Source organism: Saccopteryx leptura, chromosome 1, assembly GCF_036850995.1.
Source record: "Saccopteryx leptura isolate mSacLep1 chromosome 1, mSacLep1_pri_phased_curated, whole genome shotgun sequence".
NCBI classification, from domain to species: domain Eukaryota; kingdom Metazoa; phylum Chordata; class Mammalia; order Chiroptera; family Emballonuridae; genus Saccopteryx; species Saccopteryx leptura.
Genome location: NC_089503.1, coordinates 164306641 through 164450819, shown reverse-complemented (window position 1 = coordinate 164450819; position 144179 = coordinate 164306641). Strand labels below are relative to the sequence as shown.

The 144179-nt window shown below is 42.6% G+C and overlaps 2 protein-coding genes across 6 annotated transcripts in view; one reads left to right on the top strand and one right to left on the bottom strand.

Moving 5' to 3' along the window:
* ATP6V1G3 (ATPase H+ transporting V1 subunit G3) overlaps nt 1-3071 on the bottom strand; it is a 14595-nt gene extending 11524 nt beyond the window's left edge. The window contains exon 1 of the mRNA XM_066360868.1: nt 2784-3071. Coding sequence (XP_066216965.1) covers nt 2784-2865 — 82 coding nt within the window. The 5' untranslated portion in view covers nt 2866-3071. The remainder of the gene's footprint in view (nt 1-2783) is intronic.
* Nucleotides 3072-45837: 42766 nt separating this feature from the next.
* Nucleotides 45838-143059, top strand: PTPRC (protein tyrosine phosphatase receptor type C). 5 transcript variants are annotated; one of them, XM_066379874.1, is made up of 33 exons: nt 45838-45970; nt 46056-46165; nt 89662-89688; nt 93071-93247; nt 93971-94087; nt 96604-96741; nt 97507-97578; nt 98834-98860; nt 101415-101630; nt 102751-102876; nt 104332-104469; nt 107874-108008; nt 112109-112261; nt 113783-113994; nt 116895-116955; nt 118533-118641; nt 118878-118912; nt 119166-119275; nt 120233-120323; nt 120414-120490; nt 121401-121437; nt 121532-121629; nt 122358-122483; nt 123236-123393; nt 123556-123691; nt 124800-124949; nt 127833-127923; nt 129218-129351; nt 130658-130792; nt 131434-131556; nt 131756-131934; nt 140335-140470; nt 142018-143059. In XM_066379874.1, the coding sequence occupies exons 2-33, from the start codon at nt 46099-46101 to the stop codon at nt 142279-142281; spliced, it is 3855 nt and encodes a 1284-aa protein (XP_066235971.1). In that variant the 5' UTR covers nt 45838-45970; nt 46056-46098; the 3' UTR covers nt 142282-143059. The 5 variants fall into 5 exon arrangements, with proteins under 5 accessions (XP_066235971.1, XP_066235973.1, XP_066235972.1 ...); XM_066379876.1 differs by lacking the exon at nt 93071-93247; XM_066379875.1 differs by lacking the exon at nt 96604-96741.
* The last annotated feature ends 1120 nt before the right edge of the window (nt 143060-144179 follow it).

Below are 144179 nucleotides of genomic sequence, written 5' to 3'. Positions count from 1 at the left end.
CAGACTTCTTTAAAGAAGAGTCTAGGTCTTGTCCTCAGTGTGTCCATCAAAGCAGTTTGGAAATAGGCACCCCATGAATACTTACTAAATTAAGTGAATGAATGAAATAAAAGCCAGTGGAATAGGAGAGATGCTACAAATCACCAGGTACAGAAAATAATGCTCAATTGGTCTTAGAGAGCTTACGAAGTTCTACGATGGATGTGGCCAGTGAAGTTGTAACTATGAACTTCCACTTGCTGGTAACTGGGTAGGACAGCAGCTTGTGTCTGGTGACAGTGGTCCTCAAAGCCCATGCTTTCTAAAGCCAAGAGGACAGACTGACCTTCTAGAACACTGACTGCAGAGCAGAGTTGTTGAAAGTCAAAACATTTTTCAAAATGTTTTCAAGCTCTGGGTGTTGCCATTACTGGTTGAACTTTTGCTTAAATGTTTATGAACAAAGACTAGGGAAATACAAAACAAAACAAAACACCCAAGCACTTTAAGTTACCGGCAGATAGAGTGAACGTTTTGTTGCAAATAATTTGATCTGCATTTTCTAATACTGAAGAAAGGAAAAGACGGTTGATTGGCTTTCATCTCTGATAGGGAATCAGAGGCTAGATTGTTCTGAGTGGTTCTCACCTCCATACCATTTACATGGGTTGTAACACTTTTCTTCTCAAAGGACTTTGAAAAAGGAGAAATAATTGGTCAAAATTCCCTGAATCCTAGGATCATATCGAGTATACATGTGCTCATTGGTAACACATATGCTCACGATTCTATCTTTTGTCACTTTGTTGCTTCCATAATGAGGAAGCAAAGGTAACATAAGTTGTTCTGTTCTGCATGTTTTTAAATGTGGTTAAAGATATTTGCATAAACAATAAGGGAGTTTTCTCCCCTGTGTCAACCAGCAGGTGCCCCGGCTGCTTTGTTTGCTGTAAAATCACTCTGCACTCTGCCAATTTGCAATCATTTGCGTGGTTAGTTGTACTTAAAGGAAGTTCTATGTGGGTCTGATTTGTCTCCATTATCTCTCTCCTTCCTTTCCTGTCTTAGGAGCCCCTCTCTACCCCACCCCTCGGTCTCTTCCCTTTTGTTGCTGGTGCCCACATGGCTGAGTGGAAGTTCATTCCTCTTTAGAAAGGAAAATGGTTTTCTTGGCAGTCCAAACCCCAGTGGATTGAAGGGTGCCTCCCTCCTGCCTGCCCATCTGGCATTGGGACTGCTGTTCCTGCATCCCATTCAAAGCACTGAAACAAACTCCGTGGGGACCTCCTCTGGTCCTGTCACCACACCCACCCAATGCGTGACAAGAGCCACAGTCTAATGCATGACCTCAATCTTGAACTGGACCTTGAATCTAATTATGAGAGGATGTAAATGAGAAAACCAGTAGAGATTAGGTAATGACATGAAATGGGAGTGTAGGAAGAACGCGGATATTGGCCCAAGCGACCTGAGCGTGAGCTGTAGGGTTCACGATGTTAGATTATTTGTGATGGAAATGATGTACATTTGGGGTAGTGAGGTTGTTATGATCTTTTCTGGGAACCTCGGACCCCATCCAGACCCTGCCTGTGGCGTTTACCATCTCTGTCAATTTGGACAACTTGCACAATTTCTCTCTAAGCATCCCTTTCCTCTTTTGTAAAAAGAGGAATTAAAGATGATAAGCATTTAGCATGATGCCTGGCACCATATTTTCTGTTTTTTTAAACGATGACCTTCCTCAAATGATGGTCTCGCAGTTGCTACATACATGCACTAGGAATAATAGTAATTCCTAATTCATAAGGTTGTTGTGACCATCAAAGAACATAGGAAGGTGGTTGATGTCTATTCAGAAAGTTTGGTAAGTATCACAGATGCATGACTAAGTGGACAGAAAGTTAGAGAATGAGACTACCCTGGGAATGTTCTGAAACATTACAAATTGGAAGTCACCAAGAAGAGGATGAGGATGAGCCATTCTCTGGATTAGCATAATTTTTTTTTGTATTTTTCTGAAGTGAGAAGTGGGGAAGCAGAGAGACAGACTCCCGCACATGCCCGGACAGGATCCATCTGGCATGCCCACTAGGAGGCAATGCTCTGCCCATCTGGGGCATTGTTCTATTGCAACCAGAGCCATTTTAGTGCCTGAGGTGGAGGCCACGGAGCCATCCTCAGCGCCTGGGCCAACTTTGCTCCAGTGAAGCCTTGGTGGCAAGAGGGGAAGGGAGAGACAGAGAGGAAGGAAAGGGGGAAGGGTGGAGAAGCAGATGGGCGCTTCTGTATGCCCTGGCCGGGAATTGAACCTGGGACTTCCATATGCCAGGCTGACTCTCTACTGCTGAGCCAAGCAGCCAGGGCTGGATTAGCCTAATTTTACAGAAACAGGCATAAAAGTATGCAGTGGAGTAAGTACCTTGCCCAGGCTTAGTCACCAGCATGCCACTTTAATGTGGAAGCTGGGTTTCTCAATCATCATCTCACAAGATGGTGACACAGGCATGGGACAGCAAGCAAGTTGCAGAGACGGGGTAAGCCCAGACTGCTATAACTTCCCTGACCATGGAGCATCCTGGAGCCTCTCTGAGGGATCTGAGTGCCAGACTTTTGCCCCCACGACAGCAGTGAAGGGTCAACGACAGGGCACTTCTAACACACTAGCCACAGTCTCACAGGAAGGATCGAAACCAGGCTGGGACTGGAACCCAGTTGGACTGCTGCTGAGATGTATGCTCACCCCACTGTCCCTCCTTGTCTGTTGGGTGACAGGTCCCTTTGAGCCAGACAGAAAGGGGACTTACTCTTCTTGGCCTCCTCCACCTTGTCCGTGGCTCTTTTCTCTGCCTGAAGGAGCCGGTGGACGCCCGGGGACTGGCTGGCCATGGTGGCTCGCTCCAAGTCACGCAGCTTGTGTGGAGTCTGGGAAAGGACAGGCCTGCTGATCCTCACTGAAAGGGACCGGCAGCTTAGCTTGTATTGTCAACAGTGGGTCCGAGTAGCCTGCCTGGGCCGGACAGCTGGGTCCCAAGGACAGCCCAAGGCTGGAATCCAGGAAAACAAGTCGATGCGAGGGTGCCGAGAACCTCTCCCCTCTGCCAACGTCAGTTCCTCTGTATGAAATAACCCTTCACTGAGCCGCTGTCTGCTTACAAAACACTAGGAAGATGTTTTCCCTCCTCCTCCGAGAAATAGTGACCTGTTCGCTGAACTTTCAAGTCACCAGAATCGCTCTTTGTCCTTAGTCTCTGCAGCTCTAGGTTTAGGGCTTCTTTGCTTTGAATGGCTCCATTATTACTTGGGATGACTTTATTTACCTTTTGCTGGGAAGGAGATTTCCTGGCTCTGTGCCCAGATGGGCTAGGGAGGTGTGTGCTCCTTCCCCCCTAGACCTCAGGCGACAGGAGTGAACAGTTTCAGGGTGTTGCCTTGCTCTCTGGTTGTGTTGTACACTCAAGCCCCAGGGGGCTTCACTGTGTCGACTAAACCAGCACAAAGGTTCTGTGGTCATCACGATGGGTTTTGCGTTGAATTAAAATCGTCTAAACATGCACTTCATATTCTTCGGTGCTTGCTCTGGGGTGTTGCCCCACAACAGAACGGTGGAGAATTCTCAGACATCATTTGCTCAACTCTAAAATTTTTATTTGAAAGGAAAAGCTAAGCATTTGACTTATGGCCAAGACATTCCTTTCTCCAAAGCGATCTGCAGATTGGAGTTTCATGGATTCTTGCTTGCCCACATCCTACCTCAGTTTCGATTTCTCTAAATCGGCATGCAGATTTATAGATCATCATGAAGCAATCTGAGAGCTACTCTTCTTAGGCTTTGATGATCATTCCCCCTGATCATTTAGAGTTGTCTCATCATCCATACTTGTATCACAGCATGACGTACACGTCACCATTGGCAAGTCTTTCCCAAAGGGGGAGCCTTCTTTCAAAGGGATATCTTCCTTTCTTTCTGCATTTACATTGAGTCAGCTGGTAAAATTTAATTTTTATCGTGTCATTGCAATAATGAGCACAGCTGGAATAGACAGATGCAGCTGTCGGTAAACACACATCTTAACTTGGAAGAGCAGAAGTAAAGGGGAGCTGGAAGGAGCGTCTGCAGGCTCAGGTTCAGTCATCCTAAGCCCTCGGTTAGTAGTCCTTTGCTCGCTGAGAGGATGGGGAGCATCAGTGGTTTCTGTGAATGGTTAGGGGGAGAGAGAAGTAGGAAACTTGCTTTAATATTGTAGCAGCAGGACTTACCTAATATTTCCCGCATCCACTCCCCTGAGTGGAGACCCGATCTTGAACTACAGAGGATCAGTCAGGTGGAGCGTGATTCCTGGAGAAGAATGAGGCTGGAAGGCCCATGAGGTGGTCGTCTGTTACTGCCACAGTTAATATTGTTCCTTTCCTCAATGTTTACAACATCCGTTACTGCCACAGTTTATATTGTTCCTTTCCTCGATGTCTACAACTTGCTGTGAACATATTGGTGACAGGATATGTTATCCATGTCTCCTTTAATATCTATACTGACCTTGGAAAATTAAGAGAGAGGCTTTCCCTCTCTGGATTTTTTTAATGAAAGAGTTTTTCCTGGCCCTGGCCGGTTGGTTCAGCGGTAGAGCGTCGGCCTAGCGTGCGGAGGACCCGGGTTCGATTCCCGGCCAGGGCACACAGGAGAAGCGCCCATTTGCTTCTCCACACCTCCACCGTGCTTTCCTCTCTGTCTCTCTCTTCCCCTCCCGCAGCCAAGGCTCCATTGGAGCAAAGATGGCCCGGGCGCTGGGGATGGCTCTGTGGCCTCTGCCTCAGGCGCTAGAGTGGCTCTGGTTGCAACATGGCGACGCCCAGGATGGGCAGAGCATCGCCCCCTGGTGGGCATAGCGTCGCCCCATGGTGGGCGTGCCGGGTGGATCCCGGTCGGGCGCATGCGGGAGTCTGTCTGACTGTCTCTCCCTGTTTCCAGCTTTAGAAAAATGAAAAAAAAAAAAAAAAGAGTTTTTCCTACTGCCTATAAATTAAACTGGATAATATACTTTCCTTTCATTTGAGTGGTATAAATAATTTTCAGTTTCTATTTTTTTTTAATTTTTAAATGAATTTTTAGAGAGAAAGTGGAAAAGAGAGAGAGGGAGAAAGACAAATATTGATTTGTTGTTTCACTTTTTTTGCATGTATGCATTCTTGTATGTGCCCTGACTGGGGATCGAACCCACAACCGTGGCATATTGGGACAATGCTCTAATCAAAGTTTCTATTTTAATGGAATATTAGCATTGATCATTTCTGTCTGATCATATGAGGTGTATGATGAACTGAAACTATTATTATTATATGATGTTGTCATTATTATTAATTATAATTCTCAATGATAAATTGAGTATTCAGTTAAATATTTTTATAAAAATTCCAAGGGATTTGGTTTGTCCAGATGAGGTAGAGAAACGGACATATTTCTCATAGTGACTGTGAAATAGGAAGTGTTGGAATCACTATGTGCATAGTTAGGTCCCTGCTCTTTCATCCTCTTTTCTAAATGCTTTCCAATTCCATTTTCTGCTACTTCAAAATGCAAATGAAAAAAAAAGTTACTAAAAATGACAACATCATCAAAATAAAATCAATGCCTTCTGGAAAAGGTCCCAGCGTTGGATGGTAAAGGACCACACAGCAACGGCCTCTGACTTTTACTTGTATTTAACTTGGACAAAAACAATGTGAACGTTAACTGTTTTGAATAGCTCTAATTATAAATGCTGCCAGTGTTCAGTGTATATAATTTTTTTTTTGGTTTGTCTTTTTTTAAGTTTCATTTCTACTCAGACTTCCTCTCCCCCTTCATGTCGTCATTCCCTCTCCACGGTTCAGATAATCCTATCTTTCTTCCTCTTTTGCCCAGGTTGGTTTAGCCCTTGAATCTGAATCACAGTGGACAGCAGGTTAATTCCTGGTTTCCTGAAGGTACTGTAGCTTCTAGGCCGTGCTGGTCAACCTGGTTCCTACCGCCCACTAGTGGGCGTTCCAGCTTTCATGGTGGGTGGTAGCAGAGCAACCAAAGTATAAATAAAAAGATAGATTTAACTATAGTAAGTTGTTTTATAAAGATTTATTCTGCCAAACTTAGCGAAAATTCGACATAAAGTACTTGGTAAGTAATTATTATTATATACTTTAACTTGCTATAACTCTGCTTTATAAATTTTATAAAGTAAAATTACTTTCCTACGTCATAAATCACCATTACTGTGGAACCAGTGGGCGGTGAGAAAACTTTACTACTAACAGAGATACAAAAGTGGGCGGTAGGTATAAAAAGGTTGACTACTCCTGGTATACACCTTTATTCAGACTCTTCCTTCTGCCTGGGACATAATGACTACTCTAAAGGAAGGAACGTTCTAGAACCTCCCCGACTTGACTGACTCTTCTCCATCAATCACGTTGTAACACTATGCATTCCTGTGGTCAGAGGACATTGCCCACACTCCATATGCCGTTTTCTACTCGCAAGCGAGGAGCCCTTGAAGGATTAATGATGCTTCGTTCCCAGCTGTTGCTGGAGCAGAGCTTTGCAGATGGTGGGCAGGGAGGGGGGACACCAAATGTTTTTTAAATAAATTACACTGACTCTTTCAGATGAAACACACAACAAATAATTTAATTTACAGTGAGAAACTTTAGCGGGGACTCAGCTCTATTTCAGACGGTCCTTTTGGGAAGCAGGGCTTCTTCCATCAAAGGAACAAGCACGATTTAGCAATAATTGTGGGCGAAAAGATAACAAAGGTGAAACTGTTTGAATTGAAGATGTTAGTTGCTTAGAGCCAAAAGGAAACAGTTCTAGCATTGGCAAAATTGGGCAAATTGTTTCCCAGATAGATTCTGCCCTTGTCTGCTTCCAGGATTAGACTGTTCAACTTTCATTTCCACTCTCCTGTAAAATGTCACCTCTTCCTCCTAGCTTTTGTTCAGTGCCCATGAAACCTGATGCTCTTTTATGCATTGAGCACAAAATTTCAAAGACCTAGGCTGGGGTTACCGGATGTTTACCTGAGTCAGACTTCCCGTATTTGCCTTCCACTTGGGAGTCTTAGAGAAATAACTTTGATAGAAGGGAGAGTACAAGGACCATAGGAGCAGTTCCAAATGTAGGCGAAACCCTGAAGTGTGCCAGTGATAACTAGATGCCCTTTGAACTGATGGTATTTCCTCATTACTTCCATCGGCAGTGACAGAATGCTGTCACCTTAGATCTCAGTTTTTGCTTCTTTTGTAGTATTTAATGGCTCCCCCATCTCTGGTGACGATGATGTTGCATCCTGGGATAGAGTCTGTGGACGATCTGGGTTGTTCTTGTCTGAGGAACTTGTCCTGAGACTGTTGTCTAACTGTTCAATCCCCTCCGCTCCCTGTTCTGTGACATCTTCGCACAGTAAGATCCACTGAGTTACACACCTGGGTGTTTATTGGAAAGGATGGACGAGCTGGTCCTTCATGCTCCACGTTGTCTTATAAGGTTGTCATGGCCACCTCCACTCCATCACAGCAGCTCAACTGCCTGGAAAACTCCTTTCACATACCTTGAAGGACACCAACATTCTTGGCTTACATTCCCCCTCTCTAGCTGTTCCCTGACAATCTATTATTTGGGGGTAGGGGGCAGGGGAGGAGTTCCTTCCCATTTTCTCTTTGCGTAAATTCTGGAGTTGCCCAGGACTCAGTCTTTGGAACACTTACTCTTTGCATCCATAGTCACCCCCTGGATGATCTCATCCTGCCGTGTTAGAGTGTAGAGCATCTTAGTATGGGGGCCCAAAGATCAGGAGACAGGCCAAACCTCCTGTCACTGATAAGTTGCGTGATCTTGGGCAAATAAGTGACTTAGCCTCATCCATAAAATGCTGAGGATGGAATAGAACCTGTGTCATGAGTATATATAAAGATTAAATTGGATCAAGTGTGAAAAAAATGTGTATTAATAAATGTTGGCAGCCCAGGCCAGTTGGATCAGTGGTAGAATGTTGGCCCAGTGTGTGGATGTCCTAGGTTCGATTCCCTGTCAGGGCACACAGGAGAAGTGACCATCTGCTTCTCCACCCCTCCCCCCCTCTCTTTCTCCTCTTCCTGCAGCCATGGCTTGATTGGAGCGAGTTGGCCCTGGACACTGAGGATGGCTCCATGGCCTTGCCTCAGGCACTAAAATAGCTCAGTTGCTGAGCAACAGAGCAATGGCCCCAGATATGCAGAGTATCATCCCATAGGGGACTTGCCAGGTGGATCCCAGTTGGGGGGCATGCAGGAGTCTATCTCTCTTGTCTCCTGCTTCTCACTTAAGAAAAAAAAAATTAGATACATGTTGGCTATTGTTGTTAGCCATTAGATAAAGCAGAGATCATACCAAAAAAATAGTATATCACTGACTTGTTTTTCACATGCACCAGGTATCACAGTGACCTTACCTAGTTCCCCTCTATGCTGTGTGGTCTCTTCCTCCTGGGTTGACACCATGCAGTCCAGATTCACTTGTTTCGTGTTTGTTCTGCAGAAGCATGTTCCTATAGTGCTAGGGAAGAGTGTGCCTGCTAAACGCGCCATCTGTTCACGGTGACCATGGGATTGACTCATCGGTTCTTCTGGAAGCCTGGGAGGAGAACCATGGAAACTTTTAACTTCTTCTTTAATCGGCATCTGTATCCTTGTATGCATGGCATCAGCGAGCTAAGCTTTCAGGCCCAGGGAATATCTTTACCCAGGTGAGCAAGCAAACAGAAAGCACCCCTTGGGCCCTATGACCCATGTGGGTCTGCATACAGTGAAAGAGACATTCTTCTTGAAGATTTTTATCAGGTGGTTGCTATGGGGTGCATCATAGCCTCTTGCCGTCCACACCGGGCTCGGGTGTTGACTACACCATGTTCTGGCCATGTTAACTTCCAAAGTGTTGTTCTTGTTGGCTTAGTCTCTGTTGATCCTTCTGTAAATGGTTATGCCATTGACCCCTGATCAGACATTATTCTTCAGGAATAGTCCCAGAAGTGGGACCACTGGGTCATCAGGCAGTTAACTTTTTAATTTTTTGAGTTTAATTTGAATGTTGGTGTAGTAGACATCTGTTGGGACTTGACCAGTGATCTTTCCAATCAAGGGAAAATAAATGGTATAAAAAATGCAATTTTTATTTGACATATTTTAGATCAGGCTAGAAGTTATATGTCCTGGGAAATCAGTAGATCCTCCCAGTATTTTGTGTGATACACAGCAGTTCACTTGGCCTCTGCCAATGTCACCATGCTACTGGTAACTGCTGTAGTCTAGGCAGTGGAGGTGGACACACTCGTGGGTTGTTCACAATAATATATATATAGCACTTGACATAGTAACAATATACATTGAGCATTTGAATCTTACTGTAATTGCGTCAATGCGGCAGGACAAGCATATGTTTGCCCATTTCACAGGCGAAGAAACTGAGATGCAGAGAGCACAAATCATTTGGCTCCTGAAAGGTCAAGCGAGGACCAAGATTTAACATTTACTCTGACTTTTAATGTTCCTTCTACCCAATATTGTATCTTACTGTTGAGAGATATGGGAAGAAATCATTATTGGCTTTGCAATGGGGAAGATGAGGATTCTGCAGGTGAATTGGATTTTTATATGCAGTCGGGGTGGTTGGAGAAGGTCGGCGTGTCTCAGGTTTCTGTCGCCACCATCATCAGCAGGTGATGTCTCCTGCCTGTGTGCCACCCTATTAAAGAAAGTTGCGAGGCAGCTTGAGAGGGGATCTGAAAAAGCGTAGCCTCCAAGGCGAGTCCTTGAGAGAAAATGGGATTGAGACGTCCGAGTGCTGGAACCATTGCAGAGCTGTTGATGAGGCTGTTCTTGGGGACCCATGTGCCTGGTTGGAGTAAAAATGGCTTTTGGGGGACTTAGGGCATCACAAGATTGGGAGAAGAGGGTGTTTCCCAGCTAGTCTTAGAGAACCGAGACTGCTTTGCACACCATCTGCCTGTAACTTCTCTCACTAGAAACTGGTTGGGAGGCAAGGAGGGGGTGGTTTTCCTCTTCCCTATCACCTCCCCACCCCCCAGGCTGCCCTCAGGTGAGATTTTAAAAATCTTCTAGGACTGCCCCAAATGCTCCTTTAAACTAGTTCCTCCTTTGTGGCTTCGTGGGAGAGGGAAAGAAGGAAAACCCATGGAGTTGCCCACTGATGACCCTAGAGAATGTTCAGGAAACCTCAAAGAAAGGGAGGAAAGTTACCTAAGAGACCATTCCGAGGACCAGACCGAGGGTAGAGTTTGCCTCATGCAGTCTCTGCCCTGGGATAGATCCTGTCCCCATGCCTTCTTTTGGCTTCCAGGACATTCCCAGTTATGCGGCTTTGGCTCCGAAGGTCATCTGCCCTTGGCCGAGAAGCAGCTGACCGCAGCAAACATTTATAGAGGAGAGTGTCCAGAGATACTAAGGAGCCAGCGAGGACGACCTAAAGGTCAGGAAGATCTCTGTGTTAGGAACTCACACAAAAAATGATGGTTGGTTTTTGGAAGAGGGTTGGGCAAGAGAGGCTGCACACCCAGATAGAAGGAAGTGGGTGGGAACAGGGGGAAGAGGACCTGGCGTTGCAGACTGTACCCAAGGCACAGGGTGGAAGCTGAGTGGCTGGTGATAGTGGTGGTGGGGGTGGTCTGGGCTCATTGCATAAAATAGGTTTCCATTTTCATCTAATGAAAGCAGCACATTTCAGCTTGTGCTCAGAGGCTCCTTCTGAAGCCAACACAGACCAAATACTTGCATTATCATTTAGAACTGAGTGTGTTTATGTACGTGAAATCCACTCACCCAATCTGAAAGGTTCATCATTTGAAAGCCTGCTATTGAACAATGTCAAGCATAAAATATTTGTATATAGTCCAGACTCAAGAGCTGCCTTGTGCCAAATGGTAAGCCATTTGCCACGTCTGCCTACCAAGGTCCTGAACTGTGGCTGGTTACTCCAGAGTGATAGGTGCTGCAAAGGTCATTCCATGCCAGATTTTGAGAATGTCATCTGCGTAAAAGAACATAAAAATATCCCCTGGATTATTTTTATTTTTAGTAATTGCAGGTTGAAATAGTATTTTGCACGTACTGGGTGAAATAAAATGGGTAAGAATTCATTGAATCCTTCTCAGTTTTTTCAAAATGTGACTATTAGAAAACTCAAAATTACAAACGTGGTTCCTATTATATTTGCACTGGGCAGTGCTGCTGTCTAGTCTAATTCTGCTATTTATTTGCTATGCATCCGTGGGAGGTCAGTTAATGTCTCTGTAACTGCAGTTCTTCAACTGTAAAGTAACTGATTTGGGAAGATAAAATGATTTGATATGTGGAAAGCACTTAGAAAAATACCTTGGATATGGAAAATTTAACTTTTATCATCTATCTATCTATCTATCTATCTATCTATCTATCTATCTATCTATCTATCTATCTAATCTGTCATCTACTTTTATATCTGTCTATCTGTCTATCTATCTATCTATCTATCTATCTATCTATCTATCTATCAACTATCATCTATGAGCTGTAACTAAGCCATCTGTTTTTGTATGGTCAGCACCCAAGTTGCATACAAAAGTGTTAACTTTTACAAAATGCTTTTACTATAGTTTTCTTTTTCTCATATTATTTTAGTTAAGAGTTTTGGTGAAGTACAGTTAGAAACCAGAGATAAACCCTAAGAAAAGTTAAATAGAAATGTTTCTGTTTTTCCAACCATCATAGCCATCAAAGAGCAACTAGGCCTGACCTGTGGTGGCTCAGTGGATAAAGCATCGACCTGGAATGCTGAGGTCGCCGGTTCAAAACCCTGCACTTGTCTGGTCAAGACACATATGGGAGTTGATGCTCACTGCCCCTCCCCTTTCTCTCTCTCTCTCTCTCTCTCTCTCTCTCTTTCTCTTTCTCTAAAATGAATAAATTAAATGAAAAAAATTTTAAGAAAAGAGCAAATAAACTATTTTGCTGTTCGTCTGAATAACAATAATTCAGTTACTTTTTTCAAAAGAGTTTAACACCTTTTTTTAAAAATAAGAAACGAAAACATGCACTCCCATGAAGCATCCTTGCTTTGTGACTGCTGTGACAGGACACGGGCACTGCCTGGTCCTCCACATAGGGCAAGTATGTTAGTATAAACTGACCAATGTTTACTGTAAATGAGGAATTTCACTGACTTATTTAATTATGAATTAGCAGCTTATTCGTGTGTGTGTGCGAGCGCTTGCTTTTGCTAGTTTCTTCTCCCAGATTAAAACTACCAGGTTTAATTTGCTTAAAAGTGAACCTAAAACCTATACCATGTGCACACTTTAAAAACATTTTCCCATCAATTTTTTAGAGAGAGAGAGAGAGAGAGAGAGAGAGAGAGAGGGAGAGAGGGAGAGAGAGAGGGAGAGAGAGAGAGAGAAAGAAACATCGGTTTGTTGTTCCACTCCTTTACACAGTCAGTGGTTGACTCTGGCATGTACCCTGACCGGGGATGGAGCCCACACCCTTGGTGTATCAGGACGACACTCTGACTGAGCTACCCAGCCAGGGTCATGGGCACACTTTACTTTTTTAAAAAAGGGAAGATCCAGAAGCCATGACAGGCTGGAGTAGAAAAAGAGAAGCAGAACCTAGAAGCATGTTTGTGGTGTAATTTAAGGGACATCAGGGGTATGATGTGTTATTCAGGACTTGCTTGCACACACAGCTATCTGCCCACATAACCCTGGGTAGATAAACCGGAGTGGAATAGTGGGAGGATTCCTTTGTTACCTGATACATATCACTTTCCTAATGCTTTTGTTTCGGCAGCGGGGGGTAACTTTTGCCTCCATAACGTAAAACAAACACGACAGAGAGAGAAATAATGGCAAAACCGATCAGAAAAATGAAATCTCTGTGAGTGGAGAATTTAAACACAGCTTTTTTTTTAACACTTACCATATAACCCCAGAGTTCATAAGCTGGAAAGGGAGTGCGTGTTGGCGGATGACGCAGAGGCAGTGACAGCTGGGGCTGGGCAGGAGCCCGTGATGATCTCAGAGGAGTCTCTGCCTGAGGCTCCCTTCAGCCTCATGCTGTCTCAATTCTTAACGCATGTCTGACGTTTTTGGAGAGAAGGGGAGCTGTGGAGCCCCTCCTTTTGAATACCCACCCTCCGCACCCTGTGGGAGGCTCTAAAATGCCGCTGAGCCCTCTGGGACCCCCCACTTTCTCCTGGTTCTCTCCAGACATTTAAGGACAGGAACCCAAGTCTCCTTTGTCCCCACCATCCCAGAGCCTGGTGATGTCCTGGGTACAGAACACATATGTGTTCGCCTGAGTGCATGACTGCATGTGGTAAATTTTATTTCCCTGGAAGAATATTTTAGAATACTTTCAGGTGAGTCTTTTGTTGCCATCATCAAATGGTTCCTTCCTCTGCTGTCCTTGGTTTTGAGACTGCGGATGAGACAGGATGGCCGGCGGTGCATTGCTGTGAGCGTTTTAGAAGCAGACAGCTCCTTTTCTAGCTTGGGCACATTGCCCAGCCTTTCTGAAGCGTGTCTTCTTATCTATAAAATGGGGAGAGGAACACCTGGCACCCAGTAGGGTGATTGCATGCTTGTAACTTAAAATGCAGGGTGATACACAAAAAGCTTTAAGGGTCCAAGCGCTTCATTCATTTGGTTCAACGAGCATCTGTTACTGCACATGTGGGGTCCTCCTGTGCACGCTGAATGGGTCTCCTCTGACGTCTCAAGTACATTTAGAACCAGGGGCACATGGTGTCTCCCGGATGAATGATGCAAATTAAAGCCGCAGAGTTGAGCGGGGTTAATCCAAAGCCAGGTCAGAAAACACTGCAGGAAATGGAGGCGACCCCACCCAGGTGAGCAAGATCCATCCTCCCAACCTGACGCTGACATGGGACCCAAGCAGAACAAGGCCGCCTTGCTGAGGACCAACGCAGCACTAGGGACGGGAGCTTAGCCGTGAATGAGGGGGAGGAACTAGCCACCAAGAAGTGAGGCTAGAGGAGCCAAAGGGAATAGAAAAAAATAGTCCATGAAAAGACTGGGTAATCTATCCCTCTTACCACTTCTTGGAGCTGAATTTAAAATAAGGTTTCCTTTTTTTTAATAGTCCATCTTAAGTGTTGTATTGAGGTGGATGCGCTGGTCACAGAAATCGCTGGAAGGTGGGAGGGAAAAGTCTCTGCATTTCAGGAGGACGGTCTTTGGGAGAGAAGTTTCCACTTGAATTTTTCAGTCTTCTGTGTGGCACTGCAGGGCACAGGGAAACCACGCACAGCCACGCAGTGGTGCTCAGAAACATCCTGGGTGTGGTCGCCTGTGTGAATGGTATTGAAGGCTTCCTTTCTTGTTGAGGAAAAGGAAGAGCTCGAGTGTGTGTGTGTGTGTGCGCACACACACACTGGAGTGTGAGTTTCACAATGTGTGTGAGTTTTGATGTATGCTTCTGGGTGCACGAGGGGAGGGTGGGTGCCCATCTGTCCCCTGGGAGCCAGCGTGGGACACTTCCACGGTGTCCACTGTCCCTCTCTATGTCTTCGAAGCCTGGGAATGATCAACATTAATTACCTGTCTGGTTGTGCGCCCGTGTTTCCAGGCTACCCCATCTGGTTTTAATTTCCTCTCCATTATAACAGACAGAGTCCACGAGGATAATGTGGACATTACAGAAGACAAGGACAGTAAGTAGCGAGGGCTCCTGACTCTGTTACCCGGCCGTGACCACCATCAGCATTCTGTTGTGCACCCTGCCGAGTGGCTTGCTTTACAGCACTGGTCCCCAACCGTTTTTGGGCCACAGACCGGTTAAATGTCAGAAAATATTTCCACAGACCGGCCTTTAGGGTAGGATGGATAAATGTATTACGTAACCGAGACAAGCATCAAGAGTGAGTCTTAGATGGATGAAACAGAGGGAATCTGGTCATTTTTAAAAAATAAAACATTGTTCAGACTTAAATATAAATAAAATGGAAATAATGTAAGTTATTTATTCTTTCTCTGCAGACTGGTACCAAATGGCCCACGGACTGGTACCGGTCCACGGCCTGGGGGTTGGAGACCACTGCTTTACAGGACTGGGGAGACGTGCTTTCTCTGTTGGACGGTCATCTCCTTTTTTCTGTCCCCTCCTTTTTTTATTTTATTTTATTATTTTACTGAAGTTAGAAGTGGGGAGGCATAAAGACAGACTCTTACATGCTCCTGACTGGAATCCACCCGGCATGCCCACCAGGGGAGATGTTCTGCCTGTCTGGGGCATTGCTCCTCTGCAATTGAAGCCATTTTAGCACCTGGGGCAGAGGCCAAGGAGCCATCCTCAGCTCCTGGGCCAACTTTGCTCCAATGGAGCCTTGGCTGCGGGAGGGGAAGGGAGATAGAGAGGAAGGAGAGGGGGAAGGGTGGAGAAGTATATGGGCACTTTACCTGTGTTCCCTGGCTGGGAATCGAACCCGGGACTTCCACATGCTAGACTGACACGCTACTACTGAGCCAACCAGCCAGGGCCTGTCTGTCACCTTTGAGCTCCATTTCCATCAGACAAATCCTCATCTGTCCCAGGTGTCATCGGGAAGGTCTCCGTCCTCAGCAGGATATTGCGTCCTCCCACGGACTTTACTTATCGTGTGCTCTCTCTCAGCGAGCTCCCCTTGTCTTCTTAGGATGCCCGGACCCTTCCATAAAGTCACCCTCTTTGCATGTCCATTCAAATCCCCCCCCTTTTTTGTAAATTTCAAGGTCAAGCCTTCAATCTCAACAATAACAACAAAAAAAATCAAACTAGTTTTTGTCCCATATGGGATGTTGCTGGTGGTAGACATCTGAGCTGACCACGAAGACAGGGGATCCCTCTGACAATGGAAGGTGCTCCTTCCAGGCCTCTCAGTGATCCTGTCAAAAATCCTTTCCCTTCACCTGTTTTGGCTGTTCCTTCCCCAGCCTGTCTTCTACCAAATGTCACCCCACTCCATGGAAACATCTGTCGCTGGCCTCGGGCACTGTGCAGATGTGATGAAGTCAAACATCTCGTTTCTTTTAGCCTGTCGGCTCCTTGATGAGAGGCACAGGCCTCTGAAAGGTTTGTCACATAGTAGATGCTCAATACAATCTGCATAAAAGAATACAGAAACAAACAAAGTCAATTTTTCCCTTCTTCTCTGGTTCACAAAGGTCTTTAACCTGCACGGTCAACTTGATCCTTTCAGAAAATCCTCTGTGATGTTGGTTTGGGGATGGTATTTGGGCTGCGTGTTGTATACTTGTGCACTTCTGTGCTACGTTCACGCCATGCGTGCACACTGCCAACCCCAGATGGTATGGGACACGTGTCCTGTGGAAGTATGGCATTTCTGTTAAGTCCTCAAAACTTACTTTAAAACAACCCTAACATTTGTGCAAACGCAGTGTTTTACTCCATGAGGTGTCTGCGTCAACATCTTTTTCAACAATTCATCAATCAGTTTACTATAAATTATTTCACTCTCCAGCGCCCCCTCCCCCAAGAAAACCTGCTGTTTCAGAAAATGCCCAGTAGTCATCCTAAGATGTCCAAGACCTTGTTGCGCCCACCAGGGTCTGCGGGGGTTTGTACAAACCCAACCGGGGAGACAGCAGGCTGGACCACACAGCCTCCCCCACATCAGTGAGCAGGGTGCGGAGCATTGACCCCTACTTCCAATCAAGTCTGCGGGGTTTGTACAAACCCAACCGGGGAGACAGCAGGCTGGACCACACAGCCTCCCCCACATCAGTGAGCAGGGTGCGGAGCATTGACCCCTACTTCCAATCAAGTCTGCGGGGTTTGTACAAACCCAACCGGGGAGACAGCAGGCTGGACCACACAGCCTCCCCCACATCAGTGAGCAGGGTGCGGAGCATTGACCCCTACTTCCAATCAAGTCTGCGGGGTTTGTACAAACCCAACCGGGGAGACAGCAGGCTGGACCACACAGCCTCCCCCACATCAGTGAGCAGGGTGCGGAGCATTGACCCCTACTTCCAATCAAGTCTGCTGAGCAGTGTCCTAGTCCCAACATTATCCGAGGTGTCGGGACACCTGCACAGGCTTTGGAGACATGTTACCCACTAACTGGAAGGAAACATCTTGACTCTCCCAAATGTCTAACCACACACCCCACCACCTCACCTGCATGACAAATGCACCTCCTGTGGAAAACTATGCTGTTCATTACCTACCTTGGGCCAATATAATGTTCCCAAGAGAGAACAGAAGTAATAAAAATGCTTATGTGTCCACAATGAAAAGAAAGAACAAGGAAAGACTAAGTTTCATGTCATTTGACTCCTTGCTACACCTGCTCGACCTTTCGGAGACCCGAAGTCATCAAGAAAGGATAAGAAAACGCAATATAAGAACTATCGATGCATATTCTATTTCTATCCGGGAGGGCTTTCTATTACAGTGCAGGAAAAGTCAGAAAATCTTCTGTTATCGATGGCAGATAATTTATCAGGGATAGAGTTCTCAAAATTCTGGCTTTCTGCTTGATATAATTCTCTCCCAACACAAGAGTCATCCATAAACGCTCACTGATTGTTGCTTTTCAAAAGGGCCTTTCTGGTAGATATTTTCTTCTATCACCAGTAATAATAATAACAATAATAGAAATAACCTCTTTTGACCTAGATGCTGCAAAATGTTGTGAAAGAGCAAAAATACTGTATTCTCGTGAGGACATGAAATACAGACGTATGGCAAGAAGGTGAGCTCCAAAGGCTGAGTTGGGAATGGCATACTTGAATTCTTTTTATCTTAGTTGTGTGTGTGTGTGTGTGTGTGTGTGTGTGTGTGTGTGTGTGTGTGTTTTGCATTGATTTGAGAGACAGAGAGAGAGAAGAGAAGTGGGGGGGGGAGAGAAGCATCAACTCATTGTCCCACTTAGTTGTGCATTCATTGATTGCTTCTTGTACCTGCCCTGACCCGGGACTGAAGCTGCAACTTCAGCGCACAGGGAAGATGCTCTAGCAGTGCATCCCCACTGGACACACCGCACCTACTGCCAAGTTACGAGGCCTCGCAGATCTCCAAACTTTGTAGGTGACAGTAAAAATAAAAATCAGCACATGAAACATTTAAGGTGTAACCAGTCGCTTGCTATCCGGGCCTTTTGACGATTTTATGCCAAGGGTGGACCCTGGGGGGAGCCAAGATTTGAAGCTCGAGTTTTGTATTAAAATTGCCCTCTCTAGACTAAAACCATATTCCAAGAGTTCTGATCTGGGGGCGGGTGTTTCTAAATTTATAGCCTTCTTTGAAAATACTGGTTGTATAGCAAATATATACAAATAAACAGACTCCAGGGAGGCCAAAGGCATCCCCTCCATCCCCTTCCCTTCCTCAATATCAGCTTCTTTGGTGCCCACCCCCTCCCCTCCGTGGCGGCAAGCCAGTTCCCGGGGCAGAACCACATTCACCCACAGCTGTGTGACTCCGGTATTGATTGGCAACAGCAAAATTTGGCTCCGTAAAGTCTGGAGAATGAACTGGGGGGTGGGTTGGTGGGGTGCAGGCTTGTTACCTGCCTGATTTCAATGTTTGTTTGCTTTCCACAGCGGAGAACAATTTAATAACAGGAAGTTTCCAGCCCCTGGTGAGGGTGGACGAGGGCGAGGGACCGTTCTAGATGCACTGCTATAACCTCAGGCGCAAACGGGCGCTTTGGTCCACCAGCTATTTATTTATTTATTTATTTATTCATTCATTTATTTATTTATTTATTTTTAAAAATGAAGTTAGCTTTTAATGGCCCATTGGTGATGGAATCCAGAATTTCATAGCCTGTCCTACACCTAGGATTTCTGACTGCATCCTGGATAAGATAACCAACACACCATCAGCACGAAAATGCAATATGCTAGCTATTGTGCCTGTGTAACAATTACCAACTGATTTAACACAAACAGGAAAGTGAACATATCCAGACACAAAGTCCAAGCGGAATTTGCAGACTGAAGTTTCTTTTTACACGGCATCTATTGGGAAAAATGACTGATGTGTGTTAACTTGCAAGATCTACAATGCCCAGTACCATTCGCCTGGCTCACTTAAAATCCCAGGATTAAATTTAGGTGGAATGAGCAGGTTTATTAATGACTGCTGCGATACGAGTCATACTAGTCGAAAATATTGATTTGTTCATTGTTAGCCTTTTTCTGCTACCTTCGGCTATTGTGCGTCTTCATAGAAATTTAATAGAATTTTAACATTTTTATTCAACTTAGGTTGTGGCTGACGGTTTGTCAGGGTGATAATAGAGAGAAGCCATTGGTTTTAATCCGGGAGGCTTTGACAGAAATTTAAAACATCTTTAAAAAAAATCTTACGTTATTTTATTTCTTTGTTTCGATCATTTTTTATCATCTTGGTCAAAGAGACAATGGCTATTTCTGAGTCAGGGAAGAGCAAATAGTCAAATTTGTACCAGGGTTCAGGGGCACTTTGTACACCATCATAAAAATTGAAATGGAAGCAACACACGAAGCAGAGAGACATTCCAAAACCTACGTCACCTGAGTCAGATGGCATTCTGCAGGGTCCTCGATCAGCTTCTCCACCAGCACCATTGACATTTTCATGTCAGCATTTGGTACTGCTTACATGCCTGTCTTTTAAATGCCTCTTCATATTTTCTTTTAAAAAAGGAAAAATAACAAAAAGTTGAACAATAGTTCATTATCTCTTTCCTCTCTCCCTTTCTCTCAATCTCTCTCTCGCCTCCTCTGTCCCCAAGGAGAAAGCTGGTTCACATTCTTGGCATCCCTAGGCCTTTTTTAACTTAAATGGGATTCTGGTTCTCCTACTCTGATTTGGGGAAACTAACATGTAACATCCTTGTCTCCTTCAGAATGCAAGGAAGAAAGCTTGTAATGTCTCACCATGAAACAGTGAGTGTTTCTTTTTTTAATCAGATGAATGAAATTCCCTTTTCTTGCTAGTTTAATAATAAGAGGAGTATTGAATAGCTGTTGAATTTTATAAAATGCCTTTTCTGTGTCTATCAAAACAATGTCATGCTTTTGAGCCTTCATTACGTTAATAAGGTAAATTGCTTTAGTCATAAGTATAGATGCCTATCTGGAATGAGTCTGCAGTGATGAAGTATTCTTTTATTCCAGGTTTTAGTTATTATTATTTTTTTTACTTTAAAAAAATTGTCAGTCAACATGGGTTTATTATTTTTGTAAGTCTTATAAGAGAAACCTTGGTTGGGTTAGTTCATTTGGTCTGTAATAGTTTTTTTGTTTCATTTCTTTCTGCTTTTATGTTTATTATTTCCTTATCTTTTTAAGCTTTCTTTGAGTTTCATTTAGTCTTCTTTTTTCATGTCTCTTACAATGGATACTTAGCTCAAGAACATCATTCATTGTTTCTCAGCCTTTTTTGTTTCTAACACATTCATCTCTATACATGTTCCTCTAAACACAGCTTTAGATACTTCCCAATGTTTTGATACTTCCCAATGTTCAGATACATAGTTTAATTTCCATTGACATCATCTACATTTTATTTAATTATTTGACTGTATAAAGGACAGGGGAAAAGTAGGTTTAAAGTTGCTCATATGGAAAATACTACAATAAAGAATAAATAATAATACAAGAATAAACTCTGCATTTCCTGTACTTACAACTGTAAACCTGCCCTGTATTTTAAGAAATGTCTTATTCATAAATATAAGGCATTTCTATTTCTTTCTTTATTATTTTTTGGCTGTTGATTTCTATTTTGTGACTGTAATAAAAAAACATGCTCTAATTTAAATCCTTTGCTCTCTGTCCAGCTTTTCTGCTTGGTCCCTGAGGCTTGACCTGCAGCCTCCTCTGCACTATTATAGAAGCAAAATTATCATTGCATTTTATCCATATTTTCTTGATTGCTAGTGCAGTTTTTCTTTTTTCAGGAGTTGGAGGGGATATTTGTCTTTGATTCAGAATTTTTAAATTTTGATGCAGTATGATTTAACCTTTTATTTTTTTCAATTATAATTGTAGCTTTTATTTCATGTTCCAGAATATTATTCCCTAGTTTGGCATCCTAAAGATATTCTAACACATTTTATTTTTTGAAGTTTCCATGACAATTGAGAGCATACTAGGTCTAAGCAACCTAATAAATACTGTCACCCTACCCAGAAACCCTCCCCGCCTTTTTTTTTTTTTTTTAAGTCTCTTACATTGTTCATCTGTCCAAATTGAGTCAGGATCTCCTCATAACAATAGCTATGTGTCAGGAACTATGCTAAATTCTTTGCAGGCACATTTAATTCAATTCTTACACCAACCCCGTGGGGTAGGTATGATGGTCATCCCTGGTTTATACATGAGGAAGTGTCCTGCTGAAAGAGGGTTTCTGGGGAGCCACTGAGCCCACCCTGGAGCACAGGCAGGCTGCCCCAGAGTCTCACGCCGAGTTGCGGTGGCGCGCCGAGGCTGTGCCCAGCGCACGGGGCTGCAGTAATGACTCTCCCTGCCCTTTGGGATTTCTCTTACCCCACATCTCCTCTTTCATCTGGCATTCATTGTTTCGCTTCCAGGATTCAGGCTGTCTCCTCAGGTTCTTTGAGCTGACAGCTCTATTTTAATGATCTGCCTCGCTTTGATTTAGTACAAACTTTTTATTGCTGCCTGCACATTGGGCTCTGGTGCTGGCCTCCTGGGCTTTCCTCTGTTGAGCGCTTAGGGCCGAGTCTGTTGCTTGCGTATTGGGGGATATTAAATGAGAAACGTGTTAGACTCTTTCTATAACTGATGATGACTTGTGACACAGCTAATATCTCCTCTACATATCATGTGCTCATTTACTCATTCATTTTGTTAACACCTCCCCCTTATTCTTGAATTTGTCAGACATTTTTCAATGTTGAGTTAGTCTGTTCTAAGCACTGGGCATTTAGAGAATAAATAAGGTATGCATCTGGTATCATAGAGCTCAGATTCCAACTGAGAAGACAGGTGTTTTGAACATCTTGCTGATAACCTGTGAGACTGCATTGCATAAACATTCTAGATCATAATGGATGTTTTTCCAAAAGAAGTAACAAGTAAGCTGAACCTTCACACCTAAGTTTTGTAGGTGGGTCAGGAGCTGGTAACTCGGTCTTCATTTACAATGCCAAGCCTCCATATAGTTCCTTAAAAATTCAAGGGAATAAACCAGTGGTAGTTAACCTGGTCCCTACCCCCATTAGTGGGCATTCCAGCTTTCATGGTGGGAAGTAGTGGAGCAACCAAAGTATAAATAAAAAGATAGATTTAACTATAGTAAGTTGTTTTATAAAGATTTATTCTGCCAAACTTAGCGAAAATCTGACATGAAGTACTTGGTAAGTAATTATTATTATATGCTTTAACTTGCTGTAACTCTGCTTTATAAATTTTATAAAGTAAAGTTACTTCCCTACTTTATGAATCACCATTACTGTGGAACTGGTGAGTGGTTAGAAAATTTTACTACTAACAGAGATACAAAAGTGGGCAGTAGGAATAAAAAGGTTGACTACCCCTGGAATAGACTGACAGAAAGAGCTTGGATGGTCCTGGAATGGGTTTAATGATCTCAGAAAGAGTGTACACACACAAATAGGTTTATTATGTTAATATTTTATTTGGGTTTTTACTTTCTTCACTCCCTGCTTTTCTATATTTTTCGGGTGACTTTGGTAACCACAAAGCTGGTGAGATTTACCAGTAACTCATATTTCAGATAGTTTGTATTGTGTCCCATAGTCAAGAGAAACTGATAGCCCACAAGGACCCCGGCAAGAGCTGAGGGTCCTGGGTTCATTTTACTCCAATAGCCGCTGTCAGTGTTTAGAATAAATCTGGGAGCCATTCTAAATGTTTTGCTCTTTTCTTCAACTTCTAGGACTTTTATCAATAAATTACCAAAATATTAATAAGTAATTATTTTAGAAAACTCAAGTACGTTAGCCAAGTTTACGAAATCAGGGTAGGTGTTGTTTTGTATGTATATATCACTGCTATTGTGTACTTCTTACATAGAAAAATGGCATCCAATAATAAATTTAAGCTCCCCTGGTTGGTTAGCTCAGTAGATAGAGCATCAGCCCTGCATGTAGAAGTCCCAGGTTTGATTCCCAGTCAGGCACACAGGAGAAGCGTCCATCTGCTTCTCCACCCTTCCCCTTCTCCCTTCTCTCTCTCTATTTCTCTCTTCACCTCCCTCAGTCATGCCTCAGTTGGAGCAAGTTGGCTCCGGGCCCTGAGGATGGCTCCATGGCCTCACCTCAGGTGCTAAAATATAAAATAGTTCAGTTGCCGAGCAACAGAGCAATGGCCCCAGATGGGCAGAGCATGCAGGAGTCTGTCTCTCTGCCTCCCTGCTTCTCACTTAAGAAAAAAAATAAAATTTAAGCTCCTAAAATATTTCCTTAATTATCCTTACTTTTCCCATAAAATATGGCTTTTTCAAAATACTGAAAATATTCTTCATTTGTCTTAAAATTGTTCATCTATGTCTTTCCTAAGTTTAAGGAAAACTTTTAACTTTATTTTGTTGAGATTGAATGAACTGCCACCATTGGAAAGGTCATATTTATGCATATTAATAACTTCTACCTAAATTCATGTGGTTTCTAGCCCAATTATTTCTCTGCAGCTCTCTAAGAATTCATAGCACTTCTAAGAAACCCTACATAATCTATTCTTTCCTCCCTCTAATATTTTTTGAATTTGTTGGTTAACTCTTAATTCCCAAAAGCAAAATAAAATGACTATTTTTTTATAGTCAATGACTTTACAAATGCATTATTTTTTTTAAAGTAGACAAATTAATAAAAGTGAAAGAATGGATTGATAGCATACTCTTGCCAAATTAAAAATAACAAAAGTATTTTTAAAAGAAAATAACCTAGCAATCATCTTCATCTTCAGAGTTATAGGTAACTTTTTTTGAGTGATTATAAGAGGAAATAGGTTTAATCTATGAAAGTAATGATTAAACTCGATATTAAATAGCATGGTTGCCCTGGCCAGATAGCTCAGTTGGTTAGAGCATCCTCCCAAAGCACAGAGGTTGCCCGTTCAACCCCCGATCAGGGCACCTACAGGAATAGATCAATATTCCTGTCTCTCTCCCTTTCTTTCTCTCTAAAATCAATAATAAAAAGAGCACTGTTGAATAATGGTCTGGATATCCAAGTTATTTTGTTAGGGGGAAGAGCTTCCTTTAATGAGAACTTTGTCTGGATTGAGTAAATATGAAAATCAACAGCCTCAACATCGTTGAGACTTAGCTGAACGCAGTTCTGTTTCTTGGTCACACTCTGTGGGTTGGCAGGGGAGCTTTCTCTCTCTACCCACTGGAATTACTCAGAGCTCAGCTGTGGATCTGCCCCCAGGATTACGTGACAGGGAAAGGTAACCCGAAAACCATGCACCGGCTGTTTAGGCTGCCACCCGGAAGTCACACATCACTCACATTTGATTGGACCAAACAAGTAATCATGGTGGGACTCTTTGGGCTCACCTAGAAAACAAAACCACATCGTTAAATCAGATGGTGGTTCTCGGGGTTCATGGCTGAGTTACCTGACTGTGGTTAGAGACCCAGCTGCCAATATCTGGGGCTCTCCCCACTACAGGTTTAATGATCCAAGGCCAGGAGCCCAGGTCAGGAGGGCATCCTAATGAGGAAGAACCCAGCGTAAAACTTGGGATAAGTTCAAACTTCTGAGCTATAACCAAATAAATGGTAGAGGCATAGAGTGGAGCTTTGCTAGACCCTCTAGAATGGGCATCTTGAAGCTTTCTATCCTCGTCTCCTTTTCCACGTGATATTTACTCAAATGTTAATTCCAATGGGCACAGAATGTTTCGTTTTTTATATAGCCCCTTCCTGTTTAGGTTCAATTCCTGACCCTGGAGAACTTCAAACTAAGCAGATCCTCACGCTTTCCAAATTAGTCCACCATATTGGACTTTTTTTGACTATCAACTTTCATTTCTGCCTGTCATGATATATGCAAATGCTCTATCTAAGCACCTATTCATGTTCCCATAATGAATGCACTATGGTTATTGTATTAGAGATGGAGGAATGAATACCGGTGGGGAACTTTCTCTTGGCTAGACATTTGGTATGTGTTATGTCAGATAATTCTCCTATCAAACCCGTAAGTTCACCATGGGGAATGCACTGCTCAAAGACTGCTGACCTGCTGCTACCATGTTCCAGGTCCTGTGCAGTGCATATTTTACATGGATAATCTCATTTAATCCTTACAATATCCTTAGGTCACTTGATTAAATCTTCCCAGGTGAGAAAACAGAAGCACAAAGAAAGTTAGATAACTTGACCAAAAGTGACAAAGTAAAAATATATGAGTGAATGTTGGGATTACGTTTGTGTGTGTGTTTGGCAAACCCTTATTCCATTACACCCAGCTGCCTTGGTTATTCAGAAAATATTCTAGACTCAGAATAACTAAAAAAGAATCTGGCCCTGGCCGGTTGGCTCAGCGGTAGAGCGTCGGCCTGGCGTGCGGGGGACCCGGGTTCGATTCCCGGCCAGGGCACATAGGAGAAGCACCCATTTGCTTCTCCACCCCGCCCCCCTCCTTCCTCTCTGTCTCTCTCTTCCCCTCCCGCAGCCAAGGCTCCATTGGAGCAAAGATGGCCCGGGTGCTGGGGATGGCTCCTTGGCCTCTGCCCCAGGCGCTAGAGTGGCTCTGGTCACGGCAGAGCGACGCCCCGGAGGGGCAGAGCATCGCCCCCTGGTGGGAAGAGCGTCGCCCCTGGTGGGCGTTCCAGGTGGATCCCGGTCGGCGCATGCGGGAGTCTGTCTGACTGTCTCTCCCCGTTTCCAGCTTCAGAAAAATACAAAAAAAAAAAAAAAAAAAAAAAAAAAAGAATCTAGTGTATCCCATCACATGCTATCAATTACAGTTTTAGTTGGATTTGAATCCCTACAGCTATACCCACGATGTACCTGCTCAACGTCTATTTTCCTGCCTCAATGACCACTTGGGTGTCTTGCCCTCTTCTGGCAAGAATCAATGTATAACAGAAAACGCTCCCAACTGTCGTTTTAAGTGTGAAGATATTCATGGCTTTTGTAACAAGAAGTCTGGAGTGGGTGATTTCAGTGTTAATTCATTAGCAACCCTGGGGTGGTATTTTGTAATTCTGCATGACATTCTGATACTGCCACCCAAAAGTGCTGGGTCACTGCCACTCATATCCTACTGATCCGAGCAAGAACAGTGGCAGGGCAACAGGTTGAGGACAGACACTCAAACCACATCATTCATTGAGATGGTGGCTCATGGCTCACATACATCTTAGGGCATGGGCAGAAAACAAAAGAATGGGACTCGTTGACTGAACAGTTTACCCTAAGCACAAACACATATCTGTCATTAATATAAAACTGTAATGATGTTTTCTGTATTTGTTTGTATTTATTATCACCAGATTATTCATGGGGACCTTAGAGCAAATAACATTTTTTTCTAATTCCCGGTCTTGTGTAATGTCTTCTTTTGACATCCCTCTGTTTATCTTTTGTGCCTTATTCTACTCCATACCACATGCTCAACCAAAAAAAAAAAAAAAAAAAAAAAATTGTCGTGGAAGGTAATTTACCCCAGAATTGATACACTAATTAAAGATGATCCCTTGTTTCTTCACACGTACCTCAAAGTCGGGCTTTTAAAAGGATGTCTTTGTTAACTTGAACTCTGCAGGTAGAGTTCTGTTGTTTCTGTTCGTGTTTGGCACCTCAAAGCTCCAAGCAATGGAATTCTTCCAATTGCAGGTACCAGCTACATAACACCTACAAGCCACCTTGCTTTCCTTTGTAGATCTGCACCATGAGAGAGGATGAAGAGGTCACGTTCATGTCCGACAAGACCTGAAAAAGTCTCTCCAATAGTGCTCAGCAGCTCCCCCTCCGACTATTTCCTCCATTGCAAGGGAAAATCCCAACTCGAGTCCCTGCTCTGCTCCTTGTCACAGTAACAATAATGAAATACTCTCTGTTTATTGTTGACTGGGATCTTATTATTTATTTATTTTTATTCTGTGGTGTAGGAACAAAAATGCCCTACAAAATGCAAAGCCTTTACATATGAAATAGTATAGAATTTTTTTTATTTACTTCTTTTATTTTGCTTTTTTTAATATTTTATTTATTGGTTTTTGGAGAGGGGAGAGAGAGAGAGAGAGAAAGAGAGGCAGAGTGAGAAAGAGGGGGGAGAAGCAGGAAGCATCTACTCGTAGTATTAAATAGTTGCTTCCTGTATGTATCTTGACCAGGAAAGTCCAGGGATTTTAACGAACAACCTCAGTGGTCCAGGTCAACACTTTATCCACTGCGCCACCACAGGTCAGGCATATTATTGCATTGTTAAGTGTTGCTATTTCTTTTGGTTCATTATTTGTTCTTCTTTTGTATGTGATTATTCCATTTGTTGCTACATATCCTATTCTCTCCACCATAGCTTTTCTTACAGATGATCACAAATAGCCCTTACTTAAAGTTAATGTGTCTAGGACAATGCTTATGAAGTACAACAGCTAAGCTATATTTTAATTCTGTACTTGAATTAAATCAGAAATTACTCTGTTGCATTGATATCTACACCATTTTTTAAAATTAAAATATTTAAGAGATGAACCCTATGTTCTAGTGATGTAAAGACCACTTTAATTAATTTTATTCTGAAAAATTCTATGGGGCCTGACCAGGCAGTAGTGTAGTGGATAGAGTGCTGACCTTGACTGGGACACTGAGGACCCAGGTTTGAAACCCAGAGGTCACTGGCCCGAGCTCAGGATCATCAGCTTGAGAACGGGGTTGTCAGCTTGAGGGTGGAATCATAGACATGACCCCATGGTCGATGGCTTGAGCCCAAGGTAGCCAGATTGAGCATGGAATCATAGACATGACTCTATGGTCGATGACTTGAGCTAAAAGTTGCTGGCTTGAGCAAGGGGTCACTCAGTCTTCTGTAGCCCCCAATCAAGGCACATGTGAGAAAGCAATCAATGAACAACTAAGGTACCGCAACGAAGAATTGATGCTTCTTATCTCTCTCCCTTGCTGTCTGTCCCTATCGGTCTCTCTCTTTCTCTCTAAATAATAATAATAACAACAACAACAATTCTACGTGGTATACTTTGTCAGTTGTTGCATTGGCAATATTTCATACTAAAATCCTAAGTCACTCAATTCCTTATTGTTCAATCACAAGTGATGACTGACAACAGGTCACCTCATCTCATCGCCCAGCTCTCCCCTGGACACTCTGCAACACAGAGGTCCTGGACCCGATTAGGAAAACGTAGGAAGGCCATGTGCACTGAGTGTGTAACTACCAGAGAGAACCGCCATGTTTCTCTTGACCATGAAAAAAATCCTTATCACTGAGAACACACACACTCACAAAAAAAAATGAAGAGCCATGGTTCCCTACTGAATGGAGAATATGTAAAAATTAAGTCCATAGCATTTTCCTTCTGGGAACGAGAAAGGCTGTTGGATTTTGTTGCTCAAATTGTGTCTGGCAGTCATTGCCTAACAACCTAACATTCCAGCTCAACATCCCATGACAAATCCTGACTTTAAGCCCCATGACATCAGGGGTTCTCCAGAGCAGCAGTGTCCCCCCCCCCCCAGGGAACAATGTTGCCACCATAGGAATGCACGGACCTAGCAAAGTCTGGAGATGTTTTTGATCCTCTCTCTGGGGGTGGGCAGTGGGTGCTCCTGGCATTGGGTGAGTGAAGGCCGGGGACCCTGATGGACACTTTCCATGCCCAGGAAAGACTCCACAGCAAACAGCCAGCCAGCCAAGGTGTCACTGTTGAGAAAACCTGTAGGTGATTGAACAAAACCCCCTATGTTACTTCATTAGAAGGTGAAATGTCTACGGGAAACGTGAGAGTCAGCCTTCGATATTTTTTCGGGGGTATCTAAAATCTGGATTGTCAACATTGAGATGAAAAAGCTACTCAGAGTGACCAGCTATGATAAATAGGAAACAATGGGGGCAGAGGTGACCGAGGAAGGGATACTGTGGTGACTTTGGTGGCGTACACATACACAAAATGCCTTTTGAAGGAAGGAAAAAAAATCCTGCTCATCAAGCAGAGTGGAGCTCATTAGCCACCTAACTGGATTCTGCTCTTTACAAGAGAAACTTCCTCTGGGGTTGAAGGGGGCGGGGCACACTCAAGGGATGGGAGAGGGTGGGCCGTTGTAAGTCTGAGGAACACAAATCCTAGAGGTAACTAAATTAAAAACAGGCTATGAAGCTATAAAGTCACTGCCGACCCTGTAGCCTCAGGTCAGAGTCCCAGCAGGGGAGCACCTGGTGCCTCCCCGCCTGGCTTGTTAACCTGCTCTGTAAGGAGCTGCCCAGGGCCAAGTCCCTGGGAGCCAGGCTTGGCCAGCCCCCATCAAGATGACAACAGGCAGGGGGTGGGATGGGGCCCCAGTGGGAGGTCCCTCACACCCCACCAGGAGAGCTCAGTCCTGATGCACACCTGGGAGAGTCACAAGGACCAACATTAATGTTCCGTGTTATCGATGATCACTTTGGCTCATTGGAACCTCATTTGTCTTCAGTTGAAAAGCTACCAATGTTTGCATTCGTCTGTGTGAGCAATGGATGGAGTTTGTCACTAGACCATAGAACCCCATGACGGTCCCTGGGCATGTCTTCCCCACATGGTTTATTGAGATGGTGTGATTTCCCAGCTCCACACCTCCCCCCAGCTCCCCACCCCGATAACACAGTGCCTCTCTTCCTGTCTCTGGTGGCCCTGCTTCATGGCTGTGGAAAAAGCAGAGAAAGAATGCCATCGTGTGCCTGTGTGAGTTCTGTCCCTGTCCCCCAGGACACGTGGCACCATTGGGAGACATGTTTGAGGGGCGGAATCCCTGGCATCTGGTGGGAAGAGGTCAGGGATGCTGCCTAGCATGCTACGATGCTCTGGGGACAGGACCTTGCAACAAAGAATTAATTATCCAGCCACAATGCCAGCGGTGCTGAGGGTAGCACCCCCTGGTTCCACCCAATGTCAAGAACATAAGTGGAACTCCATGTTCGCCATTGATTGAATATGAATATGTCAAGTAAATGGTACATCTCCTTAATGAAACTTAATAATAATGCTGAGAGTCAAAAGATTGTGCCTCAAGCTTTCTAAGCCTTTCAAAGAGTATTCTGTTAATAGATCTTGAATAGGAAATGAGAAGGATTTCCAACTTGTGCTTACCCAGGCACAGCCCTTCAAGAACACCTTGCCATCCAAAATGGAAAGTTCATTCAATGATAATAAGGTCACAGGTAATTAACCAACCCCTAGAATATCAACCTCAATGGATAAAGCATTTATACGAGCTCACGGATCAATGAGCTATGACATGTGACCCAGTTACCCGTCATGTTTCAGCCCCTTTGTGTCATAATAATTGTGTCCAGTTTAAAAGCCTCAGATGCTTCCAATGAACCTGGACGTTGATCATTTCAGGGAAGTCAGGTAAAAACTCTAACGAAGAGACGCCCATGTCAGAAGATGGGTGTGTCATGGAGTTGGTTTTGTGGTCTTCTGTCCACGTCCCTGCCTGTCTTTTCCTATCCCGAGATGAAGTGCAGAAAAGCGAAATATCCAAAACAAACGTTATTCAGGAAGTCATTTTCGAGGTCTGGTTCACGTGCTGCATCCTTGGGCCAAATGGAAGGCCGTGAGCTCCTAGAACTCAAAGCCCAGTCTGCAGGGTGGCCCTCCCGATGACTCATGTCAGTGCCCGTTGTTGCCACTGCCTAGGTGGCTGGCATGGTTACTTAACACGGGTGTTCAAGACACGCCGTTTATGTCCTTCATCAAGCCTTCGACATCTTCTAACGTTCAGGTGTTTACACTTTCGTTCACATTTGAAAGTGCTAAAATAAACAAGGACCTTTTTTTTTCTCTGCCAAATATAGCAAGCACCCAAATAACAAACAGCTTTTTTCCCACTTTCTATCAATAAAGTCTCTGTGCTAATGGGAAATGTGCTCAGCAACTTCCAGACTTTGCCAGGTAGAAGCACGGTACTTAACATGACGTTGGAAATCCTCATATCTGTCAAATCGGCACATGCCATGTCATGTGGAACACGTGGCAGCCCTTGCTGTGAACATTGAAGAGCTATTTTTTTTAAATACTTTCCATTTATTGAACTGATGTTTTCAAAGTGTATTTATTGAGAAGAAGATGGTGACCCTCGAGTGGTAAAATGTCAATCACAAAACCTGGTGAATGGCATAGATACATTTTTCTATTAAAAAATGTTTTTAATGCATATTTACCTTTACCTAGAAAAGCTTTGGGGGATTTCTGTTCTGGTCCCGAAGTGCTATTTTTGATGTTGTTTTTAGTAAGAGACTTTGTTGTTAAAGCCTTTTAAGATGTATTTGTTAAAGAGCAAAGTTTAACTGAGCACATCCGAAGGTCTAATTGGCTTTATTAAGTGATTCATGAATCGGGCAGCCGCCCATCCAAGGATTAGATGGGCACTCTGAGGAGGTGCACAGAATGGAAGGATGGGTAGAAGGAAGGGTGGGGAGGGGAGCTATTAACACAAGAAAAAAAAGGAGTATTTTTATTTTTTAAATTTTAAAAAAATTATTATTTTTTTTAGCAAACTGCAATAAAATGTAATGTACTAGGTTTTGGAACTGTGAGTAATGATGCTCTTACCTCCTCTGATCGGAATACCATTCCACCCTCCTGAGCATTCCTTGGCTGTCTCTAAGAAAGGAGGGCAGGAAATAGGTCCTTCATTGGGACACTGGAAGCCCGTGCAGTCACTGCTAACCCCTCCTGGCCCCTCCCAGTGAGTTCTCCAAAGCTGAAAACCATGCTGACAACCAGTTCAAACCTGAGTGTCCCAGCACGGCACAGGAGGCCAGTGTGACTTGGCCTCGGCCTCCCTCTCTGACTTCATGCCCAGGGGCTCTTCTCTTCCTTTGCCTCATTCCGGCCACCCTTGTCCTCACCTGCCACTAGCCACAGCTGCTTTGTCCTCTGCTTGGTCCTCTCCCTCCATTTCTGGACAGGTCCAGCTCAAAAAAAAAAAAAAAAAAAAAGAAGGAAAGGATTATTTTTAGACCGGAACACTGCCTTGATAAGGCAGTTTTATACTTTTCTGAAGCTGGAAACGGGGAGGCAGTCAGACAGACTCCCGCATGCGCCCGACTGGGATCCACCCGGCACGCCCACCAGGGGGCGATGCTCTGCCCATCCGGGGTGTCGCTCTGTCGAGACCAGAGCCACTCTAGCGCCTGAGGCAGAAGCCAAGGAGCCATCCCCAGTGCCCGGGCCATCCTCCGCTCCAATGGAGCTTCAGCTGTGGGAGGGGAAGAGAGGGAGACAGAGAGGAAGGAGAGGGGGAGGGGTGGAGAAGCAGATGGGCACTTCTCCTGTGTGCCCTGGTAATTAAGGTGATGTTTCTGGGAGAGCTTGCCACAGCTACAAGGAGAGGTATTAAATCCGGGCTTGGTGTTAGGGGTTTTAGCACAAGTGATGCCATATTCGACCTGTGGTTTTTCTCTTTAACACATTGTTTTGTTAAATGAATTTCCGGTGAAGGAAAGACAAAGGGTGAAGTCCTAGTAACATCAGCATCCCTACCGGTCTCCTAGGGTGAGCCTTTGAAAAGCTTAGTGCCTGCAGAAGGGGTGGGGGTGGGTGGGGTCAGAGGAAGTCAGCCAGGTCAGTCTCTGCTTGCCCGTTCATGTCCATGTCTGTGCACACCCCTCTTAGTCACCCCCCCCCACCCCAGATTGAGTCTACCTCCTGCTCACTCTTTTTTTTTAAAGATTTTATTTATTTATTTTGGAGAGGGGGGAAGAGAGAGAGAGAAAGAGAGAATGGAGGAGGAGCAGGAAGCATCTACTCCTTTATGTGCCTTGATCAGGCAAGCCTGGATTTTTGAACTGGCATCCTCAGCGTTCCAGGTCAACACTTTAGCCACCACAGGTCAGGTGCTGCTCACTCTTCTGCTTTGGGGAAGACCTGTGCCTGAGGATAGGAAGAGGTCTCATCCTCAAGATCCGCCATGATGCAGCAGTCTGGAGCCATGTTCCTTCTTATAGTGGAGGTTTGCACGCACATCACCAAACCCCTAAACTAGCTTTTACTGGATGCTCTTTCTGCTCCACCCCCTCACACCACCCAACCCACCCGGGCTGCGCTCTGGGGATGCTGTTATTGCTATAACTCGGCATCTTTCAGAAGCAAGGATGTCTGCGGAAGGTTTTGTCATGACCTTCTGCCCCATGGCCTAAGCTATTTCTAATCATGAGAACAAATTGCACATACATTTCTGCTGAAATACTTTCAAATACCTGAAAGCAAAAAAGAAATAGTCCCCTGGACTCTCATCATTTGCTCTCCTAAACTTTGCCATTTTCCAAAATATATGGTTTTCGAAAGACAATGCTGTTGTGGCGATCAGCCATCATTGTTTAAATGAGTAAAATAAATTAACGTGAAAGGAAAGCTGATGTAGTTGGGGAACTGTTGTCTGCCGGGCTTTTCAGCTGGATGTCCAGAATTCAGGACTTTTGGGCAATCAAAGTTCCTATTAATTGGCAGGAGTTTAAAAAAAATTGTAGTTGCTCTTTTTGGAAAAATGCCTACTTTCTCTGAACTCTTATCTGTAGGGCACAACATAAAATCATTTTTTCTTCCCATCTTTCTTGCTTCCTTGCTATCTTTTTTCCTTTTGCAGCAGGGGACTGAAGCTTTATGATCCTGGTGGGTCCTCTTTCTCAGAAGGACCATAGAAAGACCTCAGTTTTGTCAATTTTATGAACACCTAAGACCATAGAAACAGTTTCCTGGGGCTTTGAGAGGGGCTTGAGTTAGCCAGGGTCCCTGAGATGTCCATACAATGGGACGTTTGTCTTTATTTCTGCACTCTCCAACTCCAGATATTAATATTTGCCTTTATTTCTTTTGTGTGAAAACATTTTGGCAATGACAAAATTGACACTCGGTCAGGTAAGATAAATAATTTGCAGAGACCACGCAGTTCATTCATAGCAGAACATAAGACTACAGTCTAGATCTTTGGATTTTAGTTGAGGACTCCGCTACATCAGGGATTTTCCTGGTTCTTTCCTGAGAGCAGGTTGCTCAGAAAGAGGAATGGAACCAACCAGAAAGAAAGGCGTTAGTGATGGTGTCGATTCACTGTTTTATGCATCAGCGACCCTGAGCATAATCGCACATGAGATATTGAGCAGGTTCTGATCCTTGAGGAAGAGAGGGAAGGTCACCGCAATCTTCTTTAAGAATCAGCTCCTCTTTTGTTCTGCTTGTTGGTGTTGCCAAGTCTTCAAATACTTAGAAGTGCTACTTTGTCAGTGGGGTCCAAGTCTAGCCATGGCGACCAGCTAACCAACACGGCTGCCAATGTTAGCGAGGTTGGATGAATGGGACCACTTTGGTAAACACGGCGAGGAGAAGGGTGCTCCCTATAACAGCGCAGTCCTGAATTTGTTCTGGCTCATGATTGTGTGCACTTGTGTAAAGTAATAACATGTGCACCTCTTTGATTAGTTACCCCGTGAGGCGAGAGGGAATGTCAAAGACCCCTCTTAGGACGTGCGTAGGTTCCCTGGCTGATGATACTCTAAAGGAGTAGAAAGAGATTTTCACTGACAATGGGATAGTCTGGCTGACTTTTCTCGTGGGTGAGCTTGCCTACAGTGTATGAATAAGTTTTTCCTTCGATGTGGAGGAAAATATGGTGTTGGAGGCTGCTGAAGTTCAGAATGTCTAATTTTTTGAAATAAAAACCCCATACTCAAATACGATCCCAATGGGGAAGGGAGGGACATGGGTCTAACTACAACCTAAAATTAGTTGCCTGCCAGTGCATTGTTCTTGAAAAAGTTCTTATCTGCCATGCAGACTGTGCACCTAGAACACATTTTTCTGGTCTACAAGTTCAGGTATTTCTTATAGGATAGGATTCAAAGTTTGCGTCTTGAAGTGATATAACACTCGTAAAAGTGAAGCAAGACTAACATGTACAAGGAAAAGAATGTCCCTTGGATACCTGACTCTCAAAGACAAACACTGTTTTCCCCCTGGTAAACATGCGTTTGGATATCTATCTATTTCCACTGGGGTTGCAGGGATGAATCTACTAGAATGAGTTGAATTCCTTTGGCAGTCTTTAATTCTATTTCACAATATACTTGAGAAGGTGAAGTCAGTTGTCATTGATACAGTCCTAGTCAACCCCTCCTCCCCCTTTCTTTTTCAGTCATTGGTTTGCCATTTTTTAGTCCACAACAGTCACGGTAACGAAGAGGGCTCTCTCCCCGCAGTTCTCTATTCCTGGTCTGACAGATGTTTCTAACCCATTACAGGTGGTGTGGAGTCCCACACTGTTTGTTTATTTATTTATTTATTTATTTATTTATTTATTTATTTATTTATTTATTTATTTTCTGAAGCTGGAAACGGAGAGACAGTCAGACAGACTCCCGCATGCGCCCGACCAGGATCCACCCGGCACGCCCACCTGGGGCGAAGCTCTTCCCACCAGGGGGCGATGCTCTGCCCCTCCGGGCATCGCTCTGTTGCAACCAGAGCCACTCTAGCGCCTGGGGCAGAGGCCAAGGAGCCATCCCCAGCGCCCGGGCCATCTTTGCTCCAATGGAGCCTTGGCTGCGGGAGGGGAAGAGAGAGACAGAGAGGAAGGAGGGGGGGGTGGAGAAGCAAATGGGTGCTTCTCCTATGTGCCCTGGCCAGGAATCGAACCCGGGTCCCCCGCATGCCAGGCTGACGCTCTACCACTGAGCCAACCGGCCAGGGCTCCACACTGTTTATTTAAGAGAAGGAGGATCCTGACCGGAGTGGTGATGGCTACATTAGGCAGGGGGCAGGGATGTATGTGAGGGGAGGAGCTGCTGTTGTTAGCCTGCATGTCACATACACGAGAACACTCATCTGTGGACATGTGAAAGTTAGAACCCTGGTTGGCCTCCACCGACCGCAGCCACAGGGGCCTCTAACCCAGGCACTGAACTCAGCTCTCAGCTCTCAGCTCTCAGCTCTCAGCTCCAAGCTCAGGGTTGAGAACAACCTGTGCTGTGAACCCCAGCCTGCTGCTTCCTGCCCTGTGGCAACCCCCACCCCACTCAGCCACTGCAGAGACGTCCCCCAGGAGGACAACCAGTGGTACGAGGCAGCCGGGGCAGCCAGAGAAGGCTCAGCTGCCAGCAGGTATTGTTAAAAGGGGAACCACGGACTTCCTGTGAGCGCTTTCCGGTAGCACCTCGCCCTGCCGCAGAGGGGGTGCTCTGAGCCCTGGCGGACCTCCTCCCAGAAGCTGTGACTGTGCTGGGCCAGGCAGGCATTTCACAGTGAGATAAAGGCCTTGTTCCTGTTGATGAGGGCACTGCGCCCCTTCCTAACTCACTGCCACAGTCATGGCTGGCGGCTCCCTAGTGGGATTCACAGCACTGCTCTGCAGCTGCAGCACCTGCTGGTCCCCACAGCGGGGTGGGGGGGCGGGGAGGGGGAGGGGGATTTGGGTAATGGAGCATTTCAGGCCCAGCTGGTCCCCGCCCACATCAGAAGCAGCACAGGGGGGTGTGAAGTGCGGCATCAAGCCTCTGTGAGCTGTTTTTCATCTTGCAGACCAAAGTGCCACTTCCTACCCCATGTGTTGTGGGGCCCATGTGGGCATGGTGCTGGAGAGGGACTCAGCCCCGAATGTGTTCCCTTAGGCACCCTGGCTTTCCAGTGGCGTTCTTCCCACCAGCCCCCTGCCCTCTGCCCTCTCTGGGAGTGTATGCCACTCACACACGTGGAGGGCTTGGAGGAGAGGGAGTGAGGGAGAGAGTGAGAGAGAGAGAATGTATTCACCAAAAATTGCTTAGAAGGGACATGGCATAAAGAAGATGAAATTTTTTTTAAAAAATTGAAATGTTACCAAGTTGTCTATTCTTTTTCTTATTATCATTTGAAATTAAAATTTTGTTTTACCATCTTCCCAAGTCCTCTCCTTTGGCAACCATCAACTTATTGTCTGTATCTATGGGTCTGTTTCTGTTTAGTTTATTCATTTGTGTGTGTAGTTTTGTTTTTTTTTTAAAGAAAAAACGGAAATGAGTTGGTAGCCAAGAAGAATAAGGAAGTGTCTATAAGCTACAAAACAAGGAGTCGGAATTGAGTGTGATGAGGGAGGTCTTTGCTTTGACTCACCTCTACCTTCATGACGAGCATGACTGGTGGAAACACAGGCAAATAATCCAAGAGCTCATTACCACATCCCCCCCACCCCACCTGCAGAGCATCCCAAATGGGTGGACCCAACAACTTGACTGTCTTTGGCTATTGGTTCCAACCACCTGACCCATGGTTTTTCCTTTGGCTCTTGCCTTCCTCATGGTGCCATGATTATTGTCCCTCCTCTCTAATGTCATGCTCTTTAGGCTATTGATTGGCCAAGATCACATTTCATCTCATATCCCTTCTTGCTCACAAGGCTTGAATGATCCTGCCCACCAGCTGAAATTGAAATGTGTTCCCATCCCATCTGAGCCCAGAGCCCGTCCCTCCCAGCCCCTCCCCTGCACGGTGAGGCTGCAAAGCTGAAGCACTTCCCTGCCTCACACAGTGGTCTAGGTGTGCCTGCCGCAGTCCCCTCTGGGCACTGTCCCCGAGCCACTCAGGCATGGTTGATCACTTCCTCCTCCAGGCCACAGGGACGATGCCTGTTCTCACTGCAGGTCAATGGTTTGCTTACAAGCCTGTTTTCACTACAGACCGGTGAGCGCCCAATGGGGATGGACTTCGTCTGCTCCCACGCAAGTTTTCTGTCCGTTAGCACTGCCGCCGATGCACACACCAGATATAACGCTAAGAATATTTGTTAAAGAGCAAATTAGTGCCACAGCCCAATGAGGTGGCTCAGGGTATGAATTTTGGGACTTTCACAAAGCCTGACTTCTTGTAATTTAAGCAAAGAGGTGATCTGTTGGTTAGTATATTGGTTAATGTGAGCTATATATGATAGCAAGGACAGCTAGTACTAGATTACATAGGACTAGACTGACCACCCAGCAAGAGGATGTTTCCCCCCTTCTCCCAGACCCCATCCCCGTGGTTGCCTGTCAGCTGTCTTGGCTTTTGATTTAGGATTGTAATGGTGCCAAGATCAAACTCCAGCCATTTTTGTTGTTTCCATTTTCAGTCCAGCAGAAAGAAAAAATGGAAGGGCTCTTTCCCAGAAAGACCAGTTACAGTTGTCTGAACCGAATGGACTCTGGGTTAAGCACCCGCCATGGAACCGGTTTCTCTGGCCAGGAGGATGCTCTACCCAGGTGGATGGAGACCTGGTGTCGCATGCTCCACCTGTGCGGTTGGCTTCTCCAGAGCCTGGGGGCTGAGCGAGCATGGAGGAGGACAGATGAAAGAGAGAGACGGAAGCAACAAGTCAGTCACAGGTACCGGAGCGCACACCTCTTCCTGTACACCTGGGTTTGGAAAGTGGGGCCTCATTTGTTGCTAATTTCTTATGGAAAAACCAGAAAACCCATCCCTACTTGATTCTAGTATAACGTGTATGTTCCAACATGCTTTTCAAGTGGAAACTTGACTCATTTTGACAGTGGAACCAAGAAAAGGAAATACGTGGATTGGTACAGCCAACATTATTGATTGAGATGGCCTGAGGGAAAAGGGCATCTGTGAGGGGTAAGACTAGTGAGATAGTCACAGAGTTTATTTATTTTTTATTTATTTATTTATTTTGTGACAGTGACAGAGAGAGAGACAAAGAGAGACATATAGGGACAGACAAGAAGGGAGAGAGATGAGAAGCATAAATTCTTTGTTGTGTCTCCTTAGTCTCCTTTAGTTGTTTATTGATTGCTTTCTCATATGTGCTTTGACCTGGGGGCTACAACAGAGTGAGTGACCCCTTGCTCAAGCCAGTAACCTTGGGCTCAAGCCAGTGACCTTGGGCTTCAAGTCAGTGACCTTTGGGCTCAAGCCAGCAACTGTGGGGTCATGTCTATGATCCCACATTCAAGCTAGCGACCCCACACTCAAGCCTGCACTCAAGCCGGCAACCTCAGAGTTTTGAACCTGGGTTATCTGCATCCCAGTCCGACGCTCTATTCATTGAGCCACTGCCTGGTCAGGTGATAGTCACAGAGTTTAAAAAAAAATAAATGTAGCTTTCTATTGTTGTGTGTGTTATGAATTTTTCCAATTATCTGTTGCTGCTTAATGAACTATCCCCCAAAATCAGGTCTTAAAACATGTATTATTATCATAAGCCATGAGTATGAGGACCAAAAATTTGACTAGGACAGAACCAGCTGACTCATCCAGCCCGGAGTTGGGGGGCTGGAGGGAGGTGGGGGGGACTCAGCAGGATAACAGGTCTGAGAACAGAAACAATCAAGGGCAGAACATCTGGAATATCTTCCTGTCTCTCTGCCAAACCCCGTCTTCATCTTGTTCTCCCACAGCCCACGAGCTAAGAAGGGTTTTCAAGTGTGTTGATGTTTAAAAACTATCTAAGGAATAATGAAGTTCAAGAGTGTACCCATAAATAAAGCTTAATTGGAACACAGCCACACACATTTGTTTAAATATGGTCTACTCTCTGCAACCGTGTGTCCTGTGGAACCTAACCGTTATGCTCTGGCCCTTTACGGAAACACCGGGTGACCTCTGATTTAAATGTCCTCAGTCACGTGGCTCAAGGCATCAAGAGCGAGTATTCAAGGGGCATGGCACGAAGCTGCCACTTTCTTAAGACCTTTTCCCTTGTCCATTGTCTTGTTGCAGAAAAGGTGGCATCTTAAATCTCTCCACACTTGACCCACAGCCTCTTTCCAAAAGAGGAAACTTGTGAAGGGCAGAGGGTATCTGTTGAACAACTTTTCTCCTAAGCTGGTGAACATTTTCACAATTACCGTTAGGTTAGTTAAAGGGATGAAGTCTCTTCGCCTTGATTTCAAACTTGAAAAAGAAAAACGCTAGTTTTATTTTACTTTTCCCTTTAGTTTGGAAACGAGGATCAAATGTGGAAAGTGGGGACATTAGAACTCAAATAGCATTTAGGGTTCTTGACCTCATGCTAATTAACTTAAAAGCTTTTGCTTCTGATCTTACTGTTAGTATCGTTTTTATCATCCTGACGTTTCCAAACTAAGATAATCAAATCCTAGTTAATGAAGAAGTTTTGAGGATGAAATGGCAGTCCCTTTGATTTTCTAGTTTATGCTAATTTACAATGATATGAAACTTTATTAGCTGGTAGCCCTGTCATGTGTTCAGACTGGAAGATGAAGTCTCAGTCCATCCTTCTTGGCCCGTGTGCTGATGACAATGGTGAGAGTGGCTTCCTTTGACTGTCTCCCCAAAACTTAATGCTTCCTTCCAAGGCAGCAGAGGTCAAAATGCCTGAATGGTTCGTGGGAACCAACAGATTGCATGTGAGAGCAATGCTCATTGATTCAAATCACAGGTGCCTCTATTGGTATGATGGCAGGTCCCTGTTGGTTAGTGATGCTCAAGAACTTGTGCATGGTTCTTTTTTATTTTTTAGGAAGAGAGACAGACAGACAGGAAGGGAGAGAGATGAGAAGCATCAATTCTTTGTTGCAGCACCTTAGTTGTTTATTGATTGCTTTCTCATGTATGCCTTGCCTGGGGAGGGGGAGAAACTCCAGCTGAGCCAGTGACCCCTTGTTCAAGCCAGTGACATTGGGGTAATGTCCATGATTCCTTGCTCCAGCCAGCGACCCCACGCTCAAGTTGGTGAGCCCGTGCTCAAGCTGGATAAGCCTGTGCTCAAACCAGTGACCTCGAGGTTTCAAACCCAAGTCCTCAGCATCCCAGGCCAATGCTGTATCCACTGTGCCCCTGCCTGGTCAGGCTTGTGTACGGTTCTTAAATTGTTACAGGAAAGGTTGGAAAGCATGGGTTTGTAGATTTTCAAAATTCCTATTTAAAGATGGTTCCACATTACCGAGTGAAATATTTTGAAAATTGGAGTAGAATCTCATTTGGAAATAGCATTTTAATGCTTGTTCCTCTTGACACCATTAAGATTCAGTAAGAAATTATTTTAAACTTTTTCCAATCGAGACCATGATGGGTTGTCTAATTCTTAGCCGAGGGAACTAACGTGTGAGAGAGAATTTTATAGGTAGGAAAAGGTGGAGAATTTCCTTTCAATAGAGAAATTAAAAAGAAAAAAGTGGCCAAGTGGTCACAGAGAAGGTCAGTGGGAAGTCCAAAAACAGAAAGAAGATCTTCTGGTTCCTGGGTCAATGTCTAGGCCACAGGCCAAGTTCTCTAAGGAAGTGACATTTCTCAAGCCCTTCCTGAGTATAAGACATTATGCTAGGTGCTTGATAGGTCATTTTATTGAGTTCATATTCTAATTGTGTCAAGTAGTATCCACCATTTTGAATGGCTAAAACTGTGCTGAGAAATGGTCCTGCTACATGTCGATAGCAAAATAACTTTTTCGTAAGGTCTCAAAACTTAGTGGCAGCAGTTAAATTTTTTCGGAAGGAAAGCTGATGAGAAATGTCTATATATCATGCTATCTCTCTCTCTCTCTCTTCTTTTTTCTTAAGTGAGAAGCGGGAGGCAGAAAGACAGGCTCCCACATGCGCCCTGACTGGGATCTACTTGGCAAGCCCCCTATGGGGTCATGCTCTGCCTAGCTGGGGTTGTTGTTCTGTTGCTCAGCAACCAAGCTATTTTAGCACCTGTGGGGAGGCCATGGAGCCATCCTCAGCACCCAGGGCCAACTTGCTCATTTGAACAATGACAACAGGAGGGGAAGGGGGGGAAGGGGAAGGGAAGGGGTGAAAAAGCAGATGGGCACTTCTCCTGTGTGCCCTGATCAGGAATCAAACCCAGGACTTTCACACACCAGGCTGATGCTTTACCACTGAGCCAGCTGACCAGGGCCCTTCCTAACTATTTTTGAGGGGAAATAGTGCATTCCAGCTGAGTTGAACCCTTCACTCTCATGCTCAGGTCACCTGGCTCACATGCCCCTTCCTTCCAGCAGCTATCAGGCTTGCACATGGGATTTACAGAAGGAATAGCGTGGCCCAGTCTTTCTCTCCCTCCATCCTTTGATCTCTATTCCTTTTATTTTATTTTATTTTTCAATTACAATGTACAGTCAGTATACAATGTTCAGTGTACAATGGGTAGCTTAGATGCCAAACTATCATCTACTTGACAAAATGATCCTCCCAATATTTCCAGCACCCACCTGGCACCATGCATAGTTATTACACTATTATTGACTACACTCCCTATGCTGTACTTTACATCCCTGTGGCTGTTTTGTAGCTACCAATTTGTACTTCTTAGTCACTTCCCCGTTTTCACCCAGCCCCCCAGTCCCCCTCCCCTCTGGCAACCACCAGCCTCTTCTTTGTATCCTTGGGTCTGTTTCTGTTTTGTTTGTTGTTTGTTTGTTCTTTAGAATCCACAGTAGAAGGAAAATCATGCGGTATTTATTTTTTTCTGACTGACTTGTTTCACTTAGTGTATTACCCTCTAGGTCCATCGATGCTGTCACCAACGGTAAGTTTTAGCTTATTTTTATGGCCAAGTCATATTCCATTGCATATAGGTCCCACCAATTTTTTTTATCCACTTGTCTATTGACGGACCCTTGGGTTGCTGCCAGATCTCGGCTATTGTAAATAATGCTGCAAATGAATGTACGAGCATGTATGTCCTTTTGAATTAGTGTTTGGGTTTTTGTTTGTTTGTTTTTGGATAAATATGTGGAAATATAATCATTGGGTCACCAGGCAGTTCTATTTTTAGTTTTTTAAGGAAACTCCATACTGCTTTCCACAGAGACTGCCCCAGTCTGCATTCCCACCAACAGTGCACGAGGGTTCCCTTTTCTGCACAACCTCTCCAGCACTTTTTGTTTGTTGATTTACTGATGAACAAATACTTCTGTTTATATGAGAGTTTTTATCTGCTGCATGCTCCGGGCCCAGAGGCTTGGCCCAGATGTGATAACATGGAGATTTCCTCAGATGCCCTCTGGAAAAGCCAGCTGCTCATTGGACTCCTGCCTAGGTGCCCAGGTTAGAGTTGCCCACCACCAAAGTGGCACTGTGCTTGGTCCCCCAGCAAGCCGCTTGGCCCTTCCCCTCGCATCTCTGCTGCGGAAGTACCTGAGGGAGGCCACAGTCTGGCTCACCACTGCCTCCATTCTGAGAGCAGCTGAACCATGTACATACTTACTCATCTATGCCTCTGCATTAGGCTTTATTTGGTGATGCAATATACATTTTGCTACCAAAGTCCCATATTTTCTGTAGACACTGAACTCCATTTTAACACATTAAAATGATACTAGCCCAACTCACTTACTGATAAGTAATCTCTGTGTTCATTGGTAGAGCCTCTCTGACCACCTGTCCATATGGACTTGAATCTCCTAAATGTCTACTATTTCTTTAAAGCCATGATCGTCAAAGTCCTTTTTAATGTCTCTTTACAGCATCTACAGCCCTGTCCCCAGCTTGTTATAGAGTATATTTTATAGACTTAACTCCCTTTTAAAAGATTGGATGCTAGTTTTGACTGGCTTCTGGTTTTGCCAGAATGGCAAGCTAACAGAACACAAGTATTTGCTTAAACACAGTCAAAGCTAACCCCAAAATGGTTTTTACACTGAAAATGTATTTTCAGAACTAGGCTGTGGTACCATCAGACACCATGAGTTTGAACTGTGAAGGTCCTCTAACACTTGGATTTTTTTCAATAAATATATAGTTGGTCTTTTGTATCCTCGGTTTGCAAATCTGTGGATTCAACCAAGTGTAGATGAAAAACTTCATTTTCTATTTGGGGTTGGGAATCCGTGGATGTGGGCGCCAACCATATACATTGCTCTATGTCCTTTTATAGAAAGAAAACACTTGAGCACCCATGAATTTTGGTATCCATGGGGGGTCCTGGAGCCCATCCTCTGCAGAAATCTAGGAGTGGCTATAGATAATTTTTTAGTCAGTCAAAAGTTACACTTAGATTTTTGGCTGTGCTGAGGGCTGGTGCCCTTAACCATTGTGTTCTTCAAGGGTCAACCATACTTATATTTGTGACTTCTGACATATTTTTCAATAGAGCTACCTACTGAAACATAGAACTTACATATACGGCTGGTTTATTTAAAACCATATTTGCAAAAAGAGAACAACATAATTTTTGTGGAACCAATGTTCTATCTTTTAGAGATTGAAAATTATAGAGAAGACATAGTAAAAGAAAAAAAGACTGCGGAGTAAAAGGAGAAAATGGAGGAGATGAGTAAGGTAAGTAAGGAAAGGAAGATGAAACTGAAAGAAGTGTGCAAAGCATAACCTGTCCACTCCCTACCTGTGAGACCTTGAACGGAGCCCCTAACCTCTCTGAGCTTCACGGGTAAAATGAGGGATAATGACATCGTCTATCTCAAACATTGTTGTACAGATTAGATCACGCAACTGAAGTGTTCAGCGCAGCCCTGGGTATGATTAACAGCCCCGTAAGTGAGCTATGATAATAATCATGATACAGTCATGATCAAAACAAAAATCTTATTATGATGTTATAATCCAGAATTTAAGTTGTGAGATTATTTCTGTTTGCACAAAGGGTGTGTGTGTGTGTGTGTGTGTGTGTGTGCGCGCGCGCGCGCAAATTTGGCTGTATGGATCCTAGCAGAGAAAAGTAAGAGTAAGACAAGTACGTTCATAAATATCAAAAGATTCATTTACTTAGAGTTCTGCTCCCTAACTCAAGACTGAGGACTTCCTGCAAGGGCCCAGTCTGTCTGTCTAGATGTCCCCGATGTAATCTGGTTCGAATAATCATGCCTTATATTATTTTTAAATGAGGAAGGCATTGTGATGATTCATGTCATTGTACTGCTGAATTAGTCGTGACTTCTGTGCCAGGGTGCACTCTGATGGACTTACCAGAGGTCCCCGTCAGAACCACGAAGAGCATTGTGTGTTTACTTGTTGTCTTTTAATGAAAAAGGTTGGGAAGTACTGCTGGGAGGGGGAAAAGAAAATATAGCTCCCTTTTGTAGAAGACAGATCTCAGACTTTTCCTGTCATTCCTTTTCTCGTCAATAGCGCCAACAAGCCCTCAAAGTCACAGAAGCGGTCGTAGCTGGGGGCTGGGTGGGCTGCATAGATGTGAGTTCTGGCGGCATTCCTGGCCCTGCAAGGGTGGTCTGTGAGAGGTTGGGGCAAACCTGTCAAGCTCTCAGAGGGCCTGTGCCTAGGAAACGGGTTGGACTGTCCAACCGGTCCCATTGCTGGGTGTGGGTGCCCGAATGCTACAAAGTAACGGCTGCCCAAAATGACCAGATAGGTAGCCGTGGAGTCATTCATTTTGTCATTTAAAATCGAGCACTGGTGCTTTCTACCACTTAATTAGGGAATCCTCTTGTTACCATCCACCCCATGCCAAATCTGAATCTGTTTCATCATCTCTTAAGTAAGGAAATGATTGGTTATTTATTTGTTTATTTTTGGTGGGGAGGGGAAGATATGGTATTTTTAAACAGTTATGGATATTGGAAAGGAACATTATTTGGATACTTTAAAAAGAACAACCCAACTTCCTTGAAAGAAAAAAATCTTTCAAAAGGCCTACTAGCTTAGACTAATTAGTTGAATTAAGGAAGACAGATGCTTTTGCACTGACTTGGGACAACTTTCTTGACTTCCTGCAAAGAGGACCTTGTACAGTAGTTTTGGAGAAGTTAGTAAAACTGAATCTGACATCACTACCTAGCAGGGCGTGCAGCTAGCGAGTGGCTTGTGCTGCGGGCCCCAGAGGAGGAAATCGCTCCCCGGCCGATAAGACATCAGCGAAGGGTACGTGTTCGTGTCTCTTGTATTTTTCACTTGGTTTCAGAGAGGAACGCTTTTTCAGAGATAACCATTATTTTTGCCCTTTCAGAAGGACGCATGCTGTTTCATAGGGATACGGCTGATCTCCAGATATGACCATGTCTTTGTGGCTTAAACTCCTGGGCTGTGTTTTTCTGGCCAGAGTAACATTCGGTCAGGGTAAGTGCACGCAGTTATTATTTCCTTACCTGGTTTTTCTCCTCGTGGACGGGCATGGGTTTTGACATCAGCATAAAAAGTAAGGGATCAGTGACCAGAAGTGAGAAGGCCTTCAGTGGAATTGTTAGGGCTGTTGTAGCTCAGAGGACATGGCTTGCCATGAGACAGAATACAGAATTTCTGCTTTAAAAAGACATAAATGGTTTGGGATGGGGGATCACAATTTAAAAGGAAAACCTTGTCTATCTGTGTCTTTGTTTACAAATGGTTCAAGGGTGTTACAAAAGCAATTGTTACTTAACCCTTCAAAATACATGGATGTAAGTTTATGCAAGTCTAAGGAAATTTTAGGACAAAAAAGTGAAATTTTATCCTTAAAAAAATATTTTTAAAGGTCCTCATATGCCTTGGGTATGCAGCTACCCCCCTTTCCGGGCAAGGAAGTTGCTTCCTCAAATTTCAATTAATAGTAATATATTCTATTGAATATTAACCTATGTGATAGTTTAAAAGAATACACTTGACTATTTCATAAAATATTAAGTTTTTGCATATTCTTATCACAGAATGTATTATAAATCAAGTTTGCTGGCTCCTTGCTAGTAGTTATAAGACTTCTTTGCTTTGAAAATTCTTACAGGGCCACAGCCCTTCCTGGGTGATGGGTAGATGTTAGAGTGTCGTAAACTCAGCAGTCATGCAAATGCTGTATTCTGTAGGAAAATGTAACAAATCGGACTTTAGGTACCTATTTAAGTTGGAGATCTTTGTACACTTCTGGTCTATTTAATGAACATTTATCCAACAGTTTCAGTTCGGGTCATGAATACGTTTCGGCTGATGATTAAACGTAGCTAGCAAAGGGTTATTCAGTATTACTCCTTATACTGTGGTATCTGAAGCTGTCTTTTTTTGTTGTTGTTATTGAAAGGGCCTCAAAATGGTATTTTGGTAGAAATTCCAAATAAGTAAAGAAATAGAAGAGAAAATTATTTTTAAAAATCTTGCCTGTCAGGCTTCACTCTGAAATCTCTTTTTGACTGTCACCTCATTTCCTCTAAAGGTCAGGGTAGCAGCTACATTCTGAGCATATGGCATTGCCAATTTATATCTGTGCGACCCAGGACAGTGCATAGAAGTGTGAGATAGTGTGCTTAATTTTTTTTAAAACTGCAGAGATGGATAAATGTGATTTTATATGGGTACAGCACTTTGTCTTAATGCCGAAAATGTTTCTTCATTACCATCCTTGTAGAGTTGCTTTTCATCATCAAAAACAAAAATGATAATGTCAATAGGGTGAGAATATATGTATGATAATAAATCAGAGTAACTTTTTGTGAACAATTCCCACTCAAGAACAGTTGCAAAAAATTTCTAAAAGGGCACCAAGAAATGTGGAAATATTTTGTTGGCCACAGAACAAACCACCATAAAAATTTTAATTTAGTTTATTAAGGTTTTTTATCATAAGCGTTTTTGAATTTGTGATCAAAATAAGAGTATAGAATGATCTCAAAACCTCTCAACCCATTCTGCTGCATAACTTATACTAGAAATTAATTAATAGATATAGTAGATTTATTTGGAAAGATCAAGTTTAACTTTAACTGCTTACATTAATATTGAGAACAAACATTTTTTCTAAAGGTTGTCAGTAGTCTTTCTGAAACATACACTTAGTTTTTTGGGGAAAAATATAGATATAATGATCTTTGTCTGCAAATCTTGTTTACCATGCTTTTAAGTTCTGATGAACTTTTTGTGATTTGGTGTGTCATTTGGAAAGTTCCTAATGCTTTAAATTTTACATTTTTCTCTATTAGCAGTAAATGAGTTGGATCATGTTTTATTTTAATGTGTTAAATCTAATTAGTGTTTATAAGAAATATTAGACTTTGTACTATCAAATTTCTATTGCACACTCTAAAGAAATAGAACCCAATACAGACAGACACCCATGGATAAACGTAGACATAATCCAGGTGTTCTCTCACTTCTAGAAACACAGCAGAGTAAAGTTTTGTCAGGAGTTACAACCATGCTGGCTGGAGTTTTACACAAAAGTTTGTCATCTCTTTGCTCTGGGCCTCTTTGGGCATGAAAAGTGGAAACCAAGACTTTGTTCAAAACTTCTAAGTTAAGTCCAAGGGACAAGAAAGGTTTTGAGAATGCAGCAATGGGGCCGTGAGCTGTGAGTCATAACAGTCAAGATTCATTTCCTGGGCCTCATTCTTCATTTTTCCATCCACATTAAAAGGAACCATCTCATGTTACAAACATGTTCTCTGTCTTGCACCTCACAGGTGTTTAATACAACTTGTGAACTAAACTTGATAAACAATCCTATCTAGTTCTCAAGACTCTACAATTTAGAGATTGTCAGGGGTTGGGTGTGTGTGTGATTATTTATTGATTTCTTTTAAAGTATTTTTGTAATAAAAACCTGCCCATGACCCTTACCATTTCTAAAATTTAAAGTGCATTGTGCTAGAGGATAGGTAAGGTGGGACTAAGGGTCTTTCTTCCTTTTCTGCCTTGTTTTACATAATTAAGCACAGGGTCAATTTGGTTAGCTTGGGCTGGGTCATATGTGTGAGTGATATACACGAGTTCTGTGTTATAAATATATATTTATAAATAAACAAACATATATATTTTATATGAAGTTATATTTACATATTATATATCAATCTATCACCTATCTACTGGTTCTTCATAGTTGTCTAGTTTTAAAAATTAGAGTTCTGGGATCTTCCATCCTTGGCCATTTTTTCCTCTGTGTTTTCTAACACTCGGAACTTCTTATCATTACCCACTACTTGTGAATAATCTTGATTCTCTTGTCTCCAGACTCACGTCTGAGGTATAGTGGGACCTGCCTTCTTTACATTTAATCTCGTTCTATGTTTGCAGAAAAAAAGTCATCTGAAATATATATGTAAATGTCCCCCACATTTTGGAATGTTCTCTTTTAACCATCTCTGAGCTCTGTCTCCTTGTCCCCTCCGCGCCCGCCCTTTGACTCGTGATCCATGTCCGTTCAGGTTCTTAATTTCCTCTGGAATCTCATGTGTTCCTCTCCACACTCTTCAGTTTAAACACATAAAAACGGGGAGGGGGGAGTAATCCGCTTTCTTCTCACTGCCTTGGGACTCCATTTGAAACCCCTGGCCACAGTCCCTGAATCAGTGGCTGAGTTTGGGGCTGACCCTGGAGCTGAGCAGTGATCTTTCTTTCTTTTTTGTGACTGATTCTGACAGCACAAGCATCGGGCCATGTCGACAGCAGGTCCCCTGCACTTCCTCAAGACCTTTGCTGAAGGTGCTGACAAATCCTGTGTCCTCTCCCACATTCTCTTTTTGCTCTCTTGCCACAAAATAGTGCCACTGAAATTGCACACTTTTTTTTTTTTGCCCTCTTTCCTTAGCATTTCCCCACGTACTAGTTCAATTTGCTCTTGGTGGTGTTTTTATTTTTATTTACCAACCAGGACATTGCCTGACATTGTCACCCACACGGAAGCAGAAACCGTGTCTCAATGCCTTCTTCTGTCTTTTGTACCGGATCGCTTAGTGGGCGCTGAGAAAGTAATGGGTGTTTTTGGATAAAACTGTAGATTCTGATAAAGGAGGAGAAAGAGGAAGAGAAAGAGTTCAGGAAGAGAGGAGAGAAAGGGGAAGAAACACAGGGCTGGGAACTTCCTCAGAGGCCAGCGGCGTAGGATGGAGGCAGTGAGACCAACCTGTCAGAAACTGTTTTGGATCAAAACAAAGGTTTTTCCTTTGTTTCCCCCTCGTTTTCTCTTTTCTCTCCTGTTTTACCTCTTGTCTGGAAAGATTCTTCTACTCTTTAAAATTTCAGAGTTCAGCCATGTTGTTCCTGAATTTTCCTTGGCTTATGCTGGGGGTGTTCTTGCTTGGGGCATTTCACTGGTGGGTCAGGCATGTTGTTCAGGTTCAGGTGCTCATAGGAAAACTTCCCATGGCGGGGGAACAAGACAATGGAGCGGGGTGCAGCCCTGTGGGAGCTGACCACCCCAGACACTGGTGCTCGTGCTACGGGGCTGTTCCAAGGACAGTGGAAGAGGTCACACCCAACACATTGTCTTGTGTACACAAGGATGTTTGCAGACAGGCTGGGCATCATTTCTTATTAGATAACATGATGATGAATTCCAGTCTGGGTTGGTCCAGAGCAGAGATGGGTAGGCTCTCTTTTTTTCTTTTCTTTTTTAAAATTTGATTGATTCATTGGTGAAAACACAGAGTTAATGTAGAAATGGCTTTGAGTACAGAGTATGGGAATATAAGTAATCTTGGTGCAGAAAAGGAAATCTCTTTTCCAGTTAAAAGTTTATGGGAGTATTTAGACAGGGGAAAACTGGAATGACAATTTAACTCATTAATAATTTAAACTTAATTTCAATCTAGTCTAAATAAATTTGTCAGTAATGGATATCTACATCAGTTGCTTATTACAGAGGATTAGTGCTATGACTTATGCACTTGTAAACATAGTATTCTTTAGGCCCTGGCCAGTTGGCTCAGTGGTAACATGGTGGCCCAAAGTATGGATGTCCTGAGTTCAATTCCTGGTCGAACTCCTTGGCCATTTGGAGCCAAGAAGATGGAGAAACATCATTTGCTTCTCTACCCCTCCCCCTCTCCATTCTCTCTATCTCTCTCTTCTCCTCCTGCAGCCATAGCTCAGTTGGAGCAAGTAGGCCCCAGGTGCTGAGGATGGCTCCATGGTCTTGCCTCAGGCACTAAAATAGCTCAGTTGCTGAGCAACAAAGCAACAACCCCAGATTGCCAGAGCATCACCCGGTAGGGGAGTTTGCTGGGTGGATCCCAGATGGGGCACATGTATGAGGTGTCTATCTCTCTGCTCCCCGTTTCTCACTTGAGAAAAATTAAAAAAAAAAAAAGATAATACTCTTTAGGGAAAGACAAAGTAAAAAAATGAATATTGCAGGCTAATTCTTTGGCAAAATGATGTGATTGATATCTATTTCTATGTGATTCTGAAATATAGAGAAATAAAAATTATAGTAACTGTTATATTTTTGGCTACATGACTCTAACCAATATTTACATTAGAAGAATACATAATTATTGCTTAACATCTTTAATAACATATGATCCTTTTTTATATGTCAATGTGCTCCTTCAACTTCAGTCTGTCTAGATTCTTGGGAATGGCTATATTAAATAAGCAAAACATTGTGTTCTCAGTAACCATAACGAAGCCAAGAAAATGTAAAGAAACAAAAACTTTCCTGCTCTTTCAGCCAGGACATTTCTAAGTATGCAATGTTAGTGAAATACATGAGCTTCTTCCATTCATAGCATCTTCAATTCATTCACTTTTGGAAAGAGAGTCACAAAAAGTATCAGTGTTGGCATTAGATTCATCACTGAACACCCAAACTCAAGCAAACTTGAACTATGATGCTTAGTTATGCAGTGCTTGGTGATAAAACATGCACTCCCTGCTAAAAAAGAATGCGACACAAGTCTCTGAAGTGAAAATTTACTTTAATAAAACTACAATTTCATGTGGAGTGTATGATAAGATGGTGCATTCCATGTAGTGATATTCAAGTGGAAGTGATCATCATTTTTATATTTTAAAAAATTCCTCTCGACCAAAATGTGAACAACTGGAGGAAAGTTATCAACCGTACCAAAACGTGGTCTGCTGACTCGGGAGCAGTAGTCACGATGCTCATCTTGAGTGCCACTCAGATGAGACTTGGATGGATTAGGAAATGAACTGCTGGTAAACTGAACATAAAAATCACTGATAGACCAGAAGAAACTCACTCCATTATAGATAAAAACAAAGACAAAACATATCGAAAAATTCATGAAAGTAGGCTAGAGAAACCTATGTAGTTAATAATGATGCTAAAAGATAATATCAAAGAGACGATATCATGGCCATAACATGTGGTCACTATATTTTAATTATCTCCCCTTAAATTAAATATTTATATATACAATAATTTGTTTATTGACTAAAAAATATTAAGCATCATAGGAAGTGAGTCAATAGTCATTCCAAGTTGGAGTATACCCGTGCATTTGCAGAGAGAACTGTTTTGGAAATTTAATTCTGTGAATTGTATATTCTTGACCCAAATACTTTTCTATCTTGGAGACACATGACCCTCATACATAGGGTCATAGGTATTTACAATTGGTAATATTTGTGAAGATGCTTTGGAAATCATGAGATACTCTGCAAAGTTGTAAAGATTATTTCTGTGATCCCGTGAAATCACAGCCCGTAGCTTTCTACCCGTGGACCGGGGTTCCAGATCACATCTCATCCCCTAAGTGACTCTGTGGTCAGGTGTAAGTGATGTAAGGCCAGGTGGCAGACGCATACACCCTTAAAAGGTCTTTGGATCCTTTTAACTTTGATTCCCCTCTTTTAGGGGTTCTTCAGGATAGTCTGGAGTCTACCTTTTAAACAGTTTGCAAATCTATCCCCTTTTTCAAGCCTTTGCTGGGATTCTTATAATTTCAGATTGAAATAGCCCCTTCCATCTTGCCTTCCTTCAAACCCTCCTGCATCATACCTGCCCCTCCAGGAGCATCTCTGTAGAAGGTGGAACTCACCTTTGTCATGCCTCCCTTCCATTGCTTCCCGTGCGGGAGGGAATACATGGACCCCATCATTTTGATCCCAAATGTTTTGACTCAGCTTTTATGAAAGTAAATATTTCATTAGACTATGCCAACATTTATGAGTTTTCCTTGAGGATAAGTTTCACAGGAAAAAAAAAATTCTATGAAGCCAATTTAATTCCCTGAGCATTTTTTATATATAAGCTGATTAGATCATTACCAAGTTTTTCCATTTTTATTTTTATTTTCCTGAACTACTGTTCAATAAAATCAATTTTCATTTAATTTTTATAATTACTATTAAATTTATGAATGATTTTTTATCCACATAATTTAACTGATTATATAGCTTATGCCTCTGGAAATTTTCCTTTATAGTTATGACTTTCATAAGTATAATAATACTACCTGGCAAATAATATAGATCTTAATTTTCCAAAAAGGTTTTAATTCTTGATTTTAGTCAGAAACATTTTTTTTGTGTGCAGTTTTAGCCACAGCTGGTTTCTTTCTTTTTTTCTTCTTTCCTTTCTTTCTCTTTCTTTCTTTCTTTCTTTCTTTCTTTCTTTCTTTCTTTCTTTCTTTCTTTCTTTCTAATGTTACATAAAAATTTATGCAATTTTTACTTTTGTTAAACTTTAGATGAGTCAGTGTTAGCTATTCTCAAATTATGTGTTGACATTGTATCAGTAACATTCATTTTGCAATTGAGAGCTTTTAATAAGATTCATTTTGAGATTTAGAGCATTCATGTGATTTCTTAGCCAATGGACAGCCGAATAGACTAAAATTATTGTATTTTAGTTCTTATTCATGTGTATGTCATTCTTCTGGTTCGCTTACATACATGTGCCAACTTCTTACTCAATGGCGGGGCAAAAACTAAGGAGAAGAATCAACTGAATAAATTTAAAATGTTCTCAGTAAACAGTGGTGGGCGGGGCCAAAATAACATGTCAAATCATCCTGTGTTGGTCTCTGCACTTAGCAAACAATACAAGCTGTCATGTGGCTCCAGCAGTCCTAATGCAGATTTTCCCAGCTCTGTCTGTAGCCATTTTGATGTAGATCGTGTCCTCTTGTTATTAATGTGCATTTCCCTAAAACTCTTGTTTTCCTGTCTCCAAGTGGTTGGCCATACTGTTTTTTTCTTACCTCCGTATGTTTTCCTTTAACTGGGCAAATTATAATTGCTGTTAAAAGGTTGATTCTGGGCTTCTGGACAGAGGAGTTCTACTGTGGTGATCCCATGAAAGATACTATTGGGGGTCCCTTTCCATGGCTGTGTCACAGTAGCTAGTGAGCTCCTGCCCGGGGATCAAGGGTCACCATTTACCAGGGAGTCCCTGCAGATCTGGGAACTCCTTAGTGGAATGGATGGAAGGCCTGACACAGGAACCCAACCCAGCATGGAGAAAGGACTTACCAACTCATAACAGCTTTAAGGTTGCCTTTGCATTGCTTTTATGCATGACTCATGGTAAAATGTCTACAGACAGAAAATTTCAAGAAATAGGGAGAAGAAAAAAAATTGCATAAAATCCAGGCTGACCTCTTGTGTGTCTTTCTCTCTTCCCCTTTCTCTTTCTCTCTTGCAGTTAAACACAGTATAGGAAAATGAGTATCCTGAGTGTTTTCTAGATAAACTGTGATCATGGTAGGCAGTGTGAAAATTACAGAAATGAATGAATAGGCAAGAGAAAGTTCACAGATTCCCAGGACCCCTCACCCACAAACTTCCTGAGTGTTTCAACAGACTGGCTAAATCTATATGTACGCTCATCACTTGATTCTGCGAACAAATATTTTGAGAGCTTTCCGTGTCCCACGAGCTGTGAACACCACATCCCGAGCCTCCCTCGCGAAGTCTGCAATCTCACTATAGAAATGGCTGCTTAGAGAAGGGATTTTAAATCTTCCAAATTCTCCACAATCTTTCTCCCCAAAGTAATCATACTGGTTTTGCAGCAGTTAAGTGTTTGTGCCCTCAGTCTTTAGAAGTTATACATAAAACTTTATTTTTAAATCGACACATAATACACAATTTACATAAAAACTCTGTTCTTGCCAGACTACACCAAGGCTCCTGTTCCAACCCAATTTCTTTTTTTCTTTTTCTTTTAAATTTTAGTTATTCATTTTAGAGAGGAGAGGAGAGAGAGAAAGAGAGAAGGGAGAGAGAAGGGGGGAGGAGCAGGAATCATCAACTCCCTAATGTACCTTGACCAGGCAAGCCCAGGATTTTGAACCAGTGACCTCAGCTTTCCAGGTTGACACTTAATCCACTGTGCCCCCACGGGGCAGACCCAACCCAATTTCTTGTGCCGGCTTTCAGTTGTAGAAGTTCTGAAACTGCCACTGAGTCATGTAGATTATTATTAGATATTTAATAAATAAATGTGGTCAGTGGGAAGAGGAACCAGTCAATAGTCCCAATTTGTTTTGGTTGGTTTTGTGATTTATACTGAAAATAAAAGATTTATTTGGAGAGAAATGTTAAAACATACACACAGACACACCACACAAATAAATCCTGAAGGCTTTTTTTTTTTTTGGTGATTTTTCACAGTAATGTTTTAAGGTCACCAGCTTATAAGGAGTGGGAGACAGGCCGGGTGGGGGGGGGGTTGGTGAGAATCAAGATTTTTATCCTGGGTCAATCTGATTCCAGGTTCATTCTTTCCCACTGGGACATGCTTAGTGGTGCATGTAAGAGCCAGGGTATTGAGGACTGGACCTTTGATGGTGGGCGAATAGCACCAACTAAGACTGAAGGGCTCTGAAGCCTTTCCTCGGAGGTCACCTGTGTGAAATATACATTTAAGCCCCATCCACCTGAATTAGTTATGTGGGTAAACCACTGTGCACTTAGCCACTTGCATATCTGTAGCAAGATCTAAGTAAGCTAAGACCACGTGTCCCTTATGAAAAGCTGTAAGAAGACGTCTTTGATGACCGAGTCTTGATTGTGAGTGCCAATGCCACGTGAATAATGTAAAGGCAATATGTTCCATTCCCACCACCTTGAAAAGGGGCTGACGAAGCCTGGTGCCTGGTCTGTCTCGAGCTGAGTGCTACTATGGAAAGAATGGATTTCCCCCCACCCCAACGTTTTTGATGTCACCTAAAGTGAAAACCATTGAATAGTTTACCAAAATGTCTAGATTTTTTTTTCTAAGTGCAAGGGAAGTAATTTGACCTTTGCTGAACACTTTGCTGAAATTAAAAAAACAACAATACATGAGGTTCTCATCTTGTTCCAGAAAGTATAGAGACCAAATAATCTCTCCAGAGTCATCCCACAAGCATAGTAAATGAATCAGGTGGGAGGGGTCTTGTGGATTTCCACTCCAGAACTAGTGGGCTGTGCCTTGAAGGCAACGAAAGAAAAAAAATTGTCTATGGTTTGGTTACTATGGTAAATGGGCCATTAGGCAATCTAGGCCCAATATTCTACTTTCACTTCTTAGGCTCAGGTTTCCAAATCCGCCTTTGTTTCCTAAATGAAGATTGTCACTAATGTCTGATAAACTCCAAGTCTTTCAGCTTTTCAGTGACCGTGTTTTTATTATCTGAGTTGACTTATTGACACTTGAGCGATGGTCAAGATAGATACATAAAGGCAAAGGAAAAAAGGGAGCAGAGCAGATGTTGGTTCCACATTTTGGCCATGAGAGGAAGTGGTCCTGGGGAAGTGGATAAAAAATTAGTAGGGTCAGGGAACTGATGGGTCAGGGACCTGCTGAAAGCCATTTGAAGATAGAATGCTTGAAATGTTGGATGTAGACAAGCTTTGCTTTCCAAGTGCTTAAGAGTCATCCTTTGATGGCTTGCCTGGTCTCCATCCTGGGCTTTCCCATGGTGAGACATGAGGGGTTTACCTTTCAGAGCCTCAGTTTCCTTATCTGTACAATGGGCACAATGACAGCTAGCTATTAAATGAGATGGTTTTACTTGTTGGTTTCACGGCTGTGGAGAGAGCTCCTACTCTGTGCCAGGAAGTGTTAGAAGCACAGGCGCATGGTAAATAAAACAGAAAAGGAACCAACTTTCACAAAGGTTACCGCTTAGCGAGAGAGATAACAAGCGAACAAAAAAACCCCAACTAAATAAGGAAGAAAATTTCAGATCCTGACAAGTACTGAGAAATAAATGACACAGGGTGCTAAGCTAGGGACAGGCCAAACTGGGGGCGTGAATGGCCCCTTAGAGTTAACCCAGAAGGAGTCTTCGAAGAGGTATCTTTGAGCTACCCCGTTGGCTGACAAGATGTGAAGATTTGTGTGAACAGGAACTGGCAGGTGCAAAGGCCCTTCAGAAGAAAGCAAGAAATTGGCGGGCTCTAGGCTCAGAGAGGCGGGCAGGTGCCTGTGAGCGGTGGGGAGAGGCTGAGTCTCACGTGGGAGGGGAACCTGGGGGGGGGTGCAACAAAGAGTTGGGGGGGCAGGGCCAGTACGGCCTTGATGGGAATGGGAAGGGTTTGGATCACTGCCTGAGTGGCATGGGAAGAAGCCCTTTGGAAGCTTTAAGCAGACAGGTGACCTAATTTTATTTCTATGTTAGAAAGTGATTACCCTGGCTGCTTTGAGGATACTACATTGGAAATGAGTCGAAAGCCTGCAGGGCAGCTGGGAGCCAGCTGGGCGGGTGGGAGGGAGATGGGGTGGAGGTGCAGAGAAAGCTGGGAGCCACAAAGGAGCGGGGATCCTGCTGTGCGGACAGGAAGTAGGGAGCAACACAGAAGCGCTCATGTTTTCCACCATGCCCAGCCCGGATGGGAGAGCACCCCAGTGAGGGCCAGGAGGCCAAGGGTTCTGCTTTGTCCAGAGTCATGCTTGACTTCTCATTAGATGCCCAGCAAAGAGGTTTAGAAATCCCTGGAACCATTCCTCTGCAAGCCACTGCTGGTGGAGGGAATTGAGAGCGAAGGGACCGGGCCCCGACAGGGAAGGAGGAGCATGTTCAGATGAACCAGTTCCAATGGCCAAGTTTAGAGGACTCATCCGGAGCCTGGCCCATGTCCTGTTTGGAGGGATTGGATGGAGAAGGCTGGAAAAGAGAGTAAGAGGAGCAGCCAAAGAAGAAGAGGAGAAAAAATATTTTGCTTTGGATGTTGGAAAAAAAGATCAGATAATTGTAAAGAACTTAGCATGCTCACTGACATGGAATGAAAATCTAGTCAATTCCATAAAAAAGTGAAAATCCTCATCTCCTCTTGAAATATGGATTGTGAACATACTAATTATTGTCAAATACACCCTCCCCCCATTGAACTGTAACATTATCAGAAAAGTAAATGTGAAGGAATTTATAACCATATTTGGAAAAATTTAATATCATATATATCTTGCTGGATTAGCTATTAACAAGGGAAAGCTATGTAGACTATATTGAGAGGCTAATGATTCAAAATTTAATTAAAAATGTCTGCAAAGGGGTAATGCTCTGTTGAGCTCCCCATGGTGTAGATTTTCTTTTGATGCGTATTTAAAATATTTTAAAAATACGATTGAAGCTAGTACTTGGACAGGTTGGAAGGTTTGTTGAGAGTTGCATAAAAGAGTTATTTCTGAATCAAATGTTCTATCTTTCATTTCCTTCAGAAATTTGAAAAATAATTGCTTACCACTTGGGGTTATTTTAGGTAGGACCTTACTCGTGTTGATAATTATACCGTATACAAATAGAGATTTGTTCTTTTGGGAACATATGTATATAAAACTTTAATTTCAGACTTGGCTGGTTTTCTTAACAGAGATATATATTTAGAGCAACTTGTTTTTGTACTAACTGGTAGTTAGTTAATAAGAGAAATAGTGAGCTAATAAGAAAAAGAGTGTTACCATGTGCCGGGCACCTGTTCATAGCATTTTATATAAATGTGGTCTCATTTAACTTAAGTATACCAATCATTATGCAGTCTAGCCTGTACTGTGCTGTAAGTATATTTGTTCCCGACGGTTATCATAAAATGTCCTGATCATCATATCCTAAAAGGGGAACAGTTCAATTTAATTTTCCTTGTCCTCATTTTAAGTACTAAAACTGAGAAAGAAGGAGTGAGGGGAGAGAAGAGTCCCTGGGCTTGTCCCACGTGCTCTGCAAGACGTTTCACCTGCATTGTGTGCTTCAGACTTCGATTTCCTTGTACCTATTGATTCTAATTCTTTCAAGTATTAAATAAAGGTCCAGATGATCCTTGGTCACTAGACTTATGAGAGGAAGACAGAACTGCAGTTAAATCAAAAGACTGGGCAATCTAACGTTATTGATATTCAGTTTTGTATGATGGTATTCTGCTGATGTTGACAAATGAACACATCAAAGGTCTTGGCATTTATTGTGATCTTGACAATGGGATCATATGGCAAAGCTCAGCCCAGGAGAAAGTCCTGCCATTTTCTCTTCCTGCCCTGCTTAGTTTTCATAAGGTCAGAAGGCAGTGGTTTGTGAACATCTGCTTCAGCTCCAGAGAAAAGGGAAGGGGGAGCAGAGGGATGATTGATTGTCAATAGGGTAGTAGTAGCATGTGGGCATCAGTAATATCACACACATTGGTCAGTGAGCCGGAGGAAGAATTTATTGCAGTGCAGAAAAAAATCTAGCTATGTGTAAGTCCTCAGGACATAAAAGCCTTGTGGACCTAAGTAATCCATGTTCAGTTGGGTTAGCTTAATTATGCATGCTTTTTAAATTTTTTTTATTTTTGCCCATGGATTCAAGGATAAAGTTGAAGGAAGGAAATAAGTTTCCATCTCAATAAGAGAGGAGTCACATCATTCCTCCTGGACACCTGGTGAGTTGAGGACTGTTGGAACCTAGGAGTCCAAGAGGTTCTCACACAGGGAGATGTTATGTTCAGGGTGGCCTGCCACAGAAGACTGCCCAGGCCCTTGAGACAAAGAGTCCCCCTGTTCTGAGAATAGAAGGTAGTGTTGTGTGGAGGGCAGTTAGAAGGCATGGATTAAAGATGGGCTGGGGTGGCCAGTGGATCAAAGCACTGAGCACCTACCTCACGGTTCTGGAAGTGGGACAAGTGGGCACTTCAGAGACCGGAAGTATAGATACTAAAAACACCTTCAGTTGTTCAATGCAGGATTTGGGCCTGTTTTCTCACATTCTGTTTCTCAGGAGCACTGGAACGCTAAATATAGTTTCAATTAATATCAACTTAACTATCCATCTTTTCTCCATCTGTCTTAGTCAGCTTTTGAAAAGTAAAAAACAAACAAACAAAAAAATGATGTTCAAAGGATCCAAAATGGCTTTTTTGGGGGTGTTGGGGGGGTTATCCTTAAGAGAATACCTTCTTTTAGGCTAAATTTTATTTCTAAGTAGAGGAAAATAAATGTGAAGACACTGTATCAATTACAGTGCAATGGAATAATACCAGGGACTGGAATGCTCTGAAGGGTGTGGAAAACTGTGAAGCAATGCAGTTCAGTTACGGCCATGCTGATCAGCTTCTCTTGTTTTTCCACTCTAAAGTTGGACTCAGAGTTGAGATCTTGATTTAAAGAAAGGAGGAATGGTTTGTTCACCTAGTAGTCTGTAAGTCTAAGTACAGACATAGGGAGTGTTCCGCCCCTGTTCGGGTGGACTTCTAGTCTGTAATTAAATGATTCTCCACCCATCTGTATTTGCTAAAGAGTGAAGAGGCAGAGGAAAAGGATCACTGGAGTCCCTTAAGCCATGGTGTTGTACCATCTTTGCTTCAGTATATGTTTTATCAGTTTATATATTTTAAAAAATGCTTATCATGGATCTATTTTTTGCTGAAGAGTAAGCTTTGTAGCTTCCATCAGAATATTTATGCAATGGTGTTTCTGGAAGAAGCATTCCCCGGATGCCTTTTATCTTAAGCCATCCATTCTTCCATTCGATATTGAATTTAGAAAATAATTGCTATAATTTCTTTCAAACAAAAGTGAAGCATGATTCATCAAAGAATCCCTTTCAGCTCTTGCTGGGGATGAATTTTCTCTGAAGTGTCACTTCTCAAAGCCATCAGGTACAGTAACCCGCCTTGCACGCTGAGCCTCTGCTTTACGAGCTCGGCATCTGGATTTGATAGAGGAGAAAACATTTCCTTCCGCTGACTTTTCTAATAATCCTCTCCCACAGATACACATGCCTCATGTTTGTTAATAAAATTGACATGATTTTAATATCTAAAGTTTTAACACGCAATGAATTATGGAATTTTCAATGGCCCTTTTAATTAAATACATCTTACACTCCCTTGGGGGGGAAAAAAAACTATATTAAGAGCCACTCTAAGAAGTATTATGACCACAGATGTTTTCCTTTATAGTGTTAATTGATTTAAGATCCATCAAAATGTTGTTAAAATGTCCAGAGGTTAACAATAATGATGGCACATGGGTCAGATTAAAATTCTTGTTGTGTTAAAAAAAAAAAAGTAATAACATGATAGCTTAATTTCTTCTGATTGAAAAAAGTTTAGTTAGTGGAATGTAGTAATCTGACATCTAAAAATTTATTCTTTTGTTTTTATAAGAAAAGGGGATTTAAAATGAGGACTGTGGAATTAGGTGGTACCTCAAAATTTATGCACAAAGATTACAAGCACTAGTTTCATTTTCCCTTTCTAGCTGTTGTTTTATTGTATAATTGTAGCAGTTAATCTACTGAACTCTTCCATCTAAAAAATACAGCACCTAACAAACAACTCTGGGCCCTCTCCCATTCTAAACACATGAGTATTAAAACAAAAATTTTAAACACTGATCAGTTTTTTTCCTACAACATTAAAATTGCTAAGTATGATTTACAGGTTCATGAATACTTGGGGGAAACTTTTATGTCATAAATAGATCGTTGGGTTGTCTGTGCCAAACCAAATCAATGAATTCAGTAACAACAGTTTGCTGTTCACACGGCTGATTTCCTTTCATTGATTACAGTTTTTATTTTGCATGTGTATAGTCCAAAGTAAGTTAATATATACACAGGATATAAAAGAACAGGAAGAACTGGTCTTCCTATAAAAATACTGGACAATGAGCATGACTTTACTTTTGCCACTTTATTTTTAGATAACACATTTGAACTTTATTCTGTTCTTCACTAGTTACTGAAACTCAAGTATTGCTCAAGACAGCGGGTAGTTTGGATTAGTGGCAATATTTTCTGCTTTCATTTGGGTGAGGATTCCTCCAGAAAAAGTTTAAAAAAAGAGGGAAAATGAATTTGGAAATTTGGAGGCTGCCATAAAGGAAGCATCATTATTTACACAAAAATGCAAATTTTAGAGGAAAGAAAAAAGAGACCTTAGAAACCATCTATTTTACAAGTGGGGAAACCAAAGCTCAGAAAGACTTAGTGACTTGTCCTATGTTTACCAAAAATGAGGAAATTTGGACCAGGATTCCTTCAGTGCATCACAAGGGATCTTACCTGTTTGTCTGATGTAATGAAATGAATATTGGATTAGACATGTAGGGATGCATTTTGAATCCTAACTCTATCACTAACTCATCTTTACTAGACTTAGATTTTGAGGTGTGGTCTCTGAGACCACACTCAGAGAGTTAACTCTTGGACAGTTTGTCAGAAAGCACTTTTCGGCAGGAAGCTTGTTGGGAACCCTTTACAAGGACCAAAGAGGACATCATACAGTGTTTAGAAACATAGAAGTAAAACATCAGAAGCAGTCACAGGGAGTACTTTATAGCAGCAATGAGATCTTATCAGAAAGGTCCAAGAACGCTTAATAAAACAATACAAAAACTCATTCACTGTAATGGCAGACATTTTTTTTCATGCAAGAATTATCTATGGATATACACATTATACCCAAAGCATAACAGCAATTGAGTCATTGTTTCATCCATGAATAGGGACCCACCTGCCTACCTGAGGTGCTCACAATCCATGTTTCTTTCTAAGACCATTTCCACCTTGTGGATAGTAGTCTCTGCTAAGATTTTGCTAAGACAAGCACCCAACATTTCATAGTTACAAGGGGTCACAGATGTATTTTCATTATTTGCACATGGAAGAAAGGGATACTTTCGCTGCTTTTTTCTTTTTCTCCTGCACCTTCATTTTTCCCCCCATTGGGTCCAGACACCTGTCAGTAGAAGGTGGCCGCCTAATACAGACCCAGTGTAAAAAAGACTACAAAGGGCCATCGGACACTTACGTTAAGTACTTGATGTCAGACCCGAGAGCTACAAGCGAACCCCGTTGCACCCCATAGGGGCACTCTGTTGCCGGGCATTGCCACAGTTCCCTGAGGAAGTTGACTCGAACTTGTGGTTTTATGAGAAATATGCATCATGGAGGTGGGGTGGGGGGCGGGTGCTTGGGGGAAAGTTGAGTCGCTGTAAAGTGGAAGCTGAAAGCTTAGATAGGTTGCTTTTGTTCTGCCAGATGGAGATAAGACTCAAGGCAGCCACATCCTGTGACTAGAACTTGTTAAAGCGGGCAGACTTCTATCGGGGAGCAGGGGCGATGTTCACTGGACCAACTTAGCCAGGGAAAATCCGTGTGGCTGAAATGGAAAGATCTGTCTCTTGTGTTTGCAGAACACTTTAGTTCCACTACAAGATGGTTCGGATCATTGCATACCTATTGTATACAGTATGTAGAATAACTATCGTCATTTATCTTTTTTTCTGGAAAAGCAGACTTTGGACTGATGGCCACAGAATTTGGCTGCTAATGCACAGCAGATTAGCTGTTTGTTTTTTTAAATTATATTGTTGATACTCTTTCAGAAAATTCAGTTTTGCCAAGGTCGCCGGTTGATAAAATGTTCTTGGAGAAAAGAACGTTTTTGATACTGAATACTGTCACTAGAGGACTGGCATTTTAGATTCTTTGTTTTTTAATTAAAGAAACCCAACTTTTATAAGCCTTACTTACCATTTTCTGTTTTTATTGGAGTCAAACAATGGTGATTTTCTTTTTCCACAAGCTAAGCTAAAGGATGTCAAGAGTAAATGAGGTTTTCATTTTAATAGAAATAGATTTATTATAGATAGTCATCTACAATCCCAAACCTGCCTGAAGTATACTAAGTGTTGTTGATTTTTTAAAAAAATTCAATTATCATTGGAACTAATAAACAATATTTTCATTTCTTAACTGTCTTGCTGCTTCCGGGTTCTGAAAGTACGGAAGCAGAAGTTGGGAAACATTCTGAGAAAACTTTTGCTCTCTCTCTTTCTGTCCCCCAACTTCCTGGGGACAGAATGACATGGGTAGAGTCAGAATGTGTGCCATGACTTAACTGTCTCCAGTAGACAAGAAAATATGGCTTTTGTCAAGTGAGGTGCGCTGTCAAGTCTTTCTTGACTTTTTACAGATGAAGGGAACAAGTTTTTTATGCCTCTTTGACTCTTTCCTGTTCTTCTCACCCCCAAAAAGGTGGTTAACACTTTGGTATTATAAATAACACTTTGGGATAATAAATGGAAATTCTCTCTCTTTCTTATATGCGTGCACGTGCATACACGGGCATGCACACACACACCAACATCAAAGGCAAGTTGATGAAATTTCTCTTCTGTTCTTCATCTGCTACTTTCGAAAAATCATTCAGGCCCCCTGCAAAGACTTTAGAATGAGTCGCATAGTTTCTGGTTGCTTTTCAGAATCATTCTTAAAAAAACCATATTCTCCTTTTTCTTTGGAGTAGGTTCTTAGAAGAAGGAGTCTTTCCACCCCAACCACTTGAGAACAGTGGGTGAGTAAGCAGTGTGGTCCACTTTGCAGAGGCAGGCAGCTGAGGGCCCCGGTGGGAGGCAGCTTCCGCCTTTGTGGCGGCGAATGAGAAAAAATATTTTGTTCCTAGATTTTTCAAGAAAACATTTTTTTTTAAATGTCTTAATGATGAATTTACAATTAAGGAGCAAGTTGTCCCCCCCTCCCCCCAAGTAAAATGAACACTCTAGTGATGTGAGATTCGATTTCCTTAAGGGCAGAACTAGAGGCCGATTAAGATGGACCAGTGGAGACACCTGGGCCTAAGGCAGTGACTGCAGGAGTCTTTATTTCCCAAGAAGGACGTACCAGCTTTTTTGTATTTTGACTTTGCCTTATTCTTTCCTGTTTATCACTACTGGACACACACTGTGTCATAGTAAATATTTGCTTAGTAATTACAGATGCACAGTAATTATATGCATTGTAGGGAACAATGATAAAGAAGTGACCAGACATGTGTGGCTCCTCCCCGTGTAGAGCTTCTGGTGTGGCCCCCACGCTGTGGAGGTATTCCACCAGGGAGAAACAGCCGATGGGAGGGGGGGGAGGGTGGACAAGGCGTGTCTGGTGACCAAATCTGTGTAATTCAAAATGGTAGTTTGCTTAATGTTTCTGTAGAACTAGTTCATACGTTTGCAGTTGAAGAAGAATATATATATATATTTATTTATTTTTCATTGTTTTCAAATAAGTGTTCATTTCAGAGCAGGGGTCGGGAACCTATGGCTCATGAGCTAGATATGGCTCTTTTGATGGCTGCATCTGGCTCGTAGACAAATCTTTAATAAAAAAATAATAATGTTAAAAATATAAAACATTCTCATATATTACAATCCATTCATTTCCTACCGCTGATGTTCATGGATGCAGGTGGCTGGAGCCAGTCACAGCTGTCCTCCGGGACAACACCAAATTTTTATTGGATAATGTGTAATGTACACGGGTCATTGTATGGCTCTCATGGAATTACATTTTAAAATATGTGGTGTTCATGGCTCTCTCAGCCAAAAAGGTTCCCGACCCCTGGGCTAGAGAGACCAGGGGTATTTTTTGAAATTTCTGTTTTGCATTTCAGATTTTTATTGCGTGTTGTTTTTCTTCATTGGCCTATCCTCGCTTGCATTTCCTCTGTGAATTGCATTCACAGGCTTTGTACACTTATCTCTTGTGCAGCTGTTGAAATTTTGATGTAGAGCTTCAGGGAAGGGAAGCGGAGAGGAATCTATACATATTCTGAGTTGATACAGGTGTTAGAGTCAGGACAGTGAGTAGGGGTCACCCGGGTGTCCGCTGTGACATCGTCTGAAAGTAAATCTTATGGACTCTGCCAATTTTTGTCTTTGAAAAAGCTCTTTCTTAACTCTTTGTGGCTGGAATGTTCAGGGGGGACTTGTGAGGCCATCTTGGAAGCTTGTCTCCATTGTCCCAGGAACAGGTCCCCTTACGGACTGTAGGTGACGTGGGCAGCGAGCCCTGAGCCTCGCTGCGCTCATTGGAGACCGTCCACTAGCTCAGTGACTCATACCTGGCATCCCCTGCTCCGTGCCTCAACCCTAACCACACGCCTTGCTGCCGATTTCTCATAAGCCTGGTGAGAACCTCATTCTCAGGAAGGTCCCTTTTCAATTCCTTCCGCAGCGAATTGCACAATCGGGTTGAAAAGGAACTTGCAGGCCACCAGCACCGGCGCATGTCTCCCCTGGGGCACATTGCCTCCCTGTTGGATCAGTTTCTAAAAACCACTCTTTTAGAAAGAAAAGCCTAGCTTGCCGGTGAATAGCTCCCATTATTAAAAATGTCTAGTTTCAACATCTGCCGTATGGCCGACCCAGTGCTTCTCAAACACTGTGGTCTCAGCCCTCCTCTGGCAGTGCCCTCAAAAATAAAAAACTCTACATGGAAACGGGCCTGTGGGCCCTGGAGAATATTCCTTTGTGTGAGTAGTATCTCAAGTCACTATAATGAAAGTTAAAACTGAGGACTTAAAAATATTTACTTACAATTAACTTAATGATAATAATAAACCCAACATATATTCATGTAAATGAATATTATTATGAAAAAGTAACCACATATTTAAAAAACAGATTTTAAAAGAATGGTGGCACTGTTTTCTGTTTATACAAATCTCTTTACTGTTGGTCTGAAAAGAAGACAGCTGAATGATCAGATCTGCCCTTTTCATTCTCTCTGTTGCCGTATCCCATGTCATCTGGCCTCCGGAGACATCCTTGTCTGTGAGTGAGAGGAATGAATGTAAATAATATCTTAATATTACTGTTAAGGTAGTTTTGACCTTGAAGACACCTTGAACGGTTCTTAGGGACCCTCTTGAGTCTCCAGAACCCACTTGGAGAACCACAGACTTAAGCCAACTGGATGAAATTATTTCCATTACATAAAAGTCATAGACTATAGCAATAGTTCCATGTAACAGTATTTCAGGTATTTGGATGTATATCGTGTATTCTTACACTATTTATTCTCAGGAAAAAAAATATCCTGTGTTTTCTTAACTTTTCTATATTTGGCATGCTGTGCCTTACTCTTCCTTACCCCCACCTTCTGGTTAGCCTCTTTGGAATCCTGCATTTTTTATTGTTATTTATTTATTTATTTTTTTGAGAGAGAGAAAGAGAGAGAGGCAGACAGAAAGGGAGAGATGAGAAGCATCAACTCATAGTTGGGGCACTTTAGTTGTTCATTGATTGCTTTCTCATATATGCCTTGACTGGGGGGCTCCAGCTGAGCCAGTGACCCCTTGCTCAAGCCAGTGACCTTTGGCTTCAAGCCGGCAACCTTTAGGCTCAAGCCACTGACCATGAGGACATGTCTATGATCCCACACTCAAGCCAGCACCCCTGCGCTCAAGCCAGCTACCTTGGAGTTTCAAACCTGGATCCTCAGCATCCCAGATCAACACTCTGTTCACTGCACCACCGCCTGGCCAAGCTGAATCCTCCTGCATTTTAATTCCATTCTTAATATGTGACATTTCAGATTGGACACAGCAATTCAGAAACCTGGTACCCAGACTCAAAAAGTATGTTATCTTCCAAAGGATGGATCTTGGAGAGATACCATGTGTGACTGGCTGGCCGACTTTTCGCATTGTGTTAAACACCAGTAATCTCCATGACAGCATAACCAGGTTCTGGCCATGCATTTCTTCCATGCTGTGTTGGGTATTTAACCAATAATATCAGTAGGAATAATCATTAATATTACTGACAATATTCAGCACTTATAATGTGCAAGTCTCTATGTTTTATGCATGTATTCACTCCTCTAATTCTTATAATAACCCTGTTTGTACGTATCCTTAATAGATCTTATAGGCAGAGAATGTGAGGCCCAGAGAAATTAAAGTCATTCAAGGTTACCTAGCTAGTCAGAGGCAGGGCCAAGATTTGATCCCAAACAGTTTGAGTCCAGACTCCTTCCAACTAGGAATTTTTGGGGAGCTGTGTGTTTAGGGAAATATATAAAAATATAAACAAGCTGATGTTAGTATAAGCATAAATATCAATATATGTTTTGCAACTGGAATGCCTTAAGTAGGAGTGGTTTATTTGGTCGTGATGAGAAGATCAAAGAGGCAGGAAAGAGAAGGAAGGAAAAGGCAATTATGAAGCCTGCAAAACCTAAGAAGTCATCCTCTCCTGATTCTAGATGCTCCTGACTTTTTTTTTCACCTTTAAATTCACAGTGTGTGACTTTGCACACACGCTGATGACGTCCCCTCTGTCCTTCTTTGGGACAGCCTTGCAGATAGCTTTGTGTTTCTGTTCCTTTAACAAGCCTGTCTCTGTAAAACTGTCTTATGTAGTCATCTTCACAGGACTTAGGGAAGTTGGCGTTTTGGGTTTTTTTTCTTAAACTTCGAGGACCTCGGGTTAAGCCCACATGCTGGCTATGCGGTCCTTTTTTGCAGTTACTGGAACTCTGCCCTGTGTCCCTTGTACAGTCATAGGAGGAAGGGGCTGAGTCTCCATGGTCCCCAGGTGGGGCCAAGCCACTGGCCGTAGGAGCATCTGGGTCCTACTTTGCAGGCCTGTGCACTTGGACAATGTGTCGGACAAGATCACACACCTGGGGAATAAAGATATTCCTCCGTCACAATGGCATGGCAGGCGGCTTCTTCTGTGTGACTCTGAGTCCCCTAGACCTGAGCCCTGCGGAGAGCACCAGCTTCCCCTCAACCTTGCTGAATTTCATTCTTTTCAGTCCATTAACGGAGCCAATGCAAGCTGGTAGTGGAAGCCATTTGAACAATAATGGTCTTGAATGTTTCATCTTTCTTAAAAAAAAAATAAATAGCATTCTGAGTTACACTTTTAGCCACAGGTTTTCTTTACCGAATTGAAATATGCTTCAACTTCTTGTGAGGTGTAAAAAGGACACGGGTGGTGTGTGGCAGAAGGAACCCGTCTGAGAGTCAGAATGATTTGAGGGACTGGCAAGCTTCCGGAAGCAGTCGAAGACTTTCCTTAGAAGCTTGGTCTCACAGATAACATCCTGCCTGGACCTGGGAGCCCAGTAGCCTCCTTCCGAATCCAGAGCTGACCCAGTGTCCTTGACCAATAGTATCAATTACAGAGTAGTGTTGTGGTTGGTTAAGATTGCAGACTTTCATAAAGAGACTTACTAGACTTAAATCTCAACCCTGCCACTTTCCTGTGTGTCTTTAATAAAGTTGCTTGACCACTCTGTGCCTGTGTTTTCTCTTCTTCAAATGGTGCTCATTTGAGCATCTACCCACCAGGGACTAAAGCATAAGTGGCTGGCTTTTAGAAAGTATGACTATGCATGAACAGTTATTATCATGGCCATGTATAACATCACGTCACCTGCCTCCCAACAGAGGAGGTGGACACATTGTCCGAGTGCACAGGCCTGCAAAGTAGGACCCAGATGCTCCTAAGGCCAGTGGCTTGGCCCCGCCTGGGGACCATGGAGACTCAGCCCCTTCCTCCTATGACTGTACAAGGGACACAGGGCAGAGTTCCAGTAACTGCAAATAAAACTCCTCCCAACAGAGGAGGTGGACACAAACGAAAGGATTTTTCTGTAGTAATCATTGCAGTAAATACTTTCAATGCCTTCGAAGCTAAACTTGTCTCCTCCCCAAATGCCTTTAGGTCATCTGGGTGTATTATGTCAAAAGTAGCAAGAATAGACCAGGATAAACAGAAAGAGACATGCTCTTATTTAAGGTAGTGTCTGGTGTAATTTTTATATATTCCCCTAAGCTTATGTGTTCTAAGAAAATCGGTCTGTGGCTCATTAAGAGGAGGGTGTGGGTTTAATTTTGCTTCCTTCAGACGGGGCTTGTGGCCCGCTGTGAGAAAAAGGGAACAGGCGCTCTTCCCACTTTTGAAAGGGAAGTGCTCAACAAGATCAGGAAAATGTCTGTTCCACACGGGCTGTTTGGTGTGAATTCTGCTGTGACTGTGAAGGGTGTGACCACTGAAGACATTGCTTAGTGGATCAGAAGAGATTTCAAGAGGCCGTTGTGTGTAGGAAAACCAACTCCCTACCCAGTCTTTGTGAGAACAGGTTCCATTGGACAGAACATAGTCTCCTGGGTCCTTACAGCGACCTCATGTGGTGCCCAGCGTGGAGCCTGTTTCCTTGCAGAAAGCAACTGTGTTTTTTTTTTAATTCTTTTGTTAACTAATTAATTTTAGTAGTCAGTCACTTGATGACAAAGTCAAGTAGATCATTACTGAACGCTTAGGGAAAGTTTTGTAATCTTCCAGCTCAAGGGAGACTGGGAGCTGCTTTCCTCCCCTCTCTGGTGTTCACTTCTGGCTTGTGTGTGTCCAAGCTCCCGCACAGACTGGGAAAGAATGCAAAACCTCCCCTTGGAGGCCATGTGACCTTGAGATTTACCAAGGATGTGTCCCCACCCCTAGGCCTCCTCCCTGTAGATAGCGTACAGATGCTAACCCGGGAGGAAATGCTTGGTCAGTTCTTTGATTTTGTGATGCATATCAATAGTGTTTATGATAGAAGAGAAAGAAAGACAAATGCTCCCTTTGTACTCTTCAGCCTGATTGTCTGGGGTGCAGCGTTAAAGTCCAAGCTACCCAGCCTGACCTGTGGTGGCGCAGTGGGATAAAGCATCGACCTGGAACACTGAGGTTGCTGGTTCGAAACCCTGGGCTTGCCTGGTCAAGGCACATATGGGAGTTGATGCTTCCTGCTCCTCCCCCTTCTCTCTCTCTCTCTCTCTCTCTCTCTCTCTCTCTCTCTCTCTCCTCTCTGTCTAAAAATCAATAAATAAAAATTAAAAAAAAAGTCCAAGCCACCCAGTTGGGACAGTATCTTTTGAATCTGAACAGCACTGGAGCCGGCAGCAGGGGGACATGTCTGGAACTCGCCTGTAGTCTTTAAGAGCAGCTTAATAAGAAGTTGTTTGTTTGGATGTCGTGTGTCATAAGGGAACACGTTTTATCGTTCGCTATAGTTTTGATGAGCGTGTTTTGACATTGACATGGGCCAAAGAAGTCCAGTAAGGCTTGCGAGGGGCAAGAGCAGGCCGGAGCCTGGACCATGAGGCAGGGTCAGCCCCCAGGTATAGGCTGAGCCAGTTTGTAACGCAGGTGCCCTGGGCTGTCAGAGCCAGAGTCCTGACTGGAGGGAATGGATCACGGTGATGATACCTCATCCTGATCTCTCCACACAGGTGAGTGTCCCCAAGAACAGGTCCACTCAGGCACCTAACGGGTGTGTCCCTCTTCTGCAGTTCCTCTCCATCTGACCAGTGGAGACAACAACAGCGTCCCCACACGTTCAATACAGTGCCCGGCTATCGGTCCCAGGGCGCTGACCGAGGGAGGGAAGTAGTTGGCCAAGCACTGAAGTGTTGACAAATAAATGTGCTCAGCACTTAAAGATAAAATGAGAATATGAGGAAATATGTGTGGACCCTTTCCTGGGGAGGAGGCTTACAGCGTGCCCTGTGTATCATCATTAGAATTCCTTTACCTCCAGCGGGCCGCTTGTCACCGTTTCCTCTGATCAGATATCCCCGTTGAAATATGGAAGGTGAGTTGTGAACAATAGGAGTAGACGAGTGTGTGTGTCTGGAATAGTGTGTCTCTTTACTCGGGTGGGACAGAGAGGTCAGGAACAAGGGAGAGATCATTTTGGTGATCATTGTGGCCCCAAAACAGATTCTCTGGAATTAACAGGTCTTTTCTGGGCCAGTTTTGGAAGACTGGTCTAGCTTATGAAGAAAAAGAAATAAAGCATTTGTGAAGCTGCCTAACAGAGGTCCCCAAACTTTTTACACAGGGGGCCAGTTCACTGTCCCTCAGACCGTTGGAGGGCCGCCACATACAGTGCTCCTCTCACTGACCACCAATGAAAGAGGTGCCCCTTCCGGGAGTGCGGCGGGGGGCCGGATAAATGGCCTCCGGGGGCTACATGCAGCCCGCGGGCCGTAGTTTGGGGACGCCTGGAACTTTAGGAGATGCTCTCAGCAGCTTTATATGAACAGAGGGTCATAATAGAGGTTAGGCCAGACACAGAAGTTAGGAGTGTAAAATATACCTTGAGCGAAGTGCTCTTAACACTATTCCCAAAGCAGGCTATGAGTGTTTCCACCATGGATAGACTATTTCAAATAGATTCCTTTTCATGTATCTTTATGAGTTAAACAGTCTTGTTTGGATACATGTGATTAAAGGAAACCTCAGGAATAATCCTGCCATGTCCCCTCTGTTGGTCAGCTTCATATTCAGCTTGCAGACGAAACAGATGTCATTGCTGGTGGTCCAAATAAGGAGGGGCTACACACGAGGGATCTGGAGGAATCCAGTCTGTGCCAGCTGACACAGAGGCATGAGCATGCCTTTACCAACCACCCTGACCTCCTTCATGTGTCTTTCCTTCCATCCTGTTCTGGCTTGTGTCTTTCTTGCGACCTCGTGTCTCTCAGTGGCTGCTGTGCATCCACCCCTTTCATCTGAGTTCCAGCAACAAGACAAGGATGGGCAAAGTGTCTAGACTTCTCGGCCAGAAATCTATCATAGGGCCGCTCATTGCTTTAAGGAGTGGGAAGGGGACACTGAGAAAGAAAATATTCTAGCTTGCCAGCCTCTCTTGTAACATTAGACAAGGACTAATGGGATTATGAAGTGCTTTGGAGTATTTGTTGTGTCCACCAGTTGCCGCAACTGGCCGTCCCTTCATGTGATTGAATCTCCATGAGGTCATTGTATCTGACAAGCTTACCAAGTGTCCAAAGATCAAAGGAAACCAGATGGGAATAATTCTATCTCATAATAGGTGGTGATGTAAGATGCCAGCTTCTCTGGCCAAATGCATCTGGAAAGCCAAGATTTTCCCATGTTTGCATTGTTGGTGGACAAGAAAGGGTGGACAGATTCCTTCCTTCCTTCCTTCCTTCCTTCCTTCATTCATTCATTCACTCACTCACTGTACAATGTGTTATTGAATTTTTACTTACCATGAAGCAGGGAGCTCCACAGTGGGGGAGGGCACAGCAGAGGAAAAGTCAGGGGTCTCTGCCTTGAAAAACATGCTCTCTATTCGTGGGGCAAGACACAGACCCATGTAAGAAACCAGCAAGTCACAACACACCACGGAAATAGAGAAACCAACATATCGACAACAGCTGGAATGCTCAGAGGACTATTCAGGTGGTCAATAGAACTTGAATCCTAAGATTCAGACTCATAGTCTCTGGGTCACAGCATTTTGGGCAGATGCTCAGAATGAGAAAATAAAAAATAAATACAGGAGAAGGAACGGATGGGTTTGTTTGCAGTGTAAGTGAGGGAATGTCAGAAAATTACACAGGGATTTTGTGGGAGTTCAAGAGATTTTAACAAAAGTCTGCCTTCCATCCACACTGGGAGCGGAAGACCACCTGAGGGCTATGATCTGTTCAGCCAGACCAGCAGTTCTCAACCTGTGGGTCGCGACCCCGGCGGGGTCGCGACCCACAGGTTGAGAACCGCTGAGCTAGATGGTGTTTTCACATGGGACACGTGAACTTGTTGATGTTGGGTTGTTGCTGACTTAGAAAAGATACCATTTTATAGGATTCAGCCTAATGGCACCTGCTTCAAAGTAGTGATCTCTGTGCAGATGACACAGGTGACATAGAGCCCACAGCTCACATGCTGGGCAAAAATCACAAAAGAAATAGCTAATCAGTAGCCTCGCAACCACAAAAAGTGACCACACTTCTTTTCAGAATTCAAATCATGGTAGATTTTAGAGCAGGGGTCCCCAAACTACGGCCCGCGGGCCACATGCGGCCCCCTGAGGCCATTGATCTGGCCCCCACCGCATTTCCGGAAGGGGCACCTCTTTCATTGGTGGTCAGTGAGAGGAGCATAGTTCCCATTGAAATACTGGTCAGTTTGTTGATTTAAATTTACTTGTTCTTTATTTTAAATGTTATATTTGTTCCTGTTTTGTTTTTTTACTTTAAAATAAGATACGTGCAGTGTGCATAGGGATTTGTTCATAGTTTTTTTTATAGTCCGGCCCTCCAATGGTCTGAGGGACAGTGAACTGGCCCCCTGTGTAAAAAGTTTGGGGACCCCTGTTTTAGAGCATGTTTGGAAATGACTAGCCCTTTGAGTTGTTGCCTATGTGAAGTTCTGTATCTCCAGCCATGCTCACGTCGGTGGGCGGCCAGCTCTCTGGGGCCCACCCCGCCCACCTGCCCTGCTTGCCCGCCACGCCCACCTGCCCTGCTTGCCTGCCCCTGCCCACCTGCACCCAGCGCTTCCTTTTCCTGGGCTCAGCCTCCTCGCTGGCACTGTGTGGGCATCCCCACTGCCTAATCTGCTGTGCACTCTTAAAAATAGATTTTTTTTAAAAAAACACCCTGAGACCTTTGGCCAACTGCTAATGAATCATTGTTTCACAGATGAAGATCATGTTTGCTGTGTGTACCTGTGTGTTTATGGACAGAAGATGCCACTCTTATTTCTGACACTAAACTAGACACAATCGCATGCTTAGAAGATATGCCCTGTTGGTGGGCTGAGACATACTCTGATGACTTAGAGCACTGGTTCTCAAACTTTTTGAAGTCAGGTGCATTTAAAATCCTCCAAATAATTGTAGGCACACTATATACAAATTTCTGAGAAATATGTTATAATAATTAAGTCAAATATTAAAAAATATAAAGTCCAAACATGTTTTCATGGTAATTAAATGAAATATGACAAAATAAATTTATTCTGACATTAAAAAACATTTATATGTTACATTTTTTGAGTTTGCTTTTTAAAATTTGTAAAAAAGAGGGGTTAAAAATGACAAAAAGTTATCTTTTTATATATATAGATACATTCGTATAAGATTTAGTAAATTCGGCAGGTCCTGGTGCAAATGTGTTAAGTTTTTTCATTCTTGTGTTTATGAGAAACTTGAGCCTGATGTGTCCTAGAGATTTCTTCAATGTTTGAGCATATATTTGAAAGGCAGACTCTCATTTCCTCATCAATACATTGAAGAATTCCTCTCTTTTTACTCTTAATTGTGTTGAGTGTAGAAAACCCCCACCATACACATCATCTTAACTTTACACCAAACAAAGGTTAGAAGAAACTTGCCTCCTGTCTTTCCAGGGAACATGGGGAGTAGTGTAAACAATCCAGCACCACAGCTTAACAGCCTTTTGCAACTTAATCAGGCAAGTGAGGTGGGGGGTTGGGCAGACTGTCAGCTTACAGCCAATTACTCCCTACACCTCTGTCCCCCAAAAATCTAAACTCCAAAAACCCTGTTGGTTTTTTGGTCCCCAACAGGCACATATTTCTCTGGAATACCATAGGGCGCACCTGGAAATCTTCTAGGGTACACCAGTGCACCCTGGCGCACACTTTGAGAACCACTGACTTAGAGAGACAAGTCAACCTGTAGATGTCCTTGGCGCCGGGAGTGGAATCATGGAATGGTTTGGTCAAGATTTTTTTTTCCTTCAAATTATGAAGTCTGAGACAATAAACTGACCTACCTGTTTTCAAAGAAGTTATGTAGATTTAAATGCCAAATATTTCTTTAAATATATTTTCCTTCGATTTAACGTCTTCACATGATTTTTGTGCCCTGTTTTAATGTGCGCTGAGCATCCCACTGCTGAGCCCAACAGACATGGAAACCAGGGATCCAGTCAGTCTTCGGCTTCCTGCTCTGGTAGAGGCAGGGACAGAGTCCAGTCCCCTCCATGATCCCTCTTCTCCCCCCAGCCAATGAAAAACCTACTTCTCTTGTGAAGAGATATCACTGGGAAATGTTTACCAATCAAGTTGTATTTTCACTCAACTAGTAACCTAGTCTTGGAGCTCTGAATTTCACTGAACAATGGGATCATTTTTCTTCCAAACGATACCCCACCCCCTCTAATCCACGTTTCATCCTGAAAATTGCATTTGCAAAGGGAATGAATTTAAATTAGATGGTTCGTTGGCCTCCCTCAGATGAGACCTTCATGAAGAAAATCTCATGTATGTTCCTCTTTCATTTTTTCCATTATATCTTAATTCAGAACTGTAAAACAAATGCTACTTCTATGCTACACGAAGCCTAAAAGTATTATTAGCTTCTGATTTGAATTCATTTTTATACTTACCTCAGGGGTGTTCACAGTGACAGAGACGTCATGCTTTTTGTCTTCATTCAGCACATGTAAATCAGGTCACGAGCAAGGTGCGCCTGGCATAGCTTGGTTAGAGCCCGCACGACAGACTTAGCCTCAAATGCTAACTCTGAGTGTTTCTATTGTTGGTTTCTCTGAACATTTTTTAAAGAAAGACACTGGAATCCAACATCTCTGTAATAATTTAAATGACAACATTTCTGTAATAATTTATTATAGTTACATGGCCATGTTTGGTGTAAGAATTATATTCAACTCCCAAAATACAAAACCTGATCATTTTAGGGGGTGAAACATTGGTAAGAAAAAGAAACACCATTGAAAAGAAACATGGCAAAAGGGACTCAAGATAGCTCTGGACATATCCAGTACTGAAAATTTAAACATAAACTTAAAAAAAAAACCCAAAAAATGTTCCTAATGGATTTAGTATATAATAAATACCAAAAATGTTTACATTATATATATAACATATATATATGTTATACATATACATATATATATAAATATATATATTAAATTATAGAGCTTTCTTTCCATAGACTCCAAACAATTTATAGATATTATCCTCCAAGCACAGCTTAAGAGAAGCCATTTAAATGGCGGACAAGTCAATGCAGAAACACCTGCTCTGCCCTCCATGTCTCTATCTAGTTACTGTGCTCTCTCTTCCCCTTCATGGATGTCTTGAATATATTCTTCCAACCTCAGCATCTACATTCCCTCCCTTCGCATTTACTTGTCTGCCTGCTACTTTCTGGCTTCTTCTCCCAGGAGCCGCTGCTATGTCTTGCTTCAGTATCACAGTATCTTCAGTACCCCAGTATACCTGACATGACCCTCCAGTTACTAAAACACTCAACCCAACAGACCAAGCTTGAGCGGCTAGCTTCCTTTACCTCTCAGAGATGCTTGACATCATGGACAGCTTCTTTCTCTTTGAAAAATCTCTCCCATCTCTATCCCACCCTAGTTTTTGTGAAAAGTGAAACCGCCTTCAGTGGGTGGTCCTCTTTGCCTCAGTCCTCTGGCTCCTGTTTTTTTGTTTTGTTTTGTTTTTGCTGGGGTTGGTATCTTTCTGGTGACATCACTCACCCCCATGGCTTCATGTGTCTGACACAAGTTGGTGACTCCTACATCTCTTCCTCCAGCTTTGCATCTGCTTGTCCAACTAAGCTCTCGACATCCAGCTGGAACCCCCTGGCATCGCAGACACAACACCACCCGCTGACCCCAGACTCAACGTCTTCTCAATGAACTTCCTCTGCTTTTGTGGTTTCTATACAGTGAATTCTCTCAGCTTCCAGACAGTTGCCCAAACCAGAAACTGAGAACCTACCTGAATTTCTCCATCTCCCTTAGCTCAGTGAGAAAATATCACTTGCTCTATATTGTTTGTATCTCTTGAACTGTCCACTTCTGTCAACGTCCATTGCTCCAAATTTGACTCGGGCTGCTTGGCTCGCTATAGTAGCCTGCCTGGCAGTCAGCCCCACCCTTCTGTGTATCTCTTGCTAAGGAAAAGTCCCTTTTTAAAAAGAAAAATATTTTGTATCTAATTATTGAACGATTCCTGTCTTTCCGTGAGACTTAAAGTACGATGAGATCTTGCTGTTTCCATGTGACCTGAACTGTGGTCCTGGTTAGTCAAAGTGAATCATGGTGCTGACCTGTCCTTTGACAGCCTTTCAAATTAGACCCATAAAACATAATGGGCCTGACCTGTGGTGGTGCAGTGGATAAAGCATCGACCTGGAAATGCTGAGGTCACTGGTTCAATACCCTGCACTTGCCTGGTCTAAGGCACATATGGGAGTTGAAGCTTCCTGCTCCTCCCCCCTTTCTCTCTCTCTCTCTCTCTCTCTCTTTCTTTCTCTCTCTCTCTCTCTCTCCTCTCTCAAATGAATAAATAAAAAATTAAAAAAAAACATAATGGGGGGTTTGGAAAAATGTTGCCTTAAGAAACAAACAAAAAGGATATATATATATGTATATATATATATATATATATATATTTAACCTTTTTTATGCTCATAGTCAAGTCTTTCCTTTTCTTTTTTATTTTATTTTATTTCTTCATTTTAGAGAGGAGAGAGAGAGAAAAGGGGAGGAACAGGAAGCATCAACTCCCATATGTGCCTTGACCAGACAAGTGCAGGGTTTTGAACCGGCGACCTCAGTGTTCCAGGTCGACGCTTTATCCACTGTGCCACCACAGGTCAGGCCTCTGGTTGATGTTTTATGAGAAGGTGACTCACAGTCATTCTGAGACCTGGAGGACTGTTAGGTCCAGACCCTGGGACGTCAGAGAAAGAATGTGGGACGGACCTGGGATCCGGAACATGACTGAGACATGGAATGAACATTTCTAGTGAAATAAAACATTCCTCAGTGTTTATTCTGTTTGAGTTACTTTTCTTAGTTGCACTTGAACATATTTGAATACATTTTATACGCATTTTGCAGCCCCCTTCCCCATATCCTCCAATGCCCCTCATACCGCAGATGGTACCCCTCTCTTTGGGTCCCCTCCCCTGCGTAGGGCTCTGAGGGTAACAGGATCTTATGCATAGTAGGGATTTAAAAATACCTATTGGATGGATAAAGAGTAGAGTGTTAGTTTTAAATGGATGAAAAGACAATTGTCTGGGTTGTGCCCCATCAGAAAGGGACAGTCTTACTCTTTTACCCTCAGTTAGTTCTTTAGAGAAACGAAAGAGTTCATGTTTATCACTCTTTCAGTGATATTGAAGAAAACAATCTCTTAGGAAAGTTAAAACGTCTGATAAATGTACTCTCAGAGTGAGATAGACTTCCCAGGAATACAGTAGAATAAGTCTTCTGGCTTGTGATTTTTTTTTTTGAATTGTTGGTATTTTTTAAAAAGCAAAAATTTTAAAAAGTGAACACAAATCTAAGAGTTTTGAAGTTGTAAGATGTTCATGATATACTTCTCTCCAAACATTGTATTTGTGTGTGTGTGTGTGTGTGTGTGTGTGTGTGTGTGTGTGTGACGGAGATAGAGGGACAGAGAGAGGGACAGATAGGGACAGACAGACAGGAAGGGAGAGAGATAAGAAGCATCAATTCTTCGTTGTGGCTCTTTAGTCTCCTTAGTTGTTCATTGATTGCTTTCTTATATGTGCTTTGATCAGGGAGCAACAGCGGAATGAGTGACCCCTTGCTCAAGCCAGTGACCATAGGCTCAAGCCAGTGACCATGCAGTCATGTCTATGATCCCACACTCAAGCCAGAGACCCAGCACTCAAACCAGCAACCTCGGGGTTTCAAACCTGGGTCTTCCACGTCCCAGTCCAACGCTCTCTCCACTGTGCCACCGCCTGGTCAGGCTCTCCAAAAGTTGTGTTAATTAAGTAATTTTTACAATCTGGGCAAGTTATGTGTATGTTATGAGGGTTACAAACAAGCTTTTACAGTTGATGAATAGACTTTTGTGTATTTTTTTCGGTATCATGTAAACTAACCATCAAAACTTTCTTTGGAAAATAATTCTGTTCATACTCCTTGCACCGAATGCAGAGTTATCTTCCTAACACAAACAGCTTTCTTCCCCCACGCTTGCTCCTCCCTGCATTCAGTAGACGTGACGCTGCCTCTCTGCTCTAAGGCCAGGCCATCTCTTCCATGGAGCTGGCACCGGGTCCCAGGGTCACTGTCAGGTCAGTTAGCTAGCGGATGCTGTTGCCATTCACAACAAGCCATGAGTGAATTTTCAGTGAAAACCCTGAAGAGTGAACTCACCACTGGTGACTGGAGATTTTATAGACCAACTTCACATATGGTGTAGATGGTTTGCCCCCTGGTCGGCAAACTGCAGCTCGCAAGCTACATGCAGCTCTTTGGCCCCTTGAGTGTGGCTCTTCCACAAAATACCACATATGGGCACTACCTTGATAAGGAATGTACTTTCCTATATAGTTTAAGTTTAAAAAATTTGGCTCTCAAAAGAAATTTCAATCATTGTACTGTTGATATTTGGCTCTGTTGACTAATGAGTTTGCCGACCACTGGAGACGATTAGGTAAGCCTTATTGTCTCTTCCAATTATGACATTTTACAATTCCTTAAACATGACACCACGTGTGTAACCAACATTGGTTTTGGAGCCATGGTTATTTCTACCATCTTCCTCTTGATGGGGTGACATCCAGGGTCGTGACTGCAAACATCCACCAGAGGCACAAGGCACCTGCCCCATTCTCCAAGATACTCTATTGGAAAATGAAAGAAAATTACTTCATCTTTCTCTCAACTCTAAATATAATTAAAAAAAATAGCCTTTAATTTGAGAATAACTTCAAATAGACAGAAAAGTTGCCAAGACTTAGTTGCCACTTCCTCTCCCCTCAGCTTCCTCCTCTGTTCTCATTTGCATAACCAGAGGACATTTGTCAAAACTAAGAAACACTCTCTCAGGTGTCAGTCAGCAGCTCTGCCTCCAGCGTTGTTTCTTTCTGCTGCGGACCGAGCCAAGCCCCAGCCCATGCTGGGTTTACTCATCACGCCTCCTTCGGCTCCTCCAATCTGTGACCCACGGTCAGTCTTTCCTTGTGTTTTGCAGTCAGGAAACTTCAGAAGAGCAACTGGTTAGATATTTTGTAGGATGTCTTTGCATTTGGGATGGTCTGATGTCCACATGGAATTCTGATGCTAATCATAAGTAATTTTTAGGAGAATATTATTCTGAAAACCATTCTTTTTTTAGGACTGAGTAATTTGCAGTATGATCACTAACCTGATACCATTTAATAGTCACAACACAGAAGCTCAGCAGTATGATTAGCCAGTGGTCCCTCCTCGCCTGGATTGCACTGACCTCCTCTCTGTGAAGTTCACATACAGATTCCCTTCCACAAATATTCTTGAACATGGATTTTCTTATAGAAACTCTCAACTTGATGTGTTCCTCCACCTTCCTATCACCTAGGTTGGCAGTGGACGCTATCCACAGAGACCCAGGTCTGACAAGCGATGTCCCGAGGTTCTAAATGGTGCCTGTTTTAGCATAGGTTTAACAGAAGCCTATGGTGCTGTTTGAACATTTGGAAATCCCCAATCAGTAAAGAAGGAGTAACACAAAATGGACTTCAAAGCCCAAAAGAGGCTATGTCTTTTCTCCATCCAGCTGAGGAAGCCTGTTTTTGAACCGAATGGTAGATCTCTATCTAACAATTTGAAAATTGTTCCCATCTCTATCAGCCAGGTGGGTGGTAGGAAGTTGGGTCCTCAAGATGGCATGGCATTGGCCCTGTCTGAGCACCTCTGTCAGCAAAGGTCTGGGACTCCTAACCCAGGGGACACAGCTGTTAATGCTGTTGGCTCAGAGATAGAGTCATGGGTGATAGGTTGCCAAAAAATCATGTGTTTTTTGAGGGCCTGCGTCTTGATTGTCTCTCATGTGCCTTGCTTTTGATGAGGGGAAGTTCGAAAGGCATGTGATAAGCTACAGCCTCGAGTGTGGCAAGCACGTGTGAGCAGAGGGGGGTGCCCTGCCCGCTACAATCTGAGAAGTTAGCTCGGGCTCTTCTCATCCGTTCCTAGCACAAGTTGCATGATTGAAGAAAAGTTATGCAGAAATCCTGAATTCAAAACGGTTGTCACACAGAGACTCACCTAACTCATAATCAAACATGAAATGAGATTTTTTTGTACCCATTAGAATAGATGACTCAGCCCTGATAACATCCTAAGATACCTTTAACTATTACTAGCTTCCTGAATCTCATTTGAAAATTGTTCCCATTGATGGCCACCGAGCAGATGAGGCAGAGAGAATGGTTATCTGTAATGATCGTGCAGGCTACACACCTTGTGAAGCCCTCGCTGGTCTGACTGCACCTGATACGCATGGCATCCCACAGAGATGCTAGCATGACGATTCTGTGTCTATGGAAAAAAATGCTCACAAATATTACCTAACCTGTGCACAAGGTCCTGGTTGGCTGAGCTGGACTCCAAACCAGGTGGGAGCACAAAGCAAAGCCAGCTTCTGCTGGCCACGGTTTTGCATTCTGCTCTTCATTGTGATGACAAAGGTACAGATATGTATGAAAATGGGAAAGCACCTGAGCATGCCAAGAGGAACTGCAATGCCATCTTGTGAAATGAGAATTGACACATGACGTATCTTACGATGAGTTTTAACAGGATATTGCTCAAAGCTTTGTTGCCGTGGGACCGTGGTTAAATCAACTGCTCCTAACCTCTGAACCTTTCCCATGATTTATAATACATGAGTGTTCATATATTATTCCAATATTTTCTATATCGTGAAACAGTTAATTTTAATCTTAGTGAAAACATAAGATGAGCAGTAGGTGTACTCAGCATGGAAAACGGTTACCACCCAGGGCTAAAGCGTGTCCCATAGTGTGGCAAGGGGGCAGAATGACCCTGCGTTTCTGTGTTCAGACAGTGTCTTTGTGGGACTTTGAGGGGGGCTAGTGAGGAAGCCCCTCCCCTTATTGAGTTTAGGACATTCGCTCGCAGAGGGTCTGATGTGGTCGGTCCGGGGTGGAGTCTTACTCACTCGTGATGAGATGGGGCTCTGTGTAGGCAAGGAATAGCTTTGCCTTGTCTGGTCATCTTATCATCTTGAGGTCAAAGAACTGAGGACTCTGTTTACAAAGGAACACAGTTATCCTGCTTCTGTTTTCTCTCTGTCATCCTCTTTCTCCAAGTGTCCATATGTCAGTAATTACTCTCACTTCCTTGCTGGCCGAAAAGAGAGGGCTACTCGTGAGTTATTAAAGACAGGATTGGCCTTCAAGTTTGGGGTGTTTTCCGCCCATGAATATCTCATGGGCCAAGGCTTTCCAAAACAAACTCTTTCTGAGGGGACGCGAGTCCCCCTCATTCTCACCAACATTACCCCTGGAACAGGAACCAATGACCCTGACATTCAGTTTCACGGGGTGGGGATGGGCCAGCAGGTCAAGGTCCCCTCAGACAGTGCAGTCGACTTCAAGTGGATGGAGAACCTGCGATTTCACCCTCCCCTCCCCCAGAGAGGGCTGCTTCTGCTGGTGCCATGGCAACCCGCTGTACCACGAGGAAGGACCTGTGAGCTTAACCACACACGGCTGCACCTCTTCCTCTCCTACAAAGACCCAGAGGAAGAAAAACAGAAGCAGAGGGAGGAGGAGAAACCGCAGGGCCGGCAAGGACCCATTGTCGTCGCAAGCTCTGACACGGGAAACTGCAGCCTTCTCAGCAAGGCCTGGGCTCCCAGCCTGGTTCTGGGGGTAAACAAGCGTCCCTGTTCAGAGGTGTCAGCAAGGGGCAGTGAGAAGAAGCCAGAAGGCCTGTCTCAGCCTTATGACCAGCTCCCGGGAACAGAGCACCCTGTCTGTGGGAGGGAACTGTCACTGGTGGGCAGACTCCCTGCGCCCGGTGCACTGCCTGGGTGGCTCTCGCTGCCCTGTACTTGGCTCACGTATACAGAGAGCATTGTGGAGCCTTCAGCTCTGGCTCCTCTGGGGAAGTCTGTGGATGGCGCTTCCAGGAGCTGGTGGGCAGACGGAAGGCGCAGCCCTTCTCACCGTCCTCGCTCCTGCCGTCCCCTCCTGGAGCGGCGCTCAGCCAGTCACTTCCTCACACCACTTTTTTTGACAAGATTCCATTTTTCCCCCTTGTGTGTGTGTGTTTTAGCAGCAGCATCATAAGAGTAAACCATTTTCAAGCTTCTTCGACTTTTTCCCTCCTTGAGGATCTGAGTAGAAGTTCAGAAGCAGAAGTTCATCCCACAGTTGTCACAAACCAGTTCATGTTACCCCCTTTCTCTCTCTCTTTTTTCCTTAACCCCATGAACCTACCCCGTGTGATGTCATTGTTCAGCAATTTGCACTTTTTTGAAAAACAAATTGCCATCTGTGACTCCCATGGTTCTCATGGTTGGTGCTTTGAGAGCCGTTCAGGATTACCACAGACTTTTACTTCTCCTGTACTGGAGAATCTAGTTGAATAAGCCTGGGGATTTTTAGAGGCAGACAGATCGGCTCTCCTGGCTGTGAGCTCTTTAGCCTTGCATAGATTTATTTATTTTTTTCAGCCTTCATTTGCACGGTGACCTACTTTGTAGGGCTTCTGTAATTAGATCAAGTCATACGCACAATTATTTAGCATAGTGCCATCCACCTAGTAGCTGGTTATTAAATAGTAAATATTATCCATAGTATAAATACTATAATAAAATAATTCACTGCTGGTGCAGATGTCATTTTGTGATTCTTTGTTTATTTCTCTGACTATGAGCTCACTCTCTCCCCTAGGGGAAGCAGAGAGCTACAAAAAACATGCCCTTACTTAAGGGGTTCATATAATTAAAAAGTGCTTGCTGCCTCAAATATAGCTGATAAGTTAGGTATTTATCCCAGGATTTAGATTAGTGGAAACAGACATTTTTTAAAATAAGAAACAAAGAGATTTCATATGGAAAGCAACCCATCCTGGGAAGTGTTTTTCCCAGGAGTATATGCATAAGGAAGCATCTTCACTGACTGTTCTGAGCCTGTTCCCCTCTATAGCCACCTCGAGAGCCTCAAGAAACACCACCAGTCCCATCACACCTCAGATCTACTGAACCAGAATTTATAGGGCTGGAGCCCAGGACTTTCCATCTGATTTAATCTGATTAATTGTTATTTTCAAGCTGTTTGCGCAGCCAAGGGGAATATAAACCCAGATTTCATATTAACCTGCATCACACACCTGTTCATTCTCTCTCTCTCTCTGTCTTTCTCATACACACTCTCTCTTTTCACTGTACATGTAAATATGTCACCTAACTGATACCAACCAGAACCATAAACTCTGTTCCTAGGACACGGGGTTCCTTGGTCCCCACATTCCATGACAGTGTCCTACAGTATCTCTGTGGGGAGAAAATATTGAGTCTGTGGCAAAAAAAAATTGGGGGAGGTATTAGATTTAGATTTTCTAACTCCTTGTTATTTTGTTGTTGTACACGGAGGCAGTGGCCTCATCCCTGGAAGCGAGAGTGGCACTTAGTCTCGGGGTCTCTTCTGTTGCTGGGTCGGCTCCGTTGCTCCCAGGGTTCCTTCTGGTCCTGTCTCTCTTGTCCTCTTGGTCTCTGTCTTTCTTGTCTGAGGTTTTGGGCCAGTGTTTCTGGAATGTCTGTTAGTATTTAAGAGTGAAGACCCCAAAAAGGTATGCTGCGATTCTGTGGTGGTTGGTGGGGCTCGTGGACTGTGCCTTTATTACATTGCACAGAATCTGAAAAGCATTTAAGCTCCCTGAGTCCATCGAAGGAACTGCACGTCTATAGCGACTAACATCCCATGTTTCTAAATGGGGTGAAATGTCTGAATGACCTTCTGGTGGTGAGCGGCACCTGCTTTATTCGTGGGATCCCAGCTGTACTAACAATAGAATCAACATTTTCACATAAAATAGGGTGAGAAAAGTATTATCAGACACACTCTCCTTTCCACCTAACATTTCCTAGGCGTGCAGCTGCACAGTTGACCAACCTCTTGAAGTCTCAGCATCGCTCCCTGAGAAATAGGAACAGTAACTGCCCACTCCTTGGCTTGCTGGAGTGATGACCTGCATGGTCCTAGGTAAGGAGATTGGCATCGTGTCCGATGCCTAATAATGTTTCAGCCACTGGTGCTATCGTGGTTACAGGGACTGGTAAGCTAATGGAGGCGCTCTGCAATCCAGATAATAAACTGTCATTGCGGACAGCTCACTCCATAAATACTGTCACTTGATGTGACTTGGATTTGCTGTCTCTGTGCTGCGTATCAGGTTTATGGAGTGAGTCAGTGCAGAGCCCTTCCCTTCTATTTATGTTGTATTATTGTGCCTTACGAAGTGAGGAAAACCATGCATATGTTTTAGCTGGCCCTTATTTTTTGTCTTCATTTGCTTTTTCCTTATTTTTTTTAATGGGAGATGTTGAGAATCAACATTGATCTGATCTCGCATGTTCTGTTCCACCCTTCTGACCTTGAACTTGTCTTAGATTTGTCGAGCCAGACAGGTCTAAATACCTTTGGAAAAGACAGCCGGTTTCTTTCTTTCTTGAGGGGTGGGGGAATGGGTAGGAAGGTGGCATGTAAAGCCCAAGTACATGTTTTAAAATGTCATTTTTGCTCAACCAATTCCCAGTGTTTGCTGAAATCTCCAGTGGGGACTCAGGGGCATGCCTTCAAGGTAACTGAATTGTGATCTCTTGAAAACATTTTGAATTGTGTAAAAAGAAACACGCTGGGAAAGGTAAATTCAGTAAGGATACGTGTGTTCAAATAATGCAGCTTTAGAAGATCAAGTGCTCTGTTATCTACGTTCTCATCCCTTTACTGTCCCCGGTCAATTCCACTGGGGACTAGCAACACGGATTATAACAGCCCCCTGCTCAACGGCTGAGATATTTTTGGTGTATTGGCGCCACCTACTGGAAAATGTCTAGATATTCTTTTGTCTAAATGAAAATTCAGACACATTAAAAAAAAGGCAAGAGAAGAAAATGTTCTCAGAAGTGTAAAGTCAAATAAAAACAATAAGCATATCACTGTGCTCTATTTTATTAAAATGTTTAGGTGTGATTATGGAATGTAAGAGAGAATTCAAGAGCAGGTCATTCTTTCTGCAAAGACAGATGCCTTTTCTTCATTATCACACACCGATTCACATTCCTAATTTGAGATCTGCAGTTCATGTTTTTGCTATTCAAAAAGATAACTGAAATATAAATATTATGTAATGTAGCGGCTATGGCTTCTTGGAATGCAATTGTTGTTTCAAGTTACGTTACTGGGATGTATGAACATTTTCTTAAGAACACTGGCTTCCCTTTGGAAAGGACTGGCACTTGGGAAGCCTTCTCTTAGAGCGCTCGCATCAATTCTGAGCGCCGAAATACTTTGCCTGTGATTTTCATGGTGTGAACTGAAAGTGTTACAGGAACTTGAAATCTGCTGATAAAGGTTTTGCGACTGTGAGAACAAGCAATTTTAAGTTTCAGATGGAGTCTCAACTGTAATGCTGAACACTTGGCATTTTCTTTCAAGAAGATAAAAGACCGTGTGTGTGTGTGTGTGTGTGTGTGTGTGTGTGTGTGTGTGTGTGTGATTTACATTGTAAAGAAAGTGAACTGAAATATTAGATAGGCTACAGTGTTTTCATCTAGCCTCATAACCGCTCAGTGGAGGAAGTTAGAATCAGAGTCTGAGATCAACAGCTATGGAATAAAATGAATATTTCGTCTGAGAAGCCCTAATGGGAAGTGAGCAGGCAGGCAGAAGGGGAAAATGTGATGTATCTTTGCATTGTGTCATTTTCCCTGGTGGCTACATTTTGTTGCATTAAAGATGAAAGGATTTGTTTCAGCCCTTCACCTGCGACTCTTGGACACAGATGAGTAGGGTGATGACCAGACAGAAAGGAGGGTGGGGGGAGGTAGGAGAGGGGAAAGAGAGAGAAATGCTGATGGAAGGAGATTTGCCTTGGGGGGATGAACACACAATTCAATATACAGATGCTGTATGATAGAATTGTAAGTCTGAAACCTATATAATTTTATTAACCAACGTCACTCCAATAAATTCAATTTAATTAAAAAAAAAGAGTAAAGGATTTAGAGAACCATGATAAGACCAGAAATATAGACATAGATGGAACTATAGATAAAACTATTGAAAAGGATAAAGGTATATGTGTAAAGATATAGCTAGATAAAGACGGAGATGTGTAGATGACTTGTTTTTCTGTTCCCAAGCTCCTGAAGCCTCCCCACAGCTAACCCGGAGGTCTGCGGTCCACTGTCCCTGTAGCTTGGTTGCCTTTTCCTGTCAAAATAATGTTCAGTCTTCAGTTAAATGAACAGCCCTCTGGATTCTCTATCATCCGTCGGTACCATGCATATGGAGTTGAATCTGAGTATCTCTATCTAGGGTCCAGTTTATTTTAGCATTTGTAGCCCTTTGTGTCATTTACTCTGTAGTTCAATTCTTATTTCAGAGGGCTTTTTTTCTTTCTTTCTTTCTTAGCTTGTGAGCTTTTAATGAACACCAGTCTCTCTGGAGCCTAAAACATTGGCTGAGTGAATCTCCCCATGGAAAAGGCTGATGGAGAGAGAGAACAGGCTACAAGGATGAGGACGGCGGGGTGCCCGGGGGCTGAAGAGCGTGGCCCGCGGGGTCCTCGCCTCAAGGTCAAGCCTGAGCAAGCTCACATTAGCCTCGGGAACCTAGCCAGACACTTGCTTCTTAGGGTTGCTGTGATGCTTAGGAGAGAATGTACTAGCAAAGGGCATAGTATAGTATCTGTCACCCGGGAAACACTCAGTAAATATGGGCAATTCATAATAACACACCGTTCTTACAATAGTCTTCAAAAAAAGATAAACCTCTACGAAACTGTCTTTGTGGTGGTAATCGATAATCGTGCTCTCCTTTTCAAAACTTGGATTAAAATAACTCTGTGTCAGGTGTCTCCTTTTAAAGAGGCACAGCGTTGGAACCAGTCAGAATGACCTTGACATCTCTGAGGAGTCTATGGTGCCTGTAGGCTAATGAAGAATTGGAGGCATTTCTAGTGTATTCTCCCCCGAACATGCACAAGGCTGATGTGGGAAAGGAAATAGCTTTCTTGTGGTTCCAGCATTCTTTTTCTCATTTCCATAATAAATAAGTGATAGATTTTAATTCCTTTTTTATTTTTATTTTAAATAACATGCTCTGTACCTAGTATGGGTGGTACATCAGAGCCACAGAGCACAGCGGTCTGTGGGATGACTGATGGGGACAGAACAGGTGACATGACCTTCCTCTTTTCTCTGCCGCCAGATCTACCACCCAGTTTCCCCTCTGTGTCTGTGGAGACAATGGTGTTTGTCATTCAAGAAAAATTCTACCTCCTTATCATGGCCGGTTGCCTAAATTACTCTACGGCACTTTTTAAGGTTTTTTTTTTTTTGTTGTTGTTCTAAATCTCACCCTGAACTGAGTTTATTTGGAACAGAGACTTGCTCTATCCTGATCACATTGCATCCTTGCAAGATGACGTTCTACCTAGCATACAGTCGGTGCTCAATAAATAATCATCACTTGAAAAAGAGGTGATGCGCTTGGGAAAAAACTTTCCATAAGGTTTTGCAGGCTGGAAATTAGTCCCACTAGCTCTCTTTCATTCTGTGATTTTTCTGATTGTATCTGAGAATTCGATACTTTTGGCATAGCTTTGACATACTTGGTCTGTGTTAACCTAACATTAAGAGAAGGCGTATAGTTTTATTGGGGCAAAAGGTACTGAAGATTGCCACTTTGTGATGTTAACTAGCAACGATGATATGTGTGTGTGTGTGTGTGTGTGTGTGTGTGTGTGTGTGTGTGTAATATGTATACATCTAACTTATATTTACCTCTGTATGTATAAAATATGACGCTTTCTAAGAGATGTTTGTTTTCCTTTTTTTGCAGGAAATAACGCAAGTACTATCACTCCTGGTAAGAATTAATGTTTGCATTTTACTTGTAAGAATTAGTATTTGCATTTTACTTTTTTTTTGTTGCAGAGTTTATATATTTAATATTGATGGAATTTTCTCTTATTATCTAATAAAATCATTTTGTAAGGACAGACTTTCATGAGTAGAACATTCCCTTGTTCTTAATATTTCTGCTTGTAAAAAAAATTTGATAAGTACCTGAACATATTATTATTTGTATATGTATTATTGTGCATGAAGTATAGCTTTTCTTAAACTTGACAGTAAGTCACATGACAAAATTCCAATCTCTTTAAATTTTAACACTATAAATAAATCAACTCAAGTTAGATCACAAAACTTTATAGTTAAAAATAGGTTAAGGAATTATTTGAGAAATTAGAGAAAACTTTAAGCATAATTATCTATAAAACATATATATCCCTTCAAGAGAAAACTTTGAGACTATTAAGATATTTTGTTATAATTTTTTTCCAAATTCTACTGTCACACCTGAATTTAGTTTTAACAAGGGCCCTAATCTGTGATAAATTAAATTTAAACAGTGTAAGTGCTGAAAATAAATGTACACATACTACATTGCAAAGTAAAAGAGGAACATTATGTTGCATTTGGTTAAAAATAAATTACATCACTTAAATGTTTACTGTTATTGAAAACGTATTATTGACTCCCTGATTAATCATGTGGTTGGTGGTACAAATTAAAGAAGGTGAGTGTAAAGCCATAAGGCTTATTAAATTCTGAGTTAAATTAAAGTTAATTATTAAATTCTGATTTAATCATTAGAATGCACGCTTCTACTGAGGCACATTCAAAATGTTCTGAGAAGTGGATTGTTAAAGAAATTGTTGTGATTAAATAAATATCCATTGCAAACTATGGAAACAAAGGGCTATGCAAAGAGTAACAAAGCACTCCATATTCTTTCTTTTCTTTTTTTTAAATGTAGTATTAGAATTTTAGAGTTTTGCAATATGGCAGAGAAGTTTTATAACTGTATGAAAGCCACTAATACATACCACATTGTAATCGGCTTGTGCCACTTACGTGCAACTTGGCATCTGTGCCTTTTCCAGGACAGTAAGTTCATTTCAACCGTGTAACGGGTTGTTCCTGCAGGAGGGTGTGGGAATGGGGTGGTGTGGGAGCGAATGTTTAAAATGGTAGATGACTTGTCATCTTGTTGAGAGAGTTCCCACAGTCTCTGCACTGACTCTGTTATCATGAGCTTCGAATGATGAGACGGGGTCAATGCAAAATCATGACCCAAAATTCAAATGAAAACTGTCTCTCCCTGACACTAGAGGGGTCTCCAAAGTGAGGAGGACAGGGACCATGCTGACTTGGCAATGGAAGCGTGTCTTCTCACCCCCAATGAAAGTCTTATTTATGGAAGTAGGGAGTTGGCATGGAGCTGAAGACAGGTGCAAGGGCATTAGGGCATCCAGGTTTGCTCCATCCAGCCTGGCCCGGGTTTGCTCGGCTAGAGGTCATCTTCACGAATGCTGCTTGTCCAAATACTACGGCCCTACTGTATTGGGAGTGATTTTCCTTCTAGTCTCTGTCACCCAGATCTGACAGAAGAGGGGAGCCAAGGAACAAAGGGAGAATGTTGCAACATTTTCTCAAAGCGAAAGTGAGCATTGGAACTCTGCCCACAGCAAAGTTAGTTTCACCTAAAACAACAAACTCATCATTGGCCAAGTCTGTAATGAGGAAACTGAATCATGGTTAAGCCATAGAATTTTAAGGTCCTTTCCTCCCTCCTTTCTAATCTGACCCCTCTCTCCCTTTCTTTCTTCACCTTCCTCTCTTTCTTTCATTCAGATAGAGCTGGTGAGAGAATGCGGAAGTTAGACTTAAGGTCTTACCTTGAAGACAGCTAGTAGGGACATGCCTATTTCTTGGATATTTTGGCATTAATGATGGGCAAATGTTTGTTAGCACATATATTTGTTCGTGCGCTATCAGGTTGTGAAATTTTAGGGACTGAAAACTTTTCTTGGGGAAAATTACACGATATCACTTTGGATTTCTGGAAGCACTAGATAGCTCTGTAGTACTGTACGTGCTCTGGGAGCAATTAGTTCAATGAGTCCAGAGCGTTTTTATCGGGATGTAGTAAAAAGTGGTTTCCCTTTATCTCCAATGGGAATAAATGAGGCGAGGACATCTCTGTGTCGTTTGTTTCCACGGCCTTCCTCCCTGGCTCAGGAATCTCTCTATTTCAGTTCCCCGTTCTTGCCTTCTCTTGACTTCTATTCTTTTTCCTTCTCCCATCCTCTCTCTTGTCCCGTAGCCATGCTGCTTTCCAGCACCCGAACTTGTTGAGCTGAACTGACTAAAATACTCGAAAGATGTAGCTCTGTTTTTGTTCATTAAATTCTGAACGGCATCAGCTTGGCATTCATGGAAGTAAATGCATGTCACACGCAGAACATTTAGAAACCATTTGTCTCTGTAATCCCAATAGCCACAGATCACAATGTTTTTCCAAAAAGAAAAAAAAGAAACAATTTTGGTGCATTTCCCCATTATTTCCTGTATGCAGAGATGCACGTCCTAAGCAAGCACCGCACACAAAAACAAGGACATTCTGACACGGGGTGGGCGAAGCTGCCCTTCAGGGGCTCGTACCCTCTTTTCGGCTATGCATGCTTTTCACACCACACCACCTTGTCACAGCCATCTTGTTTCTGAAGACCCAAAACTGCGGGAAATGCTATTTCAGGACCTCAGGGGGCTTCCTTTGTTATCATGCGACTGAACACATTTTTTGTAGACGTGGGTTGTTGGTAGATCTGAGGGTGAATTTGGTTTTCTAGTCTTCCATCCAGTCTTTGCTTTGTTGAAATTTGATTTATTTAAAAAACAGATAATAATGTATGTAGAGCATTAGCCTTTTTCCCCCTTCAGAGAACCATCTTCCTCCCAACACTCCTCCTCTGATTCCATCTCTATTCTTTTCTCCCTGGGTCAGTCTTTTGTAGTTTCTTTGAACAGGCTCACCCTTCTGAACCCAACTGCACTGGACAGTTGGTTGCCTGAGAAGAGCTCAGGAAACAGGGGCTCCAGCTCCATTCCCCGGTTTTATCTGTAGCCACTGCTCTGTGGCTGGTCTCTATGTCGCATATATAGAGTCTATACTCTATCTGAGTCTCGATATCGTATCGACACCCCTGTATGCCTCTGCTGGTAAACCTGCTTGTGGGTGCATTCACAGCTATTCACACACTCACACATTGCATCTGGAGAGAGTGTGTGTGTGCAGACATGCGTGCCTATGCAGTGTATACACAGCAGGATGACTGGGATATGTTTTGGGATGTGGTTCTCATGTTCATTTTCTCCTCCTCTGTCTCTCATGAATATCACAGGACTGAACGCAACGGGGAAGCCCAGCACCCAGCCTCCACCTACCCACTCACCCGCAAGCACCTCTGAGCCAGGGACTGGCTCCAGGGGAGAGACCACGCCATCTCTTAGTGACGGGGACCCTTCCACAGAAACACCCCAGAGTTTTGGGCATAACGCTAGTAGGCCTGATGCGACAGGTTGGCACAGATGCTACCAAAAGTGGGATGAGGGAGATGCCCCCCCCTCTTTAAATTCTTAACTTATCAGAATAGTGTTTCTTTACATCATGTGTTCAGTTCCTATGCATGTGTTTCTATTAAAGTGCATTCAATGTAGACATCTAGGTGTTTATGAAATGTTAGAGGATCAAAGTAACGATTGCACATTGTTAGGGAGAGGGAGGGTGGGAGGGAAACTCCCGTGAGTAAAATCGGGGTGGGAGGTGGAGGGGGCTGTCTCTGGTTTCCTGGTTTCTGGTCACCTAGGTTTTTTGTAGCCCCGGACAAGTCACAACAACCTGTCTCAGGTTTCTGTCAATCTTGACCTCCTGGACTATTACCCCAAAGCAGAATCTTCTTAGTTTGATGCCAGATTCTCGATATCATAAAATTATTGGAGATAATTTATTTTAAAAAAATATATATATTTTGAGGATTAATAATCCTCAAAACACCTATATTGAGGATTAATAATCCAGCTTGGGTATTCGTATCTCTTTCCTCTCCCCTGCTCCATGCGCAGGGATATTGCAATATTTTTTAAAAAATAAATTAATTAAATACAGGCAGATGCACATTTGAGTAGAGTAGGTCATTCCAGAGTTTGGTAAATGATAATAGTAACCGATACCCTCCTAGCATTTAACTTTTCCATCTGCAGTGGGTACGTACTGATGATCTGATGTCGCTTTCTTACCTTAGGTCTTACAGGCACGCCGAGACCTCCCTCTACCATGCACGCAGCGACAGACTCACAGACACCCCAGCAGGCTCCCCTTACCACACTCACCCCGGCTCTGGGCGGCAATGAGACAACAGGTTTGCCTGTCCTTTAGACTTGTGTGAACGTGCAGAGGTGTGAAAACTGCCTATGTTTCAGGACAGTCTGAGGGCATTCTACATCTGTTCCAATGGCTGCATCTGCCACGACCTGCTTTTGCTTTCATAGTTAGCATGGGAGAACTCAGCGGGCAGGTCCTTGTAGCAGAGGCGCTGTGATAAGGAGGAGAGTGATGAGATTCAGATTAACCTGCTCAGGAGGAAGCAGCTGTTCTAGGTACTCGTGTGTTTCTTAATATTGGGAGCAGGTGTCTGGACACTGATGACATTCAGCTAGTGTTCAGACACTTGCTGATAGGAATACAGAGTAACCTATGTGAACCTTTGCTTACAAACCTCCTTCCAATAAACCAAACAGGCAAGTGTAGGTGACTTTTGTTGTCACTGAGAGACTGGAAACACCATTAGGTTACTTTTTAAAAGAACGCTTTGAGGCATCAGGATGCTTTGAGCTTAACATCGCTAGATTTAAAAAAGGAAAGTGAAACAGTCCCTGCCCCCGTGGTCTTCCCAAAATTGGTATCTGAATCACTTCTTGGCACCCCCCTGGCTTTTATTCTGAAATGCAGGCACTATTGTCAGATTACAAACCCTCACAGCCCCAGAGAGCAATGAGCGACCCCAGCGCCCAGTAGTTTGATGGTGTGAATGAGGAGCTTGGTGCTCAGGTGACCTGGCGCTAAGTCGGAATCGCACATGGAAAAGTCAAACATAGCACATAGAATCACTGCCATTTCAAAGTAGTAAACCGTTCCCTTGGCATAAAAAAAATAAAATAAAAAATCATTCCAGGCAACCTAAAAACTTTAAACAGCTGGGAAAAGAGCTGTTCTCACCTCTCTGCCTCATTCCTGCTGCCATGGGAACCACAGTTAAAATGATTCAGAGCTTTCAGCCAAGCTACAGATTCAGACGCTTGTGGCTGGAAGGAGCCGGAAAATAAGCAGAGAGGACTGGCCCGCTGGGGCCGGTTGTCACAGACTCGTCGGCTCTGCCCCTGATTAAGGGATTCTCACAGTGGCTAATCCCATGCATTAAAAACCTATTAGAATGAATTAACCTAATTAAATTGTAAATGCCACTCCTCAGCCTCCATGCAGATTCCTTACACAAGGGACACTCGTTTTCAAACTAAGCAGGGAAGGAAGGGGGAAGGGGGAGAGTGGACAGGGTCTCTCTTGAAAAGAGAAAAGCAGAAAAGGCTGGAAACAAACCCACAGAGGGTCGATGCCGTGTCTAAATTCTTTTCTGAAAGGCTATGAAACCTTCCTCCTCTCTTTGCTCTCTTGGTGTCCTAGGGTGAGGACCTGGTGTTGACATTATCCATTCTTCAATTGTTTGGTTAAATGTGGGGCTACAGCAACTTTAGAAGACCACGCTGAGACCCCAGACTCAGAATTTTGCAGGGTGCATTTTCTGTCCTAATGGGAGGCCCATGTGAACTTGAGGAAGTGACGGGAAGAAGCCCGAGCACTGGCACCAAAGCCAGTTTCAGAGTGTGCCCATGGGCGTGTCCCTGTGTGAAAACACAGCTGCACATAGCAGTGAGCTGATGACCGTGACATCACATGACGGGGACCGTGACAGAGATACCCAAGCAAGCTCAAACAGGGGCTGGCTTGCCATCCTTTTGCTTTGGTTATGACATCCACCCCATGGGCCTCCATTGGCTGCCTGCGATGAACTTCTGGGGCTGATGCCCGGGGGACCACGTGACAGGCACTGGGTGCTTTGAAGCTTGACAATACAAAGCCCTAACTGAACACCCCATGTGCGGCCTCTTCGGCTGCTGCGCTTTGTTCTGTACGGATGAGCTCAACTGTGATGAGGAAATGAGGGTGATGATGGCTGTCGGACGGGGACACCTTTTGGTTCGAAGCCAGTTAGCTATTTCCTGGTTGTTGGGGGGGGGCGCTGACAGAATGAAAGTAGAATTTTAACTGTCAGCTGGAAAGGGAAACGCCCCAAGCTCAGCAGCTGCATGGGCAGGAGCCCTCTCAGCTCTATTTTAAGAAAACTAGAACAGAGCACCTGCACCAGTGACCCCTCCCCAGAGAGGTGCCCCCCATGCAGGGCTCCCAGCATGTGGCGTGGAACATTTCCCCCCTGTGACAACACAGCTCTTGACTCTCAAAACACCACTCTCACTTTTGGGGTTTCAGCACCAGCAAGCCAGCCTCCCATGTCCTCGCTTTGGTGCATTTTTGATGTGGCAGGCTGGCCACACTGCCTCCTGAGGTCCCAAAGACATTTACAACTTGGGCTCAGATGGAGCAAAGCATCCTAGACCCTGAGCCACCATCCCTTAACACGCATCTCTCCCATGGCCTGGATGTTTCCCGTAGTTTTGCAAAATGCACGCGTTGCAGTGTCACTGATGTGGCTGATTGACTGTTGCTTGGCTTAGCCTCAGTAACTTTCATTATGTTGGCTGTCTGGACACTGCCCTGGTGTGGCAGGACCAAGGGACAGTATGATGGTCTTTCTAATTGCAGGTGCTTCCGCAGAGACAGAGCCATCCAGAGCCCTTCCTGCAGCCAGCGCTGTCCCGTCAGCAGCCGCCCCCCGCCCTACACACAGCAGCCCGGCTGCCTCACCCGCACGCACCTCCTACAACACCACCAGCGCCTCAGGTTGGCCCGCAGCAGTCTGGAGTCTGGGTCACTTATACACCATGACAAGGACCCTAGGACACAGCTCTGTTTTCTCACTCTAAATACTGTTGGCAGGCTTCTCACCTTACACTCGTTTGCATAGGCATACCGCATTAGGCAAAGGACACTTGCCAGGGAGAATTTTTTCCAGGCATATTTTATTCTCCTCTTTGGCATAAAATTTCATGGCATGGAACAAAGAGAAGAGCCTTCCATATCATGTTGCCCAGGGACCCAATCCGGCCTCTCACCTTTGTCACTGATGCCAGCATGAGTGGCTGGTACTTTCTGTGTATCAGTTTTCCCTTCTGTCCAATGGGTATAACAGTCGTTTTTATAGGATGGCAGTAAGGAGGGGAAAATGTAAAAAGCCTGGGATGAAATGGAAAGTATGAGGGTGATTGGCATGTCTTGCTAGCAATGAAAACAAGGAAAGTTATAATGAAGAGGGAGGGAGTTGGTTGAAGATCGCATGTCAAGAGGGAATCCCACCAAGACACGGATGCTGGCTTCGCTGTCAACCAACACAATGTTTAGTTCCAACAATGGGGACTATGGGTTATCGGAAAGGGTTAAGCATAGGTAAGGCTGCGATTCATGATCTCCTTCTGAAAACAAATGATTATCAGTTCACAGAGGGACCCCTCTAGTTCGGCTAGGAGCTTCTCTTTGCTCAAGCGTCCCCCACTTCTTCCTCCGATGTGGCCTCTCGCATTAACTTTTGTTCTGTCCATTTCCTTGCAGATACGAGCAAGCCCACTGCACCAACCACTCAGACCAATACAACAATCAGCACATCTGTTTCCACAGACATAGGTGACAACCACACCCCCAGTCATGCAGCCAAAGCACCAACACGTGCCTGGGACGTAATCACAGGAGGAGGGTCTTTACTTTTGAGAAGTTCAATTGATGGTTCCTAGCCCTGAGGGTGGGAATGACAACCTTGTGACAACTGATGAAACCAGGAAATACTGTATAGAGTGTATATAGAATGTATATGATGTTAATACCCGATCATGCCCCATAATACCATCCCAGAGGAGTTGTGTCCTTTATGAAATCCTGTGCAGAAATTATCTCAAATTGAATCTCTCAGTGTGGGGTTAGGGATTGGTGTAAAAATTAAAAAAGAGCAATTCTATCAATGGACTGTGCATTCCAGGGGGTGAGTAGCAGAGGTGTGAGCTACAGTATGGGCCATGGGCAGAGACCCTCCGGGGTATAACATGCCCAGCCATTGGGGTGTCTGCCAGTCAGTGGTCTCCAGGACCGAGCCTGTGAGGCCACCGACCTCCCACAAATTCTTCAGCCTGAAGGCCAGAGTAGCAGAGACCTCTCAGTTTTCATGAAGCGTGCAGCCGCCCAGTTTTGCCGAATCCTATGCTCATCCAAGATAGGTCTCAATTTGTTGAGAGAGCGATTGATTGCGAAGAGCATACAAAAGCCCAACTAGAAGATGAAGAGGCCCTTGCCTATTTTCTGATGTTCCCCCCGCCAACAAACCTGTCAACTGAACTCTCTGCAGGGGTCCCCAAACTTTTTACACAGGGGGCCAGTTCACTGTCCCTCAGACCGTTGGAGGGCCGCCACATACAGTGCTCCTCTCACTGACCACCAATGAAAGAGGTGCCCCTTCCGGAAGTGCGGTGGGGGCCGGATAAATGGCCTCAGGGGGCCGCATGCAACCCCCGGGCCGGGCCATAGTTTGGGGATGCCTGCTCTAGAGGTTCTAATAATGTAAATGTATTTTGAGATAAATCTAGGGACAGAGACCTTGAAGATTTTTTGGCTGCCTGTCGCCACAGCATAATCAGATGTGTGCCCCAAAAGTTCTTATTATTCTTGTTATCATGATTGTGTTGATTGGGTGAACTCACAAAAATGTTTTATAGAACTAGTTCACTCTCTTAGAACGTCTGAAGTGTGCTGAGCTCAAACTTTGTCCTAAAGGCACTGCAGACCCTGTGTGATCTGTTAAACCTAATTTGTAGATTCTACATACCATCCCTGCCTCCAAATGACTATAGTAGAGATATTGTCTAACATGATTTTTTCCCCTCTATTACAGCTGCTACTGAACCTAAGCCAACATGTGGTAAGTGTGCCTACCGAGAGTTAGCCTATGTCATTTTAGAAGAGCATTTTAATGATTTCTATCTTTGTGCCTGCCTTCCAAGACCACCCTCCACCCACCCCCCAGCCGGCTCAGTTCACTGGCTTTAATTTCTCAACAATGATTATCTCCAGCTCTCAAGAGCCAGTCTTTTTTCGGGGGCAGGAGACTTCGATGTTATCGTAGTCAGACCCCGTTTTGAGTACCGGGATTCACAATCACGAGCTAAACAATTCAGGTGAAGCCACATAGCTTCGGTTTGGGTATTTGTAAAATGAAGAGACAGTGAGTTTAGGGTGGAATTGAGTGTTCTGATAAATACAGAATGTGAATAATCCTGAAAGGCTTTATCACAGAGAAAAAAACACATCTGTGTCTCTGAGTCTCTGTCTCTGTGGTGTGCCTTAAAGCAGATTCCTTAGAGTACTTTGTATCCATCTTTTTTCCCCTCCTATGTTTCCTCTGTTCCCAGTGGTAACAAAGTCCTTCTTCATGGCCAGGGCTTAACCCTCTGCTTCCCAAATCTCCTGGCTTTAGTCTCCACCTTCTGTGGCTCTCTGTACATTCGTGGTTTGCTTCATGAGCACACTCTCTGATGCATGGGGTCCTCTGCAACCTTTGCCTCCTTCCATCACTCCCTTAAGGAATTTGGAAGAAAACCCTTACAGGTGTTAAAGCAAAGCATGTGTCTTCCTGCTTCTGCCTTATCTTCCCCTCCTCGGCGTGGAGGTCTCGTCTCTGTCTCCACCTCCTAGTCCTATTCTAAATGCATCTGGTCCTTCATGGCTGGCAGCTTTGTATCCCCACAGAGGCATGAGATCATAGGGTCCTTAAAAATTTTTTCTTTCCCATCTGACTTATTTCACTTGGGATGATATCCTCAAGGTCTGTCGGTGTTGCCACAAATGGCAGTATTATTTTACCTCTTCTGATGGCTGAGGTGAATTCCATTGTGTCTATGTACCACATCTTCTTTATCCAATCCTCTATCGAAGGGCACCTCAGTTGTTTCCCTGTCTTGGCCAACATGAATAATGTGCACATGAACATGTACACCGGGTGCATGTATCCTTGCAAATAAATGTTTTCAAATTTTTTGCAGGTAAAGACCCAGAAGAGGAATTGCTGGGTCTTATGGCAACTCTAGTCTTAATTTTTCCGTAGTATTATCCCTAGTGATAGTACCAATTTACATTCCCACTGGCAGTGAATGAGGGTATCACAGAATTGTACATTTGAAACTATAAAATTTTATTAACTGATGTCACCCCAACAAATTTAATATGGATAAATAGATAGGCAAACAAAATGTAAACTGAGTCATCTTCTCTGGAAAGCCCCTCTATCTCTCCCACCTGAATAGATTTCTCTCTTTATTTATTCCAGTGTACTCTGTGCATAACCTTATTTTAGGTCTTTCCACATATTGTGTGATTCACGTCTGTGTCTGTCTGCATGTTAGACAACAGCTTGTTACAACCTGATCATTCGTATTCCTTGTGGTTGGGACAGTGTCTTAAACATAATAAGGTCTGAATTCTTTTTTTGTTGCATTATTAAATGAGTGAATAAATTAATACTGTATTTCCCCATGTAAGAGACACACCTTTTTCAAAAAATTTGGGGTCTAAAAACTCAGTGCATCTTATACAGTGGTTGTGCTATTTCAAAAGCCATAAATGGAACTGAGGACAAGGCAATATATGAAGCCAGTTATTCATCATGAGACATAGATGAGGACAAGCTAATGGATAGGAGTTTTGACAGTGATAAGACATTGTATAAATTTCATGATGAATAAAACTTGAGTTCAATAACTTTATGTAACACATTTTTATTCACATTTCGGGCCCCCAAATTAAGGTCTGTCTTACACATGGGGAAATATGGTATTTGTTGAAAGGATATGGTTTCCAGCCCACAGAATTTAAGTAAAGGCGAGGATGGGAGGTGACCCTAACAAAGTTGTTCAGGAGGGCTTATTCTCAATACTTTTATGTGAAGTCAGGGAAGGACAAGGCCCCAGAGAGGGGGGAGATCTCTAAATAATTACTATGTCCACATATTTGGAGAAGGAGAAAATTGAGAACGGTGTTTTAGAATGCGAAGTGAGAAGCGGGAGGAAGCTTGTCCGGCACGGCCTCCATTTGGTCACCAATTCAAGAAGACATTCTTGAGTTGCCCCCACCGGTGACAGTTCAGGCCCAGGCGATGGCCTGGCTATGTGGCGGTGATCACAATGCTCTGGCCTCAGCTCTCGTGGTGGTTCATGCGGTCCAGAAAGGAGGACAGGTGTTAATCCTGTGACCATCCAAATATGAACTGAGGAGCCGGGGCTCCTGGGTGAAGCAGTCACGGGAGGGTGTGAGAGACCCCCCACGGAGGCACCAGGCATGTACCTTTGGTGCCCATGTTCCTGGGGGTCTCTGGGGAGCGGGTTGAGGTTTTTGAAACTGTATACTAAGGGGTTTGCATTTGACGTAGGTCTAGCTGTTCTGGAAAATAAAACAACCCTCCCTATTTTACTTTCTTTCAGAAGAGAAATTTAAAAACATCACTGTGACTTACCATTATGACAATGGAACTGCATCATTTACTGCAAAACTAAATGTTGATGATGAAGTGACATGTAACAAGAAATGTGTCAACAAAACGCTCTCTGGCCTAAAAGAATGTCAAAATGTCAGTGTCGATGTATCTCATGCCTCCTGTAGACCTCCATTTAAACCCTTAACATTGTTTGTACCACCAGGTAAATATAAATTGATACTAGCTGTCTATTAACAAAAACAGTATTTTTCATGCGTGGTGGCTTCCAGGGCCCACGGGAGTCATCCAGCGACAGCACAGGACCGGGTGACAATCTCCCTGCTCGGCTAACCCCGTGAAGATCATACATGCCTATCAGCCATCCGCGTCCATCCCTCACCCCTCCTGGCCCTTCTGGGACAGCGGGGTTCATGTAGACATGCTCTAACCGACCCCACTGAGTGATTATCTGCAGGAGTTCTTTTCCTTCCTGGACTTCACTCCAGTCATTAGACACAGATGTGTGCTTCATATCCCTTTGAACACAGGAGAGTCTGGGATCCGGGCTGGGAAATCACCAAGTCAAGGGTTCGATGTTCATGGAAACAACTCCTTTCACATGAAATAGGAGAGTTACTAGTCAGGGCAGGGCCATCAAGTGGGTTCTGCTGGCTCAGCCACTGCCGAGAGAAGGGACTGAGGTCTCACGCCGGCAGCCCTCAAGCAGGGTCTTGAGAAGTTTGGAGAAAGCGTTCAGAGGCTGTGTAAACTGGTGGGATCTCTCACATCACTGAGTAACTCAAGGTGATTGATCAGTTGATGAAAATTTAAGTAGGTTAAGTCGGATGTTTTTCTGTGAAAAAAGTTATTTAAGTTATTCATTTTCTCTAGCTATTACTGAAATAGATTATTAATCCAAAACAGAAAAGAATGTTTTTTTTTTTTAAAAAATAGGCACTCGCCAAGAGGAAGACCCCCCCCCCCGCCCTGTACTCTGTGTAACAGTTGTTCAGTGATGAAATCAACAGGCCAATGAAAAAACTGAAGACAGAAATAAAACAGAATGGATCTAGTGTTTTAAAATGTGTTTAAAAAATGCAGTTTTATCTAGATGTTCGCTTGGGTTTTGTTTTTTAAAGGAGCATAAATTCTAAATAAAATGCCACCAAAATGTGTGATGTCAGAAAAAGAATAAACAACAGAACCCTGAATTTAGGCTTTTTCAAAAGTAATCTTCATGCTTGCAGAGTTTCTATCATAAATATAGTTCCAGTGACCCTACCTGGGCATTGGACACTCACTATGGAATATTAATTACCTATTTCTCTATCTTCTTTTGACAGGTCCTGCCAATTTCCATTTACAGGATTGTGTGAAGGATGAGGAAGCAAACACTTCTATTTGTTTAAGTTGGGAGGGAAATACACCACTCTCTTGTGCTCGAACAATTGAGTACAATCATCAGTGTGGTAAGAATAGAGCCTTGATCAGAGAATTCTTTTTGTAGTGAGAGGTTGTTTCCTTCCTTCTTTCTCTCTCTCTTCCTCTTTTTCCTTCTTCTTCCTCCTGTTCCTCCTCCTCCTTTCTCTTATATGTTTGGAGTCAAATCATTGTCTGCTCGATACCACTAAAATTTACAACATAGACAAATACTCCCCTGAAAAATTACTTTTAAAATAGTAAAAGCCTACTGTGCATTCACAAGCACTTCCTTGGCTACTACTAAATACAAGGCATTGTTAAAGAGATGAGCAGAGACGAGTGTTACCCATAAAACCATGGTGCGCATACTCTGAGAAGAAAAGGAACAATAAACGTAAAATCATATGCATCAGGAGCTCACCTGGTCAGCCCTCCACCAGCAGAATTCACAAGCAATATGAAGAGCACCCAGAGGAAAGAAATATGTGGGGAAAGAACAGTCCGTGCTCCTAGGAACATGAGTTTGGGTTCATGTGAGTGGGAGGGCACTAATTGAGGTAACATTTCTTTTTAGTGATTAATGATGGAGTACCTTTTATTATTATTATTATTATTCTGCTTTATTCATCTGAATTGATTGAGTAGGAATCTCGCTCCCTTTGCATAAAGCCATCCACAATCTCATATTTGGGAAGACAGACAGACAGACACAAATCCACAAAGGATGAGCCCGCCAATGGTTGTCATCGCCCTTTTTCAGGGGAGACCCCTGACCATGATACAAGTGGTTCGAGGGAAGCAAGCCCAGACTTGCTAAGAGGGGCTGATGATGACACAATGACCTACTAAACAGTCTGTTAGGTGATGTCTGACTCAGGTGTCGTCTCCATTCTGAACAGAGAATGGTGAGCTAATCTCATTGCGTAAATTAGAGACACTCTCATGAGCTACTTACTGCCTAATAATTTCTTTGAAATTGAGTGTGGCAGCCTGACCAGGCGATGGTGCAGAGGATAGAGCATCAGACTGGGATGAGGAGGACCCAGGTTCGAAACCCTTAGGTTGCCAGCTTGAGCGTGGGCTCATCTGGTTTGAGCAAGGCTCACCAGCTTGAGCCCAAGGTTGCTGGCTTAAGCAAGGGGTTACTCGGTCTGCTGTAGTGCCTCAGTCAAGGCACATATGAGAAAGCAATCAGTGAACAACTGAAGTGCTGCAACAAAGAATTGATGCTTCTCATTTATCTCCCTTCCTGTCTGTCTATCCCTATCTATCACTCTCTCTGACTCTCTCTCTGTCTCTGCCAAAAAAAAAAAAAAAAAAAAAATTGAGTGTGACAAATGGATGGGTATAGTAGTTTTTAAGAATCTTTTATGTGTTATTTTGACTATTTGCATAGGTTTTTCAATCTGATAGGTACTGATTATAAATATGAAATCTAAAAAGAAAGTTAAATGTGATATATTGTATTACTATAGTCCTGTGTTATGTGTTATTTCTTTCAGGTAGCAATAGTTCAACTGTTAAGCAATTTAAACTAGAAGACTGTACACCCAAAACTACTTATAACTGTACTTCAAAAGTATTCTATGATGACTATGAAGTTACTAGTGAAACTAGACATTTTGAAACAGATTTTGGAAGTGAGTATGGTCCTTATATTTATATGTAATTTTTATTTTCTCCTTTTACATGCCCTTTTATATTCTTATGGTTCTTTGGGCATCACAGGAATTGAGGTCATAGATTTGGAGAAAGGGTTTCAGAAAATGTACTTGTAGCTTGTATCAACATTTTAAAGTAGAATTTAGAAATAAATGACCAAGGAGCCAAACCTCAGTCAAGTTGTTGTTTGTCTATTTGTTGTGCTGTGTTGTATTCTGCAAACTGTTGGCTGTTGTGAGCTTGTGATGGAAACAAATGGTGAGGCTAGTGAAACACTTGTTCACTCGTGCCCACTTCCTTCCCCCTTTCCCAAAGCATCCCCCCTTTTTGGGGTGCACCCCCCTGCCCCTCTCAGATCCTGCCTCTGATGGACATAAAGTGGGCAATGCGCTAATAAAACACAGTGGCAAATCCAAGAATAGATAGCAAAGTAATAATCATGATGACTACAATGCCAGCAGTATTAGTAACAACAAGAGTGTAATAACTAATACCAGTTGGGAAATTCCAGAAAATGATAGCTTTTGAGAGACGGATGGGAGAACGAAATAAAAAGTGATAAAATTCCACTCTGAGTGGAAGTAGAGAGATTTCAATTAAATTTAGAATCTGCTAAAAAATGTATGTCTATCTGTATATGACAATTTATGATTAACTGCTAAAAAAAAAAAAAGACAGAAATAGATAGCATTGCCAGTGAGCAGTAGAAGAAAGTTATGGAATGGAAAAAATTCTACATGTTACAGGAGAAAAAGATGTTGGAAAACAGGAGGAAGTGAAAGAAACAGAGAAAGAAAGGGGAGGAGGCCAAGAAGGTAGGAGAGAGAATATTAACTAGAAAACAGTAGAAAAGATAGCAGGAACGGGTCATATTATGTAAAAAAATCACTATAAATATAAATATAAATGCGTTAAATTTATCTTTTGAAATAGGTGCTCAGATTTGAGTAAAGTAAGGGCGTATTTGGGGGAAATTTTGTAGCCTTGTAGAAGATCAAGTCATAGTTTAGAGAAAATTTTATCACTTTGCTAGAACAGTTAAAAAATACACTTATGCTTTGATAGATTTGCCTATTCTGGACACTTAGTATAAACAGAATCATAGAATATGTTGTCTTTTGTGACTGCCTGTTTTCACTTGGCATAATGTTTCCCAGGTGCATCCACGTTGTGACATGTATCAATAATTCAGTTTTATTTTTATTGCCTAATAATATGCTATTGTGTAGATGTACATTATTTTGTTTGTCCCTTCATTGGTTTGACATGTAAATTGTCTCCACTTTTTGGCTATTATAAGGAACGCTGCTGTGACATTTGTGTGTTAATTTTTCGGGTAGACATACTTTCGTTTCTCTTCTGTTTATACCTAGGATTGGAATTTTGGGGTCATATGGCAACTTTACATTTTGCATTTAGAAGACCTGCCCATCTGTTTTCCAAAGTGGGTATCCCTTCACATTCCCACCCACAGTGTATGGGGGTTCCAATTTCTCCACCAAAAGTCATTCTTCTGTCTTTCTTATTTCAGGCATCCCAGTAGGGTGTGAAATGGTATCTCACTATAATTTGGATTCATGACTAATGATTTTGAACATAGCTACATTTATAGACCATTTGTATATCTTTTATCAACTCAAATCTTTTGCCCATTTTTAATTTTTTTATTGAGTTGTAAGAGTTCTTATAGACGATCAAGTAAACTATGTCCCCACAATAACTAGAAAAAAAATGACTATTTTTGTCTGTTAAGTACTAAAATTATTATAATCTTTATAAATCAATGTAACAAAATAGGAATCCCAGAATAAAATTTTTCATTTTATATAAAAGTGCAAAGGTAATTAATTCAGTGAAGGGGAAAGCATAGTTTTTCAACCAATGATTCAGGCACCCCTATTAAAAAAAATGAACCTCAACCCTGACCTCTCAGCAAACACAAAAATTAACTCAAAATGGATTGCAGACCTAAACACTAAAGCTATGACTATGAGATGTCTGCATGAAGACATTAGAGAAAAATCTTTGCTACTTTAGTGTAGTGAAAAATTTCTCAGACAAGGCATAGAAAGTCAGAATTTTAAAAATAGCTATTAATTGGACTTTATCAAAATCAAACATTCTTGCTTTTCAAATAAAGCCATTAAGGGAATAAAAAAATCAAGCTATACACACTGTGAAAATATATCCACAATTAAGTTTTTCAACAAAGGAAGTGTTTTCAAAATACAGAGACCTCTTTCAACTACAAAATGAGACATCAAGTAACTCAATTAAAAATGGGCAAACATTTTGAACATATGCTTCACCAAATAAAAAGAAAAAGATATCTATGAATGGCCAATTAGCATGTAAAAAGAAGCTCAATGTCATTAGCATCTGGGAGATGCCAATTAAAACAACAATGATGATAACATCACACACTCACTAGCATAGCTAATGTTGAAAAGACTGGCAACACTCTTGGTGGGAATGTCAAGCTGTGACCCAGAAAAGTCACTCTAGGTATTGACCAACAAGGGAAGAACATGCCCACATGAAGGCTTCTACACAAATATTCATAGCAGATTCATTCATAATAGCCAAAAGCCTGGAAACAACGCCAATGTCCATCAACATTGAATGACTAGAGACGACGTGGTATATCCTTACGTTGGAACACCACTCCCAAGTAAAGGGAACTAACCAGTGACATGATCTGATCGAATCACTGGCACATCACATCAATTGTTAGGTGCTGGGCACGAGAAGTACTAACCCCTTGATTTCATCTGTAGGAAATGCATGAGAAGACAAATTGAATCTGTAGCGACAGGTGACTGGGACGATAGAAATGTTCTATGTTTTGATTGTGATAGTGGTGCTATATAGGTGTGTGTGTGTGTGTGTGTGTGTGTGTGTCAAAATGCATCACACAGCACCTCAAAGGAGTATGTTTTAAGGTACTCTATACCTCGTAAACTTAATAGAAGCATGTATTGTATTCTTCATCTTGGTGGCAAGTTCCTAGAAGCAAGGAGAGGTGATACTTAAGTGAATGACTGGGAAATTTATCGGCCCTACCAACAGCAGATTATCAATACAGGGCCATTGAGAAATCCCGAGACAGGTGGGCAGTAATAAACAGGAAAGGAAGAAGGGGCTCTCAGATATTTTCAAGTCAGTGGAATGTTTGTATGTCACAGAGACACTCTGGAATGACATTCATGCTGTTAAACGATCAGTAAAGCAAATTGAATGTGACCAGATGTCTTTTTAAAATCTTTTCATTATTAATTCAGGATTGATTAAAATATGGCTATTGATAATGCATGCTTATGATACAAAGAATGTTTTCCTCCATGTCTTCATTTTTTATATGTTATTCTTTTTCTTTTAACAGCTCCGGGAAATGTTCGGGACCTTACCTGTCAGAATAGAAGTGCAGATAAAGGAAAGGTTACCTGGACACCCCCTCAGAACCCTCAGAATGATCCTCTTAACTTTACTCTTTGTTATCTATCTAGTTCTCTACCAGGTAATTTGTGTAGAATTTAATTCCATATCAGGAAGGAGAAATCAAGAATTGGGAAGCACTAGAAATGGGGCTTGAGGTGGTCAGCTATGGCGCTCTAAACTGTGACAGCAATGACATCTGTACAACAGGTTCTAGAACTGCCTCTGCTCCCTGTGGCATCTCCAGACCTGGAAATGACTGACCATCCCAATATCTGCTTGCTTTTCTTGATCTGTCTTGGTTCCAATCATTACAGTCCAAAGGCTGGAGAAGGAATATCTCTGGAAGACAATACTATCTTCCAAATTTGATGGAAGTGAGTTGCAGTGGTTTGAACTTATTATTCGGGCTCACAAACACCCTCCAAAACTTGATACACCCCAAGGTAAAATGAATGGAAATAAACATATGCCCATTTAGTCACAGGGGCCACTTGGATGGCAGGTGGGATCTTGGAACACAGTTCTAGTTAGAATTAGACTCCTGCACAAACACAAGTACTTTCAAACAGGTACTGTGACTAGTTCAATCATGAGTTCAAAACCTCGAGATGAGAGGCCATTGAAATAAAAACATCTTCCGGGCAATCGAAAGGATCTCAAATACTTGTAGAAAACATTGAGCCTCAACGAACCATGTCAGAGCAGGCGGGACCTGAGATAGCTCACTTGCCAATCCTCTTCCGGAAGGTAGGATGGAGCTAAGCATATCACAGAATTCCAGCCTTGTGGGGTGGCTGTGGAGCAAACCTACATTCCAGCAATCAAAAAGTAGGAAACTGTAGGCTTTCAACCTCTTGTTTTATATTTCGATAATGTACGTATGGCCTTTGCCGGTTGTTTAAATCTTAACAGTGGAACTCCTGAAGCACAGGCTAAATACACATGTAGTTTTCCAGTGAGCAGAACAGGACTCACATGCCGCAGTGAGGACACATAGGCCATGTACCTAAGGTCAAGGCCATAGCAAAAGTTAGGTCTATGAGGAGGAGACATGAAAGTTTCAGGAAGATCAACAACAAGGTGGTTAGGTAGTCTTGGCCTCACTGGACACTTCTTGTATAAATTCTGCTGGGTGTCTGTGTGAACACATTGTCAAGGGTTCTCTTCTCTCCTCCGGGGCATCTGCTCACTCCCCTCTCTGCGTTCCTCACTCCTGTCCTCTCTCCACTCCAGAATAATTTGTATGCCAGAGCATACGGTGGAAATTTATGGAGCGATGATTATGGTCCCTTTGTATTCTAGACAGTTTAAAATACCCAAATTTCCATATTTAGGCTAAGAAGGATGTCATGAGTTGGTTTTGAGCATTCTGATGAATTGATTATGGGTATTTTCTTTTTTATAACTAGGACTAGTTTGTTTGTTTTTGCGATTAGTACGGTTCCTGGTTCCTTTCCTAGTTAGCGCTGCCCAACAGTATGACTCTGCAAACGTAACACTTGAAAAGGCTGGGGGGGGGGGGGGTGTGTGTGTGTGAAGGACCATATCAGGCTAGAGGTTCAAAGCAGAGGGGAGATGTGATTGATAGGTCGTTTTTCTCTCTTGGGTGTTTTCATAATGTTTGAAGATCTTGTTAAATGTTTTGGTAACAACTCAGAGAGCAGAGGGGGCATAAATCCTTTCCTAGTTCACCTGATGCCGCTGAGGACGTCAGGACTCAAGATACATGTTCAAGAGCCTGACACAATGTGAACTGTGCTGTTTTTGCTACCATGGTGTTCACGCTTTCATGGGATGCCGTGGACAAAGGCAGTGTTGTGTATTCAGTGACAACAAAGCACCCTCAGTCACGGAGGGATTTCCTTGCCTTCGAAAGACGACTTTTGAGAAGTCGTCGAAACCAATGTTCATCCTTCAAGCTCATAAGGATGTTGCCAAGAATGCTTTTGTGCAATATCTTTTTTACTTTTTTGAGAGAAAAGCTATCTGTTTTATTTTTAATTTTTGTTGTTTTTTTTTAGCAGCACACAGTCCTTTAGGATCAACCGGTTATGCTGTTTGGCATAGTGTTCAAGAATACTCTTCCGGGCAGTTCAAATGGGGAAGCAGTTAGTAGATTTCCTGAAATGTTTTCTGAGAAACAGAGAGGTGACAAGTGGGGAAGCCATTGTCTTTCTAGACATTTCCAGTTGGATATGTATGATGCAAGGGCTAGGCATGTCCCTGTTGCCCAAAGGAAAAACAAATTTCAAGCCCTAAGTCAAATCAGTCCTTAACTTTTGCCTTGCAACTGTGGTTCTCACATAACAGTCCAAAGAAAGTGTTCCATCACACGAGGAGGCAGGGATGTGCAGAGAAGATATTTTGGCCTTCTACCAAACCTTGAAACCCTCAGCTGTTGGAAGGGAACATTTAGAACCACATTTGTAAGCACTGAAAATTTCGACCCCCCTCAAACAACAATGGCTCTTGAAAAAATGCATCTTTCAAAATTAAATCAACAGTTTGACTTTTGTCAAGCAGGTTATGATAAAAGCCCCATACATAAAAGCTATTTTGATATGGCATGGTTGTGAGGTCCTTTGTGAAGATATAAGGAATTAAGTCACCGAATTAAAGCCAGATTGATCCAGAGAATGGGCCCTTGACCCTTGGATGGCGGCTGAGTTCAAGCCTGTCATTGTCCTAGCCACCAGGTTCCACAGAAGAAGCTGGCAGATGCCATGAGTCAGGGGTGCCACCTGCCCCTCTCTGGAGCTCACACCTTTCCTGCCCTCAAAGAGAGTTCTTCTTCAAGACAGGGCAGAACTCGATCGGTGGGCCTAAGTCAGTTAACCCCAGCTTTGAGGACTTCTGAGAAGTAGACACCAAACCAGGCTAGAACAGACACTTTTTTTTCCTCACTGGTGAGCATCCCAGGGTGAGGTGGAGACATTGGATAAATAACGGAGACTAGCAACTTGCACATGTTGGAACTTCCCTTATACAGTGTCTGCATGTCTAGCTCAACCAGGGGAGCGGGGAGTGGAGTCCCCGACACTAGGAGAAAGCTCAGCCCCACTGCAGAACCTTGTCCCTCATCCACACCAGACAGCAGGCACGGTGGTGTAGACTAGAAAGAGACCCCAGATCTCCATGCCTGGTCCCATCCTGGCTCATTCTTCCTTTCCGATGAAGCCATGGACAGGTTGCTTCCGGTCTCCGTAGGTTAGTTGTCTCATCTTTAAAGTCAGATGTGGGGATGGTTAGTTAATTCACCCCCCCCCCTTAAAATGGTGCTTGGCACATAGAGTGATCTCTGCATTATTATTTTTTTAACATGATTGTGTTAATAGTATTATTCACATTGACTGAAATATTATCGTCGCTGTAACTGCTCTCTTAGGAGCATGATGCCACTCAGATCTTCCTTTGATCCCGCCTGGATGTCACGTGACTACTCAGAAACCGTCAGTGGCTCAGTGTTGTCCAAGTTCACAAGTGCTAACTCTTTGACACCTTTAAACAAGGTCCTACAGCTCACCCGCCTCCCCAGCCACAATCCACTGCCTTACTCAAAACGGTCCTTCTATCCATAATGTATGTTTTTTTTTAACCCTTACACCTACTCAATCTCACTCATCTTTCAGCCATACCTCACTCAGAGGCTTCTGCCGGCATGGACGATCACCCCATGTCACAGGTGCCATGAATTGCCATTGAGTAACCTGGTGATTTGTGACGGAATGGACGGTGTATCTCAACGTCCACAACAGGAGCCAATGTCCAGGTTCCCTGTTTGGAGGTTAAGTTGTAGGAAAGGGGGCCGCTTCAAATTATCGTTCTGAAACATCACAACTCAAGACTGGGCTAGTATCTACGAGGGCCTCTGTTTTCCCAAAGAAAGGAAAGAGACCATCTTCACATATGTGCCTGGCCTGACTCAATAGTCTATGTGCACCATGCTGATTCTGTGAAGCCATCCTTGTTCGAACATCGAGTGCGTTTCTCACGATGGTGTCCCGTCAGTCTAATCACTGACCGTTGTGCACATGTCTGACCACCTAGGAGGCAGTTATTTCTCAATCACTCAGTTCGGAGTTGGCTAGATATAAGTTCGTTGTAGACACCACCTTAAATCTGTGGTAACTTTGACTTGCGATGACTTAATAAATGTTTCGATTCTTTTTTTCCCCTAAGATAAAAAATGCAGCAATCTAACTGGAACCCAATATGATTTGCAAGATTTGGAACCTTTTACGTTGTATAAAGTCTTAGTACATGCCTATGTTATCGGAAGAGTGCTACGTGAAGGGGATGATGAATTCTGTAACTTGACAACAAATGCAGCAGGTAATATGCTTTTATGCTTTTTTTCTTCCTATGAATGGCAAGGAGCAAAGTAGAAACATTTTAATATACAATATATCTCTCTTCATGTTTCATGCATTTGGGAACGACATGGGACTGGCTCATTTGTTTACATCTAGGGTTTAAAATAATTTAAAGTAGAATAATTTATAAACTTTTCCTAGGTTCTCTGTATTCTTCAGGTATAATCATAAGAATTATAAAAATGAAGCCTGTGGACATATGAACTAGTCCATTGTGTAAACCTTCAGTCAATTAAGTACCTAACTGACTTAGATTAAAAATGCATTGTTGCCTGACCAGGAGGTGGCACAATGAATAGAGCATTGGCCTGGGACACTGAGGATCCAGGTTCAAAACCCCGAGGTCACTGGCTTGAGCTTAGGCTTACCAGCTTTAGCATGGAATCACCGGCTTGAGCGTGGGATCATAGACACGAGCCCATGGTCTCTGGCTTGAAGCCCAAGATGGCTGGCTTGAGCAAGGTGTCACTTGGTCTGCTGTAGCCACCCCCCCACCCCCCCGCTGGTCAAGGCACATATGAGAAAGCAATCAATGAACAAGTAAGGAGACTAAAGAGCTGCAATGAAGAATTGATGCTTCTCATCTCTCTCCCTTCCTGTACGTCTGTCCCTGCTGTCCCTCCCTCTCTCTCTCACTAATAAACAAAACAAAACATTGTTTATTGGGGGTTTTTTTGTTATTCAGAAATATTAAGTGCAATTAGACATCTAATAATGTCTCACTCACAAAGCACTTACTTGCTCAGCTCTGTTTACCTGACCCAACACCTCTTTCAACAAAATACTCGGCTAGCATTTTCCTGTCTGTGCATCACATTGTCCATTGGGGGTTCCCTTTCAATGACATGTGGCTCTTGCCACCTGTCTGTTGTATTCATCATTTCCAGACCCAGTGCTAGATCTGCTCTGAGGCGAGCACAAAGTCAGTTAGGTCAAGGCACAGAGACCCCACGAGCAAGGTCACCCCTGCCACCCCAGAGGCCCCTCACTGGCCCCGGGCTTGTGAACAAAACTTGTCCTAGCCAAGACCAGACATAAAATGTTCTTAATGTCATCGAACGAGCTTTTGGTTGAAAAAAATCCAGGTCCTCGGGCTTTATGGGTTTGTTCCAATCCCGAATATCTGTGAAAACACACAAAACAAGGACACTTTGCAGTTGCCCCTGAAGAATGCAGCCAGGTGGGTGCCCACCAGGCTGATGTAAGCTGGTCCAGAGAGGCGGGCATGGGTTGTACGTGAGTTTCCCATCGTTCCCTCTCCTGCCTCCTCCCCTCCCCTTCTCTTCTCTCCTCTTTTTCTCTCTTCTGTAATTGTACACATCCCCCTTATGAGAGCTCTTTTTTCACGTAGCTCTGTTGTAACTTTCTCGTCCATACCCTCAGATGAACACCTAAAATTGTTTATTGGTACACGCATAACATCGAATAATTCAAATAGCCATTGACCAAATCAGTAACTGATCTTTCTCCTTTTTGACAGCACCAAGCCAGGTCAATAACTTGCAGGTTTTCCTGAAGTCAGATAACTGTATGAGAGTGATTTGTGACCCTCCTACGTTCTACCGTGGCCCCAAGACCGGCGATTACAAATTGGAAGTCAAAATTGGAGAGACTGTGGTTAAAAAGGACTCCAAGAAAACGTGTGAATTTAATGTGGATGAGCTTCAATATTCAACATCATATAACTTTGAGGTAAGGTTTCAATTTCTGTCATCATTGTAGTATTGCTATCCACTATAATGACTATTATGTAGTACTTAAATAACTATGACCATGGCTCCCATGAACTTGAGTGCTGAGGTCTATAGCAATCACACATTAAAAGTCTTAAACCTTTGACTCCAAACTTTTCACCCCTTGTGCTAAAAATAGTAGTTTAAAACAAATGTTTTTTGTCAGAATATTTTTTGATCTTTAATATGGTACCAATATATTACCTTTACATTATCAGTCTGTCATATATCATCAATATGACGTTCAATATATTGTCAACATTCTGAAGACTCAGTTCAGTAAACTGCATTTTACTTAGAGCTAAATTATTGCTCCTGTGTCATTCAGGAAAACACAACATTTTATATAAGCACAATAGATTTTTAACTACCAAATCTTATTTACTTTGTTTTTTCTCTTTACTAATGTGAACTTTGTTCCCTTTAAAAAGGTTGTCCAGGTACATTAAGGTTAGAAAATAATAGAAACACTTCTGATGCTTCTGGTCACCAGCGTGTGGACGTTTTCCCCATGTTAAGTGTGCCTGTACCACCCCAGCTGAATGTCCTACAATTTCATTCGATTCTGACACCATCACCACCAGCCCGCAGGTTAAGGGCTCAGTCCTACAAGACTGTCCGAAATATATGTTCTGGTCCCTTTAAAGTAGAGAAGAATTCTGTAAGAGCCATTGACACTCTCTTTTATATTTTTTTCAGATGACTTACCACCTTTAATTTTTCCTTTCAGAGAGGGAGAAAGAAACAGGCAGACAAGGACAGACAGACAGGAAGGGAGAGAGATGAGAAGCATCAATAGTTGTAGCACCTTGGTTGTTCATTGATTGCTTTCTCATATGTGCCTTGACTGGGAAGCAGCAGCCAAGCTAATGACCCCTTGCTCAAGCTAATGACCTTGGGCTCAACCCAGTGACCTTGGGCTCAAGCCAGCGACCTTTGGGCCCAAGCCAGCGACCTTTGGGCCCAAGCCAGCGACCATTAGGTCATGTCTATGATTCCAAGCAAGCTGATGAGCCCGCACTCAAGCTGGTGACCTAGAGGTTTCACACCTGGGTCTTCAGTGTCCCAGTCTGGTGCTCTATCCACTGTGCCACCACCTGGTCAGGCATGGTTTACCCTTTTTAAGTGAGTGTGCCATTTATATATTTCCAAAGATAGTCCACATAACAGAAATATTTTATTACTACACATCATTGCACATTGTACGTCACCTCCCACAACCTCCGCCCTGAGGAGTTCCCGGCACACTGATTTCTTTAGTTTCTCAAACACCTCCAGGTTTACAGGTTTATTTTCTTTAGGCAACATACTCAGTGCTCTTCTCTCTTCGCAGAACTCGCTTCTCCCATTTGTCAAAGAGAGTAAGTTATTTTGGAAAATCATAGGTAAAAGATCACATTAAAATGCAGCCTTAAAATTCAAACAAGAAGGTCATTACTGAGTTATGACCCACTCTTCACATCCTCATGGCTTTTCTTCACACTGTACATCATGATGTTTTCATGTTAATTTCAGCCTTCACTCTTACAGTCACACCTTCATGAAGGAGCTGTTGTTTCAGCTTTGCTCATCGCCATGATCGCCGTGTATGGAATCAAAGTTGCCTTGATTATTGTTCACTTACTACTTTTCTTTTTTGCAAGTTTATTTTGATGTCCTTCTGGTAGTTTTTAAGCCATTTATTTCTCGTTTCCTATTTTACTAACTAAAGGAAATGAAAACCTTGGTGACATATTGACTATCTCATGTCTATATTAAGTGTCACTAATTTCCCAGTGACTGACAAAATGTAATGAGTGGATCGTTAGAGTGTTCTCATTATTGATAACTTCTAAAGAGTTTATAATTGCCATTTGACAGGGTTTTTAATTTAACTGTTGTTGTTTTTTTTAAGACAGTGTTTCTACATTTTTGGTGCTTGAAATTTTTTTTCTTGATGTTATTGAGTTATAAAAGGTAATTTATTTTTATGATTCCTGCTTTTTGGAATTTCTTGAGTATGTTTCACAGTTCAGTGTATGAGACACATATATGAATATTCTGTGATGAATTTCTGAGAGAAATTATATATCCTCCATAGGGTAAATGCTTAGTATTTTTCAAATTATTAAATTTGGACTTTTTTTATTTGTTGTCAATCTCTTTTAAAGATATTATTCGCTTAATTTTTTTTCATTAAATTTATTTTTACTTTTTTTTTTCTTTTTCCAAAACTGTTACTGCTTTCTTGTTCTTGTCCATGTCCTGGCATATCTAAGTTGGTTTTGCTTTGTTTGTAGTTAATATTATGAGACACAGATATGTAAGCTCATTGTATCTTTGCTGTAGATTTCACTTGGTACCACTTAGTACATCAATCTGTATCATTTTAACACTTGTGAACTATCCCATTAATAGGAATAGTATGGTTCTGACATTATATTGTTTCGATTTACCATTTAAAAATGTGTATATACCTTTGATGTATAACTCTTGTTATCACTATATGGTGGGTAGTCCCTTTTTAAATGAAACATGAAGGTGGTAGCCTACTAATAAGGAATTTAACTTTAAATTTTGAGTGTTTTGATAGGTTGGATTTTATTCCTTCAGTTTCTTTATTCCTGTTGATTACATATAACTAGTTTATTGCTAACTAGGCTAAGATTTATTTATGTCTTTTTCACTGTTTTATGTTTTCCTTTAAAAAATATTTGATAAAATATTGACATAACCGTGAAGTTTCCATTTTAAATGAGAGATAACCAGTAAATTTTTAATGAAAATAAGAATCATTATATGGGCAACCTTGTATGTGTTATAATATGAAATACAAATTTACATTGGAAAACTATTTTCTCTCTTATTATTAAAATTCAGGTCTATTACTACAATGGACATTTTCTTGGACAGTCAGCTCGTGATTCTAAAGCAACAACTTGTAAGTCATTCCTTAGGCATTTATCAATTAAAACTTACCAAGCTTGAATATTTTACCTTCATATAATGTTTCATTATTAAACAATTAAGTTATACATTTTTTTATTGACAAAACATTTCAAGTTACCTAAAAAAAAGAAAATATGTCTAGACAAGCATTGTATAAAAATACAATATCTTAAATGCCAATTAGGAAATTCAATCATTGAAGGATTGTTGATTCCATAAAATCAGTCCTACAAGGGTTAATCTGCAGAGATGGTTACACAAAGACTGGGTTTCTGACCGTGGCTTATTTACTGTGTAGACTCGCTGTCTGACTTTCTTCCTGAGAAGGCCAGTTCCACACGGACAGGTTTCTTGGTGTGTTGGGTTCTGCGAGATACCTGGAGTGCTTGGAGCAGTGTTTGGCTCCGAGTAAGACTCATACATGTATATGTTTTGTGACAAGTGAATAATCAGTACTGACTGCGTTGCAGGTACTGTGCTGAGCGTGTATTGTCCATCAACTCATTGAACATTGTTTCAGGGATTAGAGACAAAGGTCTACTAAGGATTCTGAGCAAAGTCCAAACTAGGAAGTGGGAAAGCTAAGATTTCTTTTTCTTTCCCCCTCTTGTTCTTTGTTATTTTTCTTTCTCATTTATTTATTTATTGAGAAAATTAAATTTAACAGGGTGACATTGATCAACAAGAGTATATAGATTTTCAGCAAACATCTCCACATCATTTGGACAGTCGATTATGTTGTATACCTATCACCCAAAGTTTCCTTATATTTGTCCCTCTTTATACCCTTCTCCAACCCCCCCCCCCGAAAAAAAAAACTAGGATATCCAGTCTGGCTCCAGAGTGGAGACTCTGATGTCACTAAATTATTTTGTTGTAGTTTCACTGTAGATGAAAAGTCGGACATGCATTAATTTAGGGAAAGAGGTATTTCCGATACACTCTCTTTTCTCCACCCTTCCTCTCGGAAAGGGCTTGATTTCTTGTGACACCGTGGTGAAAGTTTACATCAGGGTAAGTCTCTTGTTACTCAGAGAATGAAACACCATTTGTCCCTTGGTCCGTTCATTTTACACGTCCCGTGAGCAACTAAGAAAGTCTACACGTGGGGAGCAGAGGCCTTTCTGAAACACTTAGGAAGCTGCTCACTGGGCATCAAACATGAAACCACATGAGTTTCTCTCTGAGAAGTTTAACTGGATTACTCTTTGATTCTGTTGGAACAGAGTGGCTGAAAGCAAAGCATTAAATCTACATGACAGTGTCTCGTGAAGGGACATTCTTTCAAGGAAGCGAAAAGAACTGCTCCTCTCTATTTTAATTACTCTCTTAAGATAGAACATATTTTTATTGGTTCTGAATAACATAGGTAAAACTCACAACATTGGGGATTTATTGTATTTGGTCTCATTCTAAATTTATTATTATTATTATTATTATTATTATTATTATTATTTGGAAACCTCAAAATAAGAGAAAATGTTAAAGTACTTTAAAGGTGATTGTTCAAAGGATCCGGCAAACAGTATGACATAATAATCTCTCCCTGCGTGATTTTTTCATTTTCAGATAATTCTAAAGCTGTGATTACATTCCTGATATTCCTGATTGTTGTGACATCAGTTGCCCTACTCATTGTTCTCTATAAAATCTATGACTTGCGTAAGAAAAGATCCAGGTAAGAGTTGGTATCAAAATGAAAACAAAAAAATGAGAATAGTGACAACTCCTTCTCCTCTCCTCCCTTCCCCTCCATTCCTCTCTCCTTCTCTCCTCTCCTCTCCTCTCCTCTTTTGCCTTTATATCCTCCCTGACTTCCTTCCCTCCTTCCTTTAATACATTTGTTAAATAAGAATTGAAGGCCAACTGAATTCTGTATCTAAGAATAGAAACTTATTTTTCTTATTTTCACAGCAATTTGGATGAACAGCAGGAACTAGTTGTAAGGGGTAAGTTTGCCTGTGTTTTTAACTGATGAATTATTACCCCTCCCCTGCATCCACACATTTGTATCCATTTTTTAAAAATAAGAAATAAACACCTTTTATCGAACCAGGACCTCCTCTGTTGATACAGTGGCAACGCTTAGATTTATTTATTTAGTCAGCAAGGATTAAATCCAAGATGTAAATTTAATGACATGTGTCCAGAGATGTAAAAGAGAGACGTAGCATTGGTCCTGAATCTTTACTCTGCTCACAGAGGATGAGAGACAGCTCATGAACGTGGAGCCCATCCATGCGGACGTTTTGCTGGAAACTTACAAGAGGAAGATCGCTGATGAAGGGAGACTTTTCCTGGCTGAATTTCAGGTGGGTGCTCTTCGCAGTGGACGATGGAAAATTTTACTCAGCTATCAAGATAAATCCCATTGAAATGTGCCTCCCTGTTGTATCCCACATAATATTGCAGCAGCAACAGCAAAGCAGATATTCTTAGCAGAAACGTACCGATCTGAAGAGGTAGTCATAGTCGGAAAACTAGCCAGTATTCCAAAATAATGCTGCATTGTATAAACAAACCTTACAAATTGTGTCACAAAACTGACCTGGCTGATTTTGTTCTTGGATTCTCAGTGATCATCCAACTATGTATTTTGTTAAGTTTTGTTTTTGTTTTGGGGTTTTATTTCTCCTTTGTTAAATTTATTGGGGTGACATGGGTTTTTAAATTATATAGGTTTCAAGTATACAAGTCATCAAGTATACATCATCAGTATATTGCATTATGTGTTTACCATCCAAAATCAGATCATCTTCCATCACCTTCTATTTGACCCCCTTTACCTTTTACTGTCCCCCCCTCTGGTAACCACCATACTGTTGTCTGTGTCTATGAGTTTTTGTTGGTTTTCCTTTTTTTATGTTTAAATTACAGTTAATGTACAATATTATATGAGTTTCAGGGGTACAGTCCCATGATTAGACAGTTATAGAATTCACCAAGCGATCACCCCAATAAATCTAGTACTCATCTGACCCCACATATACATATTAGAATATTATAATGTTTTTAAATGAATTTTAAAGTGATAGAGCGATTAATTCTAACTTCCTGTTACTGAGAATTTATTCTCAAAGGGTGAGATTTATCCTCAAAGTAGTCCACCCTTCATTTTTTTAAAAAAGTGTTTTTTGGGGTGGGCATAATTCCTCTACAGTCTTTTCAGTGGCCACACACAATTGGTCCATCAGCACACAGGAGTACCTGGTGAAGGGATACTGTTTGTCTTGACACTGTTGTGACTGAGAGACCTTGGTGTCTTCCAGAGCATTCCCCGGGTGTTCAGCAAGTTCTCTATCAAAGAGGCTCGGAAATCCTTTAACCAGAACAAGAACCGTTACGTTGACATCCTTCCTTGTGAGTGCTCGCTGAGAAGGGGGTGTCCAGGAGCATGGGCTGCCTGGTTAGTCAGCACTGCGCTGACTTGCATTTCTTTTCTCTGGGCAGATGATTACAACCGCGTTGAGCTGTCTGAGATAAATGGAGACCCGGGATCCAACTACATCAATGCCAGTTACATTGACGTGAGTGACATGCCAACTGTCGGGTTGGGTGACATCTTCAGCATTCTGATCATTTCTTCCTCAGAAATGGCAAAGTTTTAGCAATATTACAAGAGCTGGTTTGAAGTGAGCCCATATTACTGCTCTGAACAACAAAATCACTCATGTAGGCAGGAATAGTTATTTATTATTCACTGTTGGTGCTACGTATAATGCAGGATTTTTCTATACACACACACACACAAGGATACTAAGCATTGAAACTCCTCTGGTGCCCAGGATATTAGACAAAATGGTCTAATGGACTGAATCGTATCTCATCGCAAAGGTTGTCTCTCTGAAGGGTGTCCCTGATTAATGAGGTGAATTTGAGGCATATTAGATAACTTGGGAGAAATTAGCACTCTATTTCATCTGCCTCTGTTTCCCTTCTTTGTCTTGGAAACAGGAGTGGGCAAAGCAGACACAGTAGATGCTGAAATGCATGTTATTGTGTCTCTTTTCTGGAATGGGGTCTGGGTAGAAGTGGGAAGGTCAATGCAGGATGATTTATTTGTTCAGAGAATTTGACTAAAGATCCCCAAAGTAACTACAAGTTGGGGAAGGAGGTTTGAATTGTGGCAGATGGTGTTCTGAGGTTGAAATGATAGAAACTATAGAAAAGCCTGGATTACTCTTATAAATTGCCATACCATCACCAGTGAGAGTGAAGTCTGGTGTTTGAAATTGTGTTGAGCAAAGACACACGGATGTCCTAACTATTGGTTGGAAATGACACCTGACGTGTTTAGCTGTCAGGCGATGGCAGATGGTGAGCTCTTGAAACCCCCTCCTTGTAACTGAGAATGGCCGGGGAGAACCGCAACTTCCTCTCCCGAAGGAATGACTGAGTGTTTGGTCAATAACATACCTTTCTGTGTGTTTTAAACAGGGTTTCAAAGAACCCAGGAAGTACATTGCGGCACAAGGTATTCTATCGGGAGGCTCCACATTCTTTCTGGAACATTGCTGTCGAGTGCTTTAAAGAAGATATTTCTTAGTTTCCATCTGTTTACCTCCCAGGTCCCAGGGATGAAACGGTGGATGATTTCTGGAGGATGATCTGGGAACAGAAGGCCACAGTCATTGTCATGGTCACTCGATGTGAAGAAGGGAACAGGGTAAGGACCCAGAAGGTTCCCAGGGTGAAGGTTGAGGTCAGGAAAAGAGAGGGTTGAGCGGCATTTCCAAAGCCCCACACGTGTGCCTGACTAAATGAGATGGTCCTCGATGTTAATCAGTATAACACTTGATTGAAATTTTTTACCCACACGCAAAGATAAAGTTTCTACATGTATCATATATACCTTTATGGACCTGTGAATACAATTTAAATGTTTCTGGTTACCTGCTGGATTTAAATTTGATTCCTGTTTCCTTGCAGTGTTGTTTTAAGTTCAGTACGTTGCTATGAGCTGATTTCACAAGTACTCGTGAGTGCTTGAAACAAAATTTGTGCAACCTTGGGCAGATGGGTGGCCATTTGTGTACTGTGACTTTAGGAAGTGTGAAACCCTCCCCACCTCCAGCCTGAAAGGAAGCACATGCAACCACTTTGGTGTTGCAGACCATGAACACATTTCCTCTTCTTCTGCAGCTAACCTTGGGAAGGTCATGTTCATGGGACATGTTCATGGAAATTGAAAGCTATTTCAGGCTTCTGGCTTAAAGTGTATCTGTGCTTTGAAAAACAAAAACAAAAACAAAAAGATAATACTAATGTTTAGAGAATTTCTGATGACTAGGTTTTTATTTTATTAATTTTGGTTAAAGGATGTTTTCATAAACACATTTGTTTAAATGAAAAGCTGGACTTATTCACGGTTTATGGGTTTTTTTTAAACTATAGAACAAGTGTGCAGAATACTGGCCGTGCATGGAGGAAGGCACCCGGGAATACAGCGATGTCATCGTGAAGATTAGTGAGCACAAGACATGCCCAGACTACGTCATCCAGAAGTTTAACATTGCACACGTGAGTTTGTTTGATCACAGAATGTTCCCGTTCCTGCTGATGGTCCAAAAACACAGTGAGGGTCTATGCAGTGTGAGGAATTTAAGCATACCTGGTAGAAACACTTTTTTGCTGACCTGCAGGAGGGAAAGTTGGGTTGCAACAGTGGACACGAGCCTCTTGACCCCCAGTCAGAAAACTATGAATTCCATGTCTTGTAACCAGGACACCCATGAACCGTGTCTGGGTTGACTTTTCTCCACTCTCTGTCCACAGTCGGCATTTCTAAGATGAGTGGGCCTATGGAATAGAGTTTAATCAGATCGTTAGTCCCACGTTCTTCACTGGACAAGGCTCCTCCTGTTTGCTGGCCTCCCAGGCAGACGTATATTGATCAGCTTGTGAGAATGACCTTCCCTGGATCTCTCTTCACGCCCTCCCGCCAGCCCCATGCTTTTGCACTCTTGTTTTCAGTTGTTTGTCTTGGACTTGGTGGCAGGAGAGGAGGGCCTGGCAGTTTCCGCCGTGCACATGGTATCTCGCTGACCTTCCTGGCGGGTCACTTGTGGACCAGGGAGCACATGCCACCCCTGCATGACATCACAGTGACTTAGCTATGCGTTAGAAAAGAAAATGTAACCACGGCTGAGAAAACAAAGTGCCTGGGGAGTTATTTGCACTGCTCGCCCATCCCACTCATTATTAATGTCAGGTAGCGTGCTTTGGGGAAGAAAAAAAAGATCAGCTCAAAGAACGTGTTATCTCTCCACTAGAAAAAAGAAAAGACCAGCAGGAGAGAGGTGACGCACATTCAGTTCACCAGCTGGCCGGACCACGGGGTGCCTGACGACCCCCACCTGCTTCTCAAGCTGCGCAGGCGAGTGAACGCCTTCAGCAACTTCTTCAGCGGCCCCATTTTGGTGCACTGCAGGTAAAGGGGGGCTCCTGCCGCCGGCCCGGGCCTGTTAGGGCATCGGCCCCTCCGGTGATGGCTCTCTTGCTTCTCTCTGCATTGGCTTGAGAGCCCCCCCCATTGGCTTTCTCCTCCCTCTCCCTGCCATGCCCGTGCCCTCACTGCTGTCCCCACCTTCAGCGCTGGCGTGGGGCGCACGGGCACCTACATCGGCATCGACGCCATGCTGGAGTGCCTGGAGGCCGAGAGCAGGGTGGACGTGTATGGCTACGTGGTCAAGCTCCGTCGGCAGAGGTGCCTGATGGTCCAGGTGGAGGTACGCGCTGGCCTCCGCTCACCCTCTCCCGGGGGAAACCCAACCTGGCCTGCTTTGTGGTGGGCGTGGCAGTCTTTCAAGAAATCCAAATTCTTTCTGATCTCCAAGGGGTGGGGGGGAGTGAGAATCCTTCTCTTTGCATTTCCAGAAAACTCAAGCGTGTGCAGCATGGGTGGCTGAGGGTGCCGAGCAAGCAGGAAGGCTCTAAAAGATGGTTTTCAATCAAATTTCTCTATTTTAAGACGTTCTAGAACACTCTTCTAAAACTAGGCTCTAGGGAATACTGTATCAGCTTCCTGTTTTTCTCTCTCAGAGATGTGAAGTTTATTTTAGCGTTATAGATCCGTAATTTGATTTACTGACTCAAGAATAGTTGTAGAAGGAAGTAACAGGTCCATTTTCCTTTTGTAAGTTTTAGGAGTAAGATAAAAGCTAGGTGCTGCACTTTAGATGCCTCATCAATTTTGCCAGCTATTTTATTATTTTTTTTCTGGAAAAGAAATGTCTGAGATGAAACTCTTTCATATTCCAAAGAACTAGGAAAACCAATACCCAGAATATTTATTTATTTTTATTTATTTATTTATTTGTATTTTTCTGAAGTGAGAAGTGCGGGGGGAGGGGAGGGCAGAGTCCCACATGCGCCCCACCAGGATCCATCTGGCATGCCCACCAGGGGGCGATGCTCTGCCCATCTGGAGTGTTGCTCTGTTGTGGCCAGAGCCATTCTAGCTAGCACCTGAGTCAGAGGCCATGGAGCCATCCTCAGTGCCTGGGCCAACCTCGCTCCAATGGAGCCTTGTCTGTGGGAGTGGAAGAGAGAGACAGAGAGGAAAGAGAGGGAGAAGGGTGGAGAAGCAGATGGGCGCTTCTCTTGTGTGCCCTGGCTGGAAATTGAACCCGGGACTTCCACATGCTGGGCTGAAGCTCTACCACTGAGCCAACTGGCCAGGGCCCCAGAATATTTAAATGTTAGCGACACAGTTTTCTTTTCCTTGCATTGTCCCGACGTGAGCAAAATTAGGGGAATGGGTAAGTCCCATCAATGTGATTGACAAGACAGTGAGTTCTCTGTTAATGATCTGCATTTTCCCCTTTGAAATCATAGGCACAGTACATCCTGATCCATCAGGCCTTGGTAGAATACAACCAGTTTGGGGAGACGGAAGTGAGCTTGTCTGAACTGCACCCGTATCTCTCCAACATGAAGAAGAGGGACCCCCCCAGTGAGCCTTCACCACTGGAGGCTGAATTCCAGGTAAGACCCGTGCTAACGGCGAGGGTCCTGTTGATGGGTAATGCTCGTAGAGTGCTGTTCCCCAGTGCCGTGGAAGTCACATGACTAGGACATAGACGAGGCTTCAATGTAGACATAAGAGAAAGGGCCGCAGTCTTAGGAGAAAGCCCCAGGCGTGGTCCGCCCAAGGCGATGCAGCATCTCGCTTTTGGAAATGCATCTGGCTCTGCTGTGTAATGGAACCATCAGAGGAGTTTCTGACTCTTCAGGGAGTTGACCTGGTTGGGGCCGAAGACAGAAATGGAGGAAGAAAGACGTGTGTCCCAACCTGGCTTGGAGGCAGTTACTCTGAAAGCTGATGCAGGATGTTATTCACCAGGCGGTCAGAGTGTTGGCATGGTCGTCTTCAGGTGGCTCAGGTCTAAAAAAAGAAATAGCTTCTGTAACTTCCCTTTCACCTCTGGTTTCCAGTTCACCGAACCTTTCTGTAAACTGCCAAATGGGTCAGTTCAGAGAGTTCTACAAGACCAGGAATGCTCTTTTAATCAGAATCAGAGTCGTTTAATGCTTTGGATCAAAGGGGGAGGGCTGAGCAGGGGTGGAGGGGAGTGTGCTGTAATCACAGATAACACAATCCCACATGACCTGCCACAGGGGAGGAGTAGCTAGCAGGCACCAGGGTAGTCGTCAGCTCAGGGCGTGTCATTGTTCCTGTCCTGCTCATTTAGCTGATGAATCAATCAATCCCATCCACCACTCTAACCCTCCTAAACCACTTGTGCACATGTGCTGTTTAGAAACACATGTTCAGTTTAAACGCTCATATGTCAAGTAACTAAAAGAGAGAGTGAATTCTTTCTCTGAACAAATCTGATGGAGTCTTTGCTCCGTGCCCAGTACAATTCTAGAGCCCGGAGTCAAAGAGATTCTGGGTGGACGTGGGGAGGGAGTATGGCCCAGAGCTCAGGTAGTGACTGTAACTTGATAGGAACGGTGAGATCATCCTTCTGAGCCCAAGGGAAGACAGCCAATGACAGCAGGGCGGTAGGCTGATTGGCAAACTTGGTGATGGGAAATGGAGGCAGTTCTTGTCTAATTACCTTTCCTTTCTGAAGAGAATACGAAGCCAGGTCATCAGCTGAGAGCTTAGGGGGCAGGAGTGAGCAGAGCCCAGGAGAGTTATGCCTCAGGGAGGGAAAGGGTAGGACATGTTTCCATCAAGGTGGAAAAGCACCCTCGCTAGGCAAAGATGGTAAAATGCCAGAAGGTTGTGTTGGGTCACTTGAAACGTACGGTCATGAGCTTAAAGAGAGTTCAGTTGGTGGTTTTGCTTTTCCTGCGGCAGCAACGAGCTCTCTGCCAATGTGGGCTGTGCTGGCAGAAAGTTGGGTTGAGCCCATTGAGGATTTTTTTGAAGTGAGTATTTGACAGTTGGGAGACAACAGAGTCGAGGGTGTTTGCAAATGAATGACACATGGGTGGATGATAAAGAGAGAATCGGGATCTGGAGAAAGGAACCAGGACAGTGGGTGGGAGGGAGGTCTTGCTAGAATTTCAGATTTCTAGGTTGAAGATACTAGGATTAATGCCTAGGAAGGAGACAGGTAATTTTCAATAACAGGGACGACCGAAATATCATTTTCAAGGGGATGCAATGTTTGCAGTCAGACCTACAAAGGTAGAGTAGAGAAAGCGGATGGCTGAGGCATGGAGGGGACCTGTCAGAGGAGGTGCCAGAGCTCAGGGCTGAAGACTAGAGGGCTGGGTTGAGCACCTTTGTCAATGCTGAGGAACCAAGACTGATGATGTGCCACGGGGAGATGGACATGTGTTGAGCCCAGGGTGACCCTGAGTGAGTGGAGTGGTCCAGCAGTCGGGACCTGGCACCTCCAGCTGAAGGGCACAGGAGGTAGCGTGAAGGCGGGACATTGTAGTCGGGGATTTTGAAGGAGAAATGATGAGAAATGGTTCACAACTAGAAGCAGCAGAGAGCACACATGCCTTTTCTGTCTTTTCTCCAAGCTGTTGAAAAATAGGGCAGGAGTGGGGAAATCAACTTTTTGAAAAAAGCTGCTACATTCATTGTGGTCTTCAAGGGACACCTAGGTTTCACATGGTATCCTCCACTCTCCCCAACACACAATTTTTTTTTTTTTTAATTATGAGGTGAAGGGACTGTTGCAAGAGGATTAGAATGGGTGGGAGATGGTTGATGACAGATCACAGCCACCAGAGGGCAGTCAGGAGCATGGATTGGCAGCTGCTTCCTGTTACAATGAAGGCAGGATGCTGATGGCCCACGGAGACCTGCGCCATTTTGTGTTGGACGGAGAAATGACAGTGAACTTGACTGAGTACAGAGGGAGAAAGGGAAGAGGGTTTGAGAGTGTCACCGGTAGGAACGACAGGTCTTGAGGGTAGATTAGCGACTTTAAATGAGAGGGACAGCAGTCTGGGAAGGAATCAATAAATGAAGTATCAACTCTTTAGCATGAGGCGCATCTTCTGCGAATGCTCTCTCTGGAGGGTGTATTTCTGATCGTTTAAAATCATTTACCATTGCTTCATTTGCCATATGGATAATAATCGGCCTCTGTAGAGTGTTTATAGCTAGGACGAAAGCAAACAATGCTACTCTGCTATCCGGGAGCCCTGAAGGAGGAAGCATATCCTGTTAGGTAATTGTATAGTTTTAGTTCAAACTCACCATGTCAAAAGAGGCCTGAGCATCTGAAAAGAAAAATTCAGAGGCAAAGCTAAAAATTGTGAGCTGTAAGGGGTGCAGGCAGATTTCGCAAAACTTGACGGAAGACCACTCTTGGAGCACCTGTCATGCCAGGGTCATAATCTCAGCCTGTGTTTGCCTTTGTAAGGGGATTTTCCATTCTCTTTGGTTTCCCTCAGAGACTTCCTTCGTATCGAAGCTGGAGGACACAGCACATCGGAAACCAAGAAGAAAATAAAAGTAAAAACAGGAGTTCCTCCATCATTCCGTGTACGTACTTGATTTTATTGCCTTCTTTGTCAGAGCAGCTTAAGCCCCTTTATCCAAAGTGTTTAATGGAAGACACCCCCCTACACACACACACAGATGATCTTGAAGCAAGTTTTCAACACTGTGTTGACAGTAGAGAACAGTGAACAGGCTGTTTAAAACTCACAGCCAATGCGCTGAACCCCACACATTCTCCATGGGCTTTGGAGGAGCGACCGTACTCAGTGAGTTCTTCCTACCAAGTATTTCAGATATAGGGTTGTCAGAAAGGTGGAATCTCAGAAGCCAGAAGAAAAAGAAACAAACAAACAAAAGCCCAAGCTTCTACACCAGTCTTTTCTCACCTTCAGTTTATTCCTGTTATTTATGCCAGGGCAGTGGCCAAACGGCAAAGATCCACCTGCTTGCGCTCCCTTTCTGTTTTTCTCTTTCTCCCTGCTTATATCTGGGAAGAGGAAAGGGGGTGAAAAGTCCTCCGTAAATGGCCCATTGTGCAATTTCACAGATCAAAGCACGCACGGTTTTCCAGACCCGCGTTCTGCTGGATAAGCAGATGGAGAGAACCTCACCTGGGACAGCTATAATTCTGTTCAGTCGTAGAGAGTAAAATTAGCCTGGGGAAGCTATAACCCCAGCTAATAAACTAGACAGCCAAATAAATTGGATCAGTGCATGGTAGACCTAGTTAATTTCTAGAGAAGTCTTTATGAACACAGTTTAAAATATGAGATTGATGGTGATGCAGCTATTCAGATCATTATTGGATCAGGTTGTTAATTTTTTTAAATTGAGATACTGAGGAATTACGGACTAATTCTTTTTATTAAATAATAATTTATCAGAGATACTGATTTCATGAAAATTAATTAAATGTTAATAGAATACAATTACCAAGTAAGTTTTTACTTAAGCAGTACATTTTATTAACTTATATATGTATTTTTAAAATGTAGATCAAGCAGAATGCCAATATTCCATGGAAAATTCTAGTGTGTTGTGTCAAAGATTGAATGATCGCATGGGAAGCTGTGATAGCTGTTTGTTGTTTAACATTGAATTAGGTCCCGTGCATGTTTCCTGGAACATGTTTGGGGACTTCTTTTTCACAGATGTCTGTTTTAATAATTTGTTCATTGGTAAGAACTGCATTGTAGGTAGGATCTCATTCCCAGTAGATCAATACATTTATGTAATGCAGTCGGTCCCTTCTAAATTCCTTCCTGATTTCCACGTGACAGTCAAGCTGAGCTGTGGTGTTTTATAAGGAGACTTACCACTAACTTATTTTGCACAGACGACTTTAACAGAGTGCAGCTTAAACACGAGCTAGACGTGAGCAAGGAGAGTGAGCATGACTCAGATGAATCTTCCGACGACGACAGCGACACCGAGGAGACTAGCAAGTACATCAATGCCTCCTTCATCGCGGTAGGTGCCCAAGTTTCCAAAGCCCGGGTTCTAACCCTGGAAACATACATCTATGTCATGATGTGACTATGGCCTTTTGTAAGTGATTTTATAAAAGAACGATGAGCTTGACCTGACCTATTTCTTAATGGACATGAAAGCTTCCATTTTTAATACTGTATTTTTAACTCATGGAAAGACCTAAAGATATTAAAACCTAATGAGTTGACACAAAATCAGACGGTGCCATTAGTTGCTGCTTAGGACACATACGACACACAATACAGTTCAAATCGTATTAATGTGAAAACTAAAATTTGTGCAAATACAAGTGTTTGGAAATGTTTATATTTACTCAAATACCTAAATTGTAAACAAATCCAAATTTGCATATTTGTACAGTTAAAAATTTTTCATTCAGATTATCTGAATTATTAGTGAGTCTGTGTCATATATCTTTTTTTCAATATACTGAAAATTCAAACAAAAGGAAAAACTTTAGTCATTCAGTAAGTACTTTTTATATATATACTAAGTTGGCCTTCTTTTCCAAATTTTCCTAAAACACACATTCATAGAATTTTAATTTAATGATGGGCTATTGTAGGAATGTGTAGACATCAATAAAGTGGAGACATAAGGAAGAGAATTTGAAATGCTTATGTAATTTCCTTTTACAATCATATTAACCTTTTTAGGGGGGAAAAAGGCATTTTTGGAAGGGATAACTAGGTAGTATTGTAGGCTATGTTCTGAACTTGATATTACATTATTGGCTAAGTATTAACTTTAAATAAGTATTTTACATGTAAATATTACATTATTTATTTGACCTAAGCATCTTAATTTTTTTTTTTTTTTTTTTTTTTTTTTACAGAGACAGAGAGACTCAGAGAGAGGGATAGACAGGGACAGACAGACAGGAATGGAGAGATGAGAAGCATCAATCATTAGTTTTTCGTTGCGCATTGCAACACCTTAATTGTTCAATGATTGCCTTCTCATACATGCCTTGACCGTGGGCCTTCAGCAGACCGAGTAACCCCTTGCTCGAGCCAGTGACCTTGGGTCCAAGCTGGTGAGCTTTTTTGCTCAAACCAGATGAGCCCTCGCTCAAGCTGGTGACCTCGGGGTCTCAAACCTGGGTCTTCCGCATCCCAGTCCGACGCTTTACCCACTGCGCCACCGCCCGGTCAGGCGCATCTTAATATTTTTATGCAACAACTTTGATATAAATATTAAGTGACTGTATTTCCAAATTGTTATTTTCAGAATCCACTGCTCTGGTCAGTCAGCAGTAATAACAGTCCCACTTTTTTTTTTAAAGAGTTATTGGAAGCCTGAAGTAATGATTGCTGCTCAGGGACCCCTAAAGGAGACCATTGGAGACTTCTGGCAGATGATTTTCCAAAGAAAAGTCAAAGTCATTGTTATGCTGACAGAGCTGAAGAATGGGGACCAGGTTTGCACTTTGCATAATCTTTTATTTTAACCCTTCTGTCCTAAAAGATCACTGTCCGTCCTTGGGCAACTTATTTGATTGCGATACCCAAGTCTTGTTGTTCCCTCTGTCATACAATGTCATTTGCTCATGCTGACCGTCAGTTGTCCATGAGGTGGCCTCCAGAGTCCTGTGTCTGATTCTGAGTCTCCCCTCCTGCACACCGCTCACAAGGCATCTAAGGCTGACGGACCCAGAGTCACCTTGCTAAAACAACGAAAAATAGCCCCATTTTCCTTATTTCCTTCAACATAAAGACCAGACTCCTCAGTCTAAGACGTAAGACCCTTGATGATCTGGCCCCTTGCATCTGTCATCCCATTTTCCTTCTATGTCTGTGTTTCCCATACTTCTCACTCCAGACCTGTAAGTTTACTGATGGAATCTTAACACCCCATTTCCCTTGTCATCACCAAGTCCTCATTCACCACCATCCTGTGCCTGTCGTGGTTGGCAGCTGTGAGCAGCTTCCAATTTTAGAGCACGATTAGAAATGTTAACTTGAATGGAACAGAGGGAAGGGGACCGAGAAGAGAGGCAGACAGATGAGCGACAGGGAGCACGTGCGTAGGGGTTGCCGAGCCCGGTTCCCTCTCACCCAGGAGGCCTGTGCGCAGTACTGGGATGAGGGAAAGCAGACGTTCGGGGATGTGGAAGTTGAGCTGAAGAACACCTCCGTGTCATCGGTGTACACCCTCCGTGCCTTTGAACTGAGTCATTCCAAGGTACAGCAACAATTTTTGTGGTGCCCATCTCTGGTGTCTAAATAACCTGGCGTAAAAAATAAAAATGAGAAATTGACATGCATTACTCCATGAAAACAAAGCAACTGTCTCTCTCTGTCAGTGAGCGCGATGAGAGTTGTGGTGACGGGAACATGACCGTCTGGTTACTCAGTGTGTGCCCTTCCCCACCTGCTTTCAGAGGAAGGAGCCCCGGATGGTGTACCAGTACCAGTACAGTCACTGGAAAGCAGAAGAGCTTCCCACAGAACCCAAAGAACTGGTCTCTATGATTCAAGACCTCAAACAAAAACTGCCCAGCAGGAACTCCACGGAAGGGAGCAAGCATCACAAGGCTGTGCCTCTCTTGGTTCACTGCAGGTGGGTGAGGCTGGAGTAGATGTGCTCTAAAAATCATCATACCTTTCCACTTCCTGTTAACATCTACTTATCTGGACAGAGAGAATGCATGGCCACACACACGGCCTCACAGGGAGTCAATGATGTTCTCAGGTAGCATAACTGTTATACACATAGAGTAGCAACATTGTCATAATGCAGTCATGTTAGGCTGCACTCCTTTGCACCAGTATCACCTTTGAGTCCCCAGGGCCTAAGACTGAACCTGGAATGTCATAGGTCCTAAAAAACAAAAATGACCAAATGGGAGGATATATGAACAGACAGATGGGTGGGTATTATGTCTGATTTATACTTATAGGCATCAACCCAATTAGCAGGTATCAATAGAGTCTAGAGGACTGGATGCTGTGTCCTCAGTAAACATGTGACATAAAGTAACAGAAATCTTAATGCTTAGCAACTTTGATTTTAGACCTATCAGCTGATTTTCTAAACTGACCCAAAGGCAAAAATTTTAATATTAAGTAATACTTCATTTTTATTAATTAGCTATGCAGACCGTTAATTTTCATCTGTGAAAGATGCCTACCTAAGCCACCTTAAATAAGAGATATTGAAAGAAGGAGGCAAATTATAAAATGTTTTACATAAAATATTAAAGTAAATGGAGAAATGGGTAACTCCAGAGAAATGCTTTAAGAGTTTTTTTCATAATAACAAAGCCTCGTTATTATTATCAGAATAGTCTAGAATCGCACCCTTAGAGATATACTACTTTTCAGGATTTATTTGAGTTCTCAGAGGTGACATTTATGTGGAAAGAAATCTGAAGAAGGGAAATGTAAGCTTTTTAAACAGTACGTGTGACTCAGGATGTGGCTAAACACCGATGGTATGTTACCTAGTTATGCACAATAAACAAACCTTGCTAATAATACATTCTTTAAATTCTATATTTATTGTAATCTAACACATCTCTCACGTGTTAGTAAATCATTTGGTTGCTCACTTTTTTTTCTCTTTATTTAAAAAAAATTTTTATTATTATTAATTTTAATGGAGTGACATTGATAAATCATGGTACATATATGTTCAGAGAAAACATCTCCAGGTTATTTTGACATTTGACTATGCTGCATTCTCATAACCCAAAGTCCAATTGTATTCTGTCACCTTCTAACTGGTTTTGTTTGTGCCTCTCCCCTCCCCTAAACCCCTCCCACTCCTCCCCCCCACCCCGTAACCACCACACTGTTCTCCATGTCTCTGGGACATTTTTATGGAATCATATAGTTATTAGTTTGTATGGAATCATATAGTTCTTAGTTCTTTCTGATTTACTTATTTCACTCAGTATAATGTTATCAAGGTCCATCCATGTTGTTGTAAATGATCCAATGTCATTATTTCTTATGGCTGAGTAGTACTCCATAGTATATATGTACCAAAGCTTTTTAATCCACTTGTCCACTGTTGGACACTTGGGCTGTTTCCAGATCTTTGCTATTGTAAACAATGCTGCCATAAACATGGGGGTGCATTTCTCCTTTTGAAACAGTGCTATGGTGCTCTTGGGGTATATTCCTAAAAGTGGGATAGCTGGGTCGAAAAGCAGTTCGATTTTTAATTTTTTGAGGAATCTCCATACTGTTTTCCACAGTGGCTGCACCAGTCTACATTCTCACCGGCAGTACAGGAGGGTTCCCTTTTCTCCACATCCTTGCCAGCACTTATTCTGTATTGTTTTGTTGATGAGCACCATTCTGGCTGGTGTGAGATGATATCTCATTGTAGTTTTAATTTGCATTTCTCTAATGATTAGTGATGTTGAGCATTTTTTCATCTGCCCATTGGCCATCTGAATGTCCTCCTTGGAGAAGTGTCTATTCATTTCTTTCGCCGATTTTTTGATTGGATTTTTTGTCTTTCTGGTGTTGAATTTTACAAGTTCTTTATAAATTTTGGTTATTAACCCCTTATCAGATGTATTGTCGAATATGTTCTCCCATTGTGTAGTTTGTCTTTTTATTCTGTTCTTATTGTCTTTAGCTGTGCAAAAGCTTTTTAGTTTGATAAAGTCCCATTTGTTTATCCTGTCTTTTATTTCACTTGCCCGACGAGATAAATTGGCAAATATATTGCTGCAAGAGATGTCAGAGAGCTTACTGCCTATGTTTTCTTCTAAGATGCTTATGGTTTTATGGTTTACATTTAAGTCTTTTATTCATTTTGAGTTTATTTTTGTGAATGGTGTAAGTTGGTGGTCTAGTTTCATTTTTTTGCAGGTAGCTGTCCAATTCTCCCAACACCATTTGTTGAAGAAGCTGTCTTTACTCCATTGTATGCTCTTACCTCTGTTAAATATAAGTTGTACATAAAGGTGTGGGTTTATTTCTGGGTTCTCTGTTCTGTTCCATTGATCTATATGCCTGTTCTTATGCCAGTCCCAGGCTGTTTTGAGTACAGTGGCCTTGTAGTATAACTTGTTATCTGGAAGTGTGATACCTCCCACTTTATTCTTCCTTTCAAGATTGCTGAGGCTATTCGTGATCTTTTTTGGTTCCATATAAATTTTTGGAATATGTGTTCTATATCTTTGAAGTATGTCATTGGTATTTTAATTGGTGTCACATTAAATTTATAAATTGCTTTGGGTAAAATAGACATTTTAATGATGTTTATTCTTCCTAACCAAGAGCACGGTATATGCTTCCACTTGTTTGTATCTTCCTTGATTTCTTTTATCAATGTTTTATAATTTTCTGAGTACAAGTCTTTAATCTCCTTGGTTAAATTTACTCGTAGGTACTTTATTTTTTTTTGGTTGTAATAGTGAAGGGGATTGCTTCCTTAATTTCTCTTTCTGACAGTTCATTGTTAGTGTATAAAAATGCCTCTGATTTCTGAGTATTAATTTTATATCCTGCTACCTTGCTGAATTTATTTATCAGGTCCAGTAGTTTTTTGACTGACACTTTGGGATTTTCTATATACAGTATCATATCATCTGCAAATAATGATAGTTTTACTTCTTCTTTTCCAATTTAGATGCCTTTTATTTCTTCTTCTTGTCTGATTACTGTGCTAGGACTTCCAGAACTCTGTTGAATATGAGTGGTAAAAGGGAGCACCCCTGCCTTGTTCCTGATCTTAAGGGGATTGCTTTTAATTTTTGCCCATTGAGTATGATGTTGGCTGTGGGTTTGTCATAGATGTTCTTTATCATATTGAGGTATGTTTCCTGTATTCTCACTTTGCTGAGAGTTTTGATCATGAATGAGTGCTGGATTTTATCAAATGCTTTTTCTGCATCTATTGAAATTATCATGTGGTTTTACTCCTTCCTTTTGTTTATATGATGAATCACATTGATTGATTTGTGAATATTGTACCAGCCTTGCCATCCCAGAATAAATCCCACTTGATCATGAAGTATGATTTTTTTTCATATATTGCTGGATCCAGTTTGCTAATATTTTGCTGAGGATTTTAGCATCAAAATTCATCAGGGATATTGGCCTATAATTTTCTTTTTTTGTATTGTCTTTGCCTGGTTTTGGAATCAGAATTATGCTTGCCTCATAAAAGGAGCTTGGACATCTTCCTTCCTCTTGGATTTTTTGAAATAGCTTGAGAAGGATAGGAATTAGTTCTTCTTTGAATATTTGGTAGAATTCACTTGTGAAGCCATCAGGCCCAGGACTTTTCTTTGTTTGGAGTTCTTTGATAACGGTTTCGATCTCATTTGTTGTAATCGGTCTGTTTAGGTTTTCTGATTCTTCCAGGTTAATTTTTGGAAGATTGTATGTTTCAAGGAATTTGTCCATTTCATCTAGGTTGTCTAGTTTTTTGGCATACAGTTCTCCATAGTATTTTCTTACAATATTTTGTATTTCTGTTTTGTCAGTTGCTATTTCTCCAGTCTCAATTATAATTTTATTTATTTGAGTCCTCTCTCTTTTTTTCTTGCTGAGTCTGTTTAAAGGTTCATCGATCTTCTTTGCCTTTTCAAAGAACCAGCTCCTGGTTTCATTGATCCTCTGTATTGTTTCTTTAGCCTCTGTGTCATTTCTTTCCATTCTGATCTTTATTATTTCCTTTTTTCTACTACCTCTGGGCTTTACTTGCTGTTCTTTTTCTAGTTCTTTTAGATGCTGTGTCAAGTTGTTTATTTGAGCTTTTTCTAGCTTCTTAAGGTATGCCTGTAATGCTATGAACTTCCCTCTCAGGACTGCTTTTGCTGTGTCCCATAAATTTTGAGTTGATGTATGCTCATTATCATTCGTTTCTAGGAATTTTTTAATTTCTTCTTTGATCTCATTCTTAACCCATTCTTTATTTAATAACATGCTATTTAGTTTCCAAGTGTTTGAGTATTTTTCAGTTCTTCTGTTGTGGTTGATTTCTAGTTTCATGCCATTGTGATCAGAGAAAATGTTCGATATAATTTCAGTGTTCTTAAATTTGTTGAAACCGCTTTTGTGCCCTAACATATGGTCTATTCTAGAGAATATACCATGAGCACTTGAAAAGAATGTATATTCTGCTGCTTTAGGGTGAAAGGTTCTGAAGATATCTATTAAATTGAGTTGATCTAGTGTGTCCTTTAAGTCTGCTGTCTCTGTTAATTTTCTTTCTTGATGATCTATATAGGGATGTTAGTGGGGTATTGAAATCCCCTACTATTATAGTATTGCTGTTGATCTCGCCCTTTATATCCATCAAAGTCTGCTTTATATATGATATTTAGGTGCTCCTATATTAGGTGCGTAGATATTTATAATGGTTATATCTTCCTGTTGGATTGCTCCCTTTATCATTATGTAATGACCTTCTTTATCTCTTACTATAGCCTTTGTTTTAAAGTCCATTTTGTCTGATATAAGTATTGCTACCCCAGCTTTTTATTCATTTCCATTTGCGTGAAATATTTTTTTCCATCCTTTTACTTTCAGTCTATGTGCATCTTTTGTTTTAAGGTGTGTCTCTTGTAGACAGCATATGTATGGGTCCTGTTTTCTAATCCACGCAGATACCCTGTGTCTTTTGATCAGATCATTTAATGAATTTACATTTAAGGTTATTATTGATATGTAGTTGTTTATTGCCATTTTATTCTTTATAGCTGTATTCCTCCTTTGCCCCCTTTGAACAGTACCTTTAACATTTGTTGTAGCACTGGTTTGGTTGTAGTGAATTCCTTGAGCTTTTTTAGTCTGGGAAACTTTTTATTTCTCCTTCAATTTTAAGGGATAGCCTTGCTGGTTAAAGTAGTCTTGGTTGTAGGCTCTTGTTCTGCATTACTTTGAATATTTCTTGCCATTCCCTTCTGGCCTCAAGTGTTTCTGTTGAGAAGTTGGATTTCATTCTTATGGGGGCTCCTTTATAGGTGACAGCCTTTTTTTCTCTAGCAGTTTTTAATATTTTCTCTTTATCACTTAGCTTTGGTATATTAATTATGCTGTGTCTTGGTGTAGATTTCTTTGGGTTTCTCTTTAATGGAGTTCTTTGTGCTTCTTGAACTTGTGAGATGTTTTCCTGCCTTAATTTAGGGAAGTTTTCAGCTATGATATGTTTGAACAAAGTTTCTATCCTTTGTTCTTTCTCTTCTTCTTCAGGAACCCCTATGATGTAGATGTTATTTCTCTTCATGTTATCACAGAGCTCTCTTAGAGTTTCCTCACACTTTTTGAGTCGCTTTTCTTTTTTCTGCTCTGCTTCCATGCCTTCATTTATCTTGTCCTCTAACTTGCTGATTCAATCCTCAGCTTCATCCATCCTGCTTTTAATTCCTTCTATTGTGTTCTTCATTTCTGATATTGTATTTGTCATTTCTGACTGATTCTTTTTTATTATTTCAATGTCCTTTTTTATATTTGCTATATCTTTATTTAGGTGTTCATAATGACCATCTATTGTTATTCTAAGATCTTTGAGTATCCTAACAATCGTTATTTTATTTTATTTTTTATTTTTTTCTCCTTTTTTGTACTTTTCTGAAGCTGGAAACTGGGAGAGACAATCAGACAGACTCCCACATGTGCCTGACTGGGATTCACCCGGCACGCCCACCAGGGGCGACGCTCTGCCCACCAGGGGGCGATGCTCTGCCCCTCCGGGGCATCACTCTGCCACGACCAGAGCCACTCTAGCGCCTGGGGCAGAGGCCAAGGAGCCATCCCCAACGCCTGGGCCATCTTTGCTCCAATGGAGCCTCCGCTGCGGGAGGGGAAGAGAGAGACAGAGAGGAAGGAGGGGATGGGGGTGGAGAAGAAAATGGGCGCTTCTCCTATGTGCCCTGGCCGGGAATCAAACCTGGGTCCCCTGCACGCCAGGCCGATGCTCTACCGCTGAGCCAACCGGCCAGGGCCATAACAATCGTTATTTTAAACTCTGTATCCGGTAATTTGGATATATCTGACTCATTCAGTTCCTTTTCCAGGGATTTCTCTTGATTCATTTGTGTTGCATTTCTCTGCCTTTCTATTTTGTCTGTGTATAAGAAGGTTTTGGCCACTGGAGTCCACTGGGTGTGGCCTCTGTGTTCCCTAGATGTGGTCTGTCTGCAGGCCCTCCACCCCCTCTGCTGCTGCTGCCTAGGGCAATTGAGTATGGGCATTGCTGGTGCCAGCCCACTGGGGCTGTTGCTGTGGTTTCTGCCTCTCCTTCACAGAAGGGGCTGTGATCACGTGCCTGGGTGTACAAGCCTTGGTGGCCTCAGCCTTCACCCACCCCTGCGGGTGGGGTTATGAGCCATGCCAAGCTGCAAACCTTTGGCCTTGAGTGCAGGGTTGAGCACCTTTGCTGTGGGTCTCCGCCTGACTCCGGGCTTTCGCTCCACCCCCCAGGAGGAGCTGGCTCCTGTGTTGGGCCTCAAGTCATGGGCTGGGTGAGGTTGTGTGCCCGTGTTTTTGCTCAACACCAGGTCTCCACCCCTTCCAGGGCTCCTGCCCTTCCCCCATGGCTGGATTGCAGGCAGCCAGCAGCTGAACAAGGGATAGAAACCTTCACGTGTCCCCTCCGCCCTGGCAGGGCAAGACTGATCTTAAACCTGGACCTCAATCATGGCCGCCGGCTTCTGCCCTTGCAGACAGAACTGCACTTCTGCGTCCCACCACCTCCCGCCCTCCAGCGAGCCCTCAGCTGTGTGGGTGGGGGCACTGTAGCTCAGACTCTAACACTCAATACTGTAGTCCCGAAAGCTCCCTCCTTCTAAGCAACTCTGCTCTGAGTGCTGCGGAAGAGCTTGTTTGGCTGGTGTCCTACTTCCCTTTGCTGGTATTGCTGTTTCCAGGGGTAATATTTGCTTCAGGTTTGGGGAGTGACTCAGCCCAGGGGTTAGGGTGGCTGTCCCTCAAAGTGTTTCTGCCTGTACCTCCTAGAGTACACTTTTTTCCCACTGCTCTGTTTCTCTCCTCTCTCCCATCCCCCGGAGCCCTGGGTGAGTGGTTGTGAGAGAGGTTTTCTGTGCATTCCCTTTAAGAAGAATCCTGAGAAAATCTGTCTCTTTCTCACAAACAGTATCCTGACTTGTTTTGCAGCTAAATACTGTCTAAATATGTCTCTTCTAGGCTTTGGAGCTGCAGGCTGGGGCTTTGGTTCTAGGGCTCAGGACTCGCCCCTCTCTGCTAAACTCACTTCCCACTGCGCAAGTGTCTCTGGGCTGCTGTTCACCCCCAGGCAGCCCTCTCCACATTTCCGCTTTTCCTACTAGTCTCGGTGTGGCTTCTTCAGTGTTCCTTGGTTGAAGAGTCCTCTTAGTTTAGTCCAAAGTTGGTTTTTCCAGATGATGGTTATTAAAATTAAGTTGTAACCCACTTTGGTTCTAGGAGATGGAAGTTGGTACGTCCGCCTACTCCATTGCCATCTTGTCGCCCTCCTGGTTGCTCACTTTTTAACAAATAATTCCACCAGTACATTTTTTTCTATGGATGCAAAAGTGAAAACATTTGGAAAAAGCAGTAGAGAGGCAAAAGGGAGGAGAAAAGGCACGTGGTCAATCAAGTAGCTTACAAAATATCAGTTCCAGTATTTCCGGCACTGTTAGCCACTAGCTATGACTGTAACGTCCCTAAATCTTGGTGCCTTCACCCATCAAATTGGCATTGCCATATCTGTCCCAACAACTCCAACATGTAAATAACAATTCATGATTACCTGTAAAGAACTAAACAGAAGACAGTATATTTTTAAAAGCCTGAGACAAATTTTTTTCTAAACTATAGGATTATTATATTCCTCCCAACATTCATTTAGCATATATATGTATATATTTGGCCCTCAAGAGATTGGACTACAATAATATAATAAACACAAAGTGAAGACAATGTTATCTCTGTTTCAATTTTTATTCTACTATTGTATTTGCCATAAAATGTAGAATGATTTTATTTTTTAAATCTTTTCTCCCATTTATAGAGATGGGTCTCAGCAAACAGGAATATTCTGTGCTTTGTTGAATCTCTTGGAAAGCGCGGAAACAGAAGACGTGGTCGATGTGTTCCAAGTAGTGAAATCTCTACGCAAAGCCAGGCCAGGAATGGTCTCTACCTTTGTAAGTTTATCTCACCTTTTAACGTGTTTTGTATATTTATTTTGACAGTTTCTTCTCCCTCCACCTCCCCTCTCCCCTACTTGTCTGTGCACTTTTCCCTTCCTGCTTTCTTTTCCATTTTTTACATGATAACTCATGTGGAATTATTCTCAATGTAATGAGAGCTAATTAGAGTCCACCTGTGGTTTGTCATGGCCGTGCAGGAGGAACATTTCTCTCAAAGCTCATGAATTTGCTCATTCCTCCCACCTGTCATCCTTTGTCATTTGGTGAGATTTAAGAAGGACAGCAGCAAAGAGCCAGACCTCTTGGGGTCCAGGGTGGGAACTGGTATAACTCGTCTTCCTCTGCATTTCATTTCCTAAACAAGTCACAGGCCAGCTCAGGTGCCAGGGGCGGGGCGCTGGGCTCTGCCTCTTGTCCAGAGGGCCTGCAAAGTCACATGGCAGAGACGTGGAGACAGAGAGGAGGATACGTGTGGCGTTTCTGTCACTGCAGGTGATAGTCCTGGAATTAGTCACTACTCACAATGTAAGCTTCACTACTCATTCAAACACATGCAGTTTTTTGTTTTTTTGTTTGTTTGTTTGTTTGGTTGGTTTTTTTTTTTTTTTTTGTATTTTTCCGAAGCTGGAAATGGGGAGAGACAGTCAGACAGACTCCCGCATGCGCCTGACCGGGATCCACCTGACATGCCCACCAGGGGCGACGCTCTGCCCACCAGGGGGCGATGCTCTGCCCATCCTGGGCGTCGCTATGTTGCGAACAGAGCCACTCTAGTGCCTGAAGCAGAGGCCACAGAGCCATCCCCAGCGCCCAGGCCATCTTTGCTCCAATGGAGCCTTAGCTGCGGGAGGGGAAGAGAGAGACAGAGAGGAAGGAGAGGGGGTGGGGTGGAGAAGCAGATGGGTGCCTCTCCTGTGTGCCCTGGCCGGGAATCAAACCTGGGACTTCTGCACGCCAGGCCGACACTCTACCACTGAGCCAACCAGCCAGGGCCAACACATGCAGTTTTTAATTGTTCGAGACTGAGCTTGCATATATTGATTTTCAAAGTGTATTAAAAAAGCCTACTAAGTAGTCTTGCCATTCAGAGTTTTCACTGTGAGTGTAAGGAAACAGCAGATATTTATTCAACAACATAGTAAGTCCAGTGACAGAGAAATCCTAAGATGAGTGTGAATGAGGACACTTTTTAACCTGTGGGGATCAGAATAGGCTTCCTAGAAAAGGTGACTTCTGCTCTGAGGTTAGCTCATGTGTCCATTTTAGCCAAGAAATTAGGTTCCAAATTTGGCATGAAGAATGTGTGGGAGTGAGACCACACGGCCCGGGAGGGGATGAACAACTATCAGGGGAGGCCACCAGGTAAATTTTGAAGCGTCTCCTGCAGCCCACCCTTTAGAACCGCTAAGGACAGTCAGCCACCTGAGATGTTCATTTCCATGAAAATGCAGAAAATGGGCGTTCTGTTACCTAGGACTGCCACAAGGGCGCCAGGGCCCGGAGCTTCCTTTACAGAATTTCTTGCTTCTTTCCTACGCTAGGAGCAATACCAGTTCCTGTATGACGTCATTGTGAGCACCTACCCTGCCCAGAATGGACAAGTCAAGAAGAGCTCCAACCAAGAAGATAAAGTTGAGTTTGATAATGAAGTGGACAGGGCAAAACAGGAGGCTAATTGTGTTAGTCCACTCGGTGCCCAGGGAGGAAGCAAAGAGGAGGAAGGTCTGAAACCCACCACTGGCCCTGATGGGGCAGAACATTCGGCCAACGGTCCAGCGAGCCCGGCGATGACCCAAACTGCATGAGGAAAGACAGGAATGGAGCTGGCTCAGTACCTCACGTTATATGTTGTTCCTATTTTCTACAAGTAGTGGGGATTCATGGAATGCCTCGGATCCAGTTTTGTGGAGCTTCTTCTATTTTATGACTATAGAGGATATTTAAGAAAATTTTGTACAGTCTCAGGTGTATCATTCACCCAGAAAACCTCTTTGTACTCTGTGTGCACATATGCGTGTGTGTGTATGTGTGTAAAAGAGCAAGAGAGAGCAGGGGGGTGATTTCAAATGCATCTAAGTGCTATTGGCAATCTTTGCCTTTTTTTATTACTGGAACTTGCAGCCTTTATTTTATATATATATCATAAATTGCATTTGGGTTCTGAGGCAGAAGTGGGGGTCACGGGGAGCAGAGGGACAGCTGTTAGAGGGAAGGGGGATGAGGGGATGGGATCAGAGAAGATGGACAGATTAGTGAAATGATATATACATAACACAGAGATACAGATAACAGGAGAGCAAATCCCAGAGGGAAGGGGGGAATGAGTTAGGGGAAGGGGCCAAAGGGGGTATAAATAGGGACGCAGGGAGGTCGGGGGCTGAGGGTGTTATATTCATGGGACACTTGAATTCATCTCAACACCATACATTAAAATAAAAAAAAAAGAATAACATGTATGTTTCTAGAATGACCTGAAGATGTCCTCCTTGTTCTACCCATATAGATTGTATGGTTTACCACTGTTCTTCTATTAATAGAAATAGGCATATAAGTAGTAAGTATGTGTATAGTTTCTATAAGAAAGCTATCTAAAATAAGAGTTGGAAGCCGTGGAGTCCATGTGTTAGCATTTAGTGTAGTCTCTCTTCAAGCTTATTTAATCTAATTTAAAATTTCTAGCACGCCTATCTCGGTACCAGAGGTGTTTACATTTTGTGACAAAGATTATTCTTTGTATAATATGTGAACTTCATGGCTTGATCCTTTTGACCCAAATTATGTTTGTTAGACTTTATCTTAAATAAACATCTTTAAACAAATGCAGTATTTGTATTAAATCCATAGAATAAAAATAGAATCATGCAAACATATACCTGTGCTAAATATTTACATATGAAACCTAATATAGCTATTTTTATGAGACATATAGTATTGCAGTATCTGTGTATTTTTCCATTTTCTTTCTGAAGTGCTCTTACTTTGAATTTCTCAAATGCTTAGATTGCTTTTTACCAGGAATTGATATGAGTAATCTTAATAAATTTTAACCATGATCTTTTCTTGTCCATAAAATAGTATGTTACATGCTCATAAATGAATTATATAAATACATAATAAAATATAGAATATGCAATTAACATTTGTAGAACAATCTTACAGGTCTAGATATTTAAAAAATATCTATAGTTTAATAATTGTTTAGATTCTAGAAAATTCAAGAAAAATGGTATTTTTCAAAAAATAAAAAGAACCCCTTTTATTGAATTTTGCATCAGTTTATACATTAGTCACACACGATCTTTAAGTTGGTTTGGTTTTTTTCATCTTTCCTAACTGATTTTATTATTTTTATTTAAAATTTTTTTTATTAAAATGTAGTCAACATACAATATTATGTTAGGCTTCTGACTGATTTTAAATGTCTTAGCAATACATCATTAATTGCTTTCCATCTAATTCATATTCATCTTATGTTCATCTTTCTAATTATTTTTATCATACACACAAAATTAGCAACTAATCCTTGCATTATGGTACAGTACCTTGTTAGCATAAATTTTAAGAGTGAAGCAATAGTTTTTAATTTATATTGTTTACTCAGTATATACTTACCAAGAAGAGGTAAGTGGGGAATCATTAGTTATGAGCTTATGAGCACCAGAAACAAATAAATCTTTTACAGCTCCTATTAGTTACCATATTT

What these genes read in the sequence shown, in the direction of transcription:
- PTPRC (XM_066379874.1), top strand. Translation starts at nt 46,099, where the DNA reads ATGACCATGTCTTTGTGGCTTAAACTCCTGGGCTGTGTTTTTCTGGCC. An exon ending in AGAAGTTTAACATTGCACAC is followed by an intron (nt 122,484 to 123,235) that starts GTGAGTTTGTTT and finishes TCTCTCCACTAG; the next exon opens with AAAAAAGAAAAGACCAGCAG. An exon ending in GCCTGATGGTCCAGGTGGAG is followed by an intron (nt 123,692 to 124,799) that starts GTACGCGCTGGC and finishes TTGAAATCATAG; the next exon opens with GCACAGTACATCCTGATCCA.